At 42.7% G+C, this 130,076-nt stretch overlaps 2 protein-coding genes and 1 long non-coding RNA gene across 4 annotated transcripts; 1 reads left to right on the top strand and 2 right to left on the bottom strand.

Moving 5' to 3' along the window:
- Positions 1-12,928: 12,928 nt before the first annotated feature.
- On the bottom strand, positions 12,929-36,417 carry LOC129817580 (uncharacterized). Of its 2 annotated transcripts, none has more exons than XR_008753716.1 (6): positions 34,971-36,417; positions 32,763-32,868; positions 32,536-32,644; positions 32,333-32,392; positions 28,857-28,932; positions 12,929-15,981 (listed from the first exon to the last, which is right to left on the bottom strand). It is a non-coding gene; the product is annotated as an uncharacterized LOC129817580 (long non-coding RNA). The 2 variants fall into 2 exon arrangements; XR_008753717.1 differs by lacking the exon at positions 12,929-15,981 and adding an exon at positions 24,166-27,316.
- A 10,961-nt stretch (positions 36,418-47,378) lies between these two features.
- On the top strand, positions 47,379-60,401 carry LOC129817578 (proline-rich nuclear receptor coactivator 1-like). The gene is made up of 3 exons (XM_055872977.1): positions 47,379-47,463; positions 58,199-58,407; positions 58,788-60,401. Exons 2-3 carry the CDS (start codon positions 58,219-58,221, stop codon positions 59,265-59,267), a joined length of 669 nt encoding a protein of 222 aa, XP_055728952.1. The 5' UTR covers positions 47,379-47,463; positions 58,199-58,218; the 3' UTR covers positions 59,268-60,401.
- A 5,579-nt stretch (positions 60,402-65,980) lies between these two features.
- LOC129817579 (gamma-aminobutyric acid receptor subunit rho-1-like) lies at positions 65,981-117,899 on the bottom strand. Its single transcript, XM_055872978.1, has 10 exons — positions 117,497-117,899; positions 108,876-108,926; positions 105,518-105,624; positions 77,015-77,082; positions 76,591-76,814; positions 72,654-72,736; positions 72,377-72,517; positions 70,509-70,661; positions 70,134-70,330; positions 65,981-69,995 (listed from the first exon to the last, which is right to left on the bottom strand). Exons 1-10 carry the CDS (start codon positions 117,601-117,603, stop codon positions 69,702-69,704), a joined length of 1,425 nt encoding a protein of 474 aa, XP_055728953.1. The 5' UTR covers positions 117,604-117,899; the 3' UTR covers positions 65,981-69,701.
- Between the last annotated feature and the right edge of the window lie 12,177 nt (positions 117,900-130,076).

The following is a 130,076-nucleotide window of genomic DNA, read 5'->3' as shown; positions in this document are numbered from 1 at the left end:
CGCAGACAGAGAGAGAGACACGCAGCCAGAGAGAGAGAGACACGCAGCCAGAGAGAGAGACACGCAGACAGAGAGAGAGACACACAGACACAAACAAAGACAGAGAGGGGAAAGAGAGAGAGTAGCAAATCAGATACATATTGAATGCAGTAGATCGATTGCATGAAATCTAACTTCAAAGTTTCACTCCAACTGAAAATGGACTTGCTTTTTACATGGATGTAATCATATTCAAACAGCTGCTTCAGAATTACTCAGAGCCACTGATTCAACGGCATCTTTTACAGTTTAAATCAAAACATGGTTGGGTTAATAAAGTATCCGGGGAACAAAACTGCATCAAACTCCAAACACTGAACTTCACCTCAATCTCTACCTACAGAAACAACCACATTATATTCTACAGCACGTAGACACTTTCAAACCAATTCTTTCCTCTACTGACAAAACTGGATGACAAACAAAGTCACTGATATCTTGTGATGTTATTTACATCCTAAAGCCGCTCCACTTCAATGCAAATGTGCCAGCCTGCAGTTAGAGACAGCCATATCTTCAAATAGCATGATGTGCTGCTACGTTCACCGGCAGTGACGAGGTAGTTGTTTCGCTCATTGAGGAAATTTTAGCACTAATCCTGAATTAGTTCTCAGGCTTTTGCAGGTGAGATACGGGACTTAGTTTGCATTAAGAAATACGCTGCACTTTCCTTGGCCTCGGGAAGACCACATAAGCCTGCAGTACAAAGACAGTCCTTCTGGATGCATATTAACGTTTGATTATGAAGAACTTTGAGAAAGCGCTGACTGCATCTACAGTACAGGACTGGAGGAAAAGCCATGGAAACAATGTTGATCCAGTCATCCAAGAGGAGTGGTGTTAGGCCTTAATGTAGTCATACGCTCTTGAGCACTACTTTGACTCCTATCATTCTTCAATGCCCCTGTCAGGACATTCAGCACCAGATGCAGAAAGTTTCTCAGGGTTACTCATTCAAGCCATCCCAGTGAAACACATCAGATCTAATCCTACTGCTGAGGACCTTCGTTTCAATACAATATTGTCATGCAATAGAGAGGCGTGTAAAACAGGATATTGCTGAAAGTCAAGTTAATCTGGGTTCTCTAAGACGTTCCATTAACATGGATGGTGGTGGAGAGAGAACTGTGGGAGCATGGTGGGGCAGACTGCAGACCCCAACTGTTATGTATCCCACAGCCTGCCACGCCACCTCTGTTCTTACTGCCTGATCCCTCCATCAGATTGCCATGCCTTCAATAGAATGCAAAGAACAAAGAGCAAAGCGCAAACAAAAGCTGTCATGCCAACTGCTCCTCTGTTTCGGTAAATGAATAAACAAGCTAAGTCAACATGAAAACTCTTTTGATTAAGAGGAGTAAAGTCAACCCATGAAAGTCAACAACAGGAGAGCTGAGAGGATACGATCAAACACAAATTGCGGACACAAATTCCTGCTACAATCAACACAAACAAAAAAACGCTCAGCAATGTGCAATTACATGGCAGAGTTGATCAATCCAATTATATGCTTCCAGTAGGCTGACCGGCAGCAGTTCTCTCCATCAACAAATGCCAAGCGAAGCAGGATGTTTTAATGAGCAACACTGTATCGGTTAGCGTTTTATTCCTAAAGGTTAAGTAGCCTAATCAACGCATCCTAAAACAGTGGCAAATGAGCTTGCACCCCATTACACCACTTTATAACATTAGTGCAATCATGGAGCGCTGACTGCACCAAGCTTTTTCTGCAAACTTCTAAAGGATACAAAGGCAGGCCGTGCCTGGCCTGTTGGATGGCGATGCGAACCCCTTCTAAAATGCAGTGACAGATGTACAGCTCCCCAGAGGAGAGGGGACTGGTGACAGATGTACAGCTCCCCAGAGGAGAGGGGACTGGTGACAGAGATGGACAGCTCCCCAGAGGAGAGGGGACTGGTGACAGAGATGTACAGCTCCCCAGAGGTGAGGGGACTGGTGACAGAGATGTACAGCTCCGCAGAGGAGAGGGGACTGGTGACAGAGATGTACAGCTCCCCAGAGGAGAGGGGACTCGTGACAGAGATGTACAGCTCCCCAGAGGTGAGGGGACTGGTGACAGAGATGTACAGCTCCGCAGAGGAGAGGAGACTGGTGACAGAGATGTACAGCTCCCCAGAGGAGAGGGGACTGGTGACAGAGATGTACAGCTCCCCAGAGGTGAGGGGACTGGTGACAGAGATGTACAGCTCCGCAGAGGAGAGGGGACTGGTGACAGATGTACAGCTCCTCAGAGGGGACTGGTGACAGTGATGGATGGCAGATCACTGCCAACTTTACTGCATTTTCTAGTGTGAGCAGCAGTAAGAACAAAAAAAAGCCTTAAATCATATATGGATTAGACCTAATTAATTTGCCATCTATACCAGCTGGTTCAAAGAGCTCTGGAAGGCATCCAGGTCCCTGAGTTGTGTGGAATACAAAAGGTTCTGTCCCAAATGGCACCCTATTCCCTAAACTACTAAATAGGGGAAAGGGTGCATTTGGAATGCAGACAATATGAGACAGGCCCAGAGAGAGAACTCATGAGAGACTCTCTCAGTCAATGAAAGATGGGCATGCACTCTCATAGCCAACCAAGTCCTCCAAAGAGCTGGATACGACACCTCCACTTCTGACCTGCTACAGGATTACGAGCAGGGCCATGAAAAACTCCTGGCCCCAATTATGAGATACAACAGCGCGGCGTTAAAGTAATAGGCATATAATCTTCCAGTGAAAGGTCTGCTGGAGCTATACTAGTCCATAGAGAGGAGCTCCATAGAGAGGAGCTCCGTTGAGCTCCTCATCCCTGTGACTGAGGAGTGGTGGGCCACATCTGCCTTGCCTTGGGGTCTTCTGCTCCTATAGGCTCTGTTCTGGAAGAACCACTGACTTCCTGCACATGCTCTGCTGCTACTCTGACAAAGACTCAGGAGTCTGGACAACAGCATCCCTGGTGTCCCATTAGCAGTGCTCTCTTTAAAACTCTTACACACAGACACACATTAATCATGATCATGTTCAGTCATCCTCTAATCTAGTCATTTTATTCTACCCTTCATTCCCATTTTCAACAATTCACTTCAGGTCTAATTCAATTTCATGCAGGTGCTCATCAGGTATAATTCCATGATGTCAAATCTGAAAGACTCACTGACAAAATAAAGGCAATGGCTTCGGCATTGTATGTAGGTTCTGAACAGCAGTACGCTGTTGAACAGTGCCTGTGGATGCCATGTGCACATGATTACTACAAGGCCCTCAGCTTTGAGTAGAGTGTAGGCTATAGCCCTTCTCATCCACACAATCAACAAAAAAGCTGACCGTCTCTAGCTTAATGGAGGGCTTTTAAAACACTGTGGGTCCAGGCACTGACGTATAGTCTCATCGTCACTTTTATATTGAAACGGTTCAAGGTGGATCTGGCCCCTTGAAGCTGTACTAGTCCTTCATACCTCTCCTCCACTGGAGGGGATCAAGGAGGTGAGATTGTTCTCTAGGGCTGTATCCCAAATGGCACCATTTTCCCTATATAGTGCACTACATAGGGAATAGGATGCCATTTGGGACATGTCCTAGCTCTGCTGTTCTCCACTACCACTGATCAGAAGAGGAGGAAAAAGCTGCAGTCAATAAGCCCAGATACTTTTAACATATTATTTGACCCACTTCATATGTATATAGTGTATTCTAGTCAAGGCAATCCTATTTAACTATTGCTATACATATACCATTCTATCCACGTATTCTTCAGATATACTATATATTCTATCCACATACTGCCCATAAATACCATTACACACACACACACACCTATTTATAATCTGGATTTAGACATTGCTCGTCCTACTATTTCTTAATTCCATTCTTTTACTTTTTAGATGTGTGTAGTGTTGTTTGTTAGATATTACTGCAATGTTGGAGTTAGGAAGACAAGCATTTCGCTAAACCCGCAATAACATCTGCTAAATATCTGTCAAATCAAAACTCCAAACCTACAACCCAATTTTGACCAAAATTAACCGGAGAGATTACAGCTACCAAGGTTTCCTTTTTCCAAGCTATACGGAGGGTGCTCTAGGAAACAATCAGCAGAGACCTGAGGACACCATCCAACCTGGAACTGAGCTGCCAGGCTTGCAATGACAGACCAGATACAACTTCAAGTAGCACTGAGGTGTGAAGTAAAAGGTGTTGAGGCCTTTGGGCCCAACAAGTGGCAGGAGTCTTTTAAGCGCCCTTTGAAGCCCCCCTCCTGCTGTTCAAAGAAATCTGCCTCCAGAAATAAAAGCTTCTCCCAAGTTGGTGCAACCCTACTGCCGTTGCCTGCTGCACTGCGGCTTGGATTCCACCTGGCGATCTGTTCACCTTTTGCCCTGGCCTGTCTCCCTCTGTCTGGTATCACCATCACTGCAACCTTAAATATCCTCAATGATGTCACCATTGCCCTTAATTCTAAGCAATATTGGGCTGCTATTTTTATTGACTTGGCCAAAGCTTTTGATACGGTAGACCAATCCATTCTTGTAGGCCGGCGGAGGAGTATTGGTGTCTGAGGGGTCTTTGGCCTGGTTTGCTAACTACCACTCTCAAAGAGTGCAGTGTATAAAGTCAGAAAATCTGTCTCAGCCACTGCCTGTCACCAAGAGAGTACCCCAAGGCTCAATCCTAGGCCGCACACTCTTCTCAATTTAAATCAACATAGCTCAGGTAGTAGGAATCTCTCTTGTCCATTTATATGCGGATGATAGAGTCTTATACACAGCTGGCCCCTCCCTGGATTTTATGTTAAATGCTCTACAACAAAGCTTTCTTAGTGTCCAACAAGCTTTCTCTACCCTTAACCTTGTTCTGAACACTTCCAAAATAAAGGTAATGTGGTTTGGTAAGAAGAATGTCCCTCTCCCCACCAGTGTGATCCGTACCACTGAGGATTTAGAGCTTGAGGTAGTCACCTCATACAAGAACTTGGGAGTATGGCTAAACGGTACACTGTCCTTCTCTCAGCATATATCATATAGCTAATTTTAGCTGCAGGCTAAAGTTAAATCGAGAGCATACCATCGAGAGCCAGCAGCATACCACCCTGCATACCACTGCAGGCTTGCTTCTGAAGCTAAGCAGGGTTGGTCCTGGTCAGTCCCTGGATGGGAGACCAGATGCTGCTGGAAGTGGTGTTGGAGGGCCAGTAGGAGGCACTCTTTCCTCTGGTCTAAAAAAAATATCCCAATGCCCCAGGGCAGTGATTGGGGACACTGCCCTGTGTAGGGTGCCGTCTTTCGGATGGGACGTTAAACGGGTGTCCTGACTCTCTGAGGTCATTAAAGATCCCATGGCACTTATCGTAAGAGTAGGGGTGTTAACCCCGGTGTCCTGGCTAAATTCCCAATCTGGCCCTCAAACCATCATGGTCACCTAATAATCCCCAGTTTACAATTGGCTCATTCATCCCCCTCCTCTCCCCTGTAACTATTCCCCAGGTCGTTGCTGCAAATGAGAACGTGTTCTCAGTCAACTTACCTGGTAAAATAACGGTAAAATAAAATAAAACTTGGTTTCCTCTATCGTAATGGCTCCTCTTTCACCCCAGCTGCCAAACTAACCCTGATTCAGATGACCATCCTACCCATGCTAGATTCCGGAGAGGTAATTTATAGATCGGCAGGTAAGGGTGCTCTTGAGCGGCAAGATGTTCTTTACCATTCAGCCATCAGATTTGCCACCAATGCTCCTTATAGGACACATCACTGCACTCTATACTCCTCTGTAAACTGGTCATCTCTGTATACCCGTCGCAAGACCCACTGATTGATGCTTATTTATAAAACCCTCTAAGGCCTCAATCACCCCTTTGAGATATCTACCGCAGCCCGCATCCTCCACATACAACACCCGTTCTGCCAGTCACATTTTGTTAAAGGTCCCCAAAGCACACACATCCCTGGGTCGCAACTCTTTTCAGTTCGCTGCAGCTAGCGACTGGAACGAGCTGCAATAAGCACTCAAACTGGACAGTTTTATCTCAATCTCTTAATTTAAAGACTCAATCATGAACACTCTTACTGACAGTTGCTTTGCTGCTTTGTGTGATGCATATTGTTGTCTCTACCTTCTTGCCCTTTGTGCTGTTGTCTGTGCCCAATAATGTTTGTACCATGTTGTGTTGCTACCATGTTGTTATGATGTGTTGCTACAATGCGTTGCTGCCTTGCTATGTTGTTGTCTTCGTTCTCTCTTCATGTAGTGTTGTCTCTCTTGTTGTGATGTGCGTTTTGTCCTAAATGTATATATTGTTTTATTTTTAATCCCAGCCCCCGTCCCCGCAGGAGGCCTTTTGGTAGGCCGTCATTGTAACTTAGAATTTGTTCTTAACTGACTTGCCTAGTTAAATAAAAGGTTAAATAAAAATAAAATGTGTATGCGACCAGTAAAATATGACTTGCTCTGATTTGAGGAAGTGATTGGCAGGAAAGTGAAGCAGATGGGAGGATATTTAATTAATGATAGATGATTTGTTCTGAAAAATGTCCATTGTACATTGAGAATGGTTTCCAAGCTCACAATGACTGTATTGAATGTGTTTCAGAGAGCCTGTAGACAAACTGCTGATGTGACAAGGGTGAATTGAAAATGATCCATTCGATTACAATGCAGCACTGCCTGGCCTTGCATACAATGGCTTCAGCAAACATGAAGTTTGAGGAGACAATATCTCCGCTCCTGCAGAAGGACAATTTCAAACCACACCACTCCCATCTCCTTCCTAAAATTGGGCTGATGATCCTAGAAGAACAACAAAAGACAAGTGTCATTATATTTTGGAAGGAAAGTGGACAGATGTGTCACCCACTGAGAAGACAACAGTTATTGCAGAAGGCTAAAGTGGTCCCCCTGTCGTCTAATTGACCAATTAGCCATGTCTCTGCTGTCAAGTGCCTTATGTAGTGAGTCTGGAGAAGCAGTCACTGCAGCCTAACTCTGAGGGGCCCTTCCTCATCAGTCAAGGATCCTAAGCCACATTTCCCCTCCCACTCTCGCTCCCTTTCAAGGCATCATAATGACGCTGTATACCCGGTGCCAAAATATAATGGCTCACGAAAATGTAGGCCCTACTACAATTCAAAATACCCTTTTATTCATACTGGCAGAAATCCCTCTCCACCTGCTGTTCTCCACCCCCCTCCAATGCAGTTCTGTAAGATTCCGATTTCCCCTCATCTACCAGCCCTGTCCCCCAGTGCTTTGATCCTAATGATGCACAGAGGCCATTGTGTTGGCTCCTAGCAGTGGTGCCCAGAGGCCTTAGTGACAGCAGCTCCACCCCCCTCAGGGACCCTCAGATCAGATCCAGCAGCTTTGCACATCATTAGTGAGCAGCAGAGTCCACTGGCAGGAAGGGCAGGGCAAGGCTGCCACTCAAAACAACCCTAATACCCCCAGTGGTAGAGGAGTGTGGGCCTATTTCTCCTATTTGACACCAGTGAGAAAGGTTATTTTACATTAAAAATTCCTCTTTACACTCTCAGTTCCTCTTTACACTCTCAGAACCAGTGACATACTCAACATAAACTAGTAATACTGAATAGGTAGAAGAGAGCCATGACCTCTGACGAACACATAGTATTGTATTTCAGTACACATAATGGATTTACAATCCACGAAACGGTTTCAGTATTGGGCAACAGCCTCTAAGAGTGTTGTAACGTTAGATCAAATTCAACAGAAATGTTGATTTCTAATATAAGGACTCGTACTGTATATTGATCTGGGTTTGGGCTGTGTGGACTGACTTCTGTGCAATAAAATCTCCAGAAAATCATCTGACAGATCAACACAGAGAGAGAACATAATAACTGGCAATATTAGATCAACAGCCTGTGTCTCGGTCTCCTTTAATAGCCAGGAGATACAATCTAATCTAACACCATCAGTCCTATTGATTACTCCTTTTGAGAAAATGACTGCAACTAGGCTACACAAGGGAAGGGGGTGAGAGGAGGAGGAGGAAGGAGGATAAATGAGAAATTAAGCGCTTGCCCTGAGGTAAGGGAGTGTCTAGCGCAGTGGTTCTCAATCCTGGTCCTGGGGTGCACATTTTTGTTTTTGCCCTAGCACTACATACCTGATTGAAATCAAAGCCTGATTAGTTTATTTGAATCCGGTGTGTAGTGCTAGGGCAAAAAAAAAAAAAAAGTGCACTCTTTGGGTCCCCAGGACCAGGATTGAGAACCACTGCTCTAGAGGCCCAGGGACCAGTGTCGCTCTTCCTCCTTAACCCAAATGGACCCATTCCATTTATAGTGCACAACTTCTGACCAGGGCCCGTAGGAATAGTGCCATTTGGGACATATAACTACTCAGTCCTCCTCCTAACCCCTCAGCCCTCCTATTCACCTCAGCCACCCCAATGATTAGCAGCCAGCTCTTTCTCTCTCCATGGAGGGAAGCAGCAGACTGTCACACAGATCGAACCACCAACTCCCTTCAGTCCAGAGAGGACTGATTGTATCACTTCTTCAGATTGGTGAAGTGTGAGTGGAGTGCACACTGTTTGGAGACTGTTGAAATATTTGTAAGCAGCAAAAATTGAAACAATGATAGAAAATGAATTTCTTATGCTCACTGAGGTGACTAGGGTGAGTGGCTAGAGAGATGTGGAATAAACAAGGTTCTTTGTGTGAGTCACTTCAATAAGAGATGGAGAGAAAAAAAACAAGTCATGTTTACTTTGGACTGACAGTGTGCGTGTGTTTACTGTTGACTACCCAGAAAACCCATGGGAATATGTGAAGAGCCAATCTTGCCGGACCACCTTGAGTGCAGACACATTGCCAATTGAAGACTCCCAATCCAGCAGTTAAAACGATAAGCATCAGGAATTCTCAGCATGATCCGCAAGGATGAATTAAGATCAAATTGCACAACGGCAATCAATCAGCAAGTCTCCCCTTCCAGAAATAAATGCGCCAGAATCCTTGAAATTCCTATAAATCTCATCACCAAGGCATGACAATTTCACAGCTCTTAATTGCTTCTAGCATTGAATGCTCATATTTCAGAAATGTGAACACTTATTATCCCTGTTGCCAGTCGAACAAAAATGTCCAGATAAAATGTCAAAACCCACCCACAAGGTCTGAAAACGACATTTATTTTTTGCCGCAGCAAGAGAGGAGTTGCCACATTTATCCAATAAACCCTTTTTCCATAACATTATCAAGCGACTTAATGAATATCAACGTAACAATATAATGCTAAAAATGTGGTTTTCCATCAATAAAGAGAAAGGAATTTCTATATGTCGCAAGAGAAATTATAATTTGTCCTTAAACTCGCCAGATAATTTTCCATTAAAGAATGTTGATTTAACTCTTGACTGTTATGCCTAAATAAATCCCTTTTGCACATGTGCATAAGAAAATCCCACAGGAGAGTTTGAGTGACGAAGGTTGGACAGAGGATCTCGAAATCTCTGCGCAAGAAACTTGGACAACCTTCAAAACCTTGCCACAAATGGAGGTTGTACATCTGCTAGCCACATGAATGGCCCTGAACACGTTGTGCTATTACCACTCAGTGAGCTTTTACATCTCCACCAACAAAAGAAGAACCAAGCCCTGTTGTTGGTGTACTGATAGAGCTGTACTACGCATCGTGTGATAAGACGTCTCATCTGGTGTGAAGGGTTCAATCTCCTCCAGCAATAGATCCAACAACAAATAAATCAACATCAGTTTGACTGACTGACTTGCATATATTCAATGTCTTGCATCCATTTCCCTTCCATTCCTTATTGTGCTTCCTTTCCAACTGGGAAACTACGACTGGCCCCTCATGATGATGCTACTCAGTCGTGCATGAATGCACAAGCACAACTCACTCCCGATTTATATTTATAAAAAGGGCATCAATGAGAGCATTTACCATGGCTTCAACCCACAAGGGCTCATTTATAACGCACTTTGTAGTGCAGGCCAGGGGAAAAAGATATGCAAAAAGCCATTGAGCTGGCTTGTTTCATCTCCTGTACAATAAAGTGATTGGAGATGCATTAAAGATGGAGGAATGCTGTAAGAAGTGGTTGGAGGAAAGGCCGTGGGCAGGCAGGTAGTGGTTCCCCCACAGGCGAGCCGTTGCAAATTGAAGGTGGCCTGGTTGGGCTCTCAGGAGATAATGAGCCACTCTCATTCATCTCAACACAAGGGCTGTGTCCCAGATGGCATCCTATTCCATTTAGTACACTTTTGACCATAGCCCTATTACTTACAGAACACAGTGCATTCAGAAAGTATTCAGACCCCTTGACTTTTCCACATTTTGGAAAATGGATGAAATCGATTTTTTCCCCCTCAATCTACACATATCCCATAATGACAAAGCAAAAACAGCCTTTTTTAGAAATGTTTGCACAGTTATATAACATAAAACTGAAATATCACATATAAGTATTCAAACCCTTTACTCAGTACTTTGTTGAAGCACCTTTCGCAGCGATTTCAGCCTCGAGTCTTCTTGGGTATGACGCTACAAACTTGGCACACCTGTATTTGGGAAGTTCCTCTCATTCTTCTCTGCAGATCCTCTCAAGCTCTGTCAGGTTGGATGGGGAGCGTCGCAGCACAGCTATTTTCAGGTCTCTCAGAGATGTTCGATCGGGTTCAAGTCCAGGCTCTGGCTGGGCCACACAAGGACATTCCGAGACAACCCCTGCGTTGTCTTGACTGTGTACTTAGGGTCATTGCCCTGTTGGAAGGTGAACCTTCGCTCTGGAGCAGGTTTTCAGCAAGGATCCCTCTATACTTTGCTCCATTAATCTTCTCCTCAATCCTGACTAGTCTCCCAGTCCCTGCCGCTGAAAAACATCCCCACAACATGCTGCCACCACCACGCTTTACCGTAGGGATGGTGCCGGGTTTCCTCCAGACGTGAAGCTTGGCGTTAGGGCCAAAGAGTTCAATCTTGGTTTCATCAGACCAGTGAATCTTGTTTCTCATGGTCTGAGAGTCCTTTCCATGCCTTTTGGCAAACTCCAAAGTGGGCTGTCATGTGCCTTTTACTGAGGATGGGCTTCCATCTGGCCATCTACCATAAAGGCCTGATTGGTGGAGTGCTGCAGAGATGGTTGTCCTTCTGGAAGGTTTTCCCATATCTACAGAGGAACTCTGGACCTCTACCAGAGTGACCATCAAGTTCTTGGTCACCTCCCTGACCAAGGCCCTTCTCCCCCGATTGCTCAGTTTGGCCAGGCGGCCAGCTCTAGGAAGAGTCTTGGTGGTTCCAAACTTCTTCAATTTAAGAATAATGGAGGCCACTGTGCTTGGGGACCTTCAAATGCTGCAGAAATGTTTAGGTAATGGAAACAGGATACATCTGAACACAATTTCAAGTCTCATAGCAAAGGGTCTGAATACTTATGTAAATAAGTTTTTTGTTTTTATCATTTTGCATTAATTTCTTAACCTGCTTTTGCTTTGTCATTATGGGGTAGTGTGTGTGGATTGATGAGGGAAAAAGGGTATTCAATCAATTTTAGAATAAGTCTGTAACGTAACAAAATGTGGAACAAGTCAAGGGGTCTGAATACTTCCATCAAACAACTTGTCTTTGTCCCAAATGGCACAATATTCCCTACATAGTGCACTACTTTTGACCAGAGCCACACAGCTCTGGTCAAATGTAGTGCACTATGTAGGGAATATTGTGCCATTTGGGACACAACAAGTTGTTTGATGGAATCCCACCCTGGCTCTGGAAAACATCAATCTGCTCTAAGAACGGCCTGTTATCAGCCATTGCTGTAATGAAAATAAGGAAGACCCCCTTTCTGTACCGGCTGAGGGAATTGCCCTAAATGAAATAGGTGGGCCTAATTCTTCTGACTTGTATAATTGGGAGCGTCTAGGGCTGTTCCTAGAAAATACCCAGAGCGCTAAGGACCCCATCAGTGAAATTGACCAAGAGTTGGTAGCTGAAGAGAGCCAAATAGACAGTCACTTCTTGGAGATGCCAGGTCTCCACTTTGACCGCTCGCCACCCTCCTTCCTTCAGGAAATTAAAGCAGTGATAAGTAACATTTCTCAAACTGACTGCCTTGCTTCATGAAATATTCACCAGCGTAGCGAGAGAAAGTGTTTCGATGTAGACAGCCAGAATACTAAAAACTTCATGCCTACAACCTTAGCCTCCAGGTTAATAAGTAGGGCAGTTTGATGTACAAGTACACCCCCTGGACAGGAAGCTAGCCTCCAGGGCAGGAGAAGTGATTGAAAAGATTGTCTGCGTCTGTCTGCTCCATTCTAAATGGGTGAGGATGACGTGGGAGATGACCACAGCCCATGGCTACCCTTCTAGCTGCCTCGGGCCTGACACTCTGCAACTGCAGCCATCAATCTCCACACAACCCGAGCAGCGCTGCCATTCAAGTGCGCAGGGCTAATCGAAAACGATTCAAAGCCAGGGGGGCAGTGTAGGGGATCAATGTTAGCTGAATACTAACAGTCCTGACTAATAGGCCTGGAAGATGAACTAGAAATGAAGCCAGGGCTGTGCGCAGTCAGATATTGCCATAGAGGCATGTGCTGCTCACCCCAACATGCCTGCCTATTCTCAGTGAGGAATGGAAGCTAAATACCAGGGAGACAAGGAGCCTAGCTGCCCTTAGAGATAGAAAACAGCTAAATCCACTGAACGCTTTAGTTCACGTTCCAGACTTCAGGTGAAGCACAGCTGTATAGAGCCCCACAGTGGAGGTGTCATAATACCTGTAAAACCTAGCGGTCAAAACAGGGAAACGGTTCTATTCATTTTTCCCATAGGGAATTATAGAAACACTTCAAATAAGGGCTGTGTTTCGTGTAGGCTTACCACGGCAACATGTTTTGAATCTCTCTAGGACAAGCGGACTTTAATCAATATATTCAGCTCTTCAGTCTCAGATTTAAAAATGTGAATTAGCTTCAAAGTAGACATCATGCAAGACTATACAGCGCAGTCGGGAAATTTAGACCCCTTGACTTTTCACATTTTGTTACATTACAGACAGACATCCTAAAATGCATTAAATAAATAAAAACCTCAATCTACACACAATACACCATCATTTTTTGCAAATGTATACATTTAAAAAAAAAAAAACATTTCCATAAGTATTCAGACACTTTGCTATGAGATTCGAAATTGAGCTCAGGTGCATCCTGTTTCCATTGATCATCCTTGAGATGTTTCTACAATTTGATTGGAGTCCACCAGTGGTAAATTCAATTGATTGGACATCATTTGGAAAGGCACACACCTGTCTATATAAGGTCCCACAGTTGACAGAGCATGTCAGAGCAAAAACCAAGCCATGAGGTTCAAAGAAATTGTCCGTAGAGCTCCGAGGAGAAGGGTACTAAAAACAATTCTGCAGCATTGAAGGTCCCCAAGAACACAGTGGTAGCCATCATCCTTACATGGAAGAAGTTTGGAACCACAAACTATTCCTTGAGCTGGCCACCCTGCCAAACTGAGCAATCGGGGGAGAAGGACCTTGGTCAGGGAGGTGACCAAGAACCCATTGGTCACTGACAGAGCAGAGTTCCTTTGTGGAGATGGGAGAACCTTCCAGAAGGACAAGCATCCTCTGCAGCACTCCATCAATCAGGCCTTTAACTTCTTATTGGCAGGTGGGACGGTAGCGTTCCACCTGGCCAACATCCGGTGAAATTGCAGAGCGCAAAATTCAAACTACAGAATTATAAATATTTAACTTTCATAAAATCACAAGTGTAATACATAAAAAATAAAGCTTAACTTCTTGTTAATCCAGCCACTGTGTCAGATTTCAAAAAGGCTTTACGGCAAAAGCACACCATGCGATTATCTGAGGAAAGCGCCCCGCATACAAAATCATGAAAAACATATTTCAACCAGGCAGGTGCGCCACGAAAGTCAGAAATAGCGATATAATAAATGATAAACTTGTTAGCAATTTCTGCTAGTTAGTTTTTTCTACCATGTGGGTTTGAGCCTGCTAACAGTGTTAATTCACCTGTTTCCATACACATTTCATTTTGAAACATATCTCACAAAGGAGTTGTTTAAATCTAACTGCTTAACTATATCTGTACATGGAATTGTATTTTTTTTTTTTTTACTAATTCATACAGGAAAATGCCACGGGCACTATCTGATGTGTGGAGACATTTCACTGCAGCTAATGTAGATGGAAAAGCTGTGTACATTTGCAAATACTGTGCCAAATCATATATGAAGAATGCAATAAAGATGCAGAATCATCTGGCCAAGTGCATAAAGTTCCCTCAGCACTCATAACAAGCAACCTTTGACAAAAGTCCCTCTACTTCTATTCGAGGTGAACATGATGAATCAGACACCTTATCGATAGCAACAGCTTATGGATGCCTGAAATCAGAAGTCTTTTTGACTCAATGAAGGAACGTAGTCAGAGATGCTGATGAATGTCGTGCTCGAGCGGTGTATGCAACTGGTTCACCTCTGATGCTCACAGGCAATGTGTATTGGAAGAGAGTTCTGAATGTTCTTCGCCCAGCATACACCCCTCCAACCAAACATGCTTTATCTACTCATTTTCTGGATGAGGAGTTCAACAGAGTTCAAATTAAGGTCAAGCAAATCATAGAGAAAGCAGACTTGCAATCATTTCTGATGGGTGGTCGAATGTTCGTGGGCAAGGAATAATTAACTACATCATCTCCACCCCTCAACCAGTATTCTACAAGAGCAGACACAAGGGACAACAGACACACCGGTTTCAAAATTTCAGATGAGCTGAAGGCAGTCAATGACCTTGGACCACAGAAGTTATTTGCACTGGTGACAGACAATGCTGCGAAAATGAAGGCTGCTTGGTCTAAAGTGGAGGAATCCTACCCAAAACGTCACACCGACTGGCTGTGCTCCTCATGCATAGAATCTGCTCCTGATCATTGCACTGAAACAATGGATACACTCTACAAGAGAGCCAAGGAAATTATTAGGTATGTGAAGAGTCATCAAGTTATAGCAATCTACTTCACCAAGCAGTGAGAAGAATAAGAGCACCACATTGAAGCTGCCCAGCAACACCCATTGGAGTGGTGTTGTCATCATGTTTGACAGTCTCTTGGAGGGGAAGGAGTACTCCAAGAAATGGCCACATCAGTCTGCTGATATGGATAGCCCCATCAAGAGGATCCTCCTGGATGATGTAATTTGGGAGAGAGTGGTAAGCAGCGTGAAACCTATAGCAGTAGCCATTGCACGGATTGAGGGAGACAATACTTTCTGATGTTCAGACCTTGCTTGCATATGTTAGAGAAGAAATCCGTACTGTCCTGCCCACTTCATTGTTGCTCCAAGCAGAGGAAACTGCAGTTCTGAAATACATCAAAAATCGTGAAGACTTCTGCCTGAAGCCCATACACACCACAGCGTACATGTTGGTCCCTAAGTGCAGTATGCTGGCAAGAGCATCCTGTCTGGTGCAGAGATCAACAAGGCCTATGGTGCCATCACTACCGTGTCTTGCCACCTTGGCCTGGATGAGGGCAAGGTTCTTGGCAGTCTGACGAAGTACACTTCCAAGCAAGGGCTTTGGGATGGAGATGCAATATGGCAGTCGTGCCAACATATCTCATCAGGGACTTTGTGGATCTGAGGCTCTTTCCCCTGTTGCCTCCATCATCCTCCATATCCCGCCAACATCAGCCGCCTCAGAGCGCAACTGGTCCTTGTTTGGGAACACACACACACCAAAGCACGCAACAGGCTGACCAATACTAGGGATGAAAAATTGGTGGCCATCCGGGCAAATGCGAGGCTTTTTGAGCATGACAACGAGCCATCCTCAACAAGGTTGGAAAGTGACAGTGAAGATGAGGCCTCAGAGTCTGATGTTCAAGAGGTGGACATTGAGAAGGTCCAGGGAGAAGACATGGAAGCCTGAGAGGAAGACAAACAAAGCTTTAGTTTCTGGACTATCATTTTACAGATAGATGTATGTTGAAAACATTTTTGGGAGATGCGATGGCTCATTGGGGATCATTCAGTAAAGTTTGTTTCTGTCTCCATATGATATGGTAAGCATATCCAATGCAACAAAAAAAAAATCTACATTTACATTGTATTAAATTTGCATATATTTCCGTTAATTCCCATGGAAAGTTTCCACCTCTGAATATTCCCCAAAATGTGCAAGCCTAATCTTAACAGCACAACTCTCTGAAATATACAAATTCATTAAGACATTTATTGTCATGGATCTTGCCCTGGAGGCAGAACGTGGTGATTTCTGCTAGATGGGCCAGCTGCAAAGTTAAAATTGGCTATATCGTCAAAAAATCATGAAAACAAAAAACATTTGCTTTTTGGTCTTCATTTAAGGTTAGGCATTAGGGTTAGCCTTGTGGTTAAGGTTAGGTTTAAAGATCGTATGACTTTGTGGCTGTGCCAGCTAGTGACAGCGCTGCCTCCAGGGCAAGACTCATGACAATAAATGCCAACCTGTATAAGAGTGGGTCACACACACAGTGCTACCAGAAGGTATACAGTGCATTCGGAACGTATTCAGATCCCTTCACTTTTAACACATTTTTGTGTTACAGCCTTATTCTAAAATGTATTTAAAAAATGTTCAATGTTCCCACAAAACCCCATAATGACAAAGCAAAAACAGGTTAAGACATTTTTGCAATTTATAAAAAAATAAGTGAAATATCACATTTACAAAAGAATTCTGCCCATTTACTCAGTACTTTGTTGAAGCACCTTTGGCAGCGATTATAGCCTGGGGTCTTCTTGGGTATGACGCTACAAGCTTGGCACACCAGTATTTGGGGAGTTTCTCCTATTTCTCTCTGCAGATCCTCAAGCTCTGTCAGCTGTCATGGACATTTTAAAAAGAGAGACTGTAGATTCTTCAAACAACTTTATTATAAGATTTGCAAAAATAGAGCAATCAACAATCACTCAAATAGTTCAGAGTTAAATGCCCAACAAACAGAGTTGGTCCTCAGCTTTTATAGAAAAGTCCAACTTCTGTCTATGTGGCAGTTAACAGGTGTGAGTGAGAACATGACACAACAGATTGGGACTTTAGGGGGCATTCACAGTAAGTAGCCCTGCACGAGCCGGAGCGGCTCATAAGAACATTTCTGTAGCGTGATTCAGCTTGATGTACAAGTACACCTTCTGGACTCTAGTCTATCGCAGGTCCTTACTGCTAATCTATCTCCTAATGCTGAGTGTCAAGCAGAGACACAGAGTCCCATTTTTACATTCTTTGGTGCGACTCTGCCAGGGATCGAACTCACAACCCACCACAAGGCCACTGAGTTGGTGGGGGCATTCACAGCCTCCTACTAAAAATGCCCCCTCCCGACTGCTTGGTAAACGACCCAGAAATTACATTTGGGGTAGGTTTTGCTAGATAAACTGCAAAAAAAAATGAAAATCCCCCCACAAACCCTAACCCTAAAAATCAGGAAACATGTTATCTAATGCCATCATTCCATGGTGTTGTGCTATCAGTGGGCTTGAGACTGAAGCTACGTCCCAAATGGCACCCTATATAGTGCACTACTTCCGACCAGAGCCGTATGTGCTCCGGTCCAAGATTGCACTCCATTTAGTGAACTATTTGTGACGCAGTTTGAGAAGCTAGATCAAAGGCCCATGATTTCTTATCAAATATCTCTCCTTTCTGGTGATTTAAGCAAATTTGCAAAGCAACATTTTAAGCAGAAGTCGGTCAACAAAGAAACGTCCCTTTTACAGGACCATGTCTTTCAAAGATAATTTGTAAAAATCCAAATAACTTCAAAGATCTTCATTGTAAAAGGTTTAAACACTGCTTGTTCAATGAACCATAAACAGTTAATGAACATCCCACCTGTGGAACGTCGTTAAGACAATAACAGCTTACAGACGGTAGGCAATTAAGGTCAGTTATGAAAACTTAGGACACTAAAGAGGCCTTTCTACTGACTGAAAAACACCAAAAGAAAGAAGCCCAGGGTCCCTCATCTGCGTGAATGTGCCTCAGGCATGCTCAGCATGGGCTTGTAAGCCTGTTGTAAGGTAGGTCCTCACCAGACATCACCGGCAATAACGTCGCCTATGGGCACAAGCTCACCGTCGCTGAACCAGACAGAACTGGCAAAAAGTGCTCTTCACTGACGAGTCACAGTTTTGTCTCACCAGGGGTGATGGTCGGATATGCGTTTATCGCCGAAGGAATGAGTGTTACACCGAGGCCTGTTCTCTGGAGCGGGAGAGTCCGTCATGGGCTGGGGCGGTGTGTCACAGCATCATTGAACTGAGCTTGTTATCATTGCAGGCAATCTCAACGCTGTGCGTTACAGGGAAGACAACCTCCTCTCTCATGTGGTACCCTACCTGCTGGCTCATCCTGACATGACCCTCCAGCATGACAATGGCATCAACCATACTGCTCGTTCGCTGCGTGATTTCCTGCAAGACAGGAATGTCAGTGTTCTGCCATGGCCAGCGAAGAGCCCGGATCTCTATCCCATTGAGCATGTCTGGGACCTGTTGGATCGGCAGGTGAGGGCTAGGGCCACCCCGACCCTCAGAAATGTCCACGAACTTGCAGGTGCCTTAGTGGAAGAATAGGGTAACAAACATCTCACAGCAAGAACTGGAAAATCTGGTGCAGTCCATGAGGAGATCCACTGCAGTACTTAATGCAGCTGGTGGCCACACCAGATACTGACTGTTACTTTTGACCTCCCCCCCTTTGTTCAGGGACACATTCAATTTCTGTTCATCACGTCGTTGGAACTTGTTCAGTTTGTCTCAGTTGTTGAATCTGATATGTATACATGTTAAGTCTGCTGAAAATAAAACGCAGTTGACAGCGAAAAGACGTTTATTTTTTTATTGAGTTTATTATGACGACTTTGTGACATTTTTGTTAATTTTGGATTTCGGTGAGTGTTTTTTTCCCCCGGCTGTTCAGGAACACCAATTGTTTCCTAGAGGCAAGTCGAAGTCTACGCCCCTTCATCGGTGATTGGTCAACAATAGGGATTCTTCAATCAAGTCTGTTGTCATTCAATGAGACAACTCATTTTAATGCACATTTTTTCATTGAGAAATACTGCATCAAACATCTTAGATGTAATAAAGATCTCTGCAAAAATGTCAAAATTAATGACGGATTTCTTGAGTTATCTTAGATTAATTCTGACTATTTTGAGGAAGTGTATACTGAATACGGCATCTTGTTTTTCAAGTGAATGTCTTTTAAGGGAGTGTGCGAGCCGCAAGCCGAACTGAAGCATGCGGATGCCTTTAGAGTGAATCTAACCATGAGTAGGAAGTGCGCTGCTAGAGTGACAGGGACTTTGTGTGTGGGAAGCAGCTACAAAAGAGCGAGATGACAAACAGATTATACTAAAAACAGATGTTACACGCAGCTGAGGGGCGGTTCAAAATATTGCATGCTTCTGTGATATGGATATTATTGCACATGTCAATATTGAAATTTTCATGTGAATTTGATTAATTGTGCAGACACCGCATCTCTCCTTGGCTACAGCCCATTTCCCCAGTCCTTTTACTTCTCAGGCAGTCTCAACACTTTCTCTCTCCTTCCTCCGTTTTCCCGGCGCTGACCCAGAGGGTCCCCAACTGAGACGACTACTGACCAATCACGTTGGGGGAGGGGGGGCAGGCACGTCCACAATGACGGAAGAGCTCCTTGAGGTGTCGCCTTTGCAGATCCTAGGTGCGCGGGCCTGGGCGAACCCAGCCACCGCCGCCTCAATACTGACCCACATCAAGATGAAGGAAACACACAGAATCACAACATCAGTCAGGCCCTCTGGCCTAACAGGAGATCCCTCTAGAGACAGGAGTTAATTGATATCCATCAGTGGACTACACCATCTCAGCTCATCAATCATCTTTGACCAATGGACAACCCTGTCAAATCATTCAACAACTGTTTCTGACAGTGTGAGAAAGGAAAGATGAACCACATGTGATATTGTCATCCAGAACCAGAAGTTATGCACATCTCAGAATCTGTCTGAGTGCTGTGGGATTATTAAACCAGAGGAAATGGGGGGTGGAAGGGAATTGAGGTCCATCCTCATCCTGTCTATACCTCCAACTCTAAGCCCAAGGGAATTCACAGATTCTGCTAAACATTTCTAAATCCAGTCTCTCTCTGCCCAAACACACATTCATCCGCTGCCTTTCTGCTCCGCTGCAGTAAATTATTCAGCACCTCTGGAGTCGGCTCTTCACCACAAGCTCCGTCTTTCCATAAGCGTGACTTCATTGATAGACAGCATCCCTCCTTATGACATAACACATATAGAACAGAGCCCTTCATGCAGATTATATTTTATTATATGTTGAAGACTTTCTTCATTCCCTAAAACTTTAAAAATGTATATTCAATCTCAGGTTACAAAATGTATTAGTCAAAATTGGCACCAATTCAGCTGAATGAGGAATACTCTGTCCCAACATCCCAATAGTAATCCCAATTTCAAATACCTAAGTATTGACAACATATCACCACCACTACCAATTTCAATAGTGTTTATAAACAAATAGTAAGACCTGCAAAGATAGTCTCAATGCAAAAATTATAACTCTTTTCAGACATGTATTTCCATCGTTAACTTCTCTAGGGTAGGGGGCAGCATTTGGAATTTTGGATGAAATGCATGCCCAAATTAAACTGCCTGCTTCTCCGGCCCAGAAGATATGATATGCATATAACTGGTAGATTTGGATAGAAACTCCAAAGATTCCAAAACTGTTAAAATAGTGTCTGAGTATAACAGAACTGATTTGGCAGGCGAAAACCTGAGAAAAATCCTTTCAGGAAGTAATTTATTTTTGTGGTTTTGTAGTTTTCAATGCCATTACAGTATCCATTGACTTAGGACTCAAATTGCAGTTTATATGCCTTCCACTAGATGTCAACAGTCTTTAGAAATTGTTTCAGGCTTGTATTCTGAAAAATTAGGAAGTAGGAGCAGTCTGAATGAGTGGACCCTAAAGTGTCACAGAGCTTTTTCATGCGCGAGACCGAGAGAGTGCCTTTCTTGTTTACCTTTTAAATTGACGTTATTGTCCGGTTGAGATATTATCGATTATTTAGGCTAAAAACAACCTGAGGATTGGATATAAACATCGTTTAACATGTTTCTATGAACTTTACAGATACAATTTGGATTTTTTTGTCTGCCTGTTTTGACAGCGTTTGAGCCTGTGGATTACTGAAGAAAACTCAAACAAACAGGAGGTTTTTGGATATAAAGAGACCATCAAACAAAAGGAACATTTATTGAGTAAATTATTGTCTGCTGAGTGAAACCATATGAAGATCAAAGGTAAGGGATTCATTTTCTCTCTATTTCTGACTTGTGTAACTGTTCTACTTGGCTGGTTACTGTTTGTAATGATTTGTCTGCTGGGCTATGTTCTCAAATAATTGTAAGGTATGCTTTCGCTGTAAAGCATTTTAAAAATCTGACACCGTGGTTGGATTCACAAGAAGTTCATCTTTAATTAAACCTATGTAAAATATGTTTTGTTTTTTGAATTTTAATGAGTATTTCTGTATTTGAATTTGGCGCCCAGCAGTTTCACTGGCTGTTGAAGAGGTGGGACCCTAACATCTCACGTATCCAAGAGAGGTTAAGATGAACATACTTCCACAGAAACTTTTACAGCTCTATGATTCCCGTTTCACCACCAATGGGATATTGGAAGAAACTGCATACTTTGATCTCCAAATTAATATGGATCAAACTGTCCACTTTAAAAAGAGACAGCAGTGTTCTGGAGGCCAAAAACTGCCACAATATTAAATTACATTTTTGGGCCTTTATGTTAAGACCACTACGTGTGTGGTTGAACCCCAATACCCCAGTGACCTGGAGCCCCCTGAAAGAAAAATTAGCAAAGCCATACAGGCTCCAAGAACTGGCATATTCAAACATCTCTATCAAAAGAGCCAAACTCACCTCTGGCCCCATCATCAGGCAAACAATACAATATGGCGTTCAATGGGGAACCATTGCAAATACATCAATCATCTCACATTTACATTACATTTAAGTCATTTAGCAGACGCTCTTATCCAGAGCGACTTACAAATTGGTGCATTCACCTTATGACATCCAGTGGAACAGCCACTTTACAACAGTGCATCTAAATCTTTTAAGGGGGGGGGGGGGGGGGGGGGGTCAGAAGGATTACTTTATCCTATCCTAGGTATTCCTTAAAGAGGTGGGGTTTCAGGTGTCTCCGGAAGGTGGTGATTGACTCCGCTGTCCTGGCGTCGTGAGGGAGTTTGTTCCACCATTGGGGGGCCAGAGCAGCGAACAGTTTTGACTGGGCTGAGCGGGAACTGTACTTCCTCAGTGGTAGGGAGGCGAGCAGGCCAGAGGTGGATGAACGCAGTGCCCTTGTTTGGGTGTAGGGCCTGATCAGAGCCTGGAGGTACTGAGGTGCCGTTCCCCTCACAGCTCCGTAGGCAAGCACCATGGTCTTGTAGCGGATGCGAGCTTCAACTGGAAGCCAGTGGAGAGAGCGGAGGAGCGGGGTGACGTGAGAGAACTTGGGAAGGTTGAACACCAGACGGGCTGCGGCGTTCTGGATGAGTTGTAGGGGTTTAATGGCACAGGCAGGGAGCCCAGCCAACAGCGAGTTGGTGTATTCCAGACGGGAGATGACAAGTGCCTGGATTAGGACCTAATTGTGGAGAAGATTAATTGTGTGTCGTCTGCATAGCAATGATAGGAGAGACCATGTGAGGTTATGACAGAGCCAAGTGACTTGGTGTATAGCGAGAATAGGAGAGGGCCTAGAACAGAGCCCTGGGGGACACCAGTGGTGAGAGCGCGTGGTGAGGAGACAGATTCTCGCCACGCCACCTGGTAGGAGCGACCTGTCAGGTAGGACGCAATCCAAGCGTGGGCCGCGCCGGAGATGCCCAACTCGGAGAGGGTGGAGAGGAGGATCTGATGGTTCACAGTGTCGAAGGCAGCCGATAGGTCTAGAAGGATGAGAGCAGAGGAGAGAGAGTTAGCTTTAGCAGTGCGGAGCGCCTCCGTGATACAGAGAAGAGCAGTCTCAGTTGAATGACTAGTCTTGAAACCTGACCGATTTGGATCAAGAAGGTCATTCTGAGAGAGATAGCAGGCGAGCTGGCCAAGGACGGCACGTTCAAGAGTTTTGGAGAGAAAAGAAAGAAGGGATACTGGTCTGTAGTTGTTGACATCGGAGGGATCGAGTGTAGGTTTTCAGAAGGGGTGCAACTCTCGCTCTCTTGAAGACGGAAGGGACGTAGCCAGTGGTCAGGGATGAGTTGATGAGCGAGGTGAGGTAAGGGAGAAGGTCTCCGGGAAATGGTCTGGAGAAGAGAGGAGGGGATAGGGTCAAGCGGGCGGCCGGCCGTCACAAGACGCGAGATTTCATCTGGAGAGAGAGGGGAGAAAGAGGTCAGAGCACAGGGTAGGGCAGTGTGAGCAGAACCAGCGATGTCGTTTGACTTAGCAAACGAGGATCGGATGTCGTCGACCTTCTTTTCAAAATGGTTGACGAAGTCATCTGCAGAGAGGGAGGAGGGGGGGGGGGGGGAGGAGGATTCAGGAGGGAGGAGGTGGCAAAGAGCTTCCTAGGGTTAGAGGCAGATGCTTGGAATTTAGAGTGGTAGAAAGTGGCTTTAGCAGCAGAGACAGAAGAGGAAAATGTAGAGAGGAGGGAGTGAAAGGATGCCAGGTCCGCAGGGAGGCGAGTTTTCCTCCATTTCCGCTCGGCTGCCCGGAGCCCTGTTCTGTGAGCTCGCAATGAGTCGTCGAGCCACGGAGCGGGAGGGGAGGACCGAGCCGGCCTGGAGGATAGGGGACATAGAGAGTCAAAGGATGCAGAAAGGGAGGAGAGGAGGGTTGAGGAGGCAGAATCAGGAGATAGGTTGGAGAAGGTTTGAGCAGAGGGGAGAGATGATAGGATGGAAGAGGAGAGAGTAGCGGGGGAGAGAGAGCGAAGGTTGGGACGGCGCGATACCATCCGAGTAGGGGCAGTGTGGGAAGTGTTGGATGAGAGCGAGAGGGAAAAGGATACAAGGTAGTGGTCGGAGACTTGGAGGGGAGTTGCAATGTGGTTAGTGGAAGAACAGCATCTAGTAAAGATGAGGTCAAGCGTATTGCCTGCCTTGTGAGTAGGGGGGGAAGGTGAGAGGGTGAGGTCAAAAGAGGAGAGGAGTGGAAAGAAGGAGGCAGAGAGGAATGAGTCAAAGGTAGACGTGGGGAGGTTAAAGTCGCCCAGAACTGTGAGAGGTGAGCCGTCCTCAGGAAAGGAGCTTATCACGGCATCAAGCTCATTGATGAACTCTCCGAGGGAACCTGGAGGGCGATAAATGATAAGGATGTTAAGCTTGAAAGGGCTGGTAACTGTGACAGCATGGAATTCAAAGGAGGCGATAGACAGATGGGTAAGGGGAGAAAGAGAGAATGACCACTTGGGAGAGATGAGGATCCCGGTGCCACCACCCTGCTGACCAGCTGCTCTCGGGGTGTGCGAGAACACGTGGGCGGACGAAGAGAGAGCAGTAGGAGTAGCAGTGTTATCTGTGGTGATCCATGTTTCCGTCAGTGCCAAGAAGTCGAGGGACTGGAGGGAGGCATAGGCTGAGATGAACTCTGCCTTGTTGGCCGCAGATCGGCAGTTCCAGAGGCTACCGGAGACCTGGAACTCCACGTGGGTCGTGCGCGCTGGGACCACCAGATTAGGGTGGCCGCGGCCACGCGGTGTGAAGCGTTTGTATGGTCTGTGCAGAGAGGAGAGAACAGGGATAGACAGACACATAGTTGACAGGCTACAGGAGAGGCTACGCTAATGCAAAGGAGATTGGAATGACAAGTGGACTACACGTCTCGAATGTTCAGAAAGTTAAGCTTACGTAGCAAGAATCTTATTGACTAAAATGATTAAAATGATACAGTACTGCTGAAGTAGGCTAGTTGGCAGTGGCTGCGTTGTTGACACTACACTGATCAAGTCGTTCCGTTGAGTGTAATAGTTTCTACAGTGCTGCTACAGTGCTGCTAGTCGGTGGCTAGCTGGCTAGCTAGCAGTGTTGATTACGTTACGTTGCGTTAAAAGAACGACAATAGCTGGCTAGCTAACCTAGAAAATCGCTCTAGACTACACAATTATCTTTGATACAAAGACGGCTATGTAGCTAGCTATGTAGCTAGCTACGATCAAACAAATCAAACCGTTGTACTGTAGTGAAATGAAAATGTGATACTACCTGTGGAGCGAAGCGGAATGCGACCGGGTTGTTGAGTGCGGAAGTTCTATTCTCCTCTTGGGTGGCCAGACAATATATTTTCCAGCTTGGAGTGAGAAGGGAAATCATACTCTCTCTGGCATTGTGGACAGTTGTAGCTTACATGCGTTCCAAGACTTGAAAAAGCTATACAGTCTGCCTGGTTCTTCATTTTTCTTTTATTTGCAGCTTTGTTCTGCTGTACATGCTTATGGAACCCTGAGGTTCAAATCTAGAATCTCATCCTATTCACAAAATAACGACAGCAAGGGTAAGTAAGGGCATAGTCTCCAAATTCTATATATTCTTACTCAAACTAACATTACCAATCTACTCAAAATGGAACAAAGATATATACACACACAAAAGTATGTTGGCACCCCTTCAAATTAGTGGTTTTGGCTATTTCAGCCACACCCGTTGCTGAAAGGTGGATAAAATAGAGCACACGACCATGCGATCTCCATAGACAAACATTGGCAGTAGAATGGCCTTAAGATCTCAGTGACTTAAAGTGGCACCGTCATAGGATGCCACCTTTCCAACAAGTCAGGTCGTCAAATGTTTGCCCTGTTAGAGCTGCCCCGGTCAACTAAGTGCTGACCTCACTACCCTCTGGAGAGCCTTACGGTTGTGGACGGAGCAGTTGCCGTAACAGGAATTGATACAGCCCGACAGGATGCTCTCGATTGTGCATCTGTAATGGGTACGTGAGACGTTAGCGTCCCACCTCTTCAACAGCCAGTGAAACTGCTGGGCGCCAAATTCAAATACAGAAATACTCATTAAAATTCAAAAAACAAAACATATTTTACATAGGTTTAATTAACTTCTTATGGCTGCAGGGGCAGTATTGAGTAGCTTGGATGAAAGGTGCACGGAAGTTTGAGTGTTTTCGGTGACAAGCCAAATTTCTTCACCCTCTTGAGGTTCAAGAGGCACTGTTGCGCCTTCTTCACTACGCTGTCTGTGTGGGTGGACCATTTCAGTTTGTCTGTGATGTGTACGCCGAGGAACTTAACTTCCCACCTTCTCCACAACTGTCCCGTCGATGTGGCTAGGGGGGTGCTCCCTCTGCTGTTTCCTGAAGTCCATCATCTCCTTTGTTTTGTTGACGTTGAGTGCGAGGTTACTTTCCTGACACCACACTCCGAGGGCCCTCACCTCCTCCCTGTAGGCTGTCTCGTCGTTGTTGGTAATCAAGCCTCCCACTGTAGTGTCGTCCGCAAACTTGATGATTGAGTTGGAGGCGTGCACGGCCAAGCAGTCATGGGTGAACAGAGAGTACAGGAGAGGGATGAGGACACACCCTTGTGGGGCCCCAGTGTTGAGGATCAGCGGGGTGGAGATGTTTCCTACCCTCACCACCTGGGGGCGGCCTGTCAGAAAGTCCAGGACCCAGTTGCACAGGGCGGGGTCGAGAACCAGGGTCTCAAGCTTGATGACGAGTTTGGAGGGTACTATGGTGTTAAATGCTGAGCTGTAATCGATGAACAGCATTCTCACATAGGTATTCCTCTTGTCCAGGTGGGTTAGGGCAGTGTGATTGCGTCGTCTGTGGACCTATTGGGGCAGTAAGCAAATTGGAGTGGGTCTAGGGTGTCAGGTAGTGTGGAGGTGATATGATCAGTAACTAGTCTCAAAGCACTTCTTGATGACGGAAGTGAGTGCTACGGGGCGATAGTCGTTTAGCTCAGTTACCTTAGCTTTCTTGGGAACAGGAACAATGGTGGCCCTCTTGAAGCATGTGGGAACAGCAGACTGGGATAGAGATTGATTGTCCATAAACACACCAGCCAGCTGGTCTGTGCATGCTCTGAGGATGCGGCTAGGGATGCCGTCTGGGCTGGCAGCCTTGCGAGGGTTAACACGTTGAAATGTTTTACTCACGTTGGCCGCGGTGAAGGAAAGCCCGCAGGTTCTGGTAGCGGGCCGTGTCAGTGGCACTGTATTGTCCTGAAAGCAAGCAAAGAAGTTGTTTACTTTGTCTGGGAGCAAAACGTCGGTGTCCACGACGGGGCTGGTTTTCATTTTGTAATCCGTGATTGACTGCAGGCCCTGCCACATACGTCTTGTGTCTGAGCCGTTGAGTTACGTCTCTGTCTCTATACTGACGCTTAGCTTGTTTGATCGCCTTGCAGAAGAAATAGCTACAGTTTGTATTTGGTCATGTTTCCGGTCATCTTGCCCTGATTAAAAGCAGTGGTTTGCACTTTCAGTTTTGCCATCAATCCACGGTTTCTGGTTGGGGAAGGTTGTAATAGTCACCGTGGGTACAACATCACCGATCCACTTGCTAATAAACTCGCTCACCGAATCAGCGTATACATCAATGTTGTTGTCTGAGGCTATCCGGAACATATCCCAGTTCACGTGATTGAAGCATTCTTGAAGCGTGGAATCCGATTGGTCGGACCAGCGTTGAACAGACCTGAGCACGGGCGTTTCCTGTTTTAATTGGGAGCAACAAAATGGAGTCGTGGTCAGATTTGCCGAAAGGAGGGCAAGGGAGGGCTTTGTATGCTTCGCAGAATGATAGCAATGATCCAGAATGCTGCCAGGCCGCGTCGCGCATTTGATATGCTAATAAAATTTAGGGAGCCTTGTTTTCAGATCAAGAAACCCAAATCACTGGCTACAATTTGGCCCACATGACTTAACATAAATCCATGTGTATAATGTATATTGGTTTGCCATTTTCTGTTCTGGCCTAAAATAATAAAAACTTTAAAATCACAAAAAAAATAACCCAGAGGCCATAATTGCAGAGTTGTCAATGAAGGGAATGGTTTTGTATTGGGGCATATCACATGGTTTGGGCAGGCATAGTTGAAATAGAACCCAATCCAATAAACTACAAGGCTAAAGGAGTCCGCATGCTTCCCAGCCAAAAGAGTTTGTGCATAAACCGAATTCTACGCCCCTTCATCGGTGATTGGCCAATAGTAGGGACCCTTCAACGAAGTCTTTATAGTCATTCAACGAGAGACTCGTTTTCATGCAAAAAATGTTAATTGAAAAATACTAATCCAAACATCTTCGATGTAGAATTGCTTGATTAAGATCTCCCCTGAAAAAAATAAATTAATGACAGATTTCCTATGTTAATACGTAGTATTGTGAAGAAGTTTATACTGGCTACGACTTCACAAGATGGACAAACAGTACTATTCCCTTTTTATCTCGTTATGCAAGCAAAGTCTTTTAAGAGACTTTCGTTCAAGTCGGATAGCCGAGTTCAGCTAGGCGCCAGCTGAAGTATGCTGACGTCATAAGTCTGCTTCCACTGCAACATGGCTACACCCCCTCAGGGGACAAGAGAAGTACATCCTGAACACAGAGGAGTGACACAAAACAAACCACTCTGGGAATTGTGTTGGTTGTGTGGTCAATATTGGAATCCATTAAGTGATTTGGCTAGCTGGCGGACAGCCAGACAGAGCGTAACAAACACAGTTCCCTGTGGTGCTGCTTGATTGGGATGGCTAGGCCTTACCTCCAATCCATCTTCTCCACCAGGTATGCACAGATCAGAAAGCATGTCCGATTGAAGCCGTGCGTGCAGTGGACACCTGTGGGAGAACAAAAAGAGAGACACTGCTTAAGTCAATCAAGCAAAGTGCCCATCTGTCCCTACTACTACAATTGTGTGTGTGTGTGTACTTGCAATTGCGCTTCTACATCTGCATTGCTTGCTGTTTTAGGCTGACTTTCTGTACAAGCACTTTGTGATATCTGCTGATGTAAAAAAGGGCTTAATAAATACATGTGATATTCCATGAAACGCAAATGAGACAGTCCAATAACCCTGTCATTTTCCAACCATCTCTCTCTTGCAAAATCAATAGTCCTATCTGTGAAGAGAGGAGGTGGTGGTGGCCTGGCTACGCATAACGCCCACTGAATCCTCCTGAGAGAGCCCTTATGCCGGGTGTTCACTACACGACTTTCAAAATCTTAACCTCGCTGAGCCTCTCACATTAAACGACTGTCTTTCCTGTAGTTTGTCTTGCCAACGTAGTGGTGCCACACTAAACGATCTGGCACAGGCGAGGTGTCACAAACTACACCATTCTTCACTTGGTCATGAGGAATCTCCATTCCACCACTCTGTCTCGCAAAAACAATGTGATTAGACTGTTAACGTAGCTAGAACGAGCTGTGGTTCAAAGCAGCTTCAAATGTTTTCAGTCAGACATTCATGCTTGCCATTGAGTTGAAATGTTCTAGCCAACATTTTGAATTGAATAACATTGCCTGTGAACTTCAAAGCTGTAACGATTTGACACTTTGGTTAAAAGGCATGTACAAACGCATACTAGTAGTAGTCATGCCTCCTGCTCGAGTCTACACATTCTGGGTGATGCAAAACAACTTAATATCACTGGCTTCTTTGACGAGCTCTCATTGGCTATTGCTGATCACCACTCTCAACTTGAAGTTGCACATCTCACACTACAAGAGTATTGCAGATATTGTGTCAATAAAATCAAACATATTTGAAAATATTGGGATGTCTGGAACTGCTCAATGATGGGATCGGTAGCACTCAGATTGAGTCTGACGCTAACGCCTCGATTACACAGATAGCATCATTGCATTTTGGTACACCAAAAGTACATTCATTTAATGGAAAGCTGCGTTTGCCTTGCAGCATTGCGTTGCAGACGCAGTGCGTTCTGTGTGGTGCATATGATGGATTTATCGAACGTATGCATCAAACTGTATGCATAGACGTCTTTACAGAAATGGCAGCAGAAACTTTATTTGCACACATATCCAGATGATGCTGCGTACCATTTTGTCAGTGAAGCTGTCGGAGTGATTGAGGCGTAACATTAAAACGGATGCACGCCGAGTAAGCAACGACATGGGGATTGTCTCCCATCTCAAACTTGTACTGGACAGTTAAGTCGGGCCAAATTAGTGTAGTGTACACCCAGCTTAACTGTGTGCTGGTACTTCTAGGTGGGAGCCTCATGTTAAAAACCAGTTCATCAGACAACTGGAGGTTATGCTACATACTCCGGGGATGGATTCTTAAAGCATCTCAGAGTAGGAGTGATGATTTAAGAACAGTTTTGCTTTTTTGATTATCATAAATGGACACGGAGAGCCTGATCCTAGACTAGCACTCCTACACCGAGTTGCTTAATTGATACGGACGGCAGACGCAATCTATCGCTAGGGGAGAGGAAAGAAAATGCCAGGGCACACAGGGAATCGGTTCATGTTTGCTTTGATCTTCAAGGCAGGGAAGGATAATGGGGCAAACTATATCTTCACTCCAAAAATGTTCATGGCAGAGCCTCTATCAGCATTCAGGGGTGGTTTGGGGAGAAATTCTCTTTGGATTTTAGACTCCATGCCTCGTCAGTCTGAAGCATCTCCCTCGGCCATGATGCAGTTGGTCATTGGTAACTTTAGATAGGAATAATTGGAGAGTGGTATGAAATGAGAACTCACTGGGTAGACCAGCCACTATGAGATCTGACAAAATCTCTGAAAGTAAGGTCATAGAAAGTCAATCTGGACTTATCGTAGTAATCAGGATAAGAATATTTCTCACCCCCTCTGATAGTCTGAATAGTCAATGCATGGTAATCTCCATTGGGTGCACGTTTCCACTGATTGACCTCAACTTGACTGCTGTAACACCCTGTCCGTCAGACAGGACAAGATGTCTGTCTGGCAGCACAGATGGAGATGACATCTCCAGTAATGATGATGGGGGGGATTGTAGGAGGGTTACATTCACAGGGCCCCGCTGTCTAATTTCAACATCTGCATTAATACCAGAGAGACAACAGATAAAGAACAACGGGTGGCCAACAGGAGGACATCTTTATAATGACATTCATATATTCCAACCTGAGAAATATTAATTTCCCTCTGCACACTTTAACATCTCCCACTAGATGCTCAAGGACATACAAAAAAGCACAACAGGAGAGGTTATGCATTTATCATTCATGACTGCAATGTTTTGAAATTGGTTTATCTGCCTTCAAGCCTCTAAGCAGCAGGGGTCCAGTTAGGCCTTTCCAAACCCTGGGCTTCTGAGGTATACTCAGACAGGTCACATGCTGAGCTACAAAGTGATTGCATACACACATATGGTGAGCTATACTAAACATGGCACCTGCAAAAGCCGCTACACATTTCAGATTCCCATCCAATTTGTTTATTAATATCCTGGCATCTGATTAGTACCAATTTCAGTCAGATATGTGTTTTATATTATGAGCAGACCACCAACCAACACACTTGGTTATAATTCTACAAGAAAGCCTATGTTGCGATGCGATTACTTTGACTTAATATTTAGCAAACCCGTTTTATAGTATTTACAAACAAAATGCATCTTATCAGAAATAGCTGATGGAATATTAGGAAGGGAGGGTGTCTGGTTGGAACTAAAAAGATTAGAACGGTTTAATTATATTCTTGCTCCCCCTAGTGGACAAACCTGTACCTCATCTTACTTTGATAATCTATTTTGTAGTTACTGTTTGCTACTTGCCTGGGGTGTATTCATTACACTGATTCTGTTGCAAAACCATGTAACAGAAACCGTTTACTCCAAACGGAATAGGTTTTTCAACAAAAACGAGTTTCTATTGAACAAATTCAGGTAGGTCGCTACCTGATTTGTTCAGTTTGCTCCAGTTTAGTTCAAAAACTGTAAACGGTTTCCATTGAGAGACATGGCTAACCATCCACATCGCTCTGGCCAAACGCCACACCCACTGAGTTGTCAGGAAAATATGCTACAATACAACACCCCAAAGAGAATGTTGAATATACCTCCAAGTTCAAATGTGACTGTATTTTACCCCTTGACTGCTATCAAAACTAAACAAAATGTATCCACAACATGTATGAACAATTCACCAGACAAGAACAAAGATAAGGAAATATACAGCTCCAGTAAAAAAAAAAAAACTTGCATGCATTGCATTCCTTACCTACCAATTCAGTGGTAGTCTTCTCCATGAAGTGCTCACAGTCTGATGAACATCTCAGTAGTCTCTGTTGAAGGACACTCTCCATAGTTAAACAAGGAACAAACACATCACATCAATTAACAAATTATATTATTTTCAACTAGTGGCATTTGTATTTGTAAACATGGAGAATTAATCTCGAGTTTGAAACAGGTCACTCATACGTACCCTTTGCACTGAAGCTTCACATATTTAACACCCTCGTTCTCGATTACGTTGCGGTCATACTGTAGAAGCCGGTAGTGTTTGTTAGATCAACAAGCAAACCCATCTTAACCTAGAGAATACACAAAACACATGTTGACAGACTACTGTGGTGAATAGAGCACTGATTTTTATTTCCCAAAGAGAGACAAAAGACTAGTAAACACATGTCAACATCATGGAAGACATACCTTGATACGCTTTACATATTGGGAGAGCATGCTTGGATGAAACCTGTTATCTTCTGGCACATTGGCATCATACTTGGGGCCCAACAGTTTATTGTCAGGAATTTACCTGGTGAGACAATGAAAAGGTAGAGTGGTCACAGACACCATGAAAAGAATACCACTCACGCATCTACACTCACTGTCCTGTTTGTCCATACATTATGACATGGTTATTAACCAACTTAGCTACATAAGATAAAACGTATAAGGATCATACTAGGAATTTTTAAAGCAGGATTCCTTTTCACTAATCTAAAACAGATGGAAAGTGACATTTCATGTAATCTGGTTAGCTAATCCTAACTACAAAAACAAAAGACCATTTAAAAGGTAGGTCAGGGTCTTCAATTTTGCTGTACACAGCATCTTTCCATTTGTGCCTACCATTTCCCTTGGATCCAAGAAAGAAAGATGGGAGACCAGAACGTACTTCAATGGAGATTTCTCAATGAGTTTGTTAACAGTTGTGAGAATACACTTCTTGCAAGCAATGTTGATGTCCATCAATGTTTGTCCAATTTTCTTCCCTGCGGACAAGTCTCTCACAATTCTTCAAGTAACAAAACCCAAGTCGACCTGTGAGGAGTTGATGTGATTGGATGACTGGCTCACCTCGACATCAAGAAGTTTGAGGGGTCTTTGCTTCTTTCATGAGGTCTTGCTAAATGAATTTGCTCAACAAGCTCTTAAGCAGCTTGAACAAGTCTGTAGAGAGAAATGGCACGATGGACTTATCAGTCTGGTAGTGTGTGAGGAATGGTGTCACTTCTCTGCACACCTAAGAGTAAAAAAAACGATTTAAATCACACTTATTTCTGTTTCTAGCCTGTGTGTGAACATGTGTGTGCGTGTGTCACAGAGAGAGAATATGAAAACATACATAACATGTCCCTAAAAATAATTTAATGTTACAGGTGACAGTTAATAAACCACGACACCCACACTTGCGTTCACTACAGTGGAAAGAGTAGTGGCCAAGCCCACAGACTTAAGCGGTGCAGCCTCAGATGCCACAGAGTTCCCCCAGCCTGTGTGCATTGTCCAGGGAGGCAAACAGGTCCACTTGTGCCCTCCCGAACTTGTCCCACAGGTGCTGCACCACCTGGGGATGTAGGCTCCAGTCCCAAGGTGGCGGAGAGCATATCCGCTGCCACACTCAGGATTTCAGGTACGTGACCAGCTCGTAAAGACGCTAGACAGCCCTGAGCCCAGAGAAGAACCTCCTGTGCTATAAGATTGAGGCGGTGGGACCTCAGTCCACCCTGATGGTTGATGTAAGCCACCACTGTGGTGTTGTTCTTTTTCACCAGGACATGTCTTCCTTTCAGATGTGGAAGGAAAGACCACAGGGCCAGCAGTACAGCTCAGAGCTCTAATGTATTGATGTGCCTGCCGCTACAAAGGGGTAGCCAACAGCCGCTGGCCAACCTACCCTAGGTCACCCCCCCCCCCCCCGGTCAGCACAGAGCAGCACAAGCTGGTCACAGCGGCACATGTTCAGCATCTCCACCCCACCTGAGAAAGGAGCGACAGCGCCACCTCAACAATGCCGAGGCCCTGTGCGGTCACCTGCAGCTGGCGGTAACCGTGGCGCTTCGGGTGCAACTGGTGGGAGTTGAACCACCATTGAAGACACAAGAGATGGAGCAGGCCCAGGGGAAATCGGAAACAAGGCCGCCGTCAGCAAGCCCAGGGCGGATACCACCCTGCCGAAAGTGGTCGAGGCAAGATGGATCGCCTGAAACCTTCCGGTGGGCAGGCGTGCTCTCATGAGGACTGAGTCCAGTTCCATACCTGCGTCCTAATCGAGGCACAAATCAGCCAATCGTCCAGGTATCAACAATCCTTGGGACGTGAGAGGTGCCAGGACAGCGTCCACGCGGGTGCCAAGGAGAGGCCGAATTGAAGAACCATAATTCATAATCCATCCCTTCGAAAGTGAATCAGAGGTACTGCCAATGAGCTGGGTGAACAGAAACATGGAGGTACGCATCCATCAGCTCCAGCAGAACAAACCACTGGTCCCTGGACATGGCCTGCTACACGAGGCTGGGGACAGCATGTGGAACCTCAGTACCCTCAAGTACCCATTGAGGTTGCAGAGGTCCAGAATCGGTCGAAACCCACTGTTTCTTTTTGTAATCATAAAATAAGTCTAGTAGAACCTACCTAGTGGTTCTGATGTATCGATCCCGCGGAAGTCACTTTTCTTCAGGAGTGAGGAGATCTCCAGCCGCAGGGTTTTCTTCCGGGGGGGGGGGGGGGGGTTGGGGTCGGCATTGTGGACAACACCCAGGGGGACTCCACACCCTCCTCCCACTTTGCCCTTTGAGACCTGGAGAATGTTTCAGAGGTCCTGCCGGGGCTTTCCTCTTCTCTGGAGCCCCGAGCACCTGGGTCTCCCAGGCACATCCCTATGGCGGTGACGGTTGACACCGCCACACCTGTCACAAAGGGAAGCCATAAGCTCAGTCAAGCCAACAAGGCCACAGAGCAGGGTCCAACGCCCTGGGAGAGGCATGTCGTGACCCACTTGGAGGAATAGGAACCCGGTGAGGGATAAATTACCCAGTATCTCTGCAAAAAAAATGGCAGACAAAAAAAAAAAAACATCAACCAGGTAATGGATTTGATTTATTTGTTTTACGCCAATTGCAATATTACCTACCGGTTTAATATCCAAGCAGTAAAAACAGCACCATATGGAGTAGTGCCCTTTAAGGAACCTAAAAGTTAATGTCTCAATGTAGTTTTCTACGATACTCACACACTGCAGGGGAAAGAACAAGAAAAAACCCTGCAAGATAATTATCAGAGAACCCGGGAGCAACATGTTAAAGCAATTCACAAAACACACATAGAACAAGCCAGTCGGCAAGTTGTGTAAGGTCAATTACAGTTTGTGGCAGCAGGGCCCCCAATATATTAATGTACACGGAGTCGTAGTATAACGCTAACAAAACACAAGCACAACAAACCACGAGCGGAAGATACAGATCAACCGCGCGCAGCGAGTGGAGCACTCAAGAGGGCCAGCTGCTCCAGGCTGCAAACAGCCAGTGAGTATACTTCCACGCAAGATATTACAGTTACCAGTAATTTACCAAGCGAACTTCAGAAAGTTTGTACCTCAAACCATACGGACGTCCGCCGAGAAAATGAAAGGGAATGTGTCGCGGCCATGGGGTCTATCTATAGGGGCGGACCCCAGTCGAGACACAGGTGTACACGGGAGGTAATCTGTAAATCCTCGGATGTATCCCTCCGCCATGGAGTGATAGCAATATATTGGAGTGATCTAATATAGTAAAACATAACACGCTTTCGCCTCTCACTTGCTACAGGTTGTCCTCTTATAGGACGATTCCGCAATCGAGGGGGAAGACTAGTGTGTGAAATTTTGTCCAAGAGTGGCAACTGTAATTTCACAAACCGAGGATGTAACGTTAGCCAAGCAAATCAGTTGAACTTCGATGTGACATTCCCTGGGATATCACCCTTCACCACGGGCTCTCGTGCGCGATTTTTTTGGGGGCCTTGATTTTGTTAGATGTAGGGTCTAACCTAGCCCTTTCGGTCTGAGCCAGAAATTGAGAAAATGTATCCAAATGTAGGTGTTTACTTACGATTGTTCAATGTCCAAATATCAAGGTAATCCTCACAGTTCTCAAAAACCCAATACAATGACCATGAATGAACTAAAATCATTCTCCACATTTCTCCTAGTGTATACCCACTCGATTAGCCACCAATCACCCCATTAAAAGGTGGAAACATCTTACCAATCACACCATTCATATGGTGAACGTGGTATCCCACACGCCACATGTGTCGTACGCTATACCGTACTATTTTGCCATTAATTGCAGTCACTTAAAATAACCACTAGGTGGTAGACTAACCCTAAAATTATCCTTCTGTGGATTTTATGGCGGACTACAACCCAAAAAGGTGTATTGCCGCCACCAACTGGACCGATTGAAAAACGAAACAAGGTTTTAAAAAAATATATACATATGTGATAGGGAAACTAACTTAATCCACCTAAATAAAAATAATACATTGACATTACCAAAACAACAACTTCTTCCTTCTTTCAAATATCCCTTATCAGGCTCTAGAACCTGAGAGGGTGGTACAGCTTGTGACAATATTCCATGTAACTCCCCCGCCGAGAAATCTTTCAGTCCCAGGAGCTGCTCCGCCGCATTTTCAATTATATCTATCTTCCTGGACCTTCTCTCAACCTTGGCAGTGCCATTAATCACCATAGCTATAAATGTCACAAAGTCCACCTTAACCTTTAAAATGCCAGGATCCTGCTGGTGAAAGGCAACCCCTGCAGCCTACAGTGAAGGCCTATTCACCACCATGGACTCTTCAGGAGCACCATTCAAAACCCTCAACCCTTTTAACAGCATCTGCATATGAAATGCTCTGGACAGCCCTGACTTTGGCACCTCATTCTCTTTCACCCTTGTCGAGCAATCGAAAGATGTAGCTTTATGGTTCCCACCACAATTGCAACATGTCACATTTTCCTCACTTATAACACATATGATTTTTTCCACAACTTGGACATCTCACCTTCTCCCTTCTGCAAACACTTGAAACATGACCAAATGCTTTACAATGAATGGTCATGGGACGAATGCTCTGACTTTGTAGTTTGTATAACCGAACTGCACTTGAGTAGACTTCACTTTTTACCATAAATCATCGTTAGTATTATGTTCTCTATTCCTTGGTAATTTCAGAGAAAACCTGTGATGGAATTCATTGTCCTTGCTGTATCTTCTGCTTACTAGTGTGGTAGGATATTTTTTTAATCATCAAATTGAACAACCGCAACCAAATATGACACAAACAGCTACTGTCAAATGTTGCTACATTAGTTCTTAGCGCACTTAAAACAAAACAGTTAGATGGAAGCGTTTTAATAAAAATCTAATCAAAACCCTATTTTATTTGTCACGTGTAGACTTAACAGTGAAATGCTTACTTATGGGCCCTTCCTAACAATGTAGAGAGAAACGTTTCGAAATAATAGACAAATGATAACAGAAGGAATACGTGCACAGTGAATAACGATAACTTGGCTATCTATATACAGTACCAGTAAAAAGTTTGGACACGCCTACTCATTCAAGGGTTTTTCTTTATTTTCTACATTGTAGAATAATAGGGAATACATCAAAACTATGAAATAACGCATATGGAATCATGTAGTAACCAAAAATGTGTTAAACAAAGCAAAAATATATTTTATATATTTGAGATTCTTCAAAGTAGCCTCCCTTTGCCTTGATGACAACTTTGCACCCTCAACAAGCTTCACCCTGAATGCCTTTCCAACAGTCTTGAAGGAGTTTCCACATATGCTGAGCACTTGTTGGCTGCTTTTCATTCACTCTTCGGTCCAACTCATCCCAAACCATCTAAATTGGGTTGAGGTTTGGTGATTGTGGAGGCCAGGTAATCTGATGCAGCACTCCATCACTCTCCTTCTTGGTCAAATAGCCCTTACACAGCCTGGAGGTGTGTTTTGGGTCATTGTCCTATTGAAAAACAAATGATTGTCCCACTAAGCGCAACCCAGATGGGATGACGTATTGCTGCAGAAAAATGTGGTAGCCATACTGGTTAAATGTGCCTTGAATTCTAAATAAATCACTGACAGTGTCACCAGCAAAGCACCCCCACAACATCCCATCTCCTCCTCCATGCTTCACGGTGGGAACTACACATGCAGAGATCATTCGTTCACCTATTCTGAGTCTCACAAAGACACGGCAGTTGGAACCAAAAATCTCTAATTTGGACTCATTAGACCAAAGGACAGATTTCTACCGGTCTAATGTCCATTGCTAGTGTTTCCTGGCCCAACAAGTCTCTTCTTATTATTGATGTCCTTTAGTAGTGGTTTCTTTGCAGTAATTCAACCATAAAGGCCTGATTCCTTTGAACAGTTGATGTTGAGATGTATCTATTACTTGAACTCTGTGAAGCATTTATTTGGGCTGCAATCTGAGGTGCAGTTATTTTTAATTAACTTATCCTCTGCAGTAGAGGTAACTCTGGGTATTTCTTTCCTGTGGCTGTGCTAATGAGAGACAGTTTCATCATAGCGCTTGATGGTTTTTGCGACTGCACTTGAAGAAACTTTAGAAGTTCTTGAAAGTTTCCGGATTGACTGACCTTCTGTCTTAAAGTAATGATGGACTGTTATTTCGCTTTGCTTATTTGAGCTGTCCTTGCCATAATATGGACTTGGTCTTTTACCAAATAGGGCTATCTTCTGTATACCACACCTAACTTGTCACAACACAACTGATTGGCTCAAAGGCATTGACAAGGAAATAAATTCCACAAATTAACCTTTTACAACGCACACCTGTAAATTGAAATGCATTCCAGGTGACTACCTCATGAAGCTGGTTGAGAGACTGCCAAGAGTGTGCAAAGCTGTCATTAAGGCAAAGGGTGGCTACTTTGAAGAATCTCAAATTTAAAATATATTTTGATTTGTTTAACCCTTTTTTGGTTACTACATCATGCCAAATGTGTTATATCATAGTTTTTATGTCTTCACTATTATTCAACAATGTAGAAAATCATAAAAATAAAGAAAAACCCTGGAATGAGTAGGTGTGCTCAAACTTTTGACTGGTACTGTACATGGGGTACCAGTACAGAGTCAATGTGCAGGGGTATAAGGTAATTAAAGGTAGATATGTACATATAGGTATATGTAACAGTATAACTTTACGTTCGTCCCCTCGCCCCGGGCGCGAACCAGTAACCAAAAATGTGTTAAACAAAGCAAAAATATATTTTATATATTTGAGATTCTTCAAAGTAGCCTCCCTTTGCCTTGATGACAACTTTGCACCCTCAACCAGCTTCTGCACACATCAACAACTGACACCCACAAAGCGTCGTTACCCATCGCTCCACAAAAGCCACGGCCCTTGCAGAGCAAGAGGAACCACTACTTCAAGTCTCAGAGCAAGTGACGTCACCGACTGAAAGGCTGCTAGCGCGCACCACCGCTACCTAGCTAGCCATTTCACATCGGTTACATATAGATAAAGTGACTAGGCAACAGGATAGATAATAAACAGTAGCAGCAGCGTATCTGATGAGTCAAAAGAGTTAGTGCAAAAAGGGTAAATGCAGATAGTTAAATAGTTAACCAAATAGCTACCCATACTAACTATTTAGCAGTCTTATGGCTTAGGGGTAGAAGCTGTTCAGGGTCCTGTTGGTTCCAGACCTGGGCCATCGTTACCTCTTGCGGTGCGGTAGCAGAGAGAACAGTCTATGACTTGGGAGGCAGGGAGGCAGGGAGCTCGGATGGCAGGGAGCTCGGACACAGTGATGTACTCTGCTTTACGCACTACACTCTGTTGCATCTTGTGGTTGCATGCCAAGCAGCTGCCATACCAAGTGGTGATGCAGCCAGTCATGATGCTCTCAATGGTGCAGCTGTAGAACCTTTTAACAATCTGAGGGCCCATGACAAATCTTTTCAGCCTCCTGATGGGGAAGAGGCGTTGTCGTGCCTTCACGACTGTGTTGGTGTGTGTGGATCATGATAATAGCCCCGTCAATGTGGATGGGGGCGTGCTTGGTCCTCCGTTTCCTGTAGTCCACGATCAGCTCCTTTGTCTTGCTGAAGTTGAGGGAGAGGTTGTTGTCACCACACTGCCAGGTCACTGACCTACTCCCTATAGGCTTTCTCACCGTCTTCAGTGATCAGACAGGTTACTCATCACATTTTGTTTGCAGACACCTGAGACAAGACATTAACATGGGGGGATGCTCTGTCTGTCATAACATCTTGTTTCTAATAGACAACAGAGATGTTTTATAGGTTGAAATGTGTCTCTTAATTGCCTGCCCACCTGATTGCTTGTTCTTTTCACCCTGTGGCTGCAGCAATGTCAATCCACTCCTTTCCAACAACTTTCCCTGTTTTAGGTGGGTTCTTTACATGCCTCTTACATTCAGTTTTCTATGACTGTATTTACACAGGCAGCACAATTCTGATCTTTTTCTCACCAATTGGTCTTTTGACTAATCAGATCAGCCCTGAAAAAGAGCTGATGTGATTGGTCAAAAGACCAATTAGTGGGAAAAATATCAACATACGGGGATAAAAAACAAAATAATAACAATGATAACGGAAAGACTAAAAAAGCACCCTAAGGAAATTATCTAAAAAGGTGTGTTTTAAGATCTCTTTTAAATGTCCACATGAAGCAGCTACTCTTCCTGGGGTCCACATAAAACATAAAATACAGAACAGAGTACAGAAGTGTTGCAAACAAGAACAACATAACATAATATGACAAATTAAAACAAGAATGATATATTGTCAAGACACCAAAATACAACAAAAATACTATTTACACACTATATACATATTAATATACTTCTATACAGTACAGTTAAATTAAATCTTTAGAAAGAGGTTAGGCACTGTGATACAATATGTTTTTTTTATCCGTTTTTTAAAATTAAAGCTAAACTTGCTTTTTGCCTGAGTAGCCTCTGTTGGCAGAGCAGTCCTCGATGACATTGCTCGATACATTACTGAGCGACGTTTTCGGTTTGGCTCCCGGTAAGAAACCCAAGGCCTGCTTTTACACAGGCAGCCCAATTCTGATAGTTTTTGTCTTTTGACCAATCAGATCAGCTCAGAAAAAAATATGACGTGAGAAGATCTGATGGGATTGGTCAAAAGACTAATTATTGGAAGAAATATCAGAATTGGGCTGCCTGAGTAAATGCAGCCAAATGTTTCTAAAAAAGACTAAAAGAGAAATAGTCAATCTTCAACCCTCAACCAGGAAAGACTATCAATCGTTGTTAGACGTATAGTCAGAGGACAAATAAGCACATGACATATTCTCTTTAGGACAATGAGGAAAAAGGTTTATAAAATGTGTATGAGATCAAATACATTACACCGCATCCAAATCTTAGATATACAGTTGAAGTCGGAAGTTTACATACACTTAGGTTGGAGTCATTAAAACTCGTTTTTCAACCACTCCACAAATTTCTTGTTAACAAACTCGTTTTGGCAAGTCGGGTAGGACATCTACTTTGTGCATGACACAAGTCATTTTTCCAACAATTGTTTACAGGCAGATTATTTCACTTATAATTCACTGTATCACAATTCCAGTGGTTCAGAAGTTAACATACACTAAATTGACTATGCCTTTAAACAGCTTGGAAAATTACTGAAAATTATGTCATGGCTTTAGAAGCTTCTGATAGGCTAATTGACATAATTTGAGTCAATTGGAGGTGTACCTGTGGATGTATTTCAAGGACTACCTTCAAACTTAGTGCCTCTTTGCTTGAAATTATGGGAAAATCAAAAGAAATCAGCCAAGACCTCAGAATAAAACTTGTAGACCTCCACAAGTCTGGTTCATCCTTGGGAGCAATTTCCAAACGCCTGAAGGTACCACGCCTGAAGGTACCATGCGCCTGAAGGTACCAAACGCCTGAAGGTACCATGCGTTCTGTCTCCTAGAGATGAACGTACTTTGGTGTGAAAAGTGCAAATCAATCCCAGAACAACAGCAAATGACCTTGTGAAGAGCTGGAGAAAACAAGAACAAAAGTATCTATATTCAAAGTAAAACGAGTTCCATATTGACATTACCTGAAGGCCGCTCACCAAGGAAGAAGCCACTGCTCCAAAACCGCCATTAAAAAAGGCAGACTACGGTTTGCAACTGCCAATGGGGACAAAGATTGTACTTTTTGTAGAAATGTCCTCTGGTCTGATGAAACAAAAATAGAACTGTTTGGCCATAATACCCATCGTTATGTTTGGAGGAAAAAGTGGGAGGCTTTCAAGCCAAAGAACACCATCTCAACTGTGAAGCACGGGGGTGGCAGCATCATGTTGTGGGGGTGCTTTGCTGCAGGAGGGACTGTTGCACTTCACAAAATAGATGGCATTATGAGGGAGGAAATTTAAGTGGGTATATTGAAACAACATCTCAAGACATCAGTCAGGAAGTTAAAGCTTGGTCGCAAATGGGTCTTCCAAATGGACAATGACCTCAAGCATACTTCAAAAGTTGTGGCAAAATGGCTTAACGACAACAAAGTCAAGGTATTGGGAGTGGCCATCACAAAGCCCTGACCTCAATCCCATAGAAAATGTGTGGGCCTAACTGAAAAAGTGTGTGCGAGCAAGGAGATCTACAAACCTGACTCAGTTACACCAGCTCTGTCAGGAGTAATGGGACAAAATGCACACAACTTATTGTGGAAAGCTTGTGGAAGGCTACCCAAAACGTTTGACCCAAGTTAAACAATTTAAAGGCAATGCTACCAAATACTAATTGATTGTATGTAAACTTCTGACCCACTGGGAATGTGATGAAAGAAATAAAAGCTGAAATAAATCATTCTCTAGTATTATTCTGACATTTCACATTCTTAAAATAAAGTGGTGATCCTAACTGACATAAGACAGGGAATTTTTACTTGTATTAAATGTCAGGAATTGTGAAAAACTGAGTTTAAATGTATTTGGCTAAGGTGTATGTAAACTTCCGACTTCAACTGTATGACGTAGTCTGTTTGTGTGTGTGAAAATAAAAATGAAGTAGAGAAAATGTTGATCAGGAGGACCAATCACATGCTAGAGGGTCTGTTCATGTGATGAGACTTTTCCCTAGCAACACAGACTGCAGCTGTTGCCTAGCCGATTTGATGCAGCGGCTCCAACCAGGCAAGCAGATCACGTACAAGAGCTCAGTAACAGCTTGAATGACCTCCCTCTGTGTGATCTGAATATTAAAACTGTGCTCGCTGCCTGGCTCAGAGTACCAACACATGAGGAAAACATCTCCCTGTGTAATGAACATCATTATATTGCTGTGTTATACAGACAGAGCCAGGAAGAAAGACAGACAGATAAATAGATCCCCTCTGGCCACCATACTTGAAAGCTTGTACATGAAATGTTGGAAAGGTGGCTCCCGGGTGGCGCAGTGGTCTAGGGCACTGCATCGCAGTGCTAGCTGCGCCACCAGAGTCTCTGGGTTCGCGCCCAGGCTGGGCTGGGTTCGCGCCCAGGCTCTGTCGCAGCCGGCCGCAACCGGGAGGTCTGTGGGGCGACGCACAATTGGCATAGCGTCGTCCGGGTTAGTGAGGGTTTGGCCGGTAGGGATATCCTTGTCTCAGTATGTAAAATGTAATAAAATGTATGCACTCTACTGTAAGTCGCTCTGGATAAGAGCGTATGCTAAATAACTAAAATGTAAATGTAACTAAAAAATGAAAGGGAGAGGCTATATCAGGGTTCCCAATAATAATAGTGGTTAACATGTTTTTTTTAATGACTCCCTCATCTCTGTACCCCACACATACAAGTATCTGTAAGGTCCCTTAATCGAGTAGTGAATTTCAAGCACAGATTCAACCACAAAGACCAGGGAGGTTTTTCAATGCCAACACAAAGAAGGGCACCGATTGGTAGATGTATAAAAATATAAAAAAGCAGACGCTGAATATCCCTTTGAGCATGGTGAAGTTATTAATTAGGCTTTGGATGGTGTATCAATACACCCAGTCACTACAAAGATACAGGCATCCTTCCTAACTCAGTTGCCGGAGAGGAAGAAAACCAGGGATTTCACCATGAGGGCAATGGGGATTTTTAAACAGTTACAGAGTTTAATGGTTGTGATATGTGAAAACTGAGGATGGGTCAACAAAACAGTGACAGAGTATTATACATGTTTTGAGTTCTTGCGGTCAATGTGCAGTCTACTAATTATTTGTAATTATGTTCCGGCCCCCTGACCATCCGCCCAAGAAAAAACTCCAGGCGTGTCCGTATAGCCCAGGGATCATCAACTCGACAGATGGTCAGGGGGCCAGAACATAATTACAAATCATTTGTAGACTATAAATTGACCGCAAGAAGTCCAAACATATATAATAATTGACTAAAACAATCATTTCAAACCTCGCTTACATCTAGTTGATGATCCCTGGGCTATACGGACACGCCTGGTGCACAAATCGATTATGTTGGTTGAGCAGCTGAGAGTCAAGTGTGGAGACGAATGTATTTGGTTCAGTCAGTCGTCCTGATGAGCCCTCCCAGCAAGTTTATGCTGGCAAGAAAATGCGCTAGTTAAAACTTGTAAAATAAAGTGAGGTTTATTTCTATGGGCGAGGGAGAAATAACTTGTAGTGTTGGTCACCATCTGTATTTGGACATCATCTCCAATTTGTTCCATCCCAATTCATTTTATTTCGAGTAGGATAGCAGCCTATACAGAATACAGATAAATAACTTGTAATATTGGTAGTAACAATTTGGATGTCACCGTGATAGGCCTGCAGAAAAACACTGCTCACTGGGGAGAGTTTGCGCTGACACCGGGCACACTAGTGTCCTTCACTCCCGCTTGACGCATTAAGGAGATGGAAGTAGCTACATAGTGTAGCCCAGAGGTATCCAACCTTTTCTAGCATGAGAGCTACTTATGAAACATGTCGTGAGCTACTCACTTTTTTCTAGCTTTCAAATAGCACATTCTACTCTTCTTTCCCCTGCAACTCTTCCCGGGTCCTTATTGTACAAGAGAAAGGAGTTCACTTTGTTTTCTGGCAATATATCTGGTAAAATAATGGTTAATAAACAACTATAACGGGGGCCCTATGAAATCTGTTATTTTTTCCCAAAATCAAGTTTTATATTTTCCCAAATTATGTTTTCAGATTTGTACTTTTCCTGGTTTTAGAATATATATGTTTTTTCACTCTCAAAATTACAATTGTTCATAGAGAAAAAACAAAATGAGATTTTCGGAGTCCATGTTTATGCTTAAATCACATCAGAATACAATTTTTTTTGTCTGGAAGAAAGCGAACAAATTAGAATTGTTTCTGTGTAATACCCCTTTAATGAGGAATGTGCTGTCCAGTGTGCAGGACTAGCAATGATTCTGTACTGCTGCTGCTCATTTCATGGCAAAGTTTGCAAATAATAGATCCAAATTATACACTTCTGCCAGCTGAGATGGTTATCACATCAACTGACTAGGTACAGAGTGATACACCACAAAGACAGACATGGGCAATATTGCTGGAAATTAATAGCCAGATTTTTTTCACCTTTCTTTAACTAGTCAAGTCAGCTAAGAACAAATTATTATTTTCAATGACAGCCTAGGAACAGTGGGTTAACTGCCTTGTTCAGGGGTAAAACAACAGATTTTTACCTTGTCAGCTCGGGGATTCGATCTTGCAACCTTTTGGTTACTAGTTCAATGCTCTAACTACTAGTCTACCTGCAGCCCCATATTGTGTTAGGTTAGGCTTTTTAACCAGGGGTGGGAAAATGTCAATGTTGTGTTGATTAGATAGTAGCTGGGAGCTTGTGGTGTCTAATAGCCTTTGAAGTCGGAGATTTCCCAGTTCCCAGTTGTTTTGAACGCGGCATGGGGAACTCTCGACTTCGGACTTCAGTGAGTTCAAAACAATTTGGAACTAGGAAAAAAACGAGCTCCGACAGGATCGATTTGAACGGTCATCCAACTCGGATTTCCAACTCGGTCCTCTTTCTAGAGCTCCGTCTTTCCGACCTGAAGATCATCGACGTCCACTGAATTGACCTTGTATTTTTCAGAGTTTCCAGTTGTTTTGAACGCGGCAATAGCCTCTCCCTGTGGAAAGTACCGGTCATGAGAATGACACCATACATGACGTAATTTCGAACATGGGAGATCTGCAATTTCCTGCTTTCGAAACCAATGATTTATTTATTCACTGCTGCTACCTTTTCGCGGAGCACGTATTCGCGTTGACTTATAAACCAAATGTAATGGAATTTTGTTATTCTATTAGCTACTAGTAGCAATTAACGTAATGTACGGCGTTAAAACCGTGTTGTTCTCCTATCCTTTGTTTTGAAATAAGTGGGCGTGTGTTTCAGCTTCCCCTCAAATACAATCAGGAAGTTGTCCCGCGCCATTTCCATAGCTTCTACGCCATCTCGAAGACCGCGCTTCGAGTTACAAGATTACGTTATCAACATCGGTGTACTCTTATTCAATTTATCAAAAAACCCACTGCATCGAGGTTTTCGGACCGACTTCAGTTCCACCATCTACGTACTAAATAACGTCGTCGTTAGCTGTTGATTGTTGTTGTAGTAGTGAGGTGAACTAACGTCGTTGGCTAGCTGGTTAAAGTTAGCCTACTTACCACTTTCGAAAAAATAAAAATAGCTAGTGTCGTTGATGTGTCCTACCTTCTCCACGTTGAAGTCATGTTGGGCGAATCACTAATAAATATTGAACCAAATCTGGACAACGTTGAAAACAATAAGCCATCCATTTTGACTTCCTATCACGTCGGGGCAAGCCTAGGCAAAACAAGGCAAGCACTGTTGAAGAAAGGTGGGAGAAAATTGCGTTCAACAACGTCAGGGTTGCAGCGGACACACCAACAACCGCGCCAAAAAACGCTGAGAAACAATCCCACGCGCCTTGCAGACATCAACAACAATGTCGCAGCTTGTAAAGCCCCAAGTGCCGAACTCGCAACCCACCGGACCCAGGCGACTGTGCTGACCTGTCACCATCTAAAGCAGGGGACAAAGAAAGAGGTATATTATTCAGTTAATTTAGTTTGGTATATGAATTTTGTACATGTGGTTATTTCTTTGTCCATTGTTAGTAAAACATTATGTTGCTTTTATCCTTGTAAACAACACACGCATTATGGAACGTGGAGTCATTTTCCCCCTTTATGTTGAGTGCAAAAACATCTGAATTTACAAATTGATGTTAAGCCCGCGACCCCATTGTAAAATGGTGCGCTCACTAGGTCAGAGTTTCCCAAACTTGAATCCGCTGTGTAGCACAAGGGCACAAACCAAAACGAGTTTGGTAAACTATGCACTGGGTGAATGACCAGTTAAAAAAAATAAATTAAAAAACGGGGTTGGGGAACGCTGTCAGCACGGCTGCTTCGCTTTAAAACGTCACTCATTGCTTCAAGCCACACCCACCAAACGGATCAAACATACCTCAAAGAATGTTGAACGTTTTGGGGGAACTTGTTGTTCAGTGCAACCCGTAACATAGCAAACGTTTCATCGAACTGAACTTTCTTGAACAGACTAAGGTATCTTTGGTGGGTGTGGCTTTAAGCAATGAGTAACATATTTAAACGGAAGTGGCCATGTTGACAGTGTTCAAAACCCCTCCCTGTTTTTCAAGTTGTTGTTCAGAACAGCATTGTTTCGGTTTAATTGAACGTTACGCAAAAAAAATCATACTGAATGCAGCCCAATGACAAAGGAATTTGGTACACATTGTACAATCGATGTTTATTAAAGGTTGACCTGAGTAGATGTGCTACATGTATTTAGGTTACTTGTTACCAAATCAAATGTATTAGTCACATGTGCCGAATACAACAGGTGTAGACCGTACAGTGAAATGCTTACTTATGAGCCCCTAACCAACAATTCAGTAAAAAATAATAATAATAGGATAAGAGAAAAGTAACAAGTAATTAAAGAGCATCAGTAAAATAACAATAGCGAGACTATATACAGGGGCATACTGATACAGAGTCAATGTGCAGGGGCACCGTTTAGTTGAGGTAGTTTGTACATGTAGGTAGAGTTATTAAAGTGACTATGCATAGATAGTGGTGTTGAGGGGTTGGTTGGGGGGGGTCTGGGTCATCATTTGACTAGATGTTCAGGAGTCTTATGGCTTGGGGGTAGGAGCTGTTTAGAAGCCTCTTGGACCTAGACTTTGCGCTCCGGTACTGCTTGCCGTGCGGTAGCAGAGAGAACAGTCTAGGGTGGCTGGAGTCGTTGACAATTTTTTGGGCCTTCCTCTGACACTGCCTGGTATAGAGGTCCTGGATGGCAGGAAGCTTGGCCCCAGTGATGTACTGGGCCGTTCGCCCTACCCTCTGTAGTGCCTTGCGTTTGGGGGCCGAGCAGTTGCCATACCAGGCAGTGATGCAACCAGTCAGGATGTTCTCGAGGGTGCAGCTGTGGAACCTTTTGAGGATCGGAGTACCCATGCCAAATCTTTTCAGTCTCCTGAGGGGGAATGGGTTTCGTTGTGCCCTCTTCACGCCTGTCTTGTTGTGCTTGGACCATGTTAGTTTGTTGGTGATGTGGACACCAAGGAACTTGAAGCTCTCAAACTGCTCCACTGCAGCCCCGTTGATGAGAATGGGGGTGTGCTCAGATCCTATTTTTCCTCTAGTCCATAATCATGTCCTTTGTCTTGATCACGTTGAGAGAGAGGTTGTTGTCCTGGCACCACACGGCCAGGTCTCTGTCCTCCTCTCTATAGGCTGTCTCGTTGTTGTCACTGTTGGCATCGGCAAATTTAATGATGGTGTTGGAGTTGTGCCTGGCCTTGCAGTCATGAGTGAACAGGGAGTACAAGAGGGAACTGAGCACGCACCCCTGAGGGGCCCCTGTGTTGAGGATCAGCGTGGCGGATGTGTTGGTAGTACCTACCCTTACCACCTGGGGGCGGCCTGTCAGGAAGTCCAGGATCCAGTTGCAGAGGGAGGTGTTTATTCCCAGGGTCCTTAGCTTATTGATGAGCTTTGAGGGCAATATGGTGTTGAGCTGTAGTCAATGAATAGCATTCTCACATAGGTGTTCCTTTTGTCCAGGTGGGAAAGGGTAGTGTGGAGTGCAATAGAGATTGCATCATCTGTGGCTCTGTTGGGGTGGTATGCAAATTGGAGTGGGTCTAGGGTTTCTGGGATAATGGTGTTGGAAAGCACTTCATGTCTATAGACGTGAGTGCTACGGGTCGGTAGTCATTTAGGCATGTTACCTTAGTGTTCTTGGGCACAGGGACTATGGTGGTCTGCTTAAAACATGTTGGTTTTACAGACTCGGACAGGGACAGGTTGAAAATGTCAGTGAAGACATTTGCCAGTTGGTCAGTGCATGCTCGCAGTACACATCCTGGTAATCTGTCTGGCCCTGCTGCCTTGTGAATGTTGACCTGTCTAAAGGTCTTACTCACATCGGCTGCGGAGAGCGTGATCACACCGTTGTCCGGAACAGCTGGTGCTCTCATGCATGTTTCAGTGTTATTTGCTTCGAAGCGAGCATAGAAGTAGTTTAGCTCGTCTGGTAGGCTCGTCACTGGGCAGCTCTCAGCTGTGCTTCCCCTTGTAGTCTGTAATGGTTTGCAAGCCCTGCCACATCCGACGAGTGTCGGAGCCGGTGTAGTACGATTCGATCTTAGTCCTGTATTGATGTTTTGCCTGTTTGATGGTTCGTCGGTCTGAGGGCATAGCAGGGTTTCTTATAAGCTTCCGGGTTAGAGTCCCGCTCCTTGAAAGCGGCAGCTCTACCCTTTAGCTCAGTGTGGATGCTGCCTGTAATCCATGGCTTCTGGGTGGGGTATGTACTAGAGGTCGACCGATTATGATTTTTCAACGCCGATATCAATACCGATTATTGGAGGACCAAAAAAGCCAATAACGATTAATCGGCCGATTTAAAAAAAAAAAAAAAAAAAAAAAAAAAAGGTGGTCACGTGATGCCGCGGAGCTGAGCAGACGTTGACAAACCGGGCTCTTCAAAGTTATTCTATTATTACCTAAATAACAACGTTGAAACAATATTCTAACATCGGCTGATAAATTGTCAAGTACTTACCTTCCCAAATAGCCATGGACCGCCGAAAGAGAGGCAAGAAGGACGACCAAAACGTCGTTGACTCCCAAGATAACGATAACGCTAGCAAGATTAGCATTAGCCCTCATAACTCAAACGACAGTTCCAGACTGTTGCTCTCGGCCTCGTGCGAGCCTGCCGACATGCTGGCTACTCTCCTCCGGGAAATTCAAGATGGTAACAAAGGTCTTTCTATGAAAATCGATAAGAGAACGGCCGAACTCCATTCTTCCATTGACGACCTGAAATCCTCCATGAATGATCTCCTTTTGAGAACGACTGAGGCAGAGTTGCGCATTAGCACAGTTGAAGACACCATCGCTCGACATGACCAGGTCTTGATACAACTGCAAAAGGACAATGCCTACCTCAAAAACAAGGTAGATCAGATGGAGAACCAGAGCAGACGTAGTAATATCCGTGTCGTGGGATTGAAAGAGGACAGCGAGGGCCGTGACCCGGTCCGTTTCTTCACTCAATGGATCCCGGATGTCCTAGGCACAATCAACTTCACCAAGCCACTGGAAATCGAACGCGCCCACAGAACATCAGCGCCGAAACCCCGGCCAGATGAGCCCCCACGGGCCGTCCTGGTCAGGTTTCTCCGTTTCCAAGACAGAGAGAAGGTACTGCAACTCGCAAGAGCCAAAGGGGACATAACCATTGATGGCAAGAGGGTCAGCCTTTTCCCGGATATGAGCGCGGATCTCGCAAGACGTCGCAAGCAGTTCAGACCTGCCGCCAAGGCACTGAAGGAGAAGAACATCATCGGCTACCTCATCCACCCTGCGCGGATGAAAGTTCAGTACAACGGTCGAAGCCATCTCTTCAACACGCCGGGAGAAGTGTACACTTTTCTCAAAGAACTGAGCAACGTCTGAGCCAGAACGGTCTCTTTGGGGGATAAGATGCAGTTTGTTTGTTTTCTCTTTTCCGGACTGAACCGCTGATATCCTCCTGGTCGCTATAATTGGTTTGTACATTTTCAACTAACCGTATCTTTCCGGGGTGAGTTCTATTACATTTACAGGAGAGTATATTTTGGTTTAGTACATATCACTGGGCGAAGCAAATAAGTGGGTTTTGGCCCACTGCTTTCCCCCTCATTTATGTTAATCTTTCGAAAAGAGACTCAAGCAGCCCTTACCGTGGGCAGTAAATATTCAGCCATAAATGTCTATTCACAACGTTTGTTTTCAATTTAGAGAGCTCGCAGGTTTTAGTTTACGCCAAGGTTTAGCTAGTAAGAGCAAGATGGAAAGCGAGCAGCAATGTATCTCTACAAGTGTATTCATGTTTGATTGTTGGGATTGTGGTTTTAGCCTAACAATCGGGGTGGGTGGGATTCTTAATTTTTTTCCCCTTTTTTCTATGTTTATTGTTTCCTTCCTAAAGAGACACATAGGTCACTTCTGTGTTCAAACCAATGTTGAAACATTTCCTAACTATCTACATATGATAGATTTCCATTCAGTTACATATTTGAAACCCTACTATGCTTAATCCACTAAAATATGTCACATTCAATGTAAAAGGTCTTAACAGCCCGATTAAAAGGAAGAGAGTCTATACATACCTTAAGAAATTAAAGGCTGACATCGTGTTTTTACAAGAAACACATCTTACAGCCAGTGAACACAAGAAATTGAAGAGGGAATGGGTAGGACAAGTTTTTGCGTCCTCTTTTAACTCCAAAGCAAGAGGAACTGCAATTTTGATAAGTAGACACATCCCCTTCTGCGTTAGCAACACCATCTCTGATCCCTCTGGCAGGTTTGTTTTGGTGCAGGGGCATATGTTTTCAGAGTCTTGGACCCTATTGAATATTTATGCTCCTAACTTCGATGACCATATGTTTATTCAGAATGTCTTTCTTCAGGTCGCTCAAGCACCACCAGGATGGTTACTGGTTGGAGGAGATTTTAATTTTTGTTTAGATACAGTTCTTGATAGGTCCTCTGATAAACCCTCACTTCTTACCAAAGCAAGCAAGCTCACCATGTCATTCATGAAAGATCTCAATTTACTAGACATCTGGAGACAGTTGCACCCACAGGATAGGGACTACTCTTTTTATTCACACCCACACAAGACACACACACGCATAGATAACTTTTTACTGTCGACACAACTGTTTCATAGAGTGTTAGATGTCGAGTATCTCCCCAGATTGCTTAGTGACCATTCTCCCCTGGTATTATCAATCTCCATTCCTACCAAGGTAAATGGAGCATATAGATGGAGACTAAATTCTACACTCCTAAAGCAACCTGAATTTTGTGCATTCATCAAAGAGCAGATCAATATTTTCACTTTGACAAACAAACCCTCTGCTCCTGACAGTTTCATTCTTTGGGACACATTGAAGGCCTATCTGAGGGGACAGATCATTTCCTATACTAAAGGGCTGAAGAGAAAACACTGTGCGGAAATGAGTGCCCTTGAATCTGAAATCTCAGAGCTAGAGAACCTACCAAAGAGGCCCAACTAAAGATCTATACAGGCTTTTGGTAAATAAAAAACTGAAATATAATATTCTGAACACATATCAAGCTGAGAGGGCCATCACTAAATCAAAACAGCGTTATTACGAGCTTGGAGAGAAAGCACACAAAGTATTGGCATGGCAACTGAAAGCAGAGGAAAGTAAGAGGACAATTAATGCTATAGAAACTCTCACTAATGAGATATCTTTCGACCCTACTGAAATTAATAATACTTTTAAGAAATACTATGAAGACCTCTACACTTCCCAATCAAGCGATGATCTATCAGAGATCGACTCCTTTCTCTCCTCTCTCAACCTCCCATGCCTGTCAGGGGAAGACAGCGAGCGCCTGAGTGAACACTTCTCAGTTCCTGAATTGTTGGAGGCCATTAAATCCTTACCTTCTAATAAATCTCCTGGGGAGGATGGCTTCCCTCCAGAGTTCTATAAAGAATTTAGGGAGCTGTTGGTCCCCTACCTTATGGAGGTACTTAAAAAAGCCAGGGAAGACAACTGCTTTCCAGAGTCTTTCTCTCAAGCAGTGATTACTGTAATCCACAAGAAAGGGAAAAATCCACTGAAGTGCGCCTCATATAGACCAATCTCTCTCCTTAACACAGATTGTAAACTGGTCACCAGGATGCTATCTAAGAGACTGGAGTTATGTCTTCCCCTGTTGGTCAACCCAGACCAGACTGGCTTCATAATTAATAGATTGTCCTCCAACAATCTCAGAAGGTTCTTTGATATAATTCACCTTGCTAACAAAAACAAAATACCTAGTGTCGCAGTCTCCCTCGACGCTGAAAAGGCCTTTGATAGGGTTGAATGGCCATACCTCTTTCGCGTCTTGGAAAAGTTTGGTTTAGGTACCGGGTTTGTAAATTTGATAAAATCACTCTACAAATCTCCTAAAGCTAGGATTGCTACCAACGGGATTACTTCCTCCTCTTTCCCTCTCTATAGGGGGAACAGACAAGGTTGCCCAATTAGCCCCCACCTCTTTGCCCTCGCCATCGAACCGTTGGCTGAGGCTATTAGAACGTGCCCTGACATACATGGCTTTGAGGTGGGCCCCCATACCCATAAATTATCACTCTTTGCGGACGACCTTATCTTATTTCTAACAAACCCAGAACACTCCCTCTCTCACTTGCAGATCCTACTACAGTGTTATAGTTCTTTCTCTGGATATAAGGTCAATTTAGATAAAAGCGAAATCTTACCGTTGTCTGTCTTTGACCATCATACCATCAAGCACAAGTTTCCTTTTAGATGGTCGCCTATGGGCTTCACATATTTGGGCATAATGGTGGATGGTAACCTGAACAACCTCTATAAACTCAATCTGGCCAATTTGTTGCAAAAGGTGGAGGGTGACCTTTGTAAATGGATGGACTTACCTCTCACTCTACTGGGTAGAATCAATGTAATTAAAATGAATGTCCTGCCCAGATTTCTATATATGTTTCAATCTCTCCCTATCCCTGTTCCCGCAGCATTCTTTTCCTCTCTCGACAAGATGACCAGACGGTTTATCTGGCACGGCAAAACCCCTAGGGTTGGCCTGGATAAACTGACCCTTGATTACAGTCAAGGGGGCTTAAACCTCCCCAACTTTAGAATGTACTACTGGGCAGCACAGTCTAGGTTTCTGGCTCAGAGGTTTGACAAGGGTCCCTCTCCCTCATGGTTGAACATTGAAAAGCTTGAGGTAAATGATGACACTGGGGCAGAATTGTTTTACAAATGGGACAGAAAATCTATAAAAACCATCACAGACAACCCTTTAATCATACATTCTGTCCTGGCATGGGGCAAACTACATGAGCTGTTCGGACGAGGGGGATTCCTTTCCCCTAAAACCCCTTTATGTAACAATAGATTGATTCCTATGTTTTTCCAGAATAGTAACTTTAGACCATGGTCTGATAGGGGGATCACCCTTCTGGAGCATTGTTACGAGGAGGGAGTTCTTATGTCTTTTGATCAGCTGAAACAGAAATACCACTTGCCTACAAGGGACTTCTTTAGCTACCTACAACTACGAAACTTTATTAGGGTGTCTCTCAAGGGACAATGGAACCTACCTAAGATGTCACCTATTGAACAACTCTGCCATGCAGACCAACCACTGTTCAAGACCATTTCCCGTGTTTACGATGCTCTTATGTCAGGACTAACACTGCCTGGGCTAGATAAACCCCGACTTAGATGGGAAAAAGATCTGGGTATTGATCTCGATGAGGGTCTATGGAGCGACCTATGCAGGGATGGTGTTACATCCACATTGAACTCCAGATACAGACTGATTCAGTTTAATTTCCTCCATCAGCTTTATATCACCCCATCTAGACTGCACAAGTTCAACCCTGATATCTCCTCCCTATGTTTTAGATGTGGCTCAGATGAAGGAACATTCCTCCATTCCACTTGGCAGTGTTCAAAACTACACAGTTTCTGGCAGGGGGTATGCGATACCATATCCTCAATTCATGGGGTTGCATTCCCTCTAGACCCGGAGGTCTGTCTACTGGGCAACTTTACTAACACCAATCTTAGGCAAAGCCATACTATAAAGCTAACAGAAATATTGTTAGCGATTGCCAAGAAATGTATCGCCTTGAAATGGAAATTGGATTCCCCCCTGCCAGTTGCAATGTGGCTATCAGAAGTTAATAGTTGTATCCCACTGGAGAAAATTACTTACCGCTTGAGGAATAAGTTAAATACATTTTACAGAACTTGGCAACCTTTTATTGACTATATGGAGAATCTCCCCCCACATCACATTGAATGAACCTCTAGATTATCCTTATATAATGTTTCACACGTAACGTATAATATGTAGCCTACGGCAGGTGACCTTATGATCCAATGTCTCATTATTATTTTTATTTTTTATTGTATGTCTGTATATATAATTATAATTTGTTTTATTTTTTCTTTCTTTGTTACGCTCATCTGTTATTGTCACTTTGTCCTATTGTTGTCTAATATCTTGTCATGTTTGTCTTGAATGTTGTTAATTGGAAAATGCAAAAATAAAATACTTAAAAAAATAAAAAAAAATAAAAACAAAAAACAAAAAAACAAAAAAAACAATTATATATATATATATATATATATATATATATATATATATATATATATATATATATATTATTATTTGTAATAATGACAATTACAACAATACTGAATGAACACTTATTTTAACTTAATATAATACATCAATAAAATCAATAGCCTCAAGTAAATAATGAAACGTGTCCAATTTGGTTTAAATAATGCAAAAACAAAGTGTTGGAGAAGAAAGTAAAAGTGCAATATGTGCCATGTTAGAAAGCTAACGTTTAAGTTCCTTGCTCAGAACATGAGAACATATGAAAGCTGGTGGTTCCTTTTAACATGAGTCTTCAATATTCCCAGGTAAGAAGTTTTAGGTTGTAGTTATTATAGGAATTATAGGACTATTTCCCTCTATACCATTTGTATTTCATTAACCTTTGACTATTAGATGTTCTTATAGGCACTTTAGTATTGCCAGTGTAACAGTATAGCTTCCGTCCCTCTCCTCGCTCCCCCCTGGTCTCGAACCAGCAACACAACAACAACAGCCACCATCGAAGCAGCGTTACCCATGCAGAGCAAGGGGAACAACTACTAGAAGGCTCAGAGCGAGTGACGTTTGAAGCGCTATTAGCGCGCGCTAACTAGCTAGCAATTTCACTTCGGTTACACCAGCCTCATCTCGGGAGTTGATAGGCTTGAAGTCATAAACGGCGCAATGCTTGACGTACAACGAAGAGCTGCTGGCAAAACGCACGAAAGTGCTGTTTGAATTAATGTTTACGCGCCTGCTTCTGCCTACCACCGCTCAGTCAGATACTTAGATGCTTGTATGCTCAGTCAGATTATATGCAACGCAGGACACGCTAGATAATATGTAGTAATATCATCAACCATGTGTAGTTAACTAGTGATTATGATTGATTGTTTTTTATAAGATAAGTTTAATGCTAGCTAGCAACTTACCTTGGCTTACTGCATTTGTGTAACAGGCAGTCTCCTTGTGGAGTGCAATGAGAGAGAGGCAGGTTGTTATTGCGTTGGACTAGTTAACTGTAAGGTTGCAAGATTGGATCCCCCGAGCTGACAAGGTGAAATCTGTCGTTCTGCCCCTGAGCGAGGCAGTTAACCCACCGTTCCCAGGCCGTCCTTGAAAATAAGAATGTGTTCTTAACTGACTTGCCTAGTTAAATAAACGTATAAAAAAATATATATTAAAAAAAATTGCAGCCCAAAAATACCGATTTCCGATTGTTATGAAAACTTGAAATCGTCCCTAATTAATCGGTCGACCTCTAGTATGTACGTGTGGTCACTGTGGGGACGACATCATCGATGCATTTATTGATCAAGCCAATGACTGATGTGGTGTACTCCTCAATCGCGGAGCATATTCCAGTCTGTGCTAGCAAAACAGTCCTGTAGCTTAGCATTTGCTTCCTCTGACTGCTTTTTTATTGATCTAGTCACTGATGCATCCTGCTTTAATATATGCTTGTAAGCAGGAATCAGGAGGATAGAATTAGGGTCAGATTTGCCGAATGGAGGGAGAGCTTTGTATGCATCTCTGTGTGTCGAGTATAGATGGTTCAGAGTTATTTTTCCTCTGGTTGCGTTTAACATGCTGATAGAAATTTGGTGAAACGGATTTAAGTTTCCCTGCATTAAAGTCCCCGGCTACTAGGAGCACCGTCTCTGTATGAGTGTTTTCTTGTTTGCTTATGGCGGAATACAGCTCATTCAATGCTGTCTTAGTGCCAGCCTCTGACAGTGGTGGTATGTAAACAGCTAGAAAGAATACAGATGAAAATTCTTTCAGTAGGTAGTGTGGTCTAAAGCTTATCATGAGATACTCTACCACAGGCGAGCAATAGCTTGAGACTTACTTAGATATCATGCACCAGCTGTTTACAAAAATACATAGTCCGCCGCCCCTTGTCTTACCAGACGCCGCTGTTCTATCCTGCCGGTACATCGTATAACGAGCCAGCTGTATGTTGATATTGTTGTCGTTCAGTCACGACTCCGTGAAGCATGAGATGTTACAGTTTTTAATGTCCCGTTGGTAGTCTAATCTTCCGCGTATCTTGTCGATTTTATTCTTAAAAGATTGCACGTTTGCTAGCAGAATGGAGGGAAGTGGGGGTTTATTCGATCGCCTACGAATTCTCAGAAGGCAGCCCGACCTTCGGCCTCTTTCTCCGCCTCCTCTTCACGCAGATCACAGTGATCGGGGCCTGTTCCCGAGGAAGTGGTATATCCTTCTCGTCGGGCTCATCAGAGTCATGAAAGAAAAAAAAGGGTTCTGCTTGTCCGTGGTGAGTAATCGCAGTCCTGATGTCTAGAAGTTGTTTTCGGTCATAAGAGACGGTAGCAGCAACATTATGTACAACAAATAAGTTACAAACAATGCAAATGAACGAACAAAAAAACAAAATCGGCTGGGGGCATGTAAAACGTCTGCCTTCTTCTCCGACGCCATCTTACGAAATGTTATGAAGGATTTCAACAATGCCGGCGATGTGCCAGTTCCTGAGATGTTTATATATTGCATTGACACCAAAACAAAAACAAATGAGGTGGAACTGGAAATAATTTTTTAAATTTTTGCTCAAGTGTTCAGAGTAGAAACTATTTGCGTAACATTTAGAATGGTTCAGACCTTGTCAAACTAACGTTTGTTTCTCTTTCCTACCAGCTGCTGAAGTCAAAAAATGGGAGAGTGGAGAGGGCCACAACACCAGGTGACCAGTCTGTCCACAACCTCGATAGACTCGATCAAGCTGCCCAAAATCTCAACACCCGGAGCCAAAGGAGCAGGCACGTTATTGCACCTTGCAATGGTCCCTCAGTACAGAAATATGACAACAGCTGCCACACGAAGCCCAATTCTGCTCCCATTCAGCTCCTCCGTAGAGAGGAGAAGAATCCCTTCAACTCAGTTGACAATGTCAAGATTGTGACTGTATCCCCAGCTGAGCTTGTGCCTGAGGATGAGCTGAAAGACGGAGAGAAGATCTATGCTGGAGCTAAATTCAGCGAGCCCCCGTCTCCAAGTGTCCTGCCCAAACCACCGAGTCATTGGGTCGGCGAGACTGCCCCCCAACATTCCGACCACAGCCGAGAGCAAATTACGTTTCATTTGAAGTCTCTGCTGAAGGTTCAAGATAAACCATGATCTCAATGGATGGAAATCTTATCAAAAAGTTCCGTCTATACCTGATCAATGACAAATTTGGCACTGAAGAATTTGGACTCTGAAAGAACTGGAACTATAACTTAACAGCAACAGAATGTAATGAGTTTTTGATCTGTAATACAATTTCACATGTTTTGAGCAAGCGGCCTTGTTTTTGGGGGGATTTTTTATGAACTTGTGTAAATGTATATACTGTAAACATGTAATATAAGTGTATATTTTTCATGTTATTTTAACAGAAAGTATAGTTTTGTTACTGATGCCTAAAAAAGATGTTCACCTTGAGCTGGTGCACTTACTGTTCCAATAATGGGCTGCAGTGCCCATTGGGACGCATTAAACGTAAGAAAGATTATCTTACAAATTTGCACAAGACTGACTGAACCAACACGAGTCACCATAGTGGCAAGCAAGCATAGAGTTGTGTGAAGGTTTGGGGTTCTGTGAACTTCAGCCCACCAGTTGTGACTGCTATTGCCTTGAATGCACTGCAGGGAGGACCCACAATCTTCAGGGAACTCTCGAAGGACGGTCTTGAAGACGGTAACCTCTTCCCCAGGCTCAATGACAGAGGGAGCCAGCTGGGTGAATGACATCAAGAAGATGGAGTGACAAATGTGAGTCTCAAAATCAAAAATTCCCCCTCTGATGACGAGAACAACTGCCGCTGCAGGAAACAGACAAATTCAGCACGAGCACTGACTGAGTGCCCTTTGTTTTGAATCTCTATAGCACTGACACATTTCTGTTTTTTGTTTTTCCTTTCATTGGCCCCCTGATCACCAGTGTTGTTCCATCTAAAGCGCTGAGAATGTTTACCGGAAGAAAGATGAATGACATGGTCTTTATTATTATGTAACACACATTTGACCCCTTCCCCCTAAAGCTAGGCAGCTGCTAGTTCTTGTTCCTTCACTCCGTGTCACACAAAAATGAAATTGTATTACTGTACCAAAGATTGAATTTTGTTTTTTGCAAATGTTCAAAAAGTTAAGTCCAGTGACTAAATTTGTATACATCTTAAAGCAATACTCTCACTTTGCAATTAGAATTTTTTTAATTTTATGATGCATTTCATATCTAAATTGACATTAAAATATTGGCTACCCCTAATGTTTTCTCTCTGTTACCATTCGCCTTCAAAAGTTGAAAATGCTAAGGTGTCACAGACTTCACAATGCCTGTCAGTCTCCCCACAAGTTTATTGGTTTAGTAATCTAATAACATTTTACAACATCAGGGAACTAGTACTCATGTTTCAGCATTGATTGTAGTGGGTGCGGATAAATAACTTACATAACAGTGAAAAATTAACCTGTAACACTATACTGAACAAAAATATAAACCCAATAATTTCTTGAGTTATAGTTCATATAAGGAAATCAGTCAATTTAAACATTTATTGGGCCCTAATCTATTGTCGTGTGTTTGGCTATGCCGGATTAAGTGATATGACATGCTATTCTATAAAATCCTTTCTCTGTTATTAATATTACCTGATTGAGCTAATCATGTAAATGTAATTAAGTAGAAAGTCGGGGCACCACAAAATAATATTTATAGAGCAGTTATCTTCCGAATAAACTCTTAAAGACCTAGTAATATTTTACATCAATAGCAGTCAATACTAATCGTCACCTTATTTCAGTCTCATCTGAAAGTTGTAAATTCTTGGTTATCTTCACGAACCCTGGCTAACAAGTTGAATCAGCAATACAAAATTGGGTTTAATTATTTATTTACTAAATACCTAATTAATCACACAGAATTACATATACACAGAATTAATCATACCTTGATTACATTATAGTTATCAGATTCACATGGCATTGTTGTGCAATTCAAATGTTTAAATATACAATTATTGGTGAAAAGATTAAATGTAATTTTAGCTTCCAAATGAGAGATTTGGGTTTTTATAAGTTAGGGCTCTGCTCAATCAGTGGCCCGCCCCTGTGAAGAGACATGGGTTATAAAAGTATGAAAACACACCCTTCTCCCTCCACCATACAAGCCTTGACGAAAATGTAACCTTCTGTTCCGGGTACATTAGGATTTGTAAGTCGCTCTGGATAAGAGCGTCTGCTAAATGACTTAAATGTAAATGTAAATAACGATCCGATGTCAGAAGGGTTCAGATAATAACTACAGAACGAAGCCAACCTCAGTGAGCTTTGGTTGCGAATGGTATGAACTTTGAACTCTTATTCGCTACAGAAGTGATACCTCCTAGCTGTTGAGTTAGCAACAGCAGCTGCAAACGTGGGCTAGGAAAGAACAGACAGAGTATCCCGTCTACCACACAATGACGTTACTACAACGTATCCAATTTACCACCAGAGACATTCTTCGGAGGACAGGAAGATTTCTGTTGGCCAACACGACCAGCATCTACGACCAACCTACCGAAGCGCAGCTCACAGAGTAAATATTCATTGCATTTTCCTTTTCCAAATGGGCGGTAATTTAGAATGCATAAGATCCTGTATTTACGATAGAGACATCGCTTCTCCCTTTGTTCTTCAGTCTTCCCGCTCTTTCACTCAAACCCAACCCCCCTTTTCTTTGTGTAACCAGCGGTCATATCTGCTGTCCACTAGGGACGTTTTCCTTTATGACATAATAGGTGTAGACTTTCCACTGTAGAAGAAAAAAGAAACGCACACCTATGTAGGCGAGGTGCTGGCTAGCGGAGTAGAAAACTAGAAAATAAAGGAGAGCCGCACACTCTAGGAGCTCAGATGCAAAAATATTTAATTACCAACGTTTCGACAGGCAAGCTGTCTTCATCAGGGTACAATCACAGACACTGCGGGATGACTCGTTTATATATAGTGTCAAGACACACAGGTGTCTGTAATCATGGCCAACAGTGGCCTAATATCATTGGTTAATTACTCATATTAAAACGGCATAGAATGAGCAACATACAATTAATACAAATGGATAGCATACGATCATAGACACACTAAAGACCACACAAGCCTACAAACAACCACAATGGCAAAGTCACAACAATCACAACAATCACAAGAATGGCTTCCGATCAAAGTCCACATTAAGACCGAAGGGAGCAAGGGTCTTTAAATTAAATATCCAAGCAGCCTCTCGTCTTAACAATAAATTATCAAGGTCACCCCCTCTCCTAGGGAGGGTGACATGTTCGATGCCAATATAACGCAAAGAGGAAATCGAGTGGCCTGCCTCCAAGACTTTCCACTGTACCGTTTATGTCATCCTATCATTGATGAGAATGTCTCAGATGACAACCGAACTGACATATTCATTAAGTACCAACGCATATGTTCAACTGTTTGGATTCCCAAAATATGGTTCATTTCCCCCCACTTTCTGATATTCCCAGAATTTCTTGTTTAACAAAGGCTATTCAAGAGTCCATCTGTAGAGTCACGAGAGAGAAGGGAGAAAGGTATTTATGGGGGGGTCATAAAACTTACCCACAGGCCAACGTCATGACACTATGGATTTCACATGACTAGGCAGGGGTGTAGCCATGGGTCCAGCTCTTATCGAATGTACTGTATACCTTGTCACAACACAAAGGCTTGGCTAAAACGCATTAAGAAGGAAATACATTCCACAAATTAACTTTTAACAAGGCACAACTGTTAATTAAAATGCATTCCAGGTGATTACCTCATGAAGCTGGTTGAGAGAATGCCAAGAGTGTGCAAAGCTGTCATCAAAGCAAAGCATGGCTACTTTGAAGAATTTCAAATATTAAATATTTTTTGATTTAACACTTTTTTGTTACTACATGATTCCATGTGTTATTTCATAGTTTTGATGTCTTCACTATTCTACAATGTAGAAAATAGTAAAAAATAAAGAAAAACCCTTGAATGAGTAGGTGTTCTAAAACTTTTGACCTGTAGTGTATATATAGTTGAAGTCGGAAGTTTACATACACTTAGGATTGAGTCATTAAAACTCATTTTTTCAACCACTCCACAAATTTCTTGTTAACAAACTAGTTTTGGCAACTACTTTGTGCATGACACAAGTAATTTTTCCAACAATTGTTTACAGACAGATTATTCCACTTATAATTCACTGAATCACAATTCCAGTGGGTCAGAAGTTTACATACACTAAGTTGACTGCCTTTAAACAGCTTGTAAAATTCCAGAAAATTATCTCATGGCTTTAGAAGCTTCTGATAGGTTAATTTACATAATTTGAGTCAATTGGAGGTGTACCTGTGGATGTATTTCAAGGACTACCTTCAAACTCAGTGCCTCTTTGCTTGACATCATGGGAAAATCTAAAGAAATTAGCCAAGACCTCAGAAGAAAAATAGTAGACTTCCACAAGTCTGGTTCATCCTTGGGAGCAATTTCCAAACGCCTGAAAGTACCGCGTTCATCTGTACAAACAATAGTACGCAAGTATAAACACCATGGGACCACGCAGCCATCATAGTTTACAATTGGCTCATTCATCCCCCTCCTCTTCCCTGTAACTATTCCCCAGGTCGTTGCTGCAAATGAGAACGTGTTCTCAGTCAACTTACCTGGTAAAATAACGGTAAAAAAATAAATAAAAATACTGCTCAGGAAGGAGATGCGTTCTGTCTCCTCGAGATGAAAAGGTATGAAAAGCGCAAATCAATCCCAGAACAACAGCAAAGGACCTTGTGAAGATGCTGGAGGAAACAGGTACAAATGTATCTATATCCACAGTAAAACAAGTCCTATATCGACATAACCTGAAAGGCCGCTCAGCAAGGAAGAAGCCACTGCTCCAAAACCGCCATAAAAAAGCCGGAGTACGGTTTGCAACTGCACATGGGGACAAAGATCGTACTTTTTGGAGAAATGTCCTCTGGTCTGATGAAACAAAATAGAACTGTTTGGCCATAATGACCATTGTTATGTTTGGAGGAAAAATGGGGAGGGCTTGCAAGCCGAAGAACACCATCCCAACCGTGAAGCACGGGGGTGGCAGCATCATGTTGTGATGGTGCTTTGCTGCAGGAGGGACTGGTGAAATTCACAAAATAGATGGCATCATGAGGAAGAAAGATTGTGGATATATTGAAGCAACATTTCAAGACATCAGTCAGGAAGTTAAAGCTTGGTCGCAAATGGGTCTTCCAAATGGACAATGACCCCATGCATACTTCCGAAGTTGTGGCAAAAGGGCTTAAGGACAACAAAGTCAAGGTATTGGAGTGGCCATCACAAATCCCTGACCTCAATCCTATAGAAAATGTGTGGGCAGAACTGAAAAAGCGTGTGCGAGCAAGGAGGCCTACAAACCTGACTCCGTTACACCAGCTCTGTCAGGAGTAATGGGACAATATTCACTCATATTATTGTGGGAAGCTTGTGGAAGGCTACCTGAAACAAGTTAAACAATTTAAAGGCAATGCTACCAAATACTAATTGAGTGTATGTAAACTTCTGACCCACTGGGAATGTGATGAAAGAAATTAAAGCTGAAATAAATCATTCTCTCTACTATTATTCTGACATTTCACATTCTTAAAGTAAAGTGGTGATCCTAACTGACCTAAAACAGGGCATTTTTACTAGGATTAAATGTCAGGAATTGTGAAAAACTGAGTTCAAATGTATTTGGCTAAGGTGTATGTAAACTTCCGACTGCATAATGTAGATGTAAACGTATGATATTTTTCCAGTTTAAAAATAAAGATAGCCTAATATTTTTTTTAAACAACAAAAAACAGTAACAAAACAATAAATACAAACTACTGATTGTATCCCATGAAAGAGAAAAGAAATAGAGAAATATGTTTTTAAAGCTGATCTTGTTTTAAGAACAACAACAAAAAGGTGCAGCCATGGATAGGCCTCAGAGGGCATAGGCCCACCCACTTGGCAGCCAGGTCCAGCCAATCAGAATGAGTTTGTCCCCACATAAGGCTTTTATTACAGGCAGAAATACTTCTCAGCCTTCCCTCTCCCCTGCAGACCATCCCGCAGGTGAAGAAGCCGGATGTGGAGGTCCAGGGCTAGTGTGGTTACACGTGGTCTGCGGTTATGAGGCCAGTTGGATGTACTGCCAAATTCTCCAAAACAACGTTGGAGGTGGCTTATGGTAGAAAAATTAACATTCCATTCTCTGGCAACAGCTCTGTTGAACTCTGTACTGGGGGCCCTAGCTGCATGCAGAGTGCTATTTCAGGCTGCAGTCACTGCCAGGCAGTCAGGCCAGTTACAACATTTAAGATACAGCTGATGTTCCCCTGGCCTACTCTCAGAATAAACCACCAGCCCAACAGCATAACTCTAAAGGCCAACGTCTGGTTTCATTTCCAGTGAAAAGCATGATTTGTGCTGACCAATAATAGTAAACTTGTGTACAAATACATACATTAAGATAGTCGCACACTCTAAATATATTCCCAATAATTGATGGGTAAACACCAACGTTTTGGCACTTATTCTTTTCCATTTCCAGTGTCGTAGTGAGGTACCATGGCAAGGCCTCTCATGCTGCAGCCTACCCCTGGAAGGAGTCAATGCATTGGACGCTGCTAAGCTCGCCTACAGTAACCTCTTTGTGCAGAGACAGCAACTAAAGCCAGACTGGAGAATCCACAGTGAAGGACAGCCCACTGAGCCCAGTTAACATTAACACGTACAGTACCAGGGTTTTTCTTTATTTTTACTATGTTCTACAACACATAGTGAAGACATCAAAACTATGAAATAACACATATGGAATCATGTAGTAACCAAAAACGTGTTGGACAAATCAAAATATATTTTATATTTGAGATTCTTCAAAGTAGCCACCCTTTGCCTTGATGACAGTTTTGCACACTCTTTTTTAAGGTTACACTGGAGTTAGCAAGGAATGCCTTTTACAACGTACTGCAGAATCTCACCCTGCGGGGGTTGTATGAGGTAAAAGGCAAGGCTTTGGGGAGCGAATTCGCTACAAATGAAGAGGTTCTCAAAGTCTCCACTGGTAAAACTCCAACTCAACCATGCATTCCTCCCTGTGATTTTCCACAGGCCCTCTTGTGGTCATCAGAAGAACTAGGAAGCAACATTCTTGTTATGCAAAGAACTTTAATGCTGTAACGTAGAACGAAATAACTTTGATAGTTTGTTATCTCCACTGGCTCCACAGACTTTGGCAATGTGTATTTTATTGTACCTGGAATCCACCCATACTTTTACATTGGTTCAGGTGCTCTAAACCATTAAAAATCATCCGTTTCCAGCTACAATAGTCATTTACAACATTAACAATGTCTACACTGTATTTCTGATTAATTTGAGGTTTTTTTAATGGACAAAAAATGTGTTTTACGTTAAAAAACAAGAACATTTCTAAGTGACCCCAAACTTTTCTACGGTAGTGTACCTTTTCAGGCTTTGGTTGAAATTAGGCTTAATTGCAAACAGATGTCATAGCAATGTTGCATTAGATAAGCCTAAATGCATTGGAAAGGAAGGTTTATATATTCTCCATTCAGGGAATTGAATAATAAATCTGATAAAAGTCTACAGATGCTCATAATTTGGGGGGGTTTCTTCAGTCTATTCATCCATTACATTTCATTGCATGTGAATGAAACAGTCATTATCATATCTGGACGGAAGCCTATTAATTAAATGTAAGAACAATGTACAGAATTCGTAAAGAGCAAATAGAAGAAAACATTTTAATCAATTACTTATTGTTTCAGAAACTGAGTTACAAAATCATCATGTCAATAGCCCATTTACCTGTCACACATGTTGAATCAAACACTAAAATAGATGGGAAGGGTGGTCAGAAACTGAAAGTAGTGCAGGAGATAATGTAAGAAGAATCAGTTGACAGATTTATGCTAAAATACTGTACAAGTACTGTTATTAAGTAGTTATTCAATACATATTCAAGCATACCCAGAGAAGGGGGGACACAATAAAAATAGGTGTAATGGCCCATTTGAAACCACAATACACAAAATGATCCCGACATTGTATAGCACAGTTTGAAATAACCATTTGGACACCATTTGTTTTGATATATATTTGATATGATATTTGCCAAGACATGCAAATCTGGATGCTACTGTATATCTGATCTCATAAAAAAATCTGCACATTCATGTACTTATTGGTACAGAAAGTATTTGGTATAGCTTTGTTCCCTAACTTAAACAGTAAAATTATTGATGCTTTCGAGTGACCTTTACTTTGTATCTTTAACATAATGCTCACACATGCTCACTGTAATATACTGTATCTACTTGGATTGTTATTTCTTGAATTCTTGTTTGGAATTTTTTTCTTATTTGTGTATTTTTATTGTATCTGCAAGACATCCTAATGCACTATTGGAGCTAGTAACATAAGCATTTCACTGCACCTGCCATAGCACCTGCAATGACTAACATGACGGATAGCTCTACATGAAACTGATCAAATGTAATGTTAAGATTTTTAGGGAATGCGTTATTCTACTGTAGTGTGACTTTTGCATTAGTTCTCATAGGCTTTGAAAAAATGTATCTTCCAACAATCCAATATAGCATCTTAAACAGCAAAAAAAGAAACGTCCCTTTTCCAGGACCCTGTCTTTCAAAGATAATTCGTAAAAATCCAAATAACTTCACAGATCTTCATTGTAAAGGGTTTAAACACTGCTTGTTCAATGAACCATAAACAATTAATGAACATCCACCTGTGGAACGGTCGTTAAGACACTAACAGCTTACAGACGGTAGGCAATTAAGGTCAGTTATGAAAACTTAGGACACTAAAGAGGCCTTTCTACTGACTCTGAAAAACACAAAAGGAAAGATGCCCAGGGTCTCTGCTCATCTGCATGAATGTGCCTCAGGCATGCTGCAAGTAGGCATGAGGACTGCAGATGTGGCCAGGGCAATAAATTGCAATGTCCATACTGTGAGACGCCTAAGACAGCGCTACAGGGAGACAGGACAGACAGCTGATCATCCTCGCAGGGGCAGACCATGTGTAACAACACCTGCACAGGATCGGTACATCCGAACATCACACCTGTGGGACAGGTACAGGATGGCAACAACAACTGCCCGAAGTACACCAGGAACGCACAATCCCTCCATCAGTGCTCAGACTGGCCGCAATAGGCTGAGAGAGGCTGGACTGAGGGCTTGTAGGCCTGTTGTAAGGCAGGTCCTCACCATACATCACCGGCGACTACGTCGACTATGGGCACAAACCCACCGTCGCTGAACCAGACAGGACTGACAAGAAGTGCTCTTCACTGACAAGTCACGGTTTTGTCTCACCAGGGGTGATGGTCGGATTCGCGTTTATTGTCAAAGGAATGAGCGTTACACCAAGGCCTGTACTCTGGAGCGGGATCGATTTGGAGGTGGAGGGTCCGTCATGGTCTGGGGCGGTGTGTCACAGCATCATAGGACTAAGCTTGTCATTGCAGGCAATCTCAACGCTGTGCGTTACAGGGAAGACATCGTCCTCCCTCATGTGGTACCCTTCCTGCAGGCTTATCCTGCAATGACCCTCCAGCATGACAATGCCACTAGCCATACTGCTCGTTCTGTGCGTGATTTCCTGTAAGACAGGAATGTCAGTGTTCTGCCATGGCCAGCGAAGAGCCCGGATCTCAATCCCATTGAGCACGTCTGGGATCTGTTGAATCAGAGGGTGAGGGCTAGGGCCATTCCCCCCAGAAATGTCCGGGAACTTGCAGGTGCCTTGGTGGAAGAGTGAGGTAACATCTCACAGCAAGAACTGGCAAATCTGGTGCAGTCCATGTGGAGAAGATGCACTGCAGTACTTAATGCAGCTGGTGGCCACACCAGATACTGACTGTCACTTTTGATTTTGACCCCCCCTCTGTTCAGGGACACATTATTCAATTTCTGTTAATCACATGTCTGTGGAACTTGTTCAGTTTATGTCTCAGTTGTTGAATCTTGTTATGTTCATACAAATATTTACATATGTTAAGTTTGCTGAAAATAACAGTAAGAGGAAGTTTCTTTTTTTGCTGAGTTTATATTGGCAATGACAACTAAACTAAATGACAGTTTTGCAATTCTCAATGTGGATAAAAACTCAATGAAGTTTTCAGCTACGGATACAAGCCAGCCCATTACTTATTAATCATTACATGAACTCATTACTTCCCCGGACATATAAAACACCAACATATAGGTGTTCAAAATGACAATAACTGCTGTGTTTGAATCCGTGTGCTGTGCATGGCATGCCCTCTATATCTCAGGTACAGAAATCCAGGTACCATGTTTTAGCATTTTGCATCATCACATCGTCAGAGTTGTGGTTCCTTTCCAGGTGCATACACCCTGGGTATTTTCGTAAAAAAATAATATAATTAATATAACACATTAGAATTAATAGAATTCATTCTAGTTCTGTGGGTATGTCTACCTCCATCCCATTCTGTGCAGTGTTAGAGGTAGCAGGACCAGTAGATGATGTTGAACAGAATATAGGACCCAGGGAAGATGACCCGGGAGTACTTGTCTATGGCGTGGGTGTCGATCCACATGCTGCTGTAAGCGCTGGAGCCCACGTGTCCTGTGATCTGGTCGTTCTCCTCAAAGTCCAGATGGACCATCATCCTTTGCTGCATTGCAGCGCCGTTCTCCATCGGCTCACCGCCATAGTTCCCAGTGTTGTTGACATCATCCTCACTGTAGCTACCCATCATGCCTGGGTGGGTCATGCCACAGGTGCAGGGCAGCTGCAGACAGAAACAGAGACTGGATTAGATACCGAGCTACAGTACCCACATTTGAAATCGAAAACTCCTTCCCAGAGCATCTTTTACAGACTGAGAAACAGACTATTTGGATCCATGGAATGTTATAATGGCACTTACCCTTTCTCGTAGCTTTCTTTCCTTCCGTTCTTGCACTGTAGACAGGTAGTTCACTGCAGCGTACTCTATCACCGATAAGAACACAAACACAAAACTGACCCAGAGGTAAATGTCCACAGCTTTGATGTAGGAAACCCTGGGCATGGAGGCGTTGACTCCAGTGATGATGGTGGACATGGTGAGCACCGTGGTGATACCTGGAGCACAGTACAACACACAACATCTGATCAGAAAGGTTAAAACTTAGGGACACAGCAGGAAATTCTACTGAAGGCAGAATATTAGAGGCTTTGTAATAATGAAACATGAATACAGTAGAAGACAGAATCATAATAAGCTTCGAACAAGATCCTGAATTATTAAGGGCTAACTCACCCAGAGGAACCCTGGCCGGCACGGCCCGGCGGTCGATCCAGAAAGACACCCAGGACAACATGACCATCAGAGTGGCAGGGAAGTAGGTCTGCAGCAGGAAGAAGAAGATGTGGCGTCGCAGGGTGAAGTTGATGTACAGACGGTTGTACCAGCCTGGAGAGAAGAGGATCAGATTATTACATATGTTTAGTTATGTACACTACCATTGAAAAGTTTGGAGTCACTTAGAAATGTCCATGTTTTTTAAAGAAAAGCACATTTCTGTCCATTAAAATAACATCAAATTGATCAGAAATACAGTGTAGACATTGTTAATGTTGTAAATGACTATTGTAGCTGGAAACGGCTGATTGTTTATGGAATATCTACACAGGCGTACAGAGGCGCATTATCCGCAACCATCACTCCTGTGTCACAAGCCGGCTCATAGCCTGTGACAAATGAGAGGACACGAACAACAGGTATAGGCCAATTTAAAAGTATTCTTTATTATTAAACAAACTATTAACTTAAACTAAGAAAAAGGAATGAGGTGTGGATGTATCATAATGTAAGGTGTATGTAAAGTGCATGGATGCGTGAATATGTGTGTGTGAACATGACTGAGTGAAAACTATGCAAAACTACAAAGGAACAAACAAATCATGAGCATACCTGGAGGAGCAGAGAGGGAGAGAGAGCAAGAGTGATTAGTGACAGCTTTATACCCTGAGCCCAGGTGGCTCCAATCACTAACGACCCTCCTCTGCCTGCAGGAGGAACCACCCCCTGCACGGCAGAGGAGGAGCCGTGACACCTGTGTTACAAAAGCATGTTGTGTTAGCTAATCCAAGTTTATAATTTGAAAGGGCTAATTGATCATTAGAAAACCCTTTTGCAAGTATGTTAGCTCAGCTGAAAACTGTCATTAAAGAAGCATTAAAACTGGTCTTCTTTAGACTAGTTGAGTATCTGGAGCATCAGCATTTGTGGGTTCGATTACAGGCTCAAAATGGCCAGAAACAAAGATCTTTCTTCTGAAACTTGTTAGTCTATTTTTGTTCTGAGATATGAAGCCTATTCCATGCGAGAAATTGCCAAGAAACTAAAGATCTCGTACAACGCTGTGTACTACTCCCTTCACAGAACAGCGCAAACTGTCTCTAAGCAGAATAGAAAGAGCAGTGGGAGGCCCCGGTGCACAACTGAGCAAGAGGACAAGTATATTAGAGTGTCTAGTTTGAGAAACAGACGCCTCACAAGTCCTCAACTGGCAGCTTCATTAAATAGTACCCGCAAAACACCAGTCACAACGTCAACAGTGCTGGCCTTCTAGGCAGAGTTGCAAAGAAAAAGACATATGTCAGACGGGCCAATAAAAAGAAAAGATTAAGATGGGCAAAAGAACACAGACACTGGACAGAGGAACTCTGCCTAGAAGGCCAGCATCCCGGAGTCGCCTCTTCACTGTTGACATTGAGACTGATGTTTTTAAGCCATAATTGCATAAGGGTTTACTAATGATCAATTAGCCTTTTAAAATTATAAACTTAGATTAGCTAACACAACGTGCCATTGGAACACAGGAGTGATGTTTGCTGATAATGTCTATGTAGATATTCCATTTTGGGCTTTTTTATCTGCCGTTTTCAACTACAATATTAATTTACAACATTAACAATGTCTACACTGTATTTCCGATCAATTTGATGTTATTTTAATGGACAAAAAAATAGCTTTTCTTTCAAAAACAAGAACATTTTTAAGTGACCCAAAACTATTGAACGGTAGTGTACATTGCATTGCCTGCATTACATTAGCATTACAGAAACACAACCTTGATAAATCACAGTGAACAGCATGTGTTTTGTCAGTCTTCAGTGCTGTACCTGTGCTGCTGTAGAAGGATTTTTTGCTGGTAGTATGGAACTCCTGGATGAGGAACTGGGAGAGGGAGATCCTTTCGTCAGTACTCAGGGAATTGTTCCCTTTCTTCCAGTACAGCATCAGGTCGTCATCTGTGTACGCATCTGATAAGAAAGAGACATGCTGTTCAGTGTTCACCACTTGAAACAAGTCTATGAATAGGTACATTTTATTATGATTTGAATGTGACAGAAGAGAAAGAGTCAAAAGGGAAATGACATCATTAGAGCAGAGACTCACAGCTCTCGATCTCCAGGGAGCAGGTCTGTGTGTCCAGAGGGAAGCGACTCAGGTCCATACTGCACATGGATGTCACCGTCACCCTGCATGAGAACAACAACACGGACAGTTGAGTATACCCAGATCTGTTTGTGCTTTTGCCAGCTCCATTGCAGTCATTGTCATTCATTGTCATGCCAAACATTGGCAAGGAGTTGACATTATAGCACAAACAGACTGGTACTCAGGCTAAGCTGAGTAGTCTATTGGTCAAGCAATACACAGAGCGAGTGGCGACCCGTCATTCAGGGCCCCACCTGTTTTGAGCCCCACCTGCATGTTATTTTGGCATTAATACGCAGTTTGCAAACAATGCAAAAAAAAAAATGTTAATAAAGCCGCATATAAACATGATCTCTTATTTGCATTCTTGAGTAAGGCAGCTCCAAAATGCAGGTGTTTCAGCCTAGCTCAGTGCCTTCTGAGGTCGTGGGGCAGGCGCGGAAATACGGAGCGTAGGGGTTGGTTATGTTCTCTAGTTGCGCCATAATTGGCTCAGTGTTCTGTCACTCATTGGGACTCTACGTTGCCACAAAATCTATGGGTAGAGCTAAAAAATTCAAGCCCCTTGGGTGCTGCCATAGATTTAGATTAGAAGTGCCCATCCAAGGCTCAAGGTAATTGGCCACAGATAAAATTACGTCAAATCAGGTTATATCTACCATAGCTTTGATTAGAATGATCCTGTCAACATCATACTTTCAAAATCTTAGCTAGCAGTCATCATGAATCATGTCGACAATCAACTGGCAAATCCTTTTCAATCCTTCTCATATGAACAGAAATTATGTAGAGAAATTATAGATAAAACGTATCAGTGCTCATTGGCCATTGGACATTACACAACAAGTTTGAAATCACGAATTCAACAATGAGTGGTTTGGAAGGAATCAGTGGCTAACTGCAAGCGTTGCAAAGCAATCACTAGCCTGCTATTCAGTGGAGTGGATGTTGGGTCTAAGTCTGGGTTAAGGTCTCTTTTCCAAGCTTAAAATTATAAACATTCAACACCATGGGCCATAAAAGGTTGAATACATTGACCATGCTGTCAATCCAGTGTGACTTCTGCCACATTCAAAACAACTGGAAACTCAGAACTGGTAAATCTCAGACTTCCGTGAGTTCAAGACAACTGGGAACTCTGGGGGAAAAAACACTCTCCAACTGGGAAAATACATTTTGAACGGTCATCCAACTCGGAATTCCAAGTCGGGAACTCTAGCCTCTTTCTGGAGCTATGACCTGTATGTCTTGTAAGTTGCTGCATAAATTATGTAATATGTCAGGGAGATATGTATGCTGTGGCTAAGAAAGTAATACTAAGTGTATGTTGTGTAGGAAGCTGTTAGTAGCCCATGTGCCTCACCCTAATAATTTGGTCCCTTTCCCCCCTCATAATTTTGCCTACTGTTCTGACTTGGTGGTGCACATGTAGCCTATAGCCTGTTTTACAGAAATGTAATCATCAAATATTGTAAGAGCTTTCATTATCTGCTTATATGCCCCCTTTATTTATCCTACAGTTCTGACTTGATATACAGGGAGAATACTATAAGAACAGCCCATGTTCTGAAATCTGTCTCTGTACATTTCAAAAGTGCTGAACAAATATTTATTTTGACCTTATCTGTCCTAGCTTGCTCATTAATGTCTTAATCGAAATTACGGATTGCCTCTTATCCGCTCGTTGTCCCCTTATGCCATAGTTTGTACATCTAAATTGCCAGTAGAAACCACATTTGTTTAAGCAAGTCAGCCATATCAGCTATGTTTTTTAAAAAGGCAGTAAAGTAATGAACTGTTTCGCTGCCAGACAAGGCTCCCTGATAGCCAGATGTAGCAGTGCTAAGGATTCACCCCATGGTGCTGAAAAGAAACCTCTGCTTTCTTTTCAGCACCAGTTTGTGGGGGCCTACAAACAAATGAATGTATTATTTAGTGTTGTCTTGTGTAGTGGCTTTGCTGGCATGCATCAAAACATTTTGGGGGGAGTTTTCGCCACCAAGATTTGCATGCTAAAATCGCCACTGGTCACAATTATAGTGCAATTAATGTATTGTTTAGTGTTGTGTAGTGTAGTGGCTTTGCTGGCATGCATCAACATTTTTTGGGAGAGTTTGCACCAGAAAGATTTACATGCTAAAATCGCCACTGCACAGAGCAATGTAGTATAATACAATAATGGCAAAGAGAAATCAGTTGGGGATGTGGGTGAATATGTGTTGTGTATATTATTAACTGGGTGGTTCGAGCCGTGAATGCTGATTGGCTGACAGCCGTGGTATATCAGACCGTATCCCACGGGTATGACGAAACATTTATTTTTACTGCTCTAATTATTTTGGTATCCGGTTCATAAATGCAATAAGGCACCTCAGGGGTTTGTGGTATATTGCCAATATACCACGGCTAAGGCTGTATCCAGGCACTCCACATTGTGTCGTGCATAAGAACAGCCCTTAGCCGTGGTATATTGGCCATATACCACACCCTCTTGGGCCTTATTGTTTCATTATATTTCAGACAGATACACACAGAGTTAGGGGGTTGAGGAAATTCAGGGACAAATAGATAAAAACAGCCAAGATAATCCAGCACAGTGTAGAAGAGACCCGTTGCTACACAGGATCCTCTGGGAGTAAGATCCACATACAGTAAACAGTTGGTTACTCTCCAAATCTGCTTCCATCTGGAACATAAATCTCTGGTTCCAGCCCTCCGAGAGATTAACCCTACTGATGAGCCTGCATGGTATCTATAGTAGAACACACACCACCCTGTTGCTCCACAAGTCCAATACATCTGTAAGAACAGAGAAATTCTATAATACACCTCAAGATTGGTATTTACAGATGGCCTATGTGTATACCAGGGCATAGTTCAAAGTCGCAAGACCAGTCTGTCTTGATGGCTATTTACACCATTATCTTAGCATGACCGCTGACACCACCAGTGATGGAAGTGTTCATGACGCTACTTACTATCAGTGCCCCACAGGTGTCAATAAGACTGTATGCAGTGTGTGCTGACTGCCAGCAGAGGGAGCTACTGACGCAGACATCTTGATACTGGCTCTTGCTGCCAAGATTCTCAAATGGACCAACTGTGGATTACAAGTCTTTTGGCTCCAGCATTCTGATTACTCACCAAAATGACAAACTCAATCTCTGTCTGCAGATTTACTATACTTTACTGACAGTTTCTCATCACATCCATCATGTTGTCATGAAATACAAACTGCACGTCTATTTGGTCAAGAGATATAAATAAATAGGCACTTGGCCAGGACCCTGATCCATAACAGCATCACAGCATTTTTTAATTTGCAAATTGCTAATGGGTAAAAACAAAGCATGAAAGTGTTGAATTTAGCCTGCCTCAGCTGGCAGCTCTGATTTGCGTAATGAAATCACTTTGGGGATAAATTGTCAGTTGGCAAAGACTAGTGTTTACAAACAGCACAAGCTTCTCTTCAGTTGATTCCATTCCAAACAGTGATCAGACCTAGCTAGCTCATTTCACCCATCATTTGTAGGCTTTGTCTGAACTTATTTTACATAACAAGCTACTGTATCCACTAGAGTTCACAAGGGTATTTTGTGTTCCACAAAACTGTCTAAGCCTCCTGATGCCTAGCTTTGATGGTGGATGAGGTGAGTTCCCCCCTTACTATGTAAAGAGCTTTGAGTACCTCAGTAGGGAGAAAGGCTCTATATACTGTAAATACAATCCATTATTAATATTAACAAAAGTTTTCCAGTCTCAGGCAAGGTTACTCATCGTGCAAGTGTAGTTCACCAAACTCTTTCTATTATACCAGTATGCTTGAAAATGATTGCCAGTGTCAACCATGTAGCAAAGAACAAAACCCATGTTCGACTCTGACCAGGTGAATTACCTTAAGCTGTAGAGCACCTTGCCATCAGGGTAGACTCTCAGCATGACATTATCTGTGGTGGTGTCGTGTGTGAAAGACTTCTTGGAGTGGACAAAGAACAGGTCTGGCACCCAGATCTTCTTGACCAGGCGCCCGTCGAAGGTCATGCTCTTATTGGTGGTGCTGTGGAAAGAAAGGCGCTCATCTTTCCAGTAGTGCCTAATATACAAGGTCATGGTGAAGTCCTGAAACACAGAGCATGACAATGCTGCAATTTCAACAGAGCGATCACATATTAATAACCAAAATTAATGCGACACACTATAAATGTCTTCCCCTCTTCTTTCCAATTCATCAAATTAAAGTATGGTTGATCTATGCATCTATGAAGGACAGCTTCATTTTGGTTTACATCACAGCTTACAGAAAGTATAGAAACACTTACCATGTCAACTTCTGAGATTGTGTCCAGACTTTCTACCTGAACATCAACTCCAACTTGAACAGTGTGTCCTGCAAAGATACACAACTCAAATCTTAGCTTAATTAAAACAATAAACATAAGTAAACAAAACCATTCAGATATGTTAATGGTTATGTAACTTGTTTCCATAAATAACATAAGTTGTTAATGGTTGGGGTAGATAAGTGTATAGTTCATTTGTTTATGTAAGTCAGTCAAGAACCCAAGCTAACTGGCTAACATTGGCTAGCTTGCTAGCTACTTTACAGACACAGAGAAGTTCAGAAAACAGGTCACTCTGACCATTTTACTTGCCCTAGCAGAGCTGGTAAGACTTTATGTTATTAAGTGCGTTAGTGATTGTAACAGTGTTACTGGCAACAATTTAATTACGTTTTTAAACAATGTTTACTGGCACCTGTCATAACAACAGGCACGACATGTCGTTTGTAAATTCATCAATTATTCGGCACTCTCAAACCAGAGTCTGGCACTCTCAAACCAGAGTGCTCTGAACTCGGAGTAGATTGCCAGAGTGAATTTATGAACACACCCTATTTACAGACAATACACACTTATATTCCCATGCCCTTATCACAGTAACACACACATATTTGACATTTTATAGTAAAAATATAATGGAATATAACAGAATGAAATTGAAAGGATATTTCTTCCCAGACTGCAAAATGTGTGGAACCGTGGTCATTTAAAAAAGGTGATATTTTGGAACAAGCACATTTTTGATAGTTCAATTGACATGAGTGGATTCTTAATTTTTTTTTTTTTTTAAACTAAATTCTTAGTAGATCTAATCTCTGAATGTTAATCTCAAAGTGCACCAGATTGATGCATTTAGCTGTTCAAATTCAAATGTTCTTCTTCTGGGGGAGGATGCCCCCAAACCTCCCTACCAGGGTTCCCCTCTGGCTTTGGTCTAAGCCCCATATGTCCTCAAATCCTAGAAACGTCCCTGGGTAGGGATAGTCTTGATAGTACACAAATCAACACAGAGAAAAACAAAAAAGTCAATAGCTTGCTAAGATTATCTCTCCATTGTTGTAACAATGTAATAAAAGCTGTCGCGATTACGTAGCTGTATTTAGGGGACATTTTTATCTAGACAATTCTATTTAAAACAATGAATTTTTTCTCCATTAGTCCCTTCATCCAGTGCCCTGCAAAAACAACAAAATTAGGCCACAGTGTTCCAAAAACCAACTCAGCCGTGCCAGACACAAACATATCTGGAGGCTCTCCAATATTTAGTGGTTGCATTTTATAATCCTTTCTGGGTTGAAATGTCATATTGCAGACAGCTGAAAGAGCTCATCTCCCTTAAAGGGATTTAAAAAGGTACCACTCATTTTGTTTGTGTATCCAATGAGGTAGCAATACAACATTTATTCATATCTCTTACACATACAGTACCAGTCATTCAAGGGTTTTTCTTTATTTTTACTATTTTCTACATTGTAGAATAATAGTGAAGACATCACAACTATGAAATAACATATGGAATCATGTAGTAACAAAAGAAGTGTTAAACAAATCAAAATATATTTAGATTTCAGATTCTTCAAAGTAGCCACCCTTTGCCTTGATGACAGCTTTGCACACTCTTGGCATTCTCTCAACCAGCTTCATGAGGAATGCTTTTCCAACAGGCTTGAAGGAGATCCCACATACTGTATGTTGAGCACTTGTTGGCTGCTTTTCCTTCACTCTGTGGTCCAACTCATCCCAAACCCTCTGAATTGAATTGAGATCGAGTGATTGTGGACGCCAGGTAATCTGATGCAGCACTCCATCACTCTCCATGGTCAAATAGCCCTTACACAGCCTGGAGGTGTGTTTTGGGTGATTGTCCTGTTGAAAAACAAATGATAGTCCCACTAAGCGCAAACCAGATGGTATGGCGTATCACTGCAGAATGCTGTGGTAGCCATGCTGGTTAAGGGTGCCTTGAATTTAAAATAAATCACACACAGTGTCACCAGCAAAGCCCCGCCACACCATCACATCTCCTCCTCCATGCTTCATGGTGGGAACCACACATGCGGAGATCATCCGTTCACCTCTCTGCATCTCACAAAGACAAGGCGGTTGGAACCAAAAATCTCAAATTTGGACTCATCACCAAAGGACAGATTTCCACCGGTCTAATGTCCATTGCTCGTGTTTCTTGGCCCAAGCAACTCTCTTCTTATTATTGGTGTCCTTTAGTAGTGGTTTCTTTGCAGCAATTCAACAATGAAGGCCTGATTCACGCAGTTTCTTCTGAACAGTTGATGTTAAAATGTTACTTGAACTCTGTGAAACATTTATTTGGGCTGTAATCTGAGATGCAGTTACGTCTAATGAACTTATCCTTGGCAGCAGAGGTAACTCTGCATCTTCCTTTCCTGTGGCGGTCTTCACGAGAGCCAGTTTCATCATGGCGCTTGATGGTTTTTGCGACTGCACTTGAAGAAACTTTCAAAGTTCTTTATATGGACTCTTCTTGCCATAATATGTACTTGGTCTTTTAACAAACATATTCTGTATACCACCCCGACCTTTTTACAACACAACTGATTGTCTCAAACACATTAAGAAGCAAAGAAATTCCACAAATTAACTTTTAAGAAGGCACACCTGAAGGCAGCGTCCCTGTCACGGTTTTCTTCCTGGGATGAAGGAGAGGACCAAAATGCAGCGCGGCTAGTGTTCAACATGCTCCTGGCTGACGGACGGCTCTAACGGCTCGGGACAGACGGGCGGCTCTAATGGCTCGGGGCGGACGGATGGCTCAGACGGCGCTGGGCAGACGAATGGCTCAGACGGCGCTGGGCAGACGAATGGCTCAGACGGCGCTGGGCAGACAAATGGCTCAGACGGCGCTGGGCAGACGAATGGCTCAGTCGGCGCTGGGCAGACGAATGGCTCAGACGGCGCTGGGTAGACGAATGGCTCAGACGGCGCTGGGTAGACGAATGGCTCAGACGGCGCTGGGTAGACGGATGGCTCAGACGGCACTGGGCAGACGGATGGCTCAGACGGCACTGGGCAGACGGATGGCTCAGACGGCGCTGGGCAGGCGGATAGCTCAGACGGCGCTGGGCAGACGAGCAGTGCAGGCGGCGATGAGCAGACGAGCAGTGCAGGCGGCGTTGGGCAGATGGCCGACTCTGACCTGCTGAGGCGCACAGTAGGCCTGGTGCGTGGTACCGGAACTGGAGGTACTGGGCTGGAGACACGCACCATAGGAAGAGTGCGTGGAGCAGGAACAGGGCACACTGGACTCTCAAAGCGCACTAAAGGCCTGGTGCGTGGTACCGGCACTGGTGGTACCGGGCTGAGGGAACGCACCTCAGGGCGAGTTCGGGGAGAAGGAACAGTGCGTACAGGGCTCTGGAGACGCACTGGAAGCCTGGTGCGTGGTGTAGGCACTGGTGGTGTGGGGTGCTGGAACTGGAGGTACTGGGCTGGGGCGGGAAGGTGGCGCCGGATATACCGGACCGTGCAGGCATACTGGCGCCCTTGAGCACTGAGCCTGCCCAACCTTACCTGGTTGCATGCTCCCCGTAGCCCGACCAATGCGGGGAGGTGGAATAACCCGCACTGGGCTGTGTAGGCGAATCGGGGACACCATTCGTAAGGCTGGTGCCATGTACACCGGCCCGAGGAGACGTACTGGAGGCCAGATATGTTGAGCCGGCTTCATGGCACAATGCTCAATCTAGCCCGCCCAGTGCGGGGAGGTGGAATAACCCGCACCGGGCTATGCACACGTACAGGAGACACCGTGCGCTCTTCCGCATAACACGGTGTCTGCCCGTACTCCCGCTCTCCACGGTAAGCATGGGAAGTGGGCGCAGGTTTCCTATCTGCCTTTGCCACACTACCCTTTAGCCTCCCCCCCCCCCCAAGAAATTTGGGGGATTTCTTCTCGGGTTTCCGTGCTAGCCGCGTACCTTCATAACGCCAGTTCCTCTCTCCGGTTGCCTCTGCTCTCCTAGCTGCCTCCAGCTGTTTCCATGGGAGGCGATCCTTTCCAACCTTAGCCCAGGGTCCTTTACCGTTCATAATTTCCGCCCATGTCCATTCCTCCTGGTACCGCTGCTGTTGTCGCTGCTGCCCGTTGCCACGCTGCTTGGTCCGGGTTAGGTGGGTGATTCTGTCACGGTTTTCTTCCATTGGTGAAGGAGAGGACCAAAATGCAGCGCGGCTAGTGTTCAACATGTTTAATTAGACGTATAAACGGTAACACTATACAAATAACAAAATAACAAATGTGAAAACCGAGACAGTCCTATCTGGTGCAGACAAAACACAGAGACAGGAAACAATCACCCACAAAACCCCAAAACAAAACAAGCCTCCTATATATGATTCTCAATCAGGGACAACAATTGACAGCTGCCTCTGATTGAGAACCATATTAAGCTGGACACAGAAACAGACAAACTAGACACACAACATAGAATTCCCACCCAGCTCACATCCTGACCAACACTAAACAAGCAAAACACATAAGAACTCTGGTCAGGACGTTACAGTCCCACCTAACCAACAGCCAGTGAAATTGCAGTGCGCCAAATTCAAAACAACAGAAATGTCATAATTAAAATTCCTCAAACATACAAGTATTATACACCATTTTAAAGATAAACTTCTCGTTAATCCAGCTAAAGTGTCTGATTTCAAAAAGGATTTACGGCGAAAGCACACCTTGCGATTATGTTAGCTCAGTACATAGCCACAGAAAAACACAGCCATTTTTCCAGCCAAAGAGAGGAGTAACAAAAAGCAGAAATAGAGTTAAAATTAAGCACTAACCTTTGATGATCTTCATCAGATGACACTCATAGGACTTCATGTTACACAATACATGTATGTTTTGTTCAGTAAAGTTCATATTTATATCAAAACATCTGAGTTTAGGCGGGACGCTACTGTCTCACTTAGCCAAAAGCCAGAGAAAATGCAGCGCGCAAAATTCAAATAAAATGTGGAACTGGGATTCCTGGGAGTGCATTCTGATGAAGATCATCAAAGGTAAGTGAATATTTATAATGCTATTTCTGACTTCTGTTGACTCCACAACATGGCGGGTACCTGTATGGCTTGTTTTTGTGTCTGAGCGCCGTACTCAGATTATAGCATGGTGTGCTTTTTCCGTAAAGTTTTTAAAAAATCTGACACAGCGGTTGCATTAAGGAGAAGTATATCTTTAATTCTGTGCATAACAGTTGTATCTTTTATCAAAGTTTATGATGAGTATTTCTGTAAATTGATGTGGCTCTCTGAAAAGTCGGCGGATGTTTTCGAGGCACAACATTACTGACCAGGTAGGTAGACGGCGGACGTAAAGGTAATGGCGGACTGAACGAAGTTATGTAGAGCACCTCAAGATAAAACATAATATTCGAAATATCTGCTAAATTAGACTAAAATATTAGCACCAAATAATCTGGTGGGTGATAACCTTCAATCTGGATAATAACACAAAACAAATCCTAAGACTAGAGACATTTATCGACAAATATTACGAAAACAAGCAACACCCAAACATGACGGAGAATAAGACAGGGGAACCGAATCAAAAACGAAAATGTGACTCCTCAACCGACACGGATGATCTAATATTCTCAACACCGGCAATGGTAAAGGTCGAAACCGATCTGTTAAAATCAATAAATGACAAACTGGGTATACTTGAATTAGTTAGTAAAGATATAAAAGACTTGAAGGCAAGCCTAGAGATGAGTGATGAAAAAGCTGCGACATTGGAGAAGGAAACACACGCGCTAAAAGGGACGGTCAATAAGATTGAAACCGAAATGAATGAATTTAAAAAGGAGAACAACGTTCTGAAAGAATGCTTACTGGACATACAAACTAGATCCATGAGAGAGAATTTGGTACTTACAGGTATTCAAGAGAAAGAAGGAGAGGTTCCTGAATCTGTAGTTAGAGAGTTCCTTTTTGCAGCGCTTCAGATTCCACTCGAAGTTATCGATAAGATCCAACTTGAACGTGTACACCGCCTCGGACAGAGAGGGCAGAGGTACGAACGCCCAATCGTTGCCAAATTTGCTTAATTTAAAGATGAATAATGGTTAAAAGCCTGGGTAAAAGACTTGCTGGGACCAAAATTGGCATGAATGATCAGTTTCCGAAAGAAATTGCAGAACGGCGCAAAGTTCTGTATCCAATTTTCAAAGAAAATAGATTAAAAGCGAAACGAGTAGCTCTCGTCGTGGATAAACTATATATTGATAACCAGTTGTTCAGAGACACAAAGATTACTCCATGGTTATTTTAAAAATTACAAAGTTCTCATAGATGAGGAAAATAAACACAATTCAAGCCCGGTTACTGATTGTAACAATACAATACAAAATATAGCTTTTCTATAAATCTTCACATATAACTAATTGAACACAAGCACTATTTCTACATAGTGAAGATAAAAACTAAGTAAACAGAAGGCACAGTATGTGTGGATGGTGTGGTGTGTGTTTATTTTTATTTGTTATGTTTGGAAAATTGAGTGAGTGAGTAATGAAATAGTTGCATATCCCAGAGCCAGTGTATTGCTGTGGGCCGGGTATGAGAGGGCTTTCAATGTTGTTCAAATGATGGATATACTTTTATAATGAATTATACGTCTTATTTATTTATTGTCCTATCATGGGGAACTACATTTTTAAAATAAATTTAATCTAATTATTTATTATCCTATTTTAATGGTACGGTCCATGGCCCTATACCCTAGACACCCACATGAATGGCCCAGATACTAAGGAGAAGTCCCTAACTGTTTTATGTGCATGCTGTAAACGGTCTGTATGCAGCCAAAATGAGGACAGGGACCATGAGCAGCACTGCCCCCTCAAGATTCTGAGCCTGCTTGGCAGGGTTGGTCCTGCAAAGCCAAAGGGAGAGCATAATAAACAAGGAAATTCTCAAAGCTGCTAATGAGAACCTTGACGACCTTGTACCTAGCCGGTGGGGATTCTGGTGGGGTGCCCCCACCCAGGCAGTGGCAGTGCTGGCAACACTAGCTGCAGTAACCCATGGGGAGGGGGTCACACTCGGACATTCAGAGAGGGGGTATATTATTGTGGCCCTGGTGGCACGAAACCAATCGGACTGCATGGAGATGCTTGGGAACATGGTCAAAATGGATGACCGTATTGTGGGTGTTTCAGGAAGAAGGTGTATATTTGACCTCCATCATCTAGGATGTGACAATGGTAAATAAATCTCTACATTTATGCTCATTTTTTGCGCGGTCTTGCAGGCCTTCTCATGCAGCTGCAACTGCAAGTACATTTGTAAATCATGACCCATCTTGAGTTGGGCTCTGGGATGGTGCAATTGTTGAGAGGGTGAGCTTATGGTTGTGTGGGGGTAAGGGCTGAATGTGTGTGGGTGTATGTGTGTATCCCACAACTGTTGCGAAGGAAGAAGTAAAAGATGTTAGGGACTATAGAGGATGATTCACAGCAATATGTAATAAAAATCGAGGTGAGGGCGATGGAAATGCATTTGGCAATGGATCTGCTTCGGTTCGGTGGATGGTGCTGTGTGCACTTTTCGAAGGATGGATCCCAGTCGGTCCGGGGCTGTGCGATGCGGGGGGTCGGGGGTGGTCTGCCGGGCATTGGGATGACAACCCAACTCGAGATGGGGGCTTTTGGCGGGTGGAATAGTGGGGACCAATTGGAGGTTTGCTTAGTGGAGATGCAAATGTCATGGTACAACTATATAGACACTCAATCATTATGTTACTTTTTAATAGGACGTTTACAAACATATATTTTGATAAAAATAATTGAAAGGTGTGTCTCATTATGGTAAGTGGTGAAATAAGTATAGCCAGTTACAATTGTAATGGCTTAGCAGATAATAAGAAAAGACGATCAGTATTTACCTGGCTAAAAGAGAAGGATTATAATATCTACTGTTTACAGGAAACCCATTCGACAGTTTTAGATGAAGTTTTGTGGAAAAAGAACTGGGGGGGCAAAATATATTTCTCCCATGGGCAAAGAAATTCAAAAGGGGTGATGGTTTTAATTAATAATAACTTTGATCCAACTGTGCAACTTGTCCAAACAGATCCTCAAGGTAGATGGATTATTTTAAATATGTTATTGGACAATAAACATATATGGCTTATTAACCTATACGGTCCGAATAATGATGATCCAAGCTTCTTTGACAATATATATAAGAATGTATCAACTCTACAAGCAACACTAGACTCTATTATTATAGTGGGAGATTTTAATACGGTCTTAAATACCTCTATGGACCGGAAAGGAAATCACACTACAAACTATCACCCTCAGGCACTTAAGGAAATCAGGAATGTCATGGATATATTGGAATTAGTGGATATATGGAGACCTAAATACCCTGACCTAGTGAGATATACATGGCGGAGGCTTAATCAAGCTAGTCGCCTTGACTACTTTCTTATATAATTCTCTCTGGCACCAAAAGTTAAAAAGAGTTTGATAGGGGACAGAATGCGGTCGGACCATCACATAATTGGCATATATATTACTCTTACAGAATTTCCACGTGGGCGAGGATATTGGAAATTTAATCAAAGCCTACTAGATGATAAATTGTTTAGAACTAGGACAGAAGAATTTATAACTGACTTTTTTAGACATAACATAGGTACAGCAGATCCCCATATTGTATGGGACACTTTTAAGTGTGCCTTTAGAGGCCATGCAATTCAGTACTCATCTATAAAACAAAAGCAATTTCGATCAAAAGAGTCCATATTAACAAAGGAAATTGAAGGACTAACAGTACAGTTAGATAACAATAAAAACAGTACCATAGAGGCACAGAATAAGTTAGAGGAAGAACAAAAAGAAATGGAGGAACTTATTCAAGAAAGATCCAGTGTAATATATTACAAAAATAAAGCGAACTGGATGGAATATGGGGAAAAATGCACCAAATTCTTTTTCAATCGTCAATATAGAAATGCTACCAAAAAAAACGTATTAAAACTTGTTACAAATGATGGAGTCACGCATGATTCACCAAATGATATTTTGAAAGAGGAAGTAAAGTACTTTAAGAATATATTTTCGTTTCAGGCTCCTCCATCTCCACTAACTGAAACTAATTGTATGGATTTTTTCCCTAATAATAATGTAAAATTAACATCTGTACAGAAAGACTCATGTGAAGGCCTAATTACAGAGGAGGAACTACTTGATGCAATTGGGGCCTTTAAGGATGGGAAAACTCCAGGACTGGATGGCATACCAGTGGAAGTATACAAACATTTTTTTGATATACTCAAAGGACCATTATTAGCTTGTTTTAACCACTCCTATATAAATGATAGATTATCAGACACGCAACAAGAAGGTGTGATATCATTATTACTGAAACAGGACCCAAGTGGTATATATAAAGATACAGTCCATTTAAAAAATTGGAGACCTCTTACACTTCAGTGTTGTGATGCAAAAATCCTAGCAAAATGCTTGGTGCATAGAATAAAAAAAGTTTTGTCAGATATTATTCATCCTAATCAGACAGGTTTTTTACATGGACGATACATTGGAGATAATATAAGGCAAGTACTGGAAACAATGGAACACTATGAAATATCGGGGACACCAGGCCTGGTTTTCATAGCTGATTTTGAAAAGGCTTTTGATAAAGTACGACTGGAGTTTATATATAAATGCCTAGAATATTTCAATTTTGGGGAATCTCTTATAAAATGGGTAAAAATTATGTATAGTAACCCTAGGTGTAAAATAGTAAATAATGGCTACATCTCAGAAAGTTTTAAACTATCTAGAGGAGTAAAACAAGGTTGTCCACTATCGGCATATCTATTTATTATTGCCATCGAAATGTTAGCTGTTAAAATTAGATCAAACATTAATATTAAGGGATTAGAAATCCAGGGCCTAAAAACTAAGGTGTCATTGTACGCTGATGATTCATGTTTTCTTTTAAAACCACAACTAGAATCTCTCCACGGCCTCTTAGAGGATCTAGATACATTTGCTATCCTCTCTGGATTAAAACCAAATTATGATAAATGTACCATATTACGTATTGGATCACTAAAAAATACACATTTTACATTGCCATGTAGTTTACCAATTAAATGGTCTGACGGTGATGTGGACATACTCGGTATACAAATCCCAAAAGAAATAAATGATCTCACTCCAATACATTTTTATAGAAAGTTAGCAAAAATAGATAAGATCTTGCTACCATGGAAAGGAAAATACCTGTCTATTTGTGGGAAAATCACCCTGATTAACTCTTTAATCATATCACAGTTTACCTATTTGCTTATGGTTTTGCCTACACCTAGTGACCTGCTTTTTAAATTATATGAACAAAAAATATTCAATTTTATTTGGAACGGCAAGCCAGATAAAATTAAAAGGGCCTATTTATATAACGAATATGAATTCGGAGGGCAGAAATTATTAAATATTAAAGCATTAGACCTCTCACTAAAGGCATCAGTCATACAAAAGTTATACTTAAATCCAAACTGGTTCTCTAGTAGATTGGTACGAATGTCTCATCCTATGTTCAAGAAGGGCCTTTTTCCCTTTATTCAGATTACACCTGCTCATTTTCGGTTGCTTGAAAAGGAAATAATCTCCAAAATATCTTTATTTTTTAAACAAGCCTTAGAAAGTTGGTTGCAATTTCAGTTTAATCCACCTGAAAGGACGGAACAAATAGTACAACAAATCTTGTGGTTAAATTCAAATATAGTAATTGATAAAAAAACTGTATCGAAGAAATGTTTAAAAAAGGTATAATTTTTGTGAATGATATCATAAATAGGACTGGTGGAGTAATGTCACACATGCAGCTAACACAGACATATGGAAATGTCTGCTCTACCCAAAATTACAACCAATTAATTGCAGCATTACCACAAAAATGGAAGAGGCAGGTGGAAGGGGATAAAAGTAAGGAACTTGTATGTCGGCCTTATATTAAAGAACATAAATGGTTAAAGAAAAGTGTGATAAATAAAAACATATACCAATTTCATTTAAGGACCAAAAAACTTACAGCTGTGCCATATAAATTGCAAAATAGTTGGGAAGAGATTTTTGATGTACCCATTCCATGGCACATGGTTTATGAATTGATACGCAAAACAACGCCGGATTCAAAACTTCGAATTTTTCAATTTAAATTATTGTACAAAATTCTTGCAACTAATAGAATGTTATATATATGGGGGATACAATCTTCCCAGCTCTGTAGATTCTGCTGTGAGGAGGCAGAGTCAATCGACCATTTATTTTGGTATTGTCCGCATGTAGCTCGTTTTTGGTCACAGGTCCAGGAATGGTTGAAGAATTGCAACATTTGCGTAGAACTAACGCTACAGATAGCAATACTGGGGGATCTGAAAAGCCATAGTCAATCAATCAATAATATAATAATTATTTTAGCAAAAATGTTTATTTTTAATTTACAATCCGTGGAAGCTATGAGAATAGGAAGATTCAAATCTTTTGTGAAGCATCACAGCACAGTTGAAAAATATATGGCAAATAAAAATCCGAAATGGATGATGTTGGAAGATAGATGGGAAAGGTTGAGTGGAGCTGAAGGGTGGGACTAATAACAAGATAAACAATGTAGGGCATACGGGATCTGTGAAATGTGTATAGGTGCGGAGCTATTGTGAAATAGCACAGTTACAAGTGGAAATCAAACTGGATGGACAAGAAATAGAGGAAGGACTAAGAACAAACAAGAGAGAACTATTATAAAGTAGACTGTGTCTGTAAAATGTGTATAAGATGTATAAATTGAAGGTTAAAACAGAAATGTTTATCAGTTTACTCCAATTGGGGGATCGGTGGTAGGGTTTGCGGGGAATAATAATAAAGGTATACTCTTTAAAAAAAAGTATGTATGTCTATGTAGGTATGTGTATGTATATACAGTATATCACAAAAGTGAGTACACCCCTCACATTTTTGTAAATATTTGAGTATATCTTTTCATGTGACAACACTGAAGAAATGACACTTTGCTACAATGTAAAGTAGTGAGTGTACAGCTTGTATAACAGTGTGAATTTGCTGTCCCCTCAAAATAACTCAACACAGAGGCATTAATGTCTAAACCGCTGGCAACAAAAGTGAGTACACCCCTAAGTGAAAATGTCCAAATTGGGCCCAATTAGCCATTTTCCCTCCCCGGTGTCATGTGACTCGTTAGTGTTACAAGGTCTCAGGTATGAATGGGGAGCAGGTGTGTTAAATTTGGTGTCATCGCTCTCACACTCCCTCATACTGACTGGCCACTGGAAGTTCAACATGGCACCTCATGGCAAAGAACTCTCTGAGGATCTGAAAAAAATAACTGTTGCTCTACATAAAGATGGCCTCGGCTATAAGATTGCCAAGACTCTGAAACTGAGCTGCAGCACGGTGGCCAAGACCATACAGCGATTTAACTGGACAGGTTCCACTCAGAACAGGCCTCGCCATGGTCGACCAAAGAAGTTGAGTGCACGTGCTCAGCGTCATATCCAGAGGTTGTCTTTGGGAAATAGACGTATGATTGCTGCCAGCATTGCTGCAGAGGTTGAAGGGGTGGGGGGTCAGCCTGTGAGTGCTCAGACCATACGCCGTATACTGCATCAAATTGGTCTGCATGGCTGTCGTCCCAGAAGGAAGCCTCTTCTAAAAATGATGCACAAGAAAGCCCGCAAACAGTTTGCTGAAGACAAGCAGACTAAGGACATTACTGGAACCATGTCCTGTGGTCTGATGAGACCAAGATAAACTTATTTGGTTCAGATGGTGTGTGGCGGCAACCAGGTGAGGAGTACAAAGACAAGTGTGTCTTGCCTACAGTCAAGCATGGTGGTGGGAGTGTCATGGTCTGGGGCTGCATGAGTGCTGCCGTCACTGGGGAGCTACAGTTCATTGAGGGAACCTTGAATGCCAACATGTACTGTGACATACTGAAGCAGAGTATGATCCCCTCCCTTCGGAGACTGGGCCGCAGGGCAGTATTCCAACATGATAACGACCCCAAACACACCTCCAAGACGACCACTGCCTTGCTAAAGAAGCTGAGGGTAAAGGTGATGGACTGGCCAAGCATGTCTCCAGACCTAAACCCTATTGAGCATCTGTGGGGCATCCTCAAACGGAAGGTGGAGGAATGCAAGGTCTCTAACATCCACCAGCTCCGTGATGTCGTCATGGAGGAGTGGAAGAGGACTCCAGTGGAAACCTGTGAAGCTCTGGTGAACTCCATGCCCAAGAGGGTTAAGGCAGTGCTGGAAAATGATGGTGGCCACACAAAATATTGACACTTTGGGCCCAATTTGGACATTTTCACTTAGGGGTGTACTCACTTTTGTTGCCAGCGGTTTAGACATTAATGCCTGTGTGTTGAGTTATTTTGAGGGGACAGCAAATTTATGCTGTTATACAAGCTGTACACTCACTACTTTACATTGTAGCAAAGTGTCATTTCTTCAGTGTTGTCACATGAAAAGATATACTCAAATATTTACAAAAATGTGAGGGGTGTACTCACTTTTGTGATATACTGTATGTGTATATGTATGCATACGTGAATGGATATATATATTTACCCCAAAAAATATGGGGGATTGGAAATGATGCAGACAATTACATTGGAAGCAACATTCTTTCCGCAATATTAAGTTGATCCACCCCCCAGAAAAAAAAATAATTAATAAAATAAAAAAAACATTACTGACCATAACGCGCCAATGTAAACTGAGATTTTTGGATATAAATATGAACTTTATCGAACAAAACATAAATGTATTGTGTAACATGAAGTCCTATGAGTGCCATCTGATGAAGATCATCAAAGGTTAGTGATTTATTTTATCTCTATTTCTGCTTTTTGTGACTCCTCTCTTTGGCTGGAAAATGGCTGTATGTGTTTTTGTGACTAGGCTCTGACCTAACATAATCATATTGTGTGCTTTCGCTGTAAAGCCTTTTTGAAATCGGACAGGATGGGTAGATTAACAAGAAGTTAAGCTTTAATTTGGTGTATTGCACTTGTGAATGTATGAAAGTTACATATTTCTAAAAAATATTTTTGAATTCCGCGCTCTGCCTTTTCAGCGGAATGTTGTCGAGCGGAACCCCTAGCCATTAGAAGTTTTAAAGACATCAAGAACAGCAAGAAGAATCCAATTAACAACTCAAACAGCAGTGTAGCAGAATCAAAATGCAATCTATACAAATTTACACAAGCTAAACTAACAATGATATGTGCAGTTGAAGTCGGAAGTTTACATACACTTAGGTTGGAGTCATTAAAACTCGTTTTTCAACCACACCACAAATTTTTTGTTAACAAATTATAGTTTTGGCAAGTCGGGTAGAACATCTACTTTGTGCATGACACAAGTCATTTTTCCAACAATTGTTTACAGACAGATTATTTCACTGTATCACAATTCCAGTGGGTCAGAAGTTTACAAACACTAAGTTGACTGTGCCTTTAAACAGCTTGGAAAATTACAGAAAATTATGTCATGGCTTTAGAAGCTTCTGATAGGCTAATTGACATAATTTTAATTGGGGGTGTACCTGTGGATGTATTTCAATGCCTATCTTCAAACTCAGTGGCTCTTTGCTTGACATCATGGGAAAACCAAAAGAAATCAGCCAAGACCTCGGAAAAAAATAGTAGACCTCCACAAGTCTGGTTCATCCTTGGGAGCAATTTCCAAACGCCTGAAGGTACCACGTTCATCTGTAAAAACAATAGTACGCAAGTATAAACACCATGGGACCACGCAGCCATCATACCGCTCAGGAAGGAGATGCGTTCTGTCTCCTAGAGATGAACATACTTTGGTGCGAAAAGTGCAAATCAATCCCAGTACAACAGCAAAGGACCTTGTGAAGATGCTGGAGGAAACAGGTACAAAAGTATCTATATCCACAGTTAAACAAGTCCTATATCGACATAACCTGAAAGGCCGCTCAGCAAGGAAGAACCCATTGCTCCAAAACCGCCATAAAAAAGCCAGACTACGGTTTGCAACTGCCCATGTGGACAAAGATCTAACTTTTTGGAGAAATGTCCTCTGGTCTGATGAAACGAAAATAGAACTGTTTTTGCCATAATGACCATTGTTATGTTTGGAGGAAAAAGGGGAGGCTTACAAGCCGAAGAATACCATCCCAACCATGAAGCACGGGGGGTGGCAGCATCATGTTGTGGGGGTGCTTTGATGTAGGAGGGACTAGTGCACTTCACAAAATAGATGGCATCATGAGGATGGGAAATTATGTGGATATATTGAAGCAACATCTCAAGACATCAGTCAGGAAGTTAAAGCTTGGTCGCAAATGGGTCTTCCAAATGGACAATGACCCCAACCATACTTCCAAAGTTGTGGCAAAATGGCTTAAGGACAACAAAGTCAAGGTATTGGAGTGGCCATCACAAAGCCCTGACCTCAATCCTATAGACAATTTGTGGGCTGAACTGAAAAAGTGTGTGTGAGCAAGGAGGCCTACAGACCTGACTCAGTTACACCAGCTCTGTCAGGATGAATGTGCCAAAATGGGAAGCTTGTGGAAGGCTACCCGAAACGTTTGACCCAAGTTAAACAATTTAAAGTCAATGCTACCAAATACTAATTGATTGTATGTAAACTTCTGACCCACTGGGAATGTTATGAAATAAATAAAAGCTGAAATAAGTCATTCTCTCTACTATTATTCTGACGTTTCACATTCTTAAAATACAATGGTGATCCTAACTGACCTAAGACAGGGAATTTTTACTAAGCCAGCAGCATACCACCCTGAATATCACTGCTGGCTTGCTTCTGAAGCTAAGCAGGTTTGGTCCTGGTCAGTCCCTGGATGGGAGACCAGATGCTGCTGGAAGTGGTGTTGGAGGGCCAGTAGGAGGCATTCTTTCCTCTGGTCTAAGAAAATATCCCAACGCCCCAGGGCAGGGATTGGGGACACTGCCCTGTGTAGGGTGCTGTCTTTCGGATGGGATGTTAAACAGGTGTAATGACTCTCTGAGGTCATTAAAGATCCCATGGCACTTATTGTAAGAGTAGGGGTGTTAACCCTGGTGTCCTGGTTAAATTCCCAATCTGGCCCTTAAACTATCATGGTCACCTAATAATCCCCAGTTTACAATTGGCTCATTCAATCCCCTGTAACTATTCCCCAGGTCGTTGCTGTAAATGAGAATGTGTTCTCAGTCAACATACCTGGTAAAATAACAGATAAATAAAATAGGATTAAATGCCAGAAATTGTGAAAAATTGAGTTAAAATGTACTTGGGGAAGGTGTATGTAAACTTCTGACTTCAACTGTATAGCAGTAGATATATTAGTGTGAGTTATGTCAAGAATCCAGTATATAAATAAATATGTGGTGTGTGTAACTAAAATACAATGTACAGTAGTAGAAATATTAGAATAAGCTACGTCTGGGATACAGTATTTAAATAAACAGTGTGAAATGGGAAGTGACCAGTAGTTCAATCAAGTCTCTATGACATGGGACAGCACTGTTGGCTGTAAGTGTGTTTTATTTATTTCACCTTTATTTAACTAGGTAGGCTAGTTGAGAACAAGTTCTCATTTGCAACTGCGACCTAGCCAAGATAAAGCAAAGCAGTTCGGCACGTACAACAACACAGAGGTACACATGGAATAAACAAACATACAATCAATAATACAGTAGAAAAATCTATATACAGCATGTGCAAATGAGGTAGGATAAGATAAGGCAATAAATAGGCCATGGTGGCGAAGTAATTACAATATAGCAATTAAACACTGGAATGGTAGAATGTGCAGAAGATCAATGTGCAAGTAGAGATACTGGGGTGCAAAGGAGCAAGATAAATAAATAAGTACAGTATGGGGATGAGGTAGATTGGATGGGCTATTTACAGATGAGCTATGTACAGGTGCAATGATCTGTGAGCTTCTCTGACAGCTGGTGCTTAAAGCTAGTGAGGGAGTTAAGAGTCTCCAGCTTTAGTGATTTTTGCAGTTCGTTCGAGTCATTGGTAGCAGAGAACTGGAAGGATAGGCGCCCGAAGGAAGAATTGGCTTTGGGGGTGACCAGTGAGATATATCTGCTGGAGCGCGTGCTACAGGTGCTGCTATGGTGACCAGTGAGCTGAGATAAGGCGGGGCTTTACCTAGCAGAGACTTGTAGATGACCTGGAGCCAGTGGGTTTGGGGACGAGTATGAAGCGAGGGCCAGCCAACGAGAGCGTACAGGTCGCAGTGGTGAGTAGTATATGGGGCTTTGGTGACAAAACGGATGGCACTGTGGTAGACTGCATCCAATTTGTTGCGTAGAGTGTTGGAGGCTATTTTGTAAATGACATCGCCGAAGTCGAGGATCGGTAGGATTGTCAGTTTTTCGAGGGTTTGTTTGGCAGCATGAGTGAAGGATGCTTTGTTGCGAAATAGGAAGGCGATTCTAGATTTCATTTTGGATTGGAGATGTTTAATGCGAGTCTGGAAGGAGAGTTTACAGTCTAACCAGACACCTAGGTATTTGTAGTTGTCCACATATTCTAAGTCAGAACCGTCCAGAGTAGTGATGCTGGACGGGCGGGCAGGTGCGGGCAGCGATCGGTTGAAGAGCATGCATTTAGTTTTACTTGCATTTAAGAGCAGTTGGAGGCCACGGAAGGAGAGTTGTATGGCATTGAAGCTCATCTGGAGGTTAGTTAACACAGTGTCCAAAGAAGGGCCAAAGGTATACAGAATGGTATCGTCTGCGTCGAGGTGGATCAAAGAATCACCAGCAGCAAGAGCGACATCATTGATGTACACAGAGAAGAGAGTTGGCCCGAGAATTGAACCCTGTGGCACCCCCATATAGACTGCCAGAGGTCCGGGCAACAGGCCCTCCGATTTGACGTACTGAACTCTATCAGAGAAGTAGTTGGTGAACCAGGCGAGGCAATCATTTGAGAAACCAAGGCTGTTGAGTCTGCCAATAAGAATGTTGTGATTGACAGAGTCGGAAGCCTTAGCCAGGTCAATGAATACGGCTGCACAGTAATGTCTCTTATCGATGGCGGTTATGATATCGTTTAGTACCTTAAACGTGGCTGAGGTGCACCCATGACCAGCTCTGAAACCAGATTGCATAGCGGAGATGGTACGGCGGGATTTGAAATGGTCGGTAATCTGTTTGTTAACTTGGCTTTCGAAGACCTTAGAAATCTCAGAATCTCAGACGATACGAAAGAGAGGTTGAACAGGCCAGTAATAGGGGTTGCAACAATTTCGGCAGATCATTTTAGAAATAGAGGGTCAGTGATGCGTTGGGCTGACCGCACCACCCCTTGGAGAGCCCTAGCGGTTTTGGACCTTCTTCACCACACTATCTGTCGATTTATTCGGAGCCTGCTCTCTCTGCTGTTTGTAGCCATCGTGACCAGTGAACTGAGATAAGGCGGCACTTTACCTAGCATAGCCTTGTAGATGACCTGGAGCCAGTGGGTCTGACGACGAACATGGAACGAGGGCCAGCCGACTAGGGCATACAGGTCGCAGTGGTGGGTTGTATAAGGTGCTTTAGTAACAAAGCGGATGGCACTGTGATAAACTGCATCCAGTTTGCTGAGTAGAGTATTGGAAGCTATTTTGTAGATGACATCGCCGAAGTTGAGGATCGGTAGGATAGTCAGTTTTACTAGGGTAAGTTTGGCGGCGTGAGTGAAGGAGGCTTTGTTGCGAAATAGAAAGCCGACTCTAGATTTGATTTTGGATTGGAGATGTTTGATATGAGTCTGGAAGGAGAGTTTGCAGTCTAGCCAGACACCTAGGTACTTATAGATGTCCACATATTCTAGGTCGGAGCTGTCCAGGGTGGTGATGCTAGTCGGGCGTGTGGGTGCAGGCAGCGAACGGTTGAAAAGCATGCATTTGGTTTTACTAGCGTTTAAGAGCAGTTGGAGGCCACGGAAAGAGCGTTGTATGGCATTGAAGCTCGTTTGGAGGTTAGATAGCACAGTGTCCAAGGAAGGGCCAGAAGTATACAGAATGGTGTCGTCTGCGTAGAGGTGGATCAGGGAATCGCCCGCAGCAAGAGCAACATCATTGATATATACAGAGAAAAGAGTCGGCCCGAGAATTGAACCCTGAGGTACCCCCATAGAGACTGCCAGAGGACCGGACAGCATGCCCTCCGATTTGACACACTGAACTCTGTCTGCAAAGTAGTTGGTGAACCAGGCAAGGCAGTCATTAGAAAAACCGAGGCTACTGAGTCTGCCAATAAGAATATGGTGATTGACAGAGTCGAAAGCCTTGGCCAGGTCGATGAAGACGGCTGCACAGTACTGTCTTTTATCGATGGCGGTTATGATATCGTTTAGTACCTTGAGCGTGGCTGAGGTGCACCCGTGACCGGCTCGGAAACCGGATTGCACAGCGGAGAAGGTACGGTGGGATTCGAGATGGTCAGTGATCTGTTTGTTGACTTGGCTTTCGAAGACCTTAGATAGGCAAGGCAGGATGGATATAGGTCTGTAACAGTTTGGGTCCAGGGTGTCTCCCCCTTTGAAGAGGGGGATGACCGCGGCAGCTTTCCAATCCTTGGGGATCTCAGATGATACGAAGGAGAGGTTGAACAGGCTGGTAATAGGGTGGTTCGACAATGGCGGCGGACAGTTTCAGAAATAGGGGGTCCAGATTGTCAAGCCCAGCTGATTTGTATGGGTCCAGGTTTTCCAGCTCTTTCAGAACATCTGCTATCTGGATTTGGGTAAAGGAGAAGCTGGGGAGGCTTGGGCGAGTAGCAGCGGGGGGGGGGGGGGGGGGGGGGGGGGGGCTGCTATTGGCCAAGGTTGGAGTCGCCGGGAGGAAGGCATGGCCAGCCGTTGAGAAATGCTTGTTGAAGTTTTCGATTATCACGGATTTAATCGGTGGTGACCGTGTTACCTAGCCTCAGTGCAGTGGGCAGCTGGGAGGAGGCGCTCTTGTTCTCCATGGACTTTACAGTATCCCAGAACTTTTTGGAGTTAGAGCTACAGGATGCAAATGTCTGCTTGAAAAAGCTGGCATTTGCTTTCATGACTGACTGTGTGTATTGGTTCCTGACTTCCCTGAACAGTTGCATATCGCGGGGGCTCTTCGATGCTATTGCAGTACGCCACAGGATGTTTTTGTGCTGGTCGAGGGCAGTCAGGTCTGGAGTGAACCAAGGGCTATATCTGTTCTTAGTTCTGCATTTTTTGAACGGAGCATGCTTGTTTAATATGGTGAGGAAGTAACTTTTAAAGAATGACCAGGCATCCTCAACTGACGGGATGAGGTCAATATCCTTCCAGGGTACCCGGGCCAGGTCGATTAGAAAGGCCTGCTCGCAGAAGTGTTTTAGGGAGCGTTTGACAGTGATGAGGGGTGGTCGTTTGACCGCGGACCCGTAGCGGATACAGGCAATGAGGCAGTGATCACTGAGATCTTGATTGAAGACAGCAGAGGTGTATTTAGAGGGCAAGTTGGTCAGGATAATGTCTATTAGGGTGCCCATGTTTACGGATTTAGGGTTGTACCTGGTGGGTTCCTTGATGATTTGTGTGAGATTGAGGGCATCTAGCTTAGATTGTAGGACTGCCGGGGTGTTAAGCATATCCCAGTTTAGGTCACCTAATAGAACAAACTCTGAAGCTAGATGGGGAGCGATCAATTCACAGATGGTGTCCAGGGCACAGCTGGGAGCTGAGGGGGGTCGGTAGCAGGCGGCAACTGTGAGAGACTTATTTCTGGAGAGATTAATTTTTAAAATTAGAAGTTCGAACTGTTTGGGCATAGACCTGGAAAGTATGACAGATCTTTGCAGGCTATCTCTGCAGTAGATTGCAACTCCTCCCCCTTTCGCAGTTCTATCTTGACGGAAAGTGTTATAGTTGGGTATGGAAATCTCAGAATTTTTGGTGGCCTTCCTAAGCCAGGATTCAGAGACAGAAAGGACATCAGGGTTGGCAGAGTGTGCTAAAGCGGTGAGTAAGACAAACTTAGGGAGGAGGCTTCTGATGTTGACATGCATGAGGCCAAGGCTGTTTCGATCACAGAAGTCAACAAATGAGGGTGCCTGGGGACATGCAGGGCCTGGGTTTACCTCCACATCACCCGAGGAACAGAGGAGTAGTAGGATGAGGGTGCGGCTAAAGGCTATCAAAACTGGTCGCCTAGAGCGTTGGGGACAAGGAATAAAAGGAGCAGATTTATGGGCGTGGTAGAATAGATTCTGGGCATAATGTGCAGACAGGGGTATGGTGGGGCACGGGTACAGCGGAGGCAAGCCCAGGCACTGGGTGATGATAAGAGAGGTTGTATCTCTGGACATACTGGTCTCAATGGGTGAGGTCACCGCATGTGTGGGAGGTGGGACAAAGGAGGTATCAGAGGTACGGGGAGTGGAACTACGGGGTCCATTGCAAACCAAAACAATGATAACTAGCCTGAACAACAGTATACAAGGCATATTGATATTTGAGAGAGACATACAGTAAGGCATAAAGTGATTGCAGGTCTTGATTGGGAGAGCTAGCTAAAACAACAGGTGAGATAACAGCAGCTAGTCAGCTAACACAGCAACAGCAGGTAAAAATGGCGACGACTAGGCAGAGAGGGTCAGATTAACTACACACAGAGCCTGAGTTAAAACACAGAGCCGACAGATAAAACACAAATAAACAGAATGGAGTACCGTGAATTAATGGACATTCCGGCAGGCATCAACTATGTAGCCAAGTGATCATAGTGTCCAGGGGGCAGCCGTAGATGGAGCAGGGAAGCCGCCACTACGCTAGCACGCGGCGTTTAAAGTTAGTAGCCCGGGGGGTGGTCTGCTCAGACGGAGGGGGTCTACTCAGACGGAGGCCGGTTGAGGGCACAGCGGATGGGGTATTCGTCTGCAGACCAGACGTGGTCGTGTTGACAGAGAATCCAAGCCGGATGGCGATGGCGAAAGAGGTATTGTAGAATTGTGTTTGCTAACTGGGGCTAGCTTCGTGGCAGTGGCGCTAGCTGCAGGCTAGCTGTGAGGATCAGAAGTAGTGGCTCAGGGATTACGGCAGGAATCCGGCGTTGTTGTGGAGAGACTGGTACTAGATGCTGGTAAATTGGTGAGTAATATCCAGGCTAATAACAGGGCTGGTGTCTGTGCAGAAGGTACAAGCTGCTAGCAGCGGCTAAAAATGACTAAATAGCTTGTAGCTGATTAGCTACTGGGGGTTCTTGAATGTGTTCCAAAGTTAAAAAATAAAAGTGATTCCGTATCACATTGGGTGAGGTAGGTTACCGGAAGGTATAATCGAATTAAAAATTGAAAAGAGATGGACAAAAAATTTAAATATATACAAGAAATACGAAAAATACAAACGTGCACGAGAGGACGAAACAAAACACGTCTACACTGCTACGCCATCTTGGATTCCTTGATGATTGAGTTGGAGACCTGCATGGCCACACATGTAGGAGGGGGCTGAGCATGCACCCCTGTGGGGCCCCTGTGTTGAGGATCAGCGAGGTGGAGGTGTTGTTGTCTGTATTCACCACTCGCTCGTCAGGAGGTTCAGGACCCAGTTGCACAGGGAGGGGTTCAGACCCAGGGATCTGAGCTTAGTGATGAGCTTGGAGGGCACTATGTTATTGAAGTCTGAGCTGTAGTCGATAAATAGCATTCTTACATAGGTATTTCTCTTGTCTAGGTGGGATAGGGCAGTGTGTGATGGTAATTGTGTCGTCTGTGGATCTGTTGGAGTGGTTTGAGAATCGAAGTTGGTCTGTGGTGTCAGGTAAGGTGTAGGTAATATGGTCTTTAACTAGCCTCTCAAAGCACTTCATGATGACAGAAGTAAGTGAGTGCTATGATAGTAATTTAATTCAGTTACATTCGATACAGGAACAAGGGTGGATGTCTTGAAGTAAGTGGGGACATGAGACTACGATATGGAGCGATTGAATATGTCCGTAAACACTTCAGCCAGCTGGACTGCACATTCTCTGTGGACGCGACATGGGATGCCGTCTGGGCCGGCAGCCTTGCGAGGCTTAACACGCTTTAATTACTTACTCACATCGGCCACGGAGAACGGCTCGATGTTGTTTTCCTCGAATTCCTTTATAATCCGTGATTGTCTGGAGTCCTTGCCACATACGTCTCCTGTCTGAACCGTTGAATTGAGACTCCAGTTTGTCCCTGTACTGTTGTTTTGCCTCTTTGATTTCCTTACGGAAGTCATAGCTGGTCTGTTTGTAGACATCCATTGTCCCAGTCACCTTGCCATGGTTAAATGTGGTGATTTGCGCTTTCAGTTTTGCGTGAATGCTGCCATCTATCCATGTTTTTTGTAAAACAATCAAATAAATATAACTCTGCTTTAAGGGCCTACATACAATAAAACAAAAAATGTGGATGAGCCATTGTCTCTTAGTACAAAATGATGTGGCAATGTTATTGCATGCTCGGGTGCAGATTCACACATTTTGATATATCAGATATATTGCATTTATATTGTTGATACATGGCCGAGTCAATATTCTGTAAATTACTTCATATCACAAGGAGCAATAGCACATCAACTATTCACTGGCTTTAAACGCCACAGAGGAATACTCTGCATGTGTAATGTCCAGAGTTGGGGTGTAACTGATTACATGTCAAAGATACAACAAATCAGTTACATGTAATCTGCTTACATAAAACTGTAACTGTAATTAGTTACGTTACCAGCTAAAATATTGTAAATCAGATTACAGAAACTTTTGAAAAACTATATGATTACTTCTTGGATTACTTTTAGATTCTGAAAGGATGTTAGCAGGAAAAAAATACATTATGACACCTTTTAGTTTTCTCAATGACATTCAATTCAGCATTGAAAAAAAATGCAAGTTTAAGTTTATTCCACCTGAGCGAGTCTGACCACAAGTCAGACACTAAAAGTCAGAGACCACTATGATGACACACTAAATGCGTTTGCTGCGTCATTTTTGTCTTCTTCTGATGCCTTTTAAGAGGAAGGTGATCTAAAAGTAACTGAAATTAATAAGATTACGTTACTGAGTTTGGGTAATCCAAAAGTTAAATTACAATTTTGGACAGTAGTAACTAGTAACTGTAATGGATAACATTTATAAAGTAACCTTTCCAACCCTGGTAATGTTTACGTCTGTTACGATTCGCTGTCTGTATAGATTATTTTAGAATCTTTATTATTTTGTAACTTAAATTGCAGCACAATTTATCCCCTTTTACTGGTATTTGGGATGGAAACATCCATATGTGGGCAATTCCATGGTAATGGAATAACGCTGAGACTGAGTTTTTCATCTTAAAATGTATGCAAAACAAAATCCATTGATTTCAAAGTTTAACAAACCATACAACTCTATCCACAAGGACTACTTTTAACAATAAACTTTTTTCATACCCAAATTACAAAATGTCATATTGGTTTCCTTACCATGTAAGCAGTTTATGGACATGATATGACAACAACCCATGCTTTGGTTTTGTTTACCTGGCCACTGTTTCAAATGCTAACTTTTTAGCATTTGTGGCACAAATCCAACGCAAGTCAATGGTATCTTTAGCATTTTCACACTTCATATCCAAATCCTCTATAAGCAGCATCATTGAGTTAACAATACTTTTTTAGATACTTCAGGATGATTTGGACGAAAGTGTTAATATAGGTACAATTGACTAGCATTGTATTTGTTTGCATTTGAAACAGTGGACAACAAAACCAACGCATGGATTACTGTCATACCTTGTCCATAGACTTGCCTGGCTACCCAGACTCCTTGCTCTGGCCAAACAAAATGCCACGCCCAGAGATGTTCATCTATTCTCCGTAATGAGTCTGGATCTGGGTACCTCCTCGACCCTTCACTGAATGTGAACACATTCCTTATGATTGGTCGATTGGGCTGTCTGATTGGTCCAGAAACTGATGGGTTAGGCCAGATACAGAACACATGTGGGTAAAGCAAAGGTTTAAAAATGTCTCATTGACTTTGATACTCTGAGATGATCCAATCAATGATGACTTTGTTTTGTACAATGCCCCTCTTCACCACAAACGACTTCAATGATGGCAGTCTCAGACTAAAGTATGTAGCGAATGACAGAGCAGTGGAAGAATATGTCATTTTCTAATTTGGGTGGCATCCTATGTATTAATTTGGGTGAACTAGCCCTGTAACATTGAGGAGGGAACCCATCTCGTGGTCAGAACCTGGTAATATCAGGATGTAGGATGGTACATAAACCTAACAATTTCTCCGAACAGGGGAAAAACAACATCACCAAATTCACTGGGAACACATTGCATAGGATGAAGAAACAATACTCTGAGCCGCAGCTCCATACTACTTCTCAAACATAGAGAACTGATACTATATACTCGTTAGGTGGGACTGGCGTGGGGTGTGGAGGGTCTGTGGGAGGCTTTTGACCATTGCTTAGGATTCCTCATGTCTAACTCATTGTTAGAATTTTTGGGGGTCCAAATCGGATGTTAGGTACTATATTTATTGAATATTATATGAATCCTATAAATGTAAATAGCCAATTTGGGTGCAATCAATTAGCTTAACTTCTCAGATCAAATCAAACTTTATTTGTCGCAACAAGTGTAAACCTTATTGTCGAATGCTTACTTTATGCCCTTAACCAACAGTGCAGTTCAAGAAGAGTTAAGAAAATATTTACCAAACAAAGTAAAAAAAAATATAAAAAGTAACACAATAACGAGGCGATATACAGTTGGTACCGGTACCGAGTCAGTATGCTGGGGTACAAGTTAGAGGTAATTTGTACATGTAGGTAGGGGTGAAGTGACTATGCATAGATAATAAAGAACGAGTAGCAGCAGTGTACAAAACAAATGGGGGGGGGGGTTCAATGTAATAGTCCGGTGGCCATTTGATTAATTGTTCAGCAGTCTTTTGGCTGTTAAAAGCTGTTAAAAGAGACTTTCGGTCCTAGACTTGGCGCTCCGGTACCACTTGCCGTGCGGTAGCAGAGATAACAGTCTATGACTTGGGTGACTGGAGTCTCTGACAATTTTATGTGCTTTCCTCTGACACCGCTTTTATATAGGTCCTGGATTGCAGGAAACTTGGCAAGTGATGTACTGGGCTGTACGCACTACCCTTTGTAGTGTCTTACGGTCAGATGCCGAGCAGTTGCCACACCAGGCGGTGATGCAACCGGTCAGGATGCTCTCGATGGTGCAGCTGTAGAACCTTTTGAGGATCTGAGGACCCATGCCAAATCTTTTCAGTCTCCTGAGGGGGAAAAGGTTGTCGTGCCCTCTTCACGACTGTCTTGGTGTGTTTGGACCATGATAGATCATTGGTGATGTGGACACCAAGGAACTTGAAACTCTTGACCCGCTCCACTACAACCCTGTTGATGTTAATGGGGGCCTGTTTGGCCCGCCTTTTCCTGTAGTCCATGATCAGCTCCTTTGTCTTGCTCACATTGAGGGAGAGGCTGTTGTCCTGGCACCACACTGCCAGTTCTCTGACCTCCTCCCTATAGGCTGCCTCATCGTTGTCGGTGATCAGGCCTACCACTGTTGTGTCGTCAGCAAACTTAATGATGGTGTTAGAGTCGTGTTTGGCCACACAGTCGTGGGTGAACAGGGAGTACAGGAGGGGACTAAGTACACACCCCTGAGGGGCCCCAGTGTTGAGGATCAGCGTGGCAGACGTGTTGTTGCCTACCTTTACCACCTCGGGGCGGCCCGTCAGGAAGTCCAGAATCCAGTTGCAGAGGGAGGTGTTTAGTCCCAGGTTCATTAGCTTAGTGATGAGCTTCGTGGGCACTATGGTGTTGAATGCTGAGCTGTACTCCATGAACAGCCTTCTCACATAGGTGTTCCTTTTGTCCAGGTGGGAAAGGGCAGCGTGGAGTGCGATTGAGATTGCGTCATCTGTGGATCTGTTGGGGCGGTCTGCGAATTGGAGTGGGTCTAGGTTATCCGGGAGGATGCTGTTGATGTGAGCCATGACTAGCCTTTCAAAGCAAAGAAGTGAAAGCAGGTTACCTTCGCTTCCTTGGGCAAAGGGACTATGGTGGTCTGCTTGAAACATGTAGGTATTACAGACTTAGTCACAGAGAGGTTGAAAATGTTACCAAAGACACTTGCTAGTTGGTCCACGCATGCTTTGAGTACACGTACTGGTAATCCATCTGGCCCTGCGGCTTTGTGAATGTTGACCTGTTTAAAGGTCTTGCTCACATCGGCTACCGATGTGATTAAATTATTATTATTATTATTATTTTTTACATTTTTTATCCCCTTTTCTCCCCAATTTTCGTGATATCCAATCGCTAGTAATTACTATCTTGTCTCATCGCTACAACTCCCGTACGGGCTCGGGAGAGACGAAGGTCGAAAGCCATGCGTCCTCCGAGGCACAACCCAACCAAGCCGCACTGCTTCTTTAACACAGCACGCCTCCAACCCGGAAGCCAGCCGCACCAATGTGTCGGAGGAAACACCGTGCACCTGGCCCCCTTGGTTAGCGCGCACTGCGCCCAGCCCGCCACAGGAGTCGCTGGAGCGCGATGCGACAAGGAAATCCCTACCGGCCAAACCCACCCTAACCCGGACGACGCTAGCCCAATTGTGCGTCGCCCCACGGACCTCCCGGTCGCGGCCGGCTGCGACAGAGCCTGGGGGCGAACCCAGAGACTCTGGTGGCGCAGTTAGCACTGCGATGCAGTGCCCTAGACCACTGCGCCACCCGGGAGGCCATTAAATTATATTTCAACAAAATAATGTTCTGTTTCTAACAACAGAAACAATTTCAGAACAATCTGAGTTGTTGGGTGTTGAAATCCTCTTTCTTGTGCATTTTGAGATGGAACGACCCATACGTGTACATCCACTTCTAATGTATCTGCTTCCCATGGTAAGTAAGCATTTCACTGTTAGTCTATACCTGTTGTTTACAAAGCATGTGACAAATAAAAATGGATTTCCTGAGTTCCAAGAACTGAAACAGGCCAAATCTTAACTTGAGTAATAACAGTTGGAATTTTTCAATGCATGACATACACTTAACGATGAGTCATGATTAAGTAATTATTATACCTTTTAAAATGTAACCTTTATTTAGCTAGGCAAGTCAGTTAAGAACAAATTGTTATTTACAATGACAGCCTATCCCGGCCAAACCCAGACGACACTGGACCAATTGTGCGCTGCCCTATGGGACTCCCGATCAAGGTCAGATGTGATGCAGCCTGGATTTGAACCAGGTACTGCAGTGACACCTCTTGCACTAAGATGCAGTGTCTTAGACCACTGCGCCACTCGGGAGCCCAAAAATAAAAGTTGTCATCAAATATCAGTGAACCAATGATGATGATTTGTACATCACACAGTAAAGCACCGTTAAAAAATCTCACCTCCAAAGCCAGGCCTCATTGTGAAGTCGTGGTCATTTATGCTTAAAAGCTGCTCTGACTTTGTCATGGTGGTTTTGGTCATATCTGGACTTCTTCTCAGTATAGGGCTGTGAAGAGTGGAGAAACATGATCAATGAAACAATCAATATTTAAAATTACACTTCTTGTCTTGTCATTGTCTCTGAACCTTTATAGCATACTGACTAGTCCCAGAGTTTTTTGTGCTCTTGCCAATTCCATTGCTGTCATTGTCAAATCAAACATGAATAGCGTGACAATGAGTGACGAGAAGTTGGCATGAATGCACAAACAGACTGGGACTCAGCCTATATCAAGACCACTTATCCTATGGAATGGGGCCATACACAGACACACACAACACGTGTCTACCCCCCCCCCCCCCTTGTCATCAGAAGTTAAAGGGGCTTACCAGCTATAAGCTTATCAGGATGTACATAGAATTCCGATCATATTCATGAGGATTAATTCATTAGGGTAGTCTTTTTTCATATAAATTTGGAGCTATGCATCACAGGGCATATGAATTTGCCCTGAACCTGCCCATACTACGGAAAAGGCTCGATTGCACAAGGTTTAGCTAGATGCTTCAAAGCCAACTATTTTATACTCTGAGTATACTTTAACAAAAGCTGTGATCTTAGCCCTATTCGCAAGGGACTAGTATTACTATAGAACATTGGTTATGTCTTTATTATCCCAGCATGTCCGTTTTTACAGTGGATGAGTCAGACGGGATTTGTTTTACCAAACTGCCCCGTAATATTTTTTTTCCTCTTTCAAAATTGACTTTTTCCACTTTTTGTTTTAAAGGAAGTATGGCACTAGGAAAGTTGATATGTGACAAAACAGATCATTCATCTGTAGGCTACATACATAGCACTTTGTTTTAAGCATACATTTTTCCCCATGTTCTTACCCATGGGTACAGCACCTGTTAAACTCTGTACAGTCGTGGCCAAAAGTTTTGAGAATGACACAAATATGAATTTCCACAAAGTTTGCTGCTTCAGTGTCTTTAGATATTTTTGTCAGGTGTTACTATGGAATACTGAAGTATAATTACAAGCATTTCATAAGTGTCAAAGGCTTTTATTGATAATTACATGAATGCCACGTTCCTGACCTTATTTTCCTTTGTTTAGCTTTGTTTAGTTGGTCAGGACGTGAGCTGGGTGGGCAGTCTATGTTATTTGTTTCTATGTTTAGGTTCATTGTTATTTAGCCTTATATGGTTCTCAATCAGGGGCAGGTGTTTGACGTTTCCTCTGATTGAGAACCATATGAAGGTAGGCTGTTCACACTGTTTGTTGGTGGGTGAGTGTCTTCCGTGTCAGTGTATGTACCACACGGGACTGTTTCGTTTGTTTAGTCTGTTCCTGTTCGTGCGTTCTTCGTGTTCTGTATGTTCTCATGTTCAGGTCGGTCTACGTCGTTTTGTTATTTTGTAATTTATCAAGTGTGTTTCGTGTTCGTCTCGTTTAAATAAATTCATCATGTATTCCACACAAGCTGCGTTTTGGTCCGATCCCTGCTCCTCCTCAGACGAGGAGGAGAACAAACGTTACAATGGAGTTGATGCAAAGAGTCAATATTTGCAGTGTTGACCCTTCTTTTTCAAGACCTCTGCAATCTGCCCTGGCATGCTGTCAATTAACTTCTGGGCCACAATGGACTGATGGCAGCCCATTCTTGCATAATCAATGCTTGGAGTTTGTCAGAATTTGTGGGTTTTTGTTTGTCCACCCGCCTCTTGAGGATTGACCACAAGTTCTAAATGGTATTAAGGAGTTTCTTGGCCATGGACCCAAAATATCGATGTTTTGTTCCCCGAGCCACTTAGTTATCACTTTTGCCTTATGGCAAGGTGCTCCATCATGCTGGAAAAGGCATTGTTCGTCACCAAACTGTTCATGGATGGTTCCTGGATGGTTGGGAGAAGTTGCTCTTGGAGGATGTGTTGGTACCGTTCTTTATTCATGGCTGTGTTCTTAGGCAAAATTGTGAGTGAGCACACTCCCTTGGCTGAGAAGCAACCCCACACATGAATGGTCTCAGGATGCTTTACTGTTGGCATGACACAGGACTGATGCTAGCGCTCACCTTGTCTTCTCTGGACAAGCTTTTTTTCTGGATGCCCCAAACAATCGGAAAGGGGATTCATCAGAGAAAATGACTTTACCCCAGTCCTCAGCAGTCCAATCCCTGTACCTTTTGCAGAATATCAGTCTGTCCCTGATGTTTTTCCTGGAGAGAAGTGGCTTCTTTGCTGCCCTTCTTGACACCAGGCCATCCTTCAAAAGTCTTTGCCTCACTGTGCGTGAAGATGCACTCACACCTGCCTGCTGCCATTCCTGAGCAAGCTCTGTACTGGTGGTGCCCCAATCCCGCAGCTGAATCAACTTTAGGAGACGGTCCTGGCGCTTGCTGGACTTTCTTGGGCGCCCTGAAGCCTTCATCACAACAATCGAACCGCTCTCCTTGAAGTTCTTGATGATTCGATAAATGGTTGATATAGGTGCAATCTTACTGGCAGCAATATCCTCATCTGTGAAACCCTTTTTCTGCAAAGCAATGATGACGGCACGTCTTTCCTTGCAGGTAACCATGGCTGACAGAGGAAGAACAATGATTCCAAGCACCACCCTCCTTTTGAAGCTTCCAGTCTGTTATTTGAACTCAATCAGCATGACAGAGTGATCTCCAGCCTTGTCCTCGTCAACACTCACACCTGTGTTAACCCGAGAATCACTGACATGATGTCAGCTGGTCCTTTTGTGGCAGGGCTGAAATGCAGAGGAAATGTTTTTGTGGGATTCAGTTGATTTGCATGGCAAAGAGGGACTTTGCAATTAATTGCAATTCATCTGATCACTCTTCATAACATTCTGGAGTATATGCAAATTGCCATCATACAAACTGAGGCAGCAGACTTTTTGAAAATTAATATTTGTGTCATTCTCAAAACATTTGACCACGACTGTAATAACCCTCAAAACACAGGGATGACGATTTGCACGGGATAAGTATTATCAGAGGACCTGGGAGATTTCCAAAAAACAGTAGGTTTTTAGTGCTAGGATAATAACCTTTCTGCCAAGTAAAAATGACTGGCATGACAAATTCAGACGGAACTAAATAGACAGATGTGGTGATTTGTGCTCGTGCACATAATTGCATTACCTGAGGTTCCCCATTAAATCTTATCCCATCCAAATAGTTATATACTTATTTAAAGCCCTAAGTAAATAATCCTGTGGTGAGAGTTGCTTTGTTCCCCTAAATCAGATCCTCTCGACTATACTCTCTGTAACATTGTATTTCGATGAAGGATTCTTACCTGCTAACTTTTTGACGTCCTTGTACAGTCGATGGTACTTCTCGTATGAATCTATAAGAAAAACAAGAAAAATTTGATGTAAAGGAGACTACATTCAACATCAGACTATTCCAACAGCTCATCAGAAGAGTTCGTCAGAAGTCCCCTGTGCATCTTTAAAAAATAACACAACAATCAATTTGCAACAGCATTCGTCCACTTGTTGGTAGTATTGTAGAACAGAGTATTGCTTAAAGCATTGCTTGAAAGTGGGAAGTGCAGTATGATAGGGCCCTGGTCAAAAGTAGTGCACTATATGGGTGATTCTACAAAAGTGGTGCAAATTGGGGGTTGGTTATTCTAATTTTTGAAGCGCACATCTCTTCCAACATACAGTATGTCAGATAGACAGATCTACTACTCACACACTTTGTTTGTATTGTATATTTGAAAATAGTGTCCTAAATTGCTTGTTAGGCACTAAGTTTGTCACTTCCGAAACGTAGTGAAAAAGTTGCAGTAAAGGGAGAACCATGCACAGTAGTGATCAGATTCACTTTATAAATTGTATTTGTATACAAAATTTACTAAATAGTTCAAACATGATTTTTAACCGGATTTTCAAAACCTTTAAATTGAATTCAGAGAAATATCTTTATATTTGTCACGACTTCCGCCGAAGTTGGTGCCTCTCTGTGTTCGTTCAGCGGTCGACATCACCGATTTTCTAGCCGCCACCGATCTACGATTCATTGTCCATTTTTTTTGTACATACCTGGTTTCCATTACATTATTATTTATTCCCTATTTAACCATCTGGTTCCCACATGGTTTTGTGCGTATTTGTTCTGTGTTTAGCAGTCACTACTATTTTGTGAGCTGGATTGTTTTCCCTCCGTGGAATTTATTTTGCTGTTGTCTTGAGTAAAAGTCCGTTATTACTCCTCCTCTGTGTTCTGCGCCTGACTCCGTCCCACCTGTTGCACAAAGACCCTTTACATTATTGTTCTCTGTAAAATGTTCAATGTCAAAGTTTGGGCTCTTGGAGGGTTGGAGACCCTGCTTGCTTTGCATCTGAATACTCAACACTTTTTCCTGAAGTGTACACTTGTCCACTACTCACATGGTGGTCCTCTGTAGCTCGGTAGAGCATGGCTTTAAAATGGAGATAGCCTCAATGGCGCCGCTGCCTGCAATCACAGACGCCATAATGGCACAGATACAAAGATGAGACCTATTTATATTTCTATGGTGTCAATTGTTTTGGTTGTGACCATTTCGGTTTGGACAATTTAGACTTATTTATTTAAAACATTTTACCCCTTTTTTCTCCCCAATTTCATGGTATCCAATTGGTATTTACAGTCCTGTCCCATCGCTGCAACTCCCGTACGGAGTCGGGAGAGGCGAAGGACGAGAGCCATGCGTCCTCCGAAACACAACCCAGTCAAGCCACACTGATTCTTGACACAACGCCCGCTTAACCCAGAAGCCAGCCGCACCAATGCGTCGGAGGAAGCAATGTACACCTGGCGACAGTGTCGGCGTGCATTGCACCCGGCCCGCCACAGGAGTCGCTAGTGCGCGATGAGACAGGAACATCCCTGCCAGCCAAACCCTCCCCTAGCCCGGACGACACTGGGCCAATTGTGCGCCGCCCCATGGGTCTATTTAAAGATCCGCAATTTTCGCCTAAAATTACATCCCCAAATCTAACTGCCTGTAGCTCAGGCCCTGAAGCAAGGATATGTATATTCTTGGTACCATTTGAAAGGAAACACTTTGAAGGTTGTGGAAATGTGAAAGGAGTGTAGGAGAATATAACACAATAGATATGGTAAAAGATAATACAAAGAAAAAAAAAAACATTATTTTGTATTTTTTTGTACTCTCATCTTTGAAATGCAAGAGAAAGGCCATAATGTATTATTCCAGCACAGGCGCAGTTTGGATTTTGGCCACTAGATGGCAGCAGTGTATGTGCAAAGTTTTAGACTGATCCAATGAACCATTGCATTTCTGTTCAAACTTTTGTGTCAAGACTGCCCAAATGTGCCTAATTTGTTTATTAATAACTTTTCATGTTCAAAATTGTGCACTCTCCTCAAACAATAGCATGGTATTCTTTCACTGTAAATTGGACAGTGCAGTTAGATTAAAAAGAATTTAAGCTTTCTGCCAATATCAGATATGTCTATGTCCTGTGAAATGTTCTTGTTACTTACAACCTCATGCTAATCGCATTAGCCTACGCTAGCTCAACCGTCCCGTGGAAGGGACACTGATCCCAAAGAAGTTCATGAATCCCTATAGCTAGCATTTGGCTGGCGAGCTATAATTTGGACAGATCCCAGCCAAACCATATATTTTTACATTTTAGTAATTTAGAAAACACTCTAATCCAGAGTGAGTGCATACATTTTCATACTTTTTCTTACTGCTCCCCTGTGGTGTTCAGTAGTAACACTTCTTAAAAATACATGAAGATGTTTGCAGACAGACTACTCACTATGTGGCCATGCTGGAGAGGGGTGCAATCCCATCACCTGGTGATATTTGTAGGGGTGTGGCTAAGGCACATTCATTCTGCAATGTGGCTTAATGCACATTCATTCTGCAGTCTTTTTAGGTGTTTCGGTAGTGACATCCAAGGTGGGACAGCATTTTTTTGAGAAAGATGTTTAAAAATAAACAAAACCTCAAAATAGATCAATATCTTTCTATGTAATAATAGAACAACTCAAGATGTTCTATTCAAATAATAATGTTACAAAAATGACAAATTATTTATTTTCAAACATGACATTTAGGAGTCAGAAAGTGGGACAGCCACCTCTCAATAGAAACATGTACTGTATATAAACAAAGACTTTGTACTATATTAATTTAACAATGTGTTTGTTATTGCCTTGGAATGAATGATAATATCATGATGTAGTTAAATGTTTTTTTCAAATAGTTTTATGTCAGACAGCAATTTACACCACTCATATAGGGAATAATAGGGTGCTATTTGGGAAACAACATTAAAATATACACTACCGTAGAAAAGTTTGGGGTCACTTAGAAATGTACTTGTTTTTTAACGTAAAGCACATTTTTTGTCCATTAAAATAACATCAAATTGATCAGAAATACAGTGTAGACATTGTTAATGTTATAAATGACTATTGTAGCTGGAAACAGATTATTTTTAATGGAATATCTACATAGGCATACAGAGGCCCATTATCAGCAACCATCACTCCTGTGTTCCAATGGCACATTGTGTTAGCTAATCCTAATTGATCATTATAAAACCCTTTTGCAATTATGTTAGCACAGCTGAAAAATGTTGTTCTGATTGAAGCAGCAATAAAACTGGCCTTCTTTAGACTTGTTGAGTATCTGGAGCATCAGCATTTGTGGGTTTGATTACAGGCTCAAAATAGCCAGAAACAAACTCCTTTCTTCTGAACCTCGTCAGTCTATTCTTGTTCTGAGAAATGAAGGCTATTCCATGCGAGAAATACCAAGAAACTAACGCTGTGTACTACTCCCTTCACAGAACAGCGCAAACTGTCTCTAAGCAGAATAGAAAGAGCAGTGGGAGGCCCCGGTGCACAACTGAGCAAGAGGACAAGTATATTAGAGTGTCTAGTTTGAGAAACAGACGCCTCACAAGTCCTCAACTGGCAGCTTCATTAAATTGTACCCGCAAAACACCAGTCTCTGAGATATGGCTTTTTCTTTGCAACTCTGCCTAAAAGGCCAGCATCCTGGAGTCGCCTCTTCACTGTTGAGACTGGTGTTTTGCGGGTACTATTTAATAAAGCTGCCAGTTGAGGACTTGTGAGGCGTCTGTTTACAAACGAGACACTAATGTACTTGTCCTCTTGCCCAGTTGTGCAGTGTTAGTTTAGTCCAGGCAGCTGCTAGGACTACTCAGCACCATTTAATGAGTCTGCAGGTTAAAAGCTCTATCTATGCAGATTAAAAGCTCTATATGCGCAGGTTAAAAGCACTTTAGGAGAATATTCACCAGGCTATTAGAGCAGTCACTGCTTTAGCAGGGAGGGATTCACTGATGTAATCTTTTTTTCTATAAATATATCTTAATCTGGGAATTATGATATGATTCTCTCATGACATACAAGTTTCATAAAAATGTTTTTATTATGTAATTCGTTTCAGAATGACAGTAAGCAAATTCAGTTTGCAGATGATTTTTTAATTGCTTTAGAATGCGTCAAGTCAGAGCTTGACTATTTTGGTCCATTTATGATTTGCAATGAATATCCAATTTAAGACAATCTTATTTGTTGTGTCCCTTCAACAACATAGTTTGATATCAGTATACAGTAACGTAAGCCCTTTATGTCTATATACACACTCAAAATGATAAACATACCAAGCAGATTTATCTTGGCAACTATAATAAAACATCTGTCAGACTATAAAAACAAATTCAAAGCGGTGTTAAATATCAAATCAACGTTTATTGGTCGCGTACATAGATTTGCAGATGTTATCGCAGGTGTGGCGAAATGCTTGTGCTTCTAGCTCCAACAGTGCAGTAACACCTAGGAAAAGGCATTACTCTGAAAGAACTCTAATGGCAAGCAGAGAGAATTATGGGTGACCTACCTACCCAAATCTGGTTGACCTAAAAATGTAAAAAAATGCCGACACATATGTGCAAGTTCTTTTCCTATTTTGACAAAAAAATGGTCAAATCATGCTTCAAACATCATGCATCTTGAGTGACAATCATGCTTCAAACATCATGCATCCTGAGTGACAATCATGCTTCAACCATCATGCATCCTGAGTGACAATCATGCTTCAACCATCATGCATCCTGAGTGACAATCATGCTTCAACCATCATGCATCCTGAGTGACAATCATGCTTCAACCATCATGCATCCTGAGTGACAATCATGCTTCAAACATCATGCATCCTGAGTGACAATCATGCTTCAAACATCATGCATCCTGAGTGACAATCATGCTTCAAACATCATGCATCCTGAGTGACAATCATGCTTCAAACATCATGCATCCTGAGTGACAATCATGCTTCAAACATCATGCATCCTGAGTGACAATCATGCTTCAAACATCATGCATCCTGAGTGAAAATCCTGCTGTTCAAATCCACTGGAATCGTCACACACATATACAGTTCGAGTAAATCAATGACATATTCTTCTCACAAGGCCAAACATGATTAATGTTGGGACTATGATCCTCTCTAGGTATTTTAAAGTAAAGTAAAGGAAGAAGGTGTACGTACACTGGGTGTCACAAAGAGAAATTCTGAGGAAAAGTAACTTAATCTCAACACTCTCAGCAAATGCCCCTGGGATTTTTTGTAACATTACAGTATCGATGATTAAATTGTTTTTGGCAGGCACTGACTGAATTGTTAATGCTATGGTCTTCAATGATGATCAGAGTTCCCATGCCCTTCTATTGTCATAAGGGATTGGCCCATCAGCAGAAGGGTGAGGTCAGCATATCCATTTGTGGTTTAACACAGGGTTTCCCGAACTCGGGCCGTTCTGTGCCATATGTCAACCGTTAAACCAGGGTTTCTCAAACTCGGCCCTGGGGCACTCCCTGGATGCACGTTTTGTTTTTTGGCCTAGCACTACACAGCTGATTAAAATAATCAAAGCTTGATGATGAGTTAGTTATTTGAATCGATGCAATATCTGGGAACTAAAATAAACACATCCAATCCGAGGTCTAAAAGAGTACAACATTTATCCCCCCAGCCTCCTCACAACAAAAACAGGCTAATGATTATGCAAAAGGTCCAAAATGTGATGTTTTTGCTCTAAGCATTAGACAACATAAAACAGTGAGAAGCAGCTATACAGAAATGTGGTGAGAGGATAGCATTAAGAAATGTAGTTTGGTTTTATAACTAAACTAAGGTTCAAGGATCAAAGCAATTGGAGCTTTGAGGGATACAGGAGATCATCGCTACTTTAAACATAGTGGTTATAGAGATTACAGTGTACTATGGGCCCTCATTTGTGCAATGTGATTTGTGCAATACAGTGCAAGACACACAGATAATGCCTGTTTGAATACATTGGGTCAATATGACCCAATGATTCATGTATTTTGTTGCAGCTTGTGAGGTGGACTTGGATGTGTTGCGATGTGATTGGCCTGGACAAGCACTGGTAAAAAGCCATGGTAATGGCTAAATCTGCTGCGACCAATATCAGTTTTTGGACCTCGAGGTTACTGATGTAATTAGAACACCTGCTGTCTCAATATTCCTGGGGCACTAAGTTCCTGTATGTACCCAGCTTGCCCTGACAGTGCCCACCATTGATGTGAAGTGAGGGGTTCAGAGCATGGTGAAGAGGCACTGTAGGAATAGGCTTATTCTGTTTAGTCAGGTTGAAGCTGCGGCAGGCACTGCTATTCTGCAATAGTGTACAGACTATGACATACTGTATGCAGCACAAATGGAGCTAATTCCTAATCTATAAAATCAACCAATCTAGACGGTGACATCATTGATGTATTAAAAATCACTTTTAATTACACTGGGATTTTGGTCTTTTGCTTTCCAATCAAATAACCTCCAGGCAGCAAAGCCACAATAACAATAAACAAAATGAGATTACGTAATCAGAGAAAGTGATTTTTCTAACCACGAACTGTCACCTTGTCACCAACAATCCCCTCTATACTGTATCACGCATCAGCATTCCATTCAAGCCACCTAAACAATACAGACTGGCACATAAAATACATAGCATAATACAGAAAGCTTAAATACTGACATTTTTATAAATATCCCCTTCAAAAATGATAACATCTGGTAATTCAGGTATTTTTTCATCTAGTTATGTAGATCTATGGTTATATAGAGTAGTCCTTGGATGAATTATAGAAAAAAGTGAAAATCTCATTTTTAAAAGTTAATGTTCTGTTACCTAAATAATGTTGTTGACTCATTTTATACTCATAACTGTGGCCAAAGCATAAATTGGAGAAAAAACACCACTAAAAACCACACTTCAAACAGAACGTTTTAAAAAAGCCTGCTATTTCCACATAGAGAATGATGTCATCCTGCCTCAATGGCTGAGCTGGCCAATCAGCGGTCTACTCACATGAATATTTCTTTAAACGTCTAATGGCCGGGGGCTGGGTTTCTACTAAGCTAACCTAAGTAATTGGGGCGGCAGGTAGCCTAGTGCTTAGGCAGGGGTGTCAAACTCATTCCACGGAGGGCCTAGTGTCTGCAGGTTTTTGGTTTTTCCTTTCAATGAAGCCCTAGACAAACAGGTGTGGGGAGTTCCTAACTAATTAGTGATGTTAATTCATCAATCAAGTACAAGGGAGGAGCGAAAACCTGCAGACACTCGGCCCCCCGTGGAATGAGTTTGACACCTGTGGCTTAGAGCATCGGGTCAGTAACCAAAAGGTTGCTGGATTGAATCCCAAGCTGACAAGGTACAAAATTCTACCGTTATGCCCCTGAACAAGGCAGGTAACCGGTAGGCTGTCATTCATTGTAAATAAGAATTTGTTCTTAACTGACTTGCTTAGTAAAATATATATATATATATATATTTTAAGATGGTCACACCAAGGATCATTTAGCTATTTGATTTAGAATTGTAGGACACCTGTAAAGAAAACATATATAAAATATATTTGAAGAAACATTGAATTTGTCCCTTCTGCTTTTAGCCCAGGATTTTTATTCATTTTTTACCCATATTTAATCCCTAAAGTACTTCCATATATACTTCCATATATACTTCCATAATTTTTTTTAACTGGTACTGGGCTACCTTCAGACAAGTTTTGCGAGGCTTGGTGGCCTAGAGCAAAACAACCCACATGAATGTGTTTGTGAGAGTCTCATCTTCCCATAGAGGGGTCATATTAGTTTGTAGCCCAAACAGTTCATACGCTTCTAGACGTTTTCACGAGCAGACCGATTTTCGGAATGTCTCCTGGTCTGAGAAACACCACTGTAGCTTTGCCACCTTCCACTGCAGATGCAGAACAAGCACGACATTTGCGGATGTGGTGGATTGAGAAGCATCCCATGCAAAAAAAACATTAATTTTGATGGGGACTTTTGTTTCATAATTCGATTTTCGAGGAGGAAATGGACATCTACTCTAGGGGGTTCAATGACCGGTATATGCCCACACCATTCTGTTGTTGGGTTAAGCTGACACTATTCAAACACAGACAAATCAGCTTTTTAACGTACTTAATTACAACAACAAAAAAGTTTTTCACTATTGTAATTAATTATAGGTCATATTTAATAGAAATCTGGAAACACTGGACAGTTAGCTTAAATCAAATATAAAGGGCATGCTGTTCCAACAGTGCAGCGTAAGTGATTGTCATCTTGAGCGTCACTGATAGCACATAAATTACAGTCCTCCCGCGCTTTTTATCGATTGTTGTTTAGCCTATACCCACCAATAATAGGCCTACCCACAGCACAGGTTGACGCAGTTAAAACTTTCACAAGAAGCAAGAGCATGTTTCTCAGAATTCATTAGCTTATAGATCCTAGGTATATCAATGCACATCTTGACATTACGATCATTTCACTCACATCTACACTCATCAATAATTTAAAGCCTAAATATTGTAGGCTACCTGATTTGGCTGTAGGTCTGACGCACGTGTCCCCTCGGACCAATTGATCTCCCAGAAGCACCGACCATCCAGGCAAGTAGCAGCAGTAGTAGGACATCCGTGGACATAATTTCCACACTGACAGCGTTCTGGACCCAGTTGTCCAAAAGTCCAGTTTCAGAAAATAAAGGCTACAGTGAAAAAGTTTTACGTGACTCGGGCATGATCCTTGGTAGGCTACCGTTGGCGCCAAATCAATGTGAAATACTACAGACACATATACACACTGAAACATACCACTGTATTTGATCTCACTGTCGGAAAGCAATTTCGTCTAAACCTATAAATCCTTCCACGTCAGATGGCTCGGATTTTCTCCCTATCAGTATATGTCAGCATATAGCCTACGCCCTGTTTTCCGTCTGTCAAGAGCGGATTCCGTTTGCCAGGTTAAAATGTGAGTGCAGTTCTCAGAAATTATAGATTCCCGTCCCTACACTCTAGCCTAAATATATTTACGTATTTGAGCACATGATATGATATTGTTAGGCTATAGGGCGGGAATTATTGAAAATGATCTTGTGGGCTGGACTGCCTCAGAACACCTGACACGTGGCTAAGGAACATACACTCTATCAAAAGTCTTGAAATACACTTTTTCATAAAGTAAATCCTATAACAATCTATCTGTTTAAACAATGGCTATTCACTATTCTTTGTTTTCACAACAATGTCCACTCATTGTTTTCATAATACCATATTGACAGAAGCCTATAGTCAAATGACATTACCACGTTGTAATGTAGACGCTAAAACATTGCAATTACTACATTTTGTAATCTATGGGTAGGCTACATTAGCAGCCCACATCGGAGAGAGTTTTCACAAGGCTAAACAGAGCTGTAAGCTGCTGCATGAAACAGCAGCACAAACAAAATCCACTTTTATTGAAGCCATGTGCATCTCACTGTAATGGATGTAAAAGCCATTACTGGTGTTAGATCAGTGGCCTTACTGCGGAGGTTTCCAACCTCTGGTCCACAGACCAGGCTGAACCACTATCTGGTACTGTGACTACGGATGCTGGACTGGACTTTTTAACAAGACATGCAGTTTATTTTGGGATAACTGTCACCACAATCATTCCTGATGCTTTTTAAGTAAATCCAAAAGCTATTTCCAGTAGTGAGAGGAGCACCATGTCATGCTCTGTTGACTTCAATAGAAGACAGGAGAAGAGAAAGTTATTGTCCAGCTCACAAAGGAAATGTGTATTTTGGTCTCCTCCCAATCCCCCTAGAAACAAACACAAGACACATTTTGGGAGAAGGACAGGGTCAGTCACAGTACAGCACCTCATGAGCAGTTTAGGGTTTATGTGCCTTGCTCAAGGTCACAATGTTAGTAGATGGTATACATAATCTGAAACCAGCAGCCTTCCGGTTGTCAGTTCAGTTCACACTTTTCATTGCCCAGCTCTGGACTTGAACCAGCAATCTTCCGGCTTCTAGATTGCCTCTGGACAACGTTCCTGTTTATTCTTGATATAAGACCGACTTAGATGTTTTGTAAGACCTGACAACACTAGCGATGGCTTGACAAATCAAGTAGTACATTTCTTAATGCCTACCATTGAGATGTTTATAGCCTACTATTTTTTCCCTGTTCCTATGCTCATTCTATCATTTGAGCTCATTTTAGTAGCGTGTTCTGTGTAATCTGTTGGCCTGTGTGTCTGTGGGGGCCATTGGGCTTGGCTGGCTTTGTGTTGTTGTCAGTTGTGCTTCTACTCCAGGCTGGGAGATTTACCCTCAACTGCTTCCCACGAGGGCTAGCCTTTCGTGATTGTATTCTCGCCTGCGAACAACCGATTATTAATGGTAAATTATGTTTAGGTGAAAGACATAGAAGAATACATTAAATGTGTGACAAAGGATGACAATGAAGGTCCCTGTGAGAGACAGCTGGTTAGTCAAGCAGCAATCATAGTGTTTGTGTGCAATGTAACTGTGTTGTAATTCTCTTTACTGATCTATGTATACTTTTCCCTTCTTGGTGATAAACTGATCAAACATTAATGCTGATAAGCTTAAACAAACCCTTCAACAATGTCATCTTCTTCAGACATGAGAGGAAAACTTCCTGAAGAGTTTATTTCCAAAACGCTATATCCACACATTTTTCACATTTGTGTTAATTCACTAGAAATTATTGCATGTACCATTACTGTTCTCATATTTTTAATTCATAGATGTTTATATGTGTAATAAAATGTTTGTTTTTTTACACTGAGTGTTCAAAACATTAGGAACACCTTCCTAATAATATTGAGATGCACACCCTTTTGCCCTCAGAACAACCTCAATTCGTCAGGGCATGGACTCTACAAGGTGTTGAAAGTGTTCCACAGGTATGCTGGCTGTGTTGATTCCAATGCTTCCCACAGTTGTGTAAATTTGGCTGAATGTCCTTTGGGCTAATCAGAAAATGTATATATAGTGTCTTCAACTCCTTGTTCCACTGATATTCGTAGGGAAAGCTGTGCTTCTACATCTGCATTGCTTGCTGTCTGGGGTTTTAGGCTGGGTTTCTGTTTAAGGATTTTGTGACATCTGCTTTATAAATACATTTGATTTGATGATTTGATGATGGAGGAGCATCAGTATAATCCAGTACTCCTGATGGAGGAGTATCAGTATAATCCAGTACTCCTGATGGAGGAGCATCAGTATACTCCAGTACTCCTGATTGTCACGCCCTGGCCTTAGTATTCTTTGTTTTCTTTATTATTTTAGTTAGGTCAGGCTGTGACATGGGTAATTTATGTGGGTTTTGTAGTGTCCAGGGTGGTTGTAAGGTTTAGGGGGTTTATTTAGAGTAGTTGGGTTTATGTTTAGTATAGTTGTCTAGCTGTGTCTATGTTGTGTGTAGTTGTCTAGGAAAGTCTATGGTTGCCTGAATGGGTTCCCAATTAGAGACAGCTGGTTTCTGTTGTCTCTGATTGGGAGCCATATTTAAGGTAGCCATAGGCTTTAGTTTGTTGTGGGGAATTGTCTATGTTTAAACGTTAGTAGCTTGTGTGTGCACTTTCGTTTTGTAGCTTCACGTTTGTTGTTTTGTTAGTTTGTAAGTGTTTCGTTTTGCCTTCTTCATAAATAAAAGAAGATGGCTTATTTTCCACATGCTGCGTTTTGGTCCGTCTCACTCCCACACGATCGTGACACTGATGGAGGAGTATCAGTATAATCCAGTACTCCTGATGGAGGAGCATCAGTATACTCCAGTACTCCTGATGGAGGAGTATCAGTATAATCCAGTACTCCTGATGGAGGAGCATCAGTATACTCCAGTACTCCTGATGAAGGAGTATCAGTATACTACAGTACTCCTGATGGAGGAGTATCAGTATACTACAGTACTCGTTATGGAGGAGTATCAGTATACTCCAGTACTGCTAATGGAGGAATATCAGTACACTACTGAAATGTTACTCCCAATGGAGGAGTATCAGTTTACTTCAGTACTCCTAATAGAGGAGTATCAGTATACTCCAGGACTCCTAATAGAGGAGTATCAGTATACTCCAGTAACGTTACTCCTGATGGAGCAGTATCAGTATACTACAGTAACTTTACTCCCGATGGAGCAGTATCAGTATACTACAGTAACGTTACTCCCGATGGAGGAGTATCAGTATACTCCAATACTCCTTACGGACGAGTATCAGTATACTCCAATACTCCTTACGGAGGAGTATCAATATACTACAGTACTCCTGATGGAGGAGTATCAGTGCACTCCAATACTCCTTACAGTAGAGTATCAGTATACTACAGTACTCCTGATGGAGGAGTATCAGTATACTAGAGTACTCCTGATGGTGGAGTATCAGTACACTACAATACTCCCGGTGGAGGAGTATCAGTACACTACAGTACTCCTGATGGAGGAGTATCAGTACACTACAGTACTCCTGATGGAAGAGTATCAGTATAGTACAGTACTCCTGATGGAGCAGCATCAGTATACTACAGTACTCCTGTACTGCCTATGAAGTCTTAGTGTACTCCTGATACTACTGTATCATTAGTTGATCCCTACCTGCAAACAGAATCAGGACAGAACCTGGGAAGTCTCTGAATAGGCCAAAACACAGGGAGGAGCATAGTACTATTCTGTGCCAGACTGAAATCGGATTTACAGATAAAAGAAGCACCCACCACTAAAACACAGCATCTGGTCAGACTAGGCATAGCCATGAGGGCACGTGAACGTGTCTTAGGGATTGACTGTCAGCACCACAAATAGTAAAAGGGATGTAGCCACGTGGTGTTATGGACTAGGGTAGCACCACAGGGCAGTTAGGATTGTTCTGCAGCAAAGATTTGAAAGCTATTAACTTCATGTTCTCTGATGCATATATACAGTACAAGTGTCATGATATTGACTTTTCTGTTATGTGCATTCATTATCTGCTTCAGATTATGTTATGTGAGATTTTTATGAACAGGAAGCAAGTGTTAGTGTTGTGGTTGAGGCAAAGGTTAGAGTTCAACTTTGCTGGGTTTCTCAGCTCAACAATATGTACATCTCAGTGGAGTTGGGTTGAGACGACTGTGGGCGGAGTGTACCTCCGACCACATCGAGTTGCCGTCAGTCGATACGAGGAAACAGTCAGTGGTTTTATTTGACTAATGTTTTATTAAAAAGTGTGGATTTCAGCAAACAAAGAAAGGAACACAGCTACAGAGGACAAACATAGGTACACGGTAAGGGTTTAAGAATTAAAAAACATTTCAAGTAGGGGAGAGTGGAGTAAGTTCAGACATTTTTTACATTCAGAATCACTCCGTCAATGGAAATATGGTATTCTTTCTAAAAAATCTATTTACATATATGGGGCTCCCGAGTGGTGCAGCGGTCTAAGGCACTGCATCTCAGTGCTAGAGGTGTCATTACAGACCCTGGTTTGATTCCAGGCTGTATCACAACTGGCTGTGATTGGGAGTCCCGTAGGGCGGCGCACAATTGGCCTAGCATCGTTAGGGTTTGGCCAGGGTAGGCCGTCATTTTAAATAAGAACAGACTTGCCTAGTTAAATAAAATAAATATATATATTTCAGGATGTTGTGTATCCCTGGAAATAATCAGAATTAATGTAAACATTACCGTTTTGAAAACAGCTTGTCCCAAAAAAAGTGATCTCTTGGCACAATTTACCACAGGGTAAGTTAAGCCACCTACACATTTGTGTACTGAATGAAATATTACTACTACCTTTTTAAAACCATATCTATCTTTATTTCCCAAACACTTCCTCTTGCATTACCCCTTGGTAGAACACCCTTACATTTTCTCAACTTACCATTGGCTCAACTTATCCCATGGCCATTGGCTCTACTAACCTAACCCCAAACATTTTTACTATATTAGCCCACACAGCTACAAGGATGCACTTTCATGCTAGGTTTAGGATCTCATATTGTAGCTTATAGAGATCCCAACTGATGTATAGAACGCTCTTTAAATTATCTACTTTGGTTTACTTTAGAAAGAAGCCTCATGAAACCACTAACACAAATTCATTTGACTTGGTGAAAATCTGCTTTTTGGACCTAACATGCTGACCACTTTTCTTCCTTCACAGACATCATGAAATGATGACCTCCCACTGGGCACACACTGGTTGAATCAATGTTGTTTCCACATCATTTCAATTAAATTACTTTGAACAAACTTGGAATAGACGTTGAATTGACATCTGTGCCCCATGTGCTCTTCCTAAATATTTGTGTATGGCTTCATAGAAACAACCTACTGGGCACAAACTGGTTGAATCAACGTTGTTTCAATGTAATTTGTCAATGTATTGTGATGTGGAATTTACGTGGAAAATACATTGGATTTCAAAAAAGTCATCAATTGTTGTTTTGAGGGGCAAATTACAACCACAGGATTGTAATCATGGTAACCAAATTTCAACATAATAAAAAAAATGTACCTTTAGAACAATCTTCAATGTTATATCCACTAGCAGACAAAAACAACCTTAGGCTGGGCAGCACCTCCTCAATCAAGTTTATTTTATATAGCCCTTTGTACATCAGCTAATATCTCGAAGTGCTGTACAGAAACCCAGCCTAAAACCCCAAACAGCTAGTAATGCAGGTGTAGAAGCACGGTGGCTAGGAAAAACTCCCTAGAAAGGCCAAAACCTAGGAAGAAACCTAGAGAGGAACCAGGCTATGAGGGGTGGCCAGTCCTCTTCTGGCTGTGCCGGGTGGAGATTATAACAGAACTATGCCAAGATGTTCAAAAATGTTCATAAGTGACAAGCATGGTCAAATAATAATCATGAATCATTTTCAGTTGGCTTTTCATAGCCGATCATTAAGAGTTGAAAAACAACAGGTCTGGGACAGGTGGCGGTTCCATAACCGCAGGCAGAACAGCTTAAACCGGAACAGCAGCAAGGCCAGGCGGACTGGGGACAGCAAGGAGCCACCACGCCCGGCAGTCCCGACGTATGGTCCCAGGGCTCAGGTCCTCCGAGAGAAAGAAAGAGAGAAGGAGAAAATTATAGAGAGCTAAGATTTTCAAAATGTTCATAAATGACAAGCATGGTCAAATAATAATCAGGAATAAATCTCAGTTGGCTTTTCATAGCCGATCATTAAGAGTTGAAAACAGCAGGTCTGGGACAGGTAGGGGTTCCGTAACCGCAGGCAGAACAGTTGAAACTGGAATAGCAGCAAGGCCAGGCGGACTGGGGACAGCAAGGAGTCATCATGCCCGGTAGTCCTGACGCATGGTCCTAGGGCTCAGGTTCTCAGAGAGAGAGAAAGAAAGAGAGAACGAGAGAATTAGAGAGAGCATACTTAAATTCACACAGGACACTGGATAAGACAGGAGAAGTACTCCAGGTATAACCAACTGACCCTAGCCCCCCGACACAAACTACTGCAGCATAAATACTGGAGGCTGAGACAGGAGCGGTCAGGAGAAACTGTGGCCCCATCCGAAGATACCCCCGGACAGGGCCAAATAGGAAGGATATAACCCCACCCACTTTGCCAAAGCACAGCCCCCGCACCACTAGAGCGATATCTTCAACCACCAACTTATAATCCTGAGACAAGGCCGAGTATAGCCAACAAAGATCTCCACCACAGCACAAACCAAGGGGGGGCGCCAACCCAGACAGGAAGATCACGTCAGTAACTCAACCCACTCAAGTGACGCACCCCTCCCAGGGACGGCAAGAAAGAGCACCAGTAAGCCAGTGACTCAGCCCCTGTAATAGGGTTAGAGGCAGAGAATCCCAGTGGAGAGAGGGGAACCGGCCAGGCAGAGACAGCAAGGGCGGTTCGTTGCTCCAGAGCCTTTCCGTTCACCTTCACACTCCTGGGCCAGACTACACTCAATCATATGACCTACTGCAGAGATAAGTCTTCAGTAAAGACTTAAAGGTTGAGACCGAGTCTGCGTCTATCACATGGGTAGGCAGACTGTTCCATAAAAATGGAGATCTATAGGAGAAAGCCCTGCCTCCCGCTGTTTGCTTAGAAATTCTAGGGACAATTAGGAGGCCTGCGTCTTGTGACCGTAGCGTACGTATTGGTATGTACGGCAGGACCAACTCGGAAAGATAGGTAGGAGCAAGCCCATGTACCGCTTTATAGGTTAACAGTAAAACCTTGAAATCAGCCCTTGCCTTAACAGGAAGCCAGTGTAGGGAAGCTAGCACTGGAGTAATATGATCAAATTTCTTGGTTCTAGTCAGGATTCTAGCAGCCGTATTTAGCACTAACTGAAGTTTATTTAGTGCTTTATCCGGGTAGCCGGAAAGTAGAGCATTACAGTAGTCTAACCTAGAAGTAACAAATGCATGGATTAATTTTTCTGCATCATTTTTGGACAGAAAATTTCTGATTTTTGCAATGTTACGTAGATGGAAAAAAGCTGTCCTTGAAACAGTCTTGATATGTTCGTCAAAAGAGAGATCAGGGTCAAGAGTAACGCCGAGGTCCTTCACAGTTTTATTTGAGACGACTTTACAACCATCAAGATGAATTGTCAGATTTAACAGAAGATCTCTTTGTTTCTTGGGACCTAGAACAAGCATCTCTGTTTTGTCCGAGTTTAAAAGTAGAAAGTTTTCAGCCATCCACTTCCTTATGTCTGAAACACAGGCTTCTAGCGAGGGCAATTTTGGGGCTTCACCATGTTTCATTGAAATGTACAGCTGTGTGTCATCCGCATAGCAGTGAAAGTTAACATTATGTTTTCGAATAACATCCCCAAGAGGTAAAATATATAGTGAAAACAATAGTGGTCCTAAAACGGAACCTTGAGGAACACCGAAATGCACAGTTGATTTGTCAGAGGACAAACCATTCACAGAGACAAACTGATATCTTTCCGACAGGTAAGATCTAAACCAGGCCAGAACTGGTCCGTGTAGACCAATTTGGGTTTCCAGTCTCTCCAAAAGAATGTGGGGATCGATGGTATCAAAGGCAGCACTAAGGTCTAGTAGCACGAGGACAGATGCAGAGCCTCGGTCTGACGCCATTAAAAGGTCATTTACCACCTTCACAAGTGCAGTCTCAGTGCTATGATGGGGTCTAAAACCAGACGGAAGCATTTCGTATACATTGTTTGTCTTCAGAAAGGCAGTGAGTTGCTGCGCAACAGCTTTTTCAAAATTTTTTGAGAGGAATGGAAGATTCGATATAGGCCGATAGTTTTTTATATTTTCCGGGTCAAGGTTTGGCTTTTTCAAGAGAGGCTTTATCACTGCCACTTTTAGTGAGTTTGGTACACATCCGGTGGATAGAGAGCTGTTTATTATGTTCAACATAGGAGGGCCAAGCACAGGAAGCAGCTCTTTCAGCAGTTTTATAGGAATATGATCCAGTATGCAGCTTGAAGGTTTAGAGGCCATGATTATTTTCATCATTGTGTCAAGAGATATAGTACTAAAACACTTAAGTGTCTCTCCCGATCCCAGGCCCTGGCAGAGCTGTGCAGATCCAGGACAGCTAAGCCCTGGAGGAATACGCAGATTCAAAGAGGAGTCCGTAATTTGCTTTCTAATGGTCATGATCTTTTCCTCAAAGAAGTTCATGAATTTATTACTGCTGAAGTGAAAGCCATCCTCTCTTGGGGAATGCTGCTTTTTAGTTAGCTTTGCAACAGTATCAAAAATAAATTTTGGGTTGTTCTTATTTTCCTCGATTAAGTTGGAAAAGTAGGATGATCGAGCAGCAGTGAGGGCTCTTCGGTACTGCACGGTACTGTCTTTCCAAGCTAGTCGGAAGACTTCCAGTTTGGTATGGCGCCATTTCCGTTCCAATTTCCTGGAAGCTTGCTTCAAAGCTCGGGTATTTTCTGTATACCAGGGAGCTAGTTTCTTATGACAAATGTTTTTCGTTTTTAGGGGTGCAACTGCATCTAGGGTATTGCGCAAGGTTAAATTGAGTTCCTCAGTTAAGTGGTTAACTGATTTTTGTCCTCCGACGTCCTTGGGTAGGCAGAAGGAGTCTGGAAGGGCATCAAGGAATTTGACGAATTGATCTATCTAGAGCTACCCTTTGGTCTCCCATCAAGGGTTCTAACCTATCCCAGCCCTGCTTAGCTATGATATTGTCACTGACTAATACCAATGTGCTATCTTCAGAATGATTGTTAATTAAGCAGTCTCCACTTAAAAACTAGATAGATTCACTGTTGCTATCAAAGTCATTCCATAGGGTAGGTTTCACAGAGCAAATGAAATGTGACCATACTTTATCACTCATATACTGTCTCATCAATGATGCTATTTAGGCCTATATCGCATTTGTAAAGTCACCAACAGCTCTTGTTTCAATTCAACCCAGAATTTAAAAAAATATAGACAACAAAAGATGTAAGGATATTTAGTGATATTGAATTGTGTTTGGTTGTCAACACAACCAAATGTCAATTTTTTTAGGAGATGTATCTCTTGCTTGTATTGTTCCATCTGTGCCATGGACTTAGTCTGGCTTTGATTCCAGTTTGTCTACAAATTAATAATTGTTTTGTTGGAATCACATCTCCATCTCAACCAACAATCTAAGTATATGAATAGGACCAAATCAAATCACACTATATATACAGTGTGTGCAAATGAGGTAAGATAAGGGAGGTAAGGCAATAAAATAGGCCATAGTGGCGAGGTAATTATGATATAGCAATTAAACACTGGAGTGATAGATGTGAAGAAGATGAATGTGCAAGTAGAGATACTGGGGTGCAAAGGAGCAAAATAAATAAATACAGTATGGGGATGTGGTAGTTGTATGGGCTGTTTACAGATAGACTATGTACAGGTGCAATGATCTGTGAGCTGCTCTGACAGCTGGTGCTTAAAGTTAGTGAGGGAGTTAAGAGTCTCCAGCTTCGGCGATTTTTGCAGTTCGTTCCAGTCATTGGCAGCAGAGAACTGGAAGGAAAGGCGGCCAAAGGGGGAATTAGCTTTGGGGGTGACCAGTGAAATATACCTGCTGGAGCCCGTGCTGCGGGTGGGTGCTGCTATCGTGACCAGTGAACTGAGATAAGGCAGGGCTTTACTTAGCAAAGACTTGTAGATGACCTGGAGCCAGGGGTGGGTAGTAGAGCATACAGGTCGCAGGGGTGGGTAGTATATGGAGCTTTGGTGACAAAACGGATGGCAATGTGATAGACTGCATCCAATTTGTTGAGTAGAGTGTTAGAGGCATGTGGACATGAAGATAGGGTTGTGGTTGAGGGTTAGAGTTGAACTGGCACGTGGACATGAATTTAGGGTTGTGGCTGAGTGTTAGATTTGAACTGGCATGTGGATATGAAGTTAGGGTTGTGGCTGAGGTTTAGAGTCCACATCCCAGTGCAACCCTAACTCTAACTTCAACCCTAACTTTAACTTCAACCCTAACCCTTGCTTCATGTCCAGATCTCGGTTCAAGCCTAACCTTAGCCTCAACCAACCCTAACCCAGTATTCAAGTTATCAGGAAGTAAGATATAGTCTTTCTCAATGACAGCAGTGTTCGCTACAGTTTCTATGCAAGGTGCAGTATGTAGTATTATAGCACCACCACCTGCTGTTTGAGAGCAATGGCACATACAAGATTACAGAGAACACATCTAGTTGGATTTCATCTGAAAGAACCTTCTATTGCATACTTCCTTTCAACCAATAGAGGGCAGCATGATCTAAAACATCACTGAATTGTATCTAGTGGATCACGCTGGTGAGGCAGTGATTTATATATTTGTCCTTGTGGCGAAGGTTAACCAAAAATGTTGTATTGTGCAAGAATTTTTTGTGGAGATTTGTTTTGCAGAAATGCCTACCTGATAAATTACCTGATGGCAAGGTCTTCTTTTTTTAATTTACAATTTTATAATTTTAATAATTTAAATGTAAAAAAATAGCAATACACAATTGATTGGATTCATATAGCTCTTTTAGAGATGCTTAAAGTGATTTACTGATGGGGGAAACTATCTTATCTACTGCCACTGCCAAAAAAGTAGCACATAACTGGGTGATGCCACAGCAGCCATTTTGTTTCAGAAAGCTCACCAACACATCAGCTATCACAGAGGTAAGGAAAGCCACATCTTCACCCATAACATAAAGAACTTAGAATGCTGTTGCAGTTATGTCATAGCATGTGTGGCAGTTTTATTTTAGAACTGACAAATTTTGCCCTCACCAATCGCTTCTCCACACACAGAATTAATCTGGATTTGGTTGGTGGAAGATTGCAGCACTTGATGCAAAGCCAACCGCATGACATTACATAAAGGTTTTTTCTATCTCTCTTCATTAGAAGTTAATCTGCACTAACCAACTGTCAACTGATGATGATGATGGTTCAGTTAAATATGACAGTGTGAGTATGGCATAATACAGTCCCATACAATACACTGAGTGTACAAAACATTAAGAACGCCTTCCTAATATTGAGGTGCACCCCCACTTGCCCTCAGAACAGCTTCAATTTGTCGGGGCATAGACCCTACAAGGTGTCGAAAGCGTTCCACAGGGATGCTGACCCATGTTGACTCCAATGCTTCCCACCGTTGTGTCAAGTTGGCTGGATGTCTTTTGGATGGTGGACCGTTCTTGATACACACGGGAAATTGTTGAGCGTGAAAAACCCAGCAGCATTGCAGTTCTTGACACCAACCGGTACGCCTGGCACCTACTACCATACCCCGTGTAAAGGGACTTAAATATTTTGTCTTGCCCATTCACCCTCTTAATGGCACACATACACAATCCATGTCTCAAGGCTTAAAAATCTTTCTTTAACCTGTCTCCTCCCCTTCATCTACACTGATTTGAAGTGGATTTAACAAGTGACATCAATAAGGAATAAAAGCTTTCACCCGGACTCACATGGTCAGTCTATGACATGGAAAGAGCAGGTGTTCATAATGTTTTGTGCACTCAGTTGATCTACTGGATTCCCTCTGGAAAACCACCATAATGGTTCTATGAGTATCATATCAGCTAAGCTATTGAACATATATCTGATTATTAACCTTTGGAGTAGAGGGAATTTGTGATAGATTGCCATGGA

Source organism: Salvelinus fontinalis, chromosome 20 (genome assembly GCF_029448725.1).
Source record: "Salvelinus fontinalis isolate EN_2023a chromosome 20, ASM2944872v1, whole genome shotgun sequence".
NCBI lineage: Eukaryota > Metazoa > Chordata > Actinopteri > Salmoniformes > Salmonidae > Salvelinus > Salvelinus fontinalis.
This window is presented reverse-complemented; position numbering and strand designations above follow the sequence as displayed.

Excerpts from the sequence above, each read along its gene's own strand:
- LOC129817578 (XM_055872977.1), top strand. The coding sequence starts at position 58,219 with ATGGAGGGAAGTGGGGGTTTATTCGATCGCCTACGAATTCTCAGAAGG. Across the intron at positions 58,408-58,787 it reads AAGGGTTCTGCTTGTCCGTG|CTGCTGAAGTCAAAAAATGG; the intron begins GTGAGTAATCGC and ends CTTTCCTACCAG.
- LOC129817579 (XM_055872978.1), bottom strand. The coding sequence starts at position 117,603 with ATGTCCACGGATGTCCTACTACTGCTGCTACTTGCCTGGATGGTCGGT. Across the intron at positions 108,927-117,496 it reads CAGACCTACAGCCAAATCAG|ATTCATACGAGAAGTACCAT; the intron begins GTAGCCTACAAT and ends TTTTTCTTATAG. Across the intron at positions 77,083-105,517 it reads AATGAGGCCTGGCTTTGGAG|GACACACTGTTCAAGTTGGA; the intron begins GTGAGATTTTTT and ends GTATCTTTGCAG.